The following is a 113,982-nucleotide window of genomic DNA, read 5'->3' as shown; positions in this document are numbered from 1 at the left end:
CTAAAATTGACTGAAGTGATGGTTGCACAATTCTTCAGATATTAAAAACCATTGAATTTTACACTTTCAGTTGGTGAATTGTACAGTATGTGAGTTATGTCTTGATAAAGCTGTTACTTAATGTATTGGCATCTTTGTACGGGGACAGTACATACTATGCATAATGTGACAGTCCTAATTTGTTCATTTCTCTGAGACCATGACAAAGTGTCCAGCTGAGCTAAGGCTAAGGCACAAGCTCCATGATATCAAAAGGGGGCTGAAGGATCACAGCCCCCAAGAGCTTACTAGAAGAGGCATGGATAATCTTGACAGAAGACTGAGGCATAGAAAGACAAGGGCAAAGTAGCCTAAAGTGTTGTAGAGTGATAAGATAGTCAGCACCTGGGAAGAACACAGGTGACATTGTATCTATGGGATCACCACAGTCCAGGATAGAGTCCTCAGCTTTGAAAGCCCCATCATTTTACTTTGCTGACTCAAGTCACTTCTTCAGGGAAGCCTTTCTTGACCTAGCAGACTACGTCTGCTTCTTGTGTTATACATTCTCATAACAAACATTATAGCATTTACCATAGATTGTTGACATTCATTTATTTGTGTAATTGTTTTATTAATGTCTGTCTTTCCTCACTAGAATGAACCTGTATAAGGGATGGGAACTTGTCTGTTTTGTTCACCACTGTGTCCCCACTTCCTAGAATTATGCCTGATAAATACTTGGTATAGCATAAATATCAATTTAATGTTGAATGAAGGTACATCTGACTTAAGCTAATCAGACTCACAAAAGATTGACAAAGAAATGGCAATATCAATGTATTTATAAATGAAATGGCCATGGGCAACAGAACATCCATGTTAGTTGGTCCATCTGTCCATTCTTTCTATGAGAAAATGTAAGTGGAAAGACTAAATTCAGTTAAGGAGGCTTGAAATGCAGGCAAGGTAATTAGCTGCACCTACTTCATGATTAGCACCATATAACAACAAAAGCATAGTGCACTTGTGTTCAGTGTAAAAATGGCCTGTTTGCCTTCCCTTCAAGAAGAATCCTGGAATATTAGTAATCCTGGAACAAGTCTCCCCTGAAAACTATTGAAGAACCTCTCTCTCTCTTTTTTTTTCTGAAATGGAGTCTTGCTCTGTCTCTTGGTCTAGAGTGCCATGGCATCAGCCTCGCTCACGGGAACCTCAAACTCCTGTGCTCAAGTGATTCTCCTATCTCAGCCTTCTGAGTAGCTGGGATTACAGGCACGTGCCACCATGCCTGGCTAATTTTTCTATTTTTAGTAGAGACGAGGGTCTCGCTCTTGCTCAGGCTGGTCTTGAACTCCTGAGCTCAAGTAATCCTTCTGCCTCAGGCTCCCAAAGTGCTAGGATTACAGGTGTGAGCCACTGCACCCTGCCTATCTTTTCTAATTTACATATTGAGTATTTCTCTGCTGTTCACATCAAAGTCTCTTTCTTGAGAACTGATTCAAATATAATTGATAGTATTCTAGCTTGTCTTAATGACAGACATTCACATTCCTTCATCATTCCTTTCCTACATTCTTGTGGTTACAACCTCTCATCAAGATTAGAATTTAGATCTTTTTTCAGTTTGTTTTTTAGAGACAGGAGGCTCACTATGTTGCCCAAGCTGGAGGGCAGTGGCTATTCACAGGCGTTATGTGATCCCACTACTGATCAGCATGGGAGTTTTGACCTCCTACATTTCTCATTTGGACCGGTTCACTCCTTCTAAGGTAACCTGGTGGTCCCCCAGTCCTGGGAGGTCACCCTATTGATGCTGGACTTAGTGCAGACACCCAATTGGCATAGTACACTACAGCCTAGAACTCCTGCTCAAGCAATCCTCCTGCCTCACCTTCCAGAGTAGCTGGGGCTACAGGTGCTCACCACCACACCCAGCTGAATTTAGATATTCTTGAAAACTCTCCAGCTACCCTTCAATACATTGTCAATGGCTTTGGATTATGTATTTGTACTGGCAATTAATCTCACTCATTATGTCATCATTTCTTTCTGAGAGGGTAACAGTTTACAGGGCACTCATATTCTGCTGAGAATGAGGTTTGCCAAGTGAGTATACTTCTGTTCTGGTGGACTTTCCTGGTAGAGTTAGTTTTGTTTTTGTTTTAATGTATATTTCATTGTGTGTGTGTGTGTGTGTGTGTGTGTGTTTTGTTTGGTAGACTTTTAAAACTTTTTATTTTGAAATTTTAGATTTACACAGAGTTGCAACGATAGTACAGTGAGTTCTTTAGGAAGCATTGATGAAAAGTGTTTTTTGGGAATTTATTTTATTTATTTTTTATTTTAGAATATTAAGGGGTGATGAAAAGTTTTGAATGAAATCCTACTTAAACTATTCAAAAAATCGAGGAGAAGGGAATACTCCCAAACTCATTCTATAAGGTCTGATATCAAAACCAGATAAAGACACAACAACAACAAAAAAGAAAACTGTAGGCCAATATCTCTGATGAACATAGATGCAAAAATCCTCAACAAAATACCATGATCAAGTGGGATTCATCCCAGGGTTGCAAGGATGGTTCAATATATGCAAATCAATCAATGTGATACATCATATCAATAAAACAAAAGACAAAAACTATATAATCATTTCAATTGATGCTGAAAAAGCATTCAATAAAATTCAACATCCTTTTTTTTTTTTTTTTTTTTTTTTTTTTTGAGACAGAGTCTCACTCTGTTGCCCAGGCTAGAGTGAGTGCCATGGCGTCAGCCTAGCTCACAGCAACCTCAAACTCCTGGGCTCAAGGGATCCTCCTGTCTCAGCCTCCCGAGTAGCTGGGACTACAGACATGCACCACCATGCCCGGCTAATTTTTTCTATAGATATTTTTAGCTGTCCATATAATTTCTTTCTATTTTTAGTAGAGATGGGGTCTCGCTCTTGCTCAGGCTGGTCTCGAACTCCTGAGCTCAAACGATCCGCCCACCTCGGCCTCCCAGAGTGCTAGGATTACAGGCGTGAGCCACCGCGCCCGGCCTTCAACATCCTTTCATGATAAAAAAAACCTCTCAAAAAACTGGGTATAGAAGGAACTTACCTCAATGTGATAAAAGCCATATGTGACAGACATACAGCTAGTATCATACTGAATGGGCAAAAACTGAAAGCCTTTTCTCTAAGATCTGGAACAAGACAAGGATGCTCACTCTCACCACTATCATTCAACATAGTACTGGAAGTTCTAGCTAGAGCAATCAGACAAGAGAAAGAAAGAAAGGGCATCCAAATTGGAAAGGAAGAAGTCAAATTATCCTTGTTTGCAGACGGTATGATCTTATATCCAGAGAAACCTAAAGACTCCACAGATGAAAAAACTATTAGAACTGATAAACAAATCCAGTAAAGTTGCAGGATACAAAATCAACATACAAAAATCAGTAGCATTTCTATATGCTAACAGTAAACAATCTGAAAAAGAAACCAAGAAAGTAATCCCATTTACAATAGCTACAAATAAAATAAGACACCTAGGAATAAACTTAACCAAGAAGTGAAAGATCTCTATAATGAAAACTATAAAACATTGATGAAAGAAATTGAAGAGACACAAAAAAATGGAAAATTATTCCATGCTCATGGATTTGAAGAATCAGTATTAAAATGTCCATACTACCCAAAGCAATCTACAGATTCAATGCAATCCCCATCAAAATACCAATGATATTCCTCACAAAAATAGAAAAAATAATCCTAAAATTTATATGAAACCACAAAAGGCCCAGAATAGCCAAAGCCATCCTGACCAAAAAGAACAAAACTGGAGGAATCACATTACTTGACTTCAAATTATACTACAGAGCTGTAGTAACCAAAATAGCATGGTACCAGCATAAAAACAGACACATAGACCAATGGAACAGAATAGAAAGCTCAGAAATAAATCCACACATCTGTAGTGAACTTATCTTCAACAAAGTTGCCAAGAACATACAGTGGGGAAAGAACAGTCTCTTCAATAAATGGTGCTGGGAAAACTGGGTATCCAAATGCAGAAGAATGAATCTAAATCCTTATCTCTTACCATATACAAAAATCAAAACAAAATGGATTAAAGACTTAAATCTAAGACCTGAAACTATAAACCTACTAAAAGAAAACATTAGGGAAATGCTTCAGGACATGAGTCTGGGCAAGGACTTCTTCAGTAATACCACCAAAGCACAGGCAACCAAAGCAAAATTGGACAAATAGGATCACATCAAGCTAAAAAGCTTCTGCACAGCAAAGGAAACATTCAAGAAAGTGAGGAGACAACCCATAGTATGGGAGAAACTATTTGCAAACTACTTGTCTGACAAGGGATTAATCACTAGACTAGATAAGGAGCTCTAAAAACTCAATACAAAAAAATCAAATAATCGAATTAAAAAATGGGCAAAGGATCTGAATAGACATTTCTTAAAAGAAGACATACAAGTGGCCAATAGGTATGTTAAAAAATGCTCTGGTCTTGTGCAGTGGCTCATGCCTGTAATCCTAGCACTTTGGGAGGCCGAGGCGGGAGGATCACTTGAGGTCAGGAGTTTGAGACCAGCCTGAGCAAGAGTGAGACCCTGACCCTACAAAAAATAGAAAAATTAGCCGGGCATGGTAGTGCATGCCTGTAGTCCCAGCTACTCGGGAGGCTGAGGCAGGAGGATTGCTTGAGCTCAGGAGTTTGAGGTTGCTGTGAGATATGGTGACGCCACTGCACTCTAGGCCACTGCACTCTAGCCTGGGGTGACAGAGTAACACCTTGGCTCAAAAAAAAAAAAAAAAAGTTCAACATCAGTAGTCATCAGAGAAATACAAATCAAAACTATGAGATATCATCTCACCCCAGTTAAAATGGCTTTTATCAAACAGACAGGCAATAACAAATGCTGGCGAGGATGTAGAGAAAGGGAACCCTCCCACACTGTTGGTGGGAATGTAAATTAGTCCAACCACTATGGAGAACAATATGGAGATTCCTCAAAAAACTAAAAATAGAACTACCATATGACCCAGCAATCCCATGCTGGATATATCCCCAAAGGAGAGGAATTCAGTATATGAAAAAGATATCTGCACTCCCATGTTTATTGCAGCACTATTCACAATAGCCAAGATTTGGAATCAGTGTCCATCAGTGGGTGAATGGATAAAGAAATTATGGTATATGTACACAATGGAATATTCTATAGCCACAAAAAAGAATGAAATCCTGCTGTTTGCAACAACATGGAGAACATTATGTTAAAATAGGCCAAGCACAGAAAGACAAATCTTGCATGTTCTCATTCAAATGTGGGAGCTAAATATTAAAAACAACTGATCTCATGGAGACACAGAGTAAAAATGATGGTTATCAGAAGCTGAGAAGGATATTGGGAAGAGGCGGATAAAGTGGGGATGGTTAGTAGGTGCAAAAATGTAGTCAGATAGTTAGATAGAATGAACAATATGTGATAGCACAACAAAGTGACTATAATCAACAATAAGGTAGGGTACACTTTAAAATAACTAAAAGAGTGGAATTGGAATGTTCTAACACAAAGAAATGATAAATGCCTGAGGTGTTGGATACCCAAATTACACTGATTTGATTAATTCACATTGTATGTTTGTATCCTATAAAGATATACAATAATACTTATAATAATTAAAAATTTAAAAAAAGAAAAGTTTTGAGTGGGAACCAATGGTGCAGTGGAGACTCCTTGTATAGGCTACAGTGCGCATAAGAACCAATTGTACATATCTCTTACCAGCTCCACATTCAATAATGTCTTATTGACGAGGTGTAGTGGCTCACGCCTGTAATCTCAGCACTTTGGGAAGCTGAAGTGGGAGGATCACTGGAGGCCAGGAGTTTGAGACCAGCCTGGGCAACATAGCAAGATCTCATCCCTACAAAAAGTAAAAAAAAAAAAAATAACTGGGCATGATGATGTGCACCTGTAGTCCCAGCTACTTCAGAGACTGAGGTAGGAGGGTCACTAGAGCCCAGGAGTTTGAGGTTGCAGTGAGCTATGATCATGCCACTGCACCCCAGCCTGGGCAAGAGAGCAAGGCTCTGTCTCAAAACAAACAAACAAACAAACAAACAAACAAACGTCTCATTGGTAGCTTGAAATTTGGCCACGGTGGAAGTATTTACACCACAGAAATTGATAGATGTTGCAAATAAACCCCTACCCCCAATCCAGATGTGGATGGTAAACATTTAGCAGCACACCACTGATAGGGACCACTGATAGGGGATGGTGGCTCTGATGTATAATATAAACAGTGACGTTAGATCAGGGTAGTTCAGCGACGGTGTGAGGGATGGGCTGAAGGAGCGAGACGCTGGAGGTAAGAGGGCCCTTAGAAAGCTGTCGTGATCATTCAGACACCAAGCAATGACGGTGTCCTGAGGAAAGCAACATTTTAATGACTGGACCTTGGAAAACGGATGGAATTGGGGGAGAGGTAGAAACGAGAGTTCAGGGCATCACAGACGGCGGGAACAGCGAGAGCAGAGGCACGGAGGAAGATGAGCTCAGTGAACAGAGGAAGAGAGTCATGGGGCGCTGGGTGGGGAGGGCAGAGCTTGTAAATGAAACGCAAAGCGGGGAAGGGAGGCCTGGGCCAGATCATGGAGTGTTGAATCTGTGTGAAGGAGCAGGGTCTTTTCTTCTGTAGGTAGCCACTGGTGTGGCTGTGGCCTAGGGAGCTCACGCCAGCCACGGGTGACAGAGCAACCAAAGTGGAGCCCGACTGGAGACAAGAGATCAGTGAAGAACCTCTGACAGCAGCCCACGTGAAACAAGAATGAAGGTCTGCGTCAACGCAGGTGGTGGGTGAGGCAAGGAGGAAAAGAGTTTTACCTTCTGGAGGCGTCATGCGTGGAACTCAGTGGCTGACGGAATGAAGATGAAGTCAAAGGGTAGGTCAAAGCTGCCTTCAGTCTGTGTGACTGGAGAATGTAATGAATTGATCGAGCCATTCCGAAAGACGAGTGCAGTAAGAACGCAGGGCTTAGGAAATTCTCTGAAGGTTCTGGGATCCTGAGGGATTTTTGCTTGTTTGTTTGTTTGTTTTTGAGACAGGGTCTCACTGTATTGTTGGGCTAGAGTGCAGTGGCGTCATCATGAGTGATCTATTAAGTGGCAGCTACTTAGGATCCAAGTGTGGTGAGCTTAGCAAGCCTGCTCCTTGCCCCACAGTTGCGAGGGGGAGATAATCAGATAATAAACAAATATATACGTAACTGTGGTCTGTATGCTCAGGCCAGGGCTAGGGTATCCACCTTGAGTAATAGGTTTATGGATGGTAGTTGGTTTGAGAGCAGGAGGAGCACCCTGAGGAGATGCCTGAGGGATCTTTTGTGACTCTGACTTTGCTTCAAGAAGTTAAGCAAAAGAGGGTGAAAGTGGAAAAGAACGAGCCTGTCTGGGCCTGGAGAAAGGCGCCTATCCAACAGTCTGCCCGTCCTCTGTTCCCAGAGGCCTTGCAGAAGCTGGGTGCTAGGGAGTGAACTGGAAAGTTTCTTAGAAACTGGACCAAGCTGGTAAGGAATAGGGCTGGGGACAGAATGTAGACCCAGCTTGTGGAGCAAAGCAGCACATGGAGGCAGCTGACTATGGAGTGTTCACTGTGATCATTCATTTGCTCATTCATGCGCCCTCCAGCGGGTGACTGAGGGTGCCAAGCCCTGTGACCAGCAGGGGAGATTAAGAGGTAGCCAGGTTAGCTGGGCAGGCGTGATGGCACGCACCTGTAGCCCGAGGTACTCCCGAGGCTGAGGCAGGAGGATCACTTGAGCCCAGGAGTTTGAGGTTGCAGTGAGCTGTGATGACGCCACTGCACTCTAGCCTGGGTGACAGAGTGAGATCCTGTCTCAAAAAAAAAAGCAGTAGGTGGGCAACTGCAGAGCTGACTGATACTGCCCACTGCCAGGATTGTCCGGCTAAGTGAGCCCATGGTGGGACCAAACCCAGTCTGAAAGCCTGTAAGGTCTTCCTGTAGCTGAGACACCAGAGCTGAGGACCCCAGAAGAAGGATTGGCTCTCATTAGGGTGAGGGAAGGTCTGGGAGTTATGTGAGGAAGGATAAAGATATATTAGCTGGATATCAATCCTTCTTGGCTGGTCCAGACCCATGAAAGGGCGATGACATTTGCATTGAGAGAGGAAAGAGGCAGAGGGCAGGTTGGGCCCTTGTTGTAAGGGCCAGATTCAGGACCTGACTCCAGTCCTCTCCAGCCTCTGGTGAACCCTCGCACCCACATATAGGGTGCCCTGATTTCAACCTGGGTCCCAGGCCCTAGCATCTGCACCAAATCACTTGGTCACTTCGAATCCCATTCCTGCCTACCCCCTTTTCACCTGGCCAACTCTCAGGTGCTTCCCAGAGCTGTGACTTTCAGAACTGGGATCTGGCTTCACCTCCTGCTGAGCCATCTCTGACTCTCCGCCTGACGTGGATGGCATTTTCCCTGCCTCGCAGCTCCTGTGCTGCCCCCAATAGCACCTGTCCTACAGAACAGCATCTGTCTGCCCCACCAGCCCGCAGCTCCACAGGTATCCCCGGCACCAGCCCAGAGGCTGGCTCTGCTTGGCTGTCAGTGTCTATGGAATGGGCACTCCAAGCGGGAGAAACTGCCGGATGCTCAGAGGGAATCAAGAAGGAAGAGCGATGTGAAATAGGGAACCACGGGTTTGAATTTAGAGATGGCCACACTTTGGGGGCCACCTGGTCCTGACTGGCCTGAAAAAAGGGCCAAAACCTGCATGCCCTCCTCCCCCACAGCATTTGTCTCTTCTCTTCTTCAAGATGCTTCGTCCAGCTTAGAATATCTGATTCTTCTTGGCACTGGTGCCCGCAATTTGTCCTTGGAAGAAAAAGGGGTCTGGACAGCTCAAAGATGAATGGGACTCACCAGATCCTACTGTCTACAAGGGGGAAACTGGCCTGGGAGATGGACCTCAGACTAGAAGGAACATTTCCCCTGCATGCGGTCCCAGTCTCCTGTAGAGCAGAGGGAATGTCCCCACCTCCCAGCCCTGAAGGAAGAAGAAGTCCTCCAAGTTAGCCATGAGGTTCACCTGGGCAGTCCATCTTAGGGGCTACCTTAGCTCCCCAGACCAAGCTGGGAATATCAGTGTTTGATCCGAGAGGCCCCAAAGACCTGCCTGTCCAGGAAAATACCTTCCCACCCTCGCCACCTGCTGGAGCCTGCCAGGGAGGCCTAAATCCCCACCAGTGGTTTCAGTCCTCTGCGATGATTCAGTTCAACCAAGAATAACCCAGCAAAGGGCTTTAGCCACCCACTCAGGGGCCACTCAAGTCAGAACGAGTTTCCACCTGGATTCAAGTCCTGCCAGAATTCAGCTCCATCATACCTATCCTCTGGAGGTGGCCTGCACTTCCCAAACACAGTCACACCTTTCCTGCTCCTGGGCCATTCTCTATTTGTGTAACACTGACCCAGTCACTTAGCCTCTCTGGGACTCAGTCTTCTCATCTGTGAGTAGAGAGAGAGCAACACTCACGTCATAGAGAGCTCCTCCAATTCTGGGGCTTGAAGCACCGCCTGTGTTCATGACTCCAAATGTGTGACTCCGGTCCTGGCTTCTCTCCTGAGCTGTAAACTCACACCTCCACCTGTTTGCTTGAGTTCAGCCTACAAGCCCCAAACCAAGACCCTGACAATATTCCCCCTTGAGGGTTCTCCACTGAAACGAAGAGTATCATCAGCATCATCCACCCTTGTGTGCTCAGGCTAAAAACCTAAGTTCCTTCATTCCTTTTCCCTCACTCCAATCCAGTCTGCCACTAAGACCTGCAGACGCTATTTCCAAAACACATTTTAAACTGATCCACTTCACAGCCCTCACTCTAATCCACGCCCCTGTCACCTCTGACCCCCTCTAATCTATCTCCCATCGACCAGCCAAGTGATGTTTTAAAAACATAAATCCAGTGGAGGAGGCTGTGTGTATGCAGGAACAAGGGGTATACGGAATCTCTGTATCCTCTACTCAGTTTTGCTGTGAGCCTAAAACTGCTCTAAAAAATAAAGTCTACTTTTTAAAAAAGCATAAACCAAGCCATATCACTCACTTCCCTTTTTAAAAACCTTCAAAGACTTTCCACCACTCTTAGAATAAAATCCAGACCCCAAGGCTTTGCTTGATCTGGCCCTGCCTTCCTCCACCCTCCTCCTTATTTATTGGACTTGTCAGTTTCAGAAAATTTTTCCTAGAAGAGGCTGAAGTCCTTTCTGCCTCAGGGCCTTTGCACTAGCTGTTGCATGTGTCTGGATATCTCTTTCCCTCATCTCTTCATTTGGCTGTCTTCTCCTCCTCCTTCAAGTCACAGCATAAGTAGACCACCTCCTGGGAGTGTCTTCCTGACAATCTAATTCTAGATTAACCCTCCACATTCTCCTACTCTCTATTACATCAATCTGGGCATTTTCTTCATGGCTTTTATATGTGTAATTATCTTGTACATCTATTTACTTATTTCACTATCTCTTTTATTGGGTGGTGAGCTCTGTAGTAGGGATCTAGTCTGTCTTATTCCCCACTATACCTCAGCACCCTTTACAGCACCTGGCACACAGTTGGTGCTCAATAAATGTTTGTTGAAGAAATAAAGGAATATGCACATTTTTTGTAAGATATGTGAAATATTTTTAGAAGACAACCCACAGAGTTGCTAACCAACACTGGGATTATCATCACAGTTACTGTGCACTTGTCTCCTGGGCCAGATGGTCAGAGAAAAGTACTCAGGAAATCTCATTGAAATTAATTCAAGGCCAGGTGCGGTGGCTCATACCTGTAATCCGAGTACTCTGGGAGGCCAAGGTGGGAGGATCGCTTGAGGCCAGGAGTTTCAGACCAGCCTGAGCAAGAGCAAGACTTTGTCTCTACAAAAAATAGAAAAATTGACTAGGTGTAGTGGCGCACGCCTGTAGTCCCAGCTACTTGGAGGCTGAGGCAGGAGGATCACTTGAGCCCAGGAGTTGGAGGTTGCAGTGAGCTATGATGATGCCACTGCTCTCTAGCCTAGGTGACAGAGTGAGATCCTGTCTCAAAAAAAAAAAAAAAAAAAAAAAAGTCAAATAGGAAATCCCTGGAACTTTGACTGCAGAAGATTTAGTGTCATGGAAGTTGAGATTTCATGAGATGATTGTACAGTAGCACTGTCTGTTAGACCTTTCTGTGAGAATGGAAATGTTCTCTGTCTGTGTTGATACAATATCCACCCAGCCACATGTGGCTATTGAGCTGACCAAGGGACTGAATTTTGAATTGAATTTGATTTTAATTAAACTGAAATAGCCATATGTAGCTATGTCAGGAATACCCGTCAGGAGTTTTCTCTAGCCTGGGTGGGTAGAGGGGCAATGGGAAGAGAGAGGGCGGGGTCTTGGGCCTTTAGAGCTGAGCTAAAGGTTTGAGCTTTACCTATAAGTCTTCCATGGGAAGTCATTGCCCAGTTTTAAGTAGAATAGAGCACTTCGTTCATTCATACATTTGCTTAATTGATTAGTTATTTTTTTCTTTTTTAACCCCTAATACCATTTTCATCCTTTCCTCTCTGCAGGCAATTATGATGTGATATATCTTTTTGGTTTTTTATTTTTATTTTTAAATTTTCTTTGAGACAGAGTCTTGCTCTATCATCCAGGCTGGAGTGTAGTGGTGCAATCGTAGCTCACTGCAGCCTCAAACTCCTGGGCTCATGGGATCCTCCCACCTCAGCCTCCTGAGTAGCTGATACTACAGATATGCGACACCACACCTGGCTAATTTTTAATTTTTTTTTTACAGACAGGGTCTCACTATGTTGCCCAGTCTAGTCTTAAATTCCTGGCTTCAAGTGATCCTCCCGCCTCAGCCTCCAAAGCTCTGGGATTACAGGCATGAACCACTGCACCTGGCCTTGTCTCTATACTCTGACAAGATGTGGCTTATTGATTGTGGGAACGTGTCTTTTCATGTAAGTAGTATGGTTGTATATATCTCATCCTGTTTCTTACCCTTTTTCTCTAAGCACTGCGTTTTCAAGATCCATCCATGTTGCCATAAGGACACCTAACCTGTCACTTCTGGTTGCTGCAGAATACTCCACAGTGTACACCCATCACACTTTACCTGTCACCCTCCCAGTGATGTATGCCCAGGTTGCCTCCAGCTTCCCACCTTCATTCTCGTGCATGTCTCCTGTAAAAGAACCTCTTTGGGGCATGTACCCAGGAGATAATTGCTGGATCACAAGAAATGTGTATACTTAATGTGCCTAAGTAGTGCCCGAAAAAAAAAATGCATTTTAGACAGATCTGTCTGGCTGCCTTCATTCATTCAGCCACATATTCACCGGTCAATTACTAGGTGCCAGGTACAGTTTTAGGTGCTGAGAATACAGCAATGAACAAGACAGACAAGATCCAAAGCTTACAGATTATAAACAAGAAAATGCCAGGCAAATACTGATAAATACTATCGTGAAAATAAAGCAGGGTGGTAAGGCAGAATGATTTGCGAGGTAGCTCACAGAAAATGGATTGGAGGGGGTACTGCTGGAGGCAGGAAACCAAGTAGGCAGGAGGCTATCGCAGTGGTTCTTATGGTGTGGACCAGGTGGGCCAGTGGGGGTGGGGAGAAATAAACAGAGGTGAGAATGTAGGACTGACAGGACCAAGAGACAGTCAGACACAGGAGGTGAAGGAGAGGCAGGTGTCAAGGAAGATTCATGGGTCTCTGAATCAATGGATACGGCACTGACATGGCAGTGCCCTTTACCAAGATGGAAGACCCTGGAGATTTTCAGCTGGCAGTTGGCCATGATGGGTCTGAAGCTCAAGAAGTGAGCAACTGGGCTGGAGGAATATTGGGGAATCATCTGTACTTGGCTCGTGTATTGGTTTCCTAGGGCTTCCATAACTAAGTACCACAAACACAGTCCTTAAAATAACAGAAATTTAGTATCTCCCAGTTCTGGAGGATGAAAGTCTGAAATGAAGATGTTGGCTGGGCTATTCTCCCTCCAGAACCTCTAGGGGAGGATCCTTCCTTGCTGCTTCCAGCTTCGGTAGCCCCAGGCACTCCTGGCTTGCAGCTGCAGCGCTTCCACCTTGTCTCATGGAGGTCTCTCTGCGTGGAGGTTTCCTCTTATAAGGACCTCAGTCATACTGGATTAGGGCCCACCCCAATGACCTCATCTTAACTTGATTATATCTGCAAAGACACTGTTTCCAAATGAGGTCACAGTCACACGTACCAGGGGTTAAGACTTCAACATACTTTTTAGGAGGACAAAATTCAATCAATAGCAGGTCATATGTGAGGCAGTGGAGGTGGAGGAGGTGCCTGAGAGAGAGGGGATAGAGTTAGAAGAACAGAACTGGGGACTCTGGCCTTTAGGGGGTGCAAGTAAAAGACTGGGGAGTCTGAAATGAAAATGGTCTCTAGCTGCATTTGCCACATAGACGGGGGTGGAGGAACAAGGGCAAAAATGTGCCCACTGAACTAGAGGTAACATGGCAGCTGTCAGAGTCTTTCCTGAATGCTGGGGCCAACGAAAGCAGCAGAGTCTGGGTAAAGCGCACAAGCTTTCAAGACACTTAGTTTGGAACCTAAAGCCTGACATATGGAATGATCTAGAGGGAATGTGGGCTCTAGGGATTGTTGAGGAAGGTGAAAAATGTACAGTAGCCCTCCTTTATCCTTGGGGGGATATGTCCCAAGACCCCTGTGGATGCCTGAAACAGCAAACAGTGCCAAACCCTATATATATTATGTTTTTTTCTATACATACATATCTATGATAAAGTTTAATTTATAAATTAGGCACAGTAAGAGATTAACAACAACTGACAACAAAACAGAACAATTATAACAATATACTGTAATAAAAGTTATGTGAAGGTGGTCTCTCTTTCCCTCACAATATCTCATTGTATGTAATATCTTCAGACTGCAGTTAGTTCACTGTGGGTAACTGAAACCTTGGAAAATGAACCTGTGGATAAAAGGTTCATGGTAGTTCCAGCATAGTGGAAGGAGACTGGTGGCTTAGACTGTGGACTCTGAAGGTGGACTGATCTGCATTTGAATCCCAGTTTGGTTGTTTCCAGCTGTGTGACTTAGACCAGTTGCTTAACGTCACTATACCTCAGTTTACTTCTCTGTAAAATGGGGATGATTTTCATAGTATCCACCTCCCCAGACTGTTGTAGGGACTAAACGACCTACTGTATATAAAGTGCTTAGCAGAGTGTGTAGCACACAGTGAGTGCTCAGAAAATGTTAATTCTTTCTATTACTACTAGGTAAAAAGAAAACAACAAGAAGGCTTCCAGAAGGATGTGGTAAGTAATGATATCAGATATAACAGATGAGACAAGAAGGTAGAGGGTGCAGAAAGGTCAAGGGTTTGGCAGAGTGCTAGCAGACCCTGTAGAGAGGAAAGGACAGTGGTGAGAACAGCTAGGGAGTGCATGGGAGAGGAGAAGATGGAGGCTGTAGGTATAGGACACTCTGTGGCAGTTGAGAAATAAGAGAGCAGGTGTTAGAAGAGGGAAGAGGTAAACTCTGATTTGGGCTGCAACAAGAAAGTTGGAGGGAAAAGTTGCTGAGAGTTTATGGTACTAGGGGACAAAGGTGACACCATCTTTTCAGTCTTTCAAATTTTATCTCAATTTGATACTGCAAATCTTCGCCTTGGCTGGGCTAAGCCTGGGCATCCAGGGAGAGAAAGGAGTAATAGGTACTAGAGGATGACTGTTTGTGGGTAAGTGGTGAGGACATAACTCAGAGAAGAGGGAGGATGGGAGTGGGGGGAAGAGGAGCTTAGATTTGGGCTTGTCAAGGTTCCAAAGCCTGAGGAGCAATTGGCTAGAGAATACTTGACTTGGAGTCCGGTAGAAGGTGGGAGGGACTCAGGGCTGGAGACACAGGTTTGAGGGCCATCAGAAAGTGGTCACTGAAGCCAGGGGAAAGGATAAAATGACCTGCAGAAGACATGTGGCAGGAGAAATGGCCTGGGAAATACTGGGGTTGGTGGGGGAGAACAAGACACAAAGTAAGAGCATGAGGGGGACACAGGGGGAGGCTGGGTTGCGGAGGCTGCAGCAGGGACACGTCACTTGCTGAAGTCAAAAGAGAACCAAAGTCATCCACTGACCATCTCAACCAAGCCGGGGCAGGAGGCACTGCTGAAGCAGTCTCAGGGAGTGGTGGGGGCAGGATCCAGATTTGGGGTGGGTGTGAAAGGAAGTTGAGGAAGTAGAGGCAGCAAGGACTGCTTTCGGGAAGTTTGGTGTTCAGATAATGGAGATGTGTAGGGCAATAGTTAAGAAGGCAAGTTTTGTTTGTTTTTTAAATAGTGGACAAAATAGGTGAGAGACGACTTCAGGTGGGCAGGAGCAAATGGAAAGGATGGAAAGGAAGTGACAGAAAAAGGAGTAAACTGGCCGGGCGTGGTGGCTCACACCTGTAATCCTAGCACTCTGGGAGGCCGAGGTGGAGGATCACTCAGGGTCAGGAGTTCGAGACCAGCCTGAGCGAGAGTGAGACCCCCGTCTCTACTAAAAAAAAAAAAAAATAGAAAGAAATTAGCTGGACAACTAAAAACATATAGAAAAAAGTAGCTGGGCATGATGGCGCATGCCTGTAGTCCCAGCTACTCGGGAGGCTGAGGCAGGATTGCTTGAGTCCCAGAGTTTGAGGTTGCTGTGAACTAGGCTGACGCCACGGCACTCTAGCCAGGGTAAAAGAGCGAAACTCTGTCTAAAAAAAAAAAAAAAGAAAGAAAGAAAAAGGAGGAAACCTTTTTACTGGGACGCCTGGAGTCCTTGTCGTCTATAGTACTTGAAATATTTAAATAACCATAAAATTCCATGAACAAACCCTACATCTAAACAGGGAAATTAACTGCATCTCTCTGTGGCTTCTGCTAATTCTCCTCCTGGGGACAGAGAGCGTGGCTGTTGCGTATAGGTGTGGTTTCATGCCTCCCGTGGTCTGCAGGGGTACTTTTCCCTGCAATGCCCCACCCCTTGACATTTTCTTAATCTTACTACAAAACGGGTTCATCCTCCCTTCCTTTGAGCTTCCTGTTATCTCACCCTCTAACCTATAGTTAACTAGCCCACACCTGAGCTCCCTCGGTACCTGCCGTAGGATTGTTTCGCCGCGCGGTCTCACGCTGAGGCATCTTGCTTGCCTTTGCCCAGCCTGGGTCTCTTCTCGCGTTCCTCGAGCTCGGGCCAGGCACAGGTAACTGGGTCCTTAACAGTCTAAGGGTGGTGGTGGTGATTTCTGTATCCTTGATGGCTTCGTCTTTTCTCTTTTTCTGTCCTTGTGACCGATGCCCTGGAAATCAGAATCCTCAACTCCGAAAGGGCCGCAGGGTGGGGTGGGCGGGGTGGCTTGCGAAGGGACTGCGACCAAGCGCGACCGGGCGGCCTTCGGGAGCGGCCAGCAGAGGGCGCGCCGGGACCGGGAGAGGCGGCGCTGCGGTCGCGGGCTGCGGCGAGGACGTCGGGCTTGGCCTGGGACACTAGCCCGGGGGAAGCGCACGTGGGGAGCGCCGAGCAGCGCCTGGGGGCACGTGTGCTGTCTGGGGCGCTCTGTCCTGGCTAAAAATATGCGCTGTCCAGCGCCTCTCGCGTCCTCCCAGGTGGGGGAAGCGGCCCTCTGGAGTAGAGGCTTCATTATTCTGGGAGAGACATTGCGCTTCCCGGGCTGGACGTCTGGGCTCCGGAGAAACCTGGGACAAGCCTCGTACCTCGCCTCCGTCTTCTAATCTGTGTAATGGGGACCATTCATTTACTCAATATATTAATTTTGAGCGTCTACGTTGTGCCAGGCACTGCTCTGGGAGGCAGATATAAGTACTATTGCTGTGGAGTTTACAGCCTAGCGCGCGCGCGTGCGTGTGTGTGAGAATAGTATAAATAAGCAAATGGTCAGGATCATTTCCTATTTTCAAAAATGCCACGAGAAAACTAAGGGATGGTGTGGTATTGTGGTAGAGAGGAGTGATATGTAAGCTGGTACTTGAAGACGAGAGCCACCGTAGGAGACACAAGAGCGCGTTCCAGGCGGAGGTAACTGCGTGTGCAAAGGCCTTGGGTTGGCTGGAGCCTGGCACCTGGCTGGACGCCACAGGGCCCGGCACGCACACGCGAGGGACTCTGACGCTAGTCTAGGGTGGCAGACATCAGAACTGCGGTGTTCTGTGGGGAGGCTGGGATTGCCTGAAAGCTCCAGGGACCTTCCCGGAGTAAGGAGAAATAGCTTGATTAGGGCGCTGGCCACGTGGATAGACACATTTATCAAAACTCGGCGAGGAAGCTGTGCACCGTACCGCATGCAAACTTTGTTTCAAGAGCAAACATAATAAAAGTGAGGGGCCCGGCTTGTGAGAGCACCTATGAGCTGGGAACATCGTTCCGCCGCGCTTTCCAGCTTGTCCTGCGGGTGTGCGGGGGCATTCCGTAGGGCGACGGTACGAAAGGTGTCGGTGGCTGGAGAAGGCGTCTACACCCGGCAGTGTACGCGCCAGGTCGGTCTCGAGGGCAGAGGTGAGCGGCGCGCTCACTGCCGGAACCTAGGCTGCCGACTCCCGCCCCCCACCCGGGTAGTCAGGAGTAACCTGGGAGCTGCGTCCCCGGCCCCGCCCTCCGCGCAGAGGCCAGGTGGCGGTTGGGGCGCCACCTGCCCGTTTGATTTCCCGCGGCCGGTGAAAAGGGGCGGAGGGGGAGGGGAAAGGGGCCGTCGGCCAATGGGTTGGGCTGGGAGCAGTCACGTGGTATCCCGGGGGCGGGGCCCAGGTGTACTTACGGGGCGGCGGGCGGGGGCCTAGGCCTTTGCGCGAAGTCCGGGAGGCGGGGTCGGCGTGCGGGCCGGGGGGACTGCTCGGCTAGGATTGGCCTGTGGCCGGGAGGCGGGGTCTGCGCGCGTCGCGGCAGCGGGCTGCGATTGGCCTCGGCTGCGGGTTCGCTGCCGGTGTGCGGGCGAGGCTCGGGGCGCGAGGACCGAGCGGGGCGGCGGGTTCGCGAGCCGGGGGGAGGGGCCGGGGCGGTGGCGGCGGCGGCGGAGGAGGAGGAGGTGGCGGCGGGGGCCGGTACTGGACCCGGCGGGATGAGCGAGGCGGAGGTGGCAGCGGTGGCGACAGCGGCCCCCGCGGCGACGGTGCCCGCGACGGCGGCAGGGGTGGTAGCGGTGGTAGTACCGGTGCCTGCAGGGGAGCCGCAGAAACCAGGCAGCGGGGCGGGCGGTGGCGGGGGCGGAGCCGCCTCGGGCCCCGCTGCTGGGACCCCCTCGGCGCCGGGCCCCCGCAACCCTGGCAACCCGGCGACGGCAGCCTCGGGGACCCCCGCACCCCCGGCCCGGAGTCAGGCGGACAAGCCGGTGCTGGGTGAGGGGGGGGCGCGTGCCAGGGCGGCTCTAAGGGGTCGGCGGGCTGGGGGAGGGGCAGCGTGGAGCTTGGCAGGATCTGGGAAGCCAAAGGCAGCCTGGTCCAGAGGCCCAAAGCACTAACTGGGCTGGGAGCAGCGGACTAAAGTGGATTCCCCTGGTGGGAAATCCTGCCAGTGCCTTCTTGGGGGGGAGGGCGGGGCCTCAGGTTCAGCTAGGGCCTTGGGGTGGAGAATGAAGCCTCAGGGTCTGGCCACGCCCCCGGGGCGGCACACTTGGCCTAGACTGGGATTAGTACTAGGTAAACCTCTGAAGCAGGTGCACTGGGGACCCTTACGCTGGAAGAGCTAGAGAAGCCCTCAGGTATGACCTGAGGGTAGCACTTTGTGGACCAGCTGAGTACCCAGTTTTAGGTGAAGGGCCTGGATTTGTAGGATGTGAGGAACATTCCTTAGAATTGGAAGGGTTTTGAAAGCCTGAGTTCCTGTGTGGGTGATTCCATTTGGTAGAACTGGGATAAGAATACCTTGAAGCTACTAGTGAAACCTGGTTGGCTTGAAGGTAAGCTTAACAGGTAATAAGGAAGTAGGTTAGCTTTTGCAGTGTCTCAAAACTGAGTCCAACTCCATCCATCTCTTCCCCCCATCTAACTGTCCCCACTGCATCTCTGCATGGCAGCAATCCAAGTCCTGGGCACTGTCAAATGGTTCAACGTCCGGAATGGTTACGGATTCATCAACAGGTATCCAAGGAACCCAGGGCGGGGGTGGAATAGGTGTCTTCCAAACTAGCCTGTGGGATTGGATGCCTTCCCAACCTCATCTCTACCCCTGCCAAGGCACGTGGTTGCAATGTCCAGCTGGTGCTGGTTGAAAGTCTTTAACCGCACAACAAATGTGTGCTTAGTGGCAAGATGAAGCCGCCTCCACATCCTCAAGGGCAGCAGAGGATTAACCATCCAGGAACTTGGCAAACCTGGCTCTGACCCTCCTGGCTTCTCTGTCTCACCTTCTGGAATTGCCTCATTATTTTCAGTTTGTCCTGCCTTTGGGGCAGAACGTATAGGGTTCTCTGCTCCTCAGGGCTCCTGGCTGGAATCCTCACTGACTTGCTGTTATGGGCAGAACTCATGGCACCCTCACCACTCATCTCCCTTAAAGAGCTGTGGCTCATCTGAATCCTCCACCTGTTGGGACTGGGGGTGGCAGTGGGGGAGGGAGAAAGGAGCCAGCCTAGCCAGAGGCTGCTGCTTTCCTTCAGTTGGCAACCCCACCCTCCTGGCCTGGGGAGAGGTTGGAGTGGTGGATTCTGAGCAGAGCCAGGTCTCCCCAGTGGGCCCTTCCCCAGCCCGGGCACCCTGCCCAGCCCAGCCCTCCTGGGAGGCCCTACTTCCCTCTTAGCAGGCTGACCTTTGTGCAGATCCAAGTGCTTTAGAACATTTGTTCTGGGTAAGGGTCCCTGTCTAATTCTGGAAACGGTGGACTCCTGCAGGGAATCCCTCCGGGAAAACTTCTCCCTTGCCTCCTCTCCACACCCACTGGGGTTCTAGTATAAACCCAGGTACTAGGCAAAGTAGTGATAGAGAATGGGTGGGCTTTTCTTCTCTCTCACCCTTGGTTGCTGTGTGTGTTGAGGGCCTAACCATGGGGGATATCTTTAGGCTGAGGGTAAGAATAAGGTCTTGGTGGCTGTTTAGAGCAAGTTCTTGACATGTCCTCTTCCCAAACTTGTTCTGCATCTCTGGCCACATCCCCACTCTCTCACTCCTTGCATGTAGAGAAGGAAGGAGACAGTGGAATTTTCCAACCCTAATGGGGTTGAAGGAGAAGGGTGTTGGCTGGGGACAGTTACATCCAGCACCAGCAGGTTCTAAGGTGCCCCTGGGGTAGAAGGTGGAGCACTCAGTTCCTTCAAGGTGCCTTTGCCTTCTCCTCCGCCCTTTCCTCCTGAAGTCCAGGTTCACACTGAGGTTTTAGGTGTACTTCTGTCTACATCAGCTTCTGGGGTGCCCTGCCTACCCCTAACTGTGGAAGCTGCAGCAGATGGGCCCACCAACCTTAGGAATGGATATTTAGTGGGGGGCCTCAGTGGAGCTGAGCACTTTACCAAAGTCACCCCCTTAACAAACCATCCTGTTCTGCAGGAATGACACCAAGGAGGATGTCTTTGTTCACCAGGTAAGAGCTAGGTTGGCTTTCTGGGGGGAAGAACCAGCCCTCTCTTTGAAGGCCTTTGCCGTGATCCTTAGCAGTATGGTCAGTCGTGTTTCTCCGGCTTCTCCTTCACCATGGCCTGCCCACCAAGAAATAGCTCCCCTCCCACCTGCTCAGGTGCCTGTATCAACCACCATTAGCCCCACTTGTGTTAGGTTACTGAACGGCTGTCATAGTTGTGTGTGTTTTGCCCTCTGGGCTTGGCATACTCACTACCTTCTGGGACCTGTTGACACTTCAGGAAGGGCTCAGGCACTTTTCGGAGGGAAAAGATAACTTCAGTGCGTGGTTCTCAAAGTGTGGTCCCTGCGCTGGCAGCAGCATCACCTGACATCCAAATTCTCAGGCCCCACCACAGACCTACTGAATCAATATGTGGGGCTGGGGCCCAGCAGTCTGTTCTAACAAGCTCTCCAGGTGATTCTGATGCATGCTGCAGTGTGAGAACCACTGCTTTGGTGGAAAGCGCTCTCAGGGGGATTGAGGTAAGAAGCACAGTACATTTGGCCCACTTTGCGACTTAAGACTCTCTGCTGTTTGTTTTGCTTTTAAGTTCATAGTTCTTGCCTCCCTTTTTGAAATCCCTGAGGGGTAAAGGGGGAAGGGAGTGTGTCCTGGGGACAGCGGTAACTGCACAGTCCCTGAGGCCTCTAGTTGCTGACCTTCCCCCTACTAAACTTTGACCACCCTCTCCTTGCTCCACCTTCTAGCCCCAGACCCCAAGTAAAATGCAAAGAATGAAATTGGGTGGTGGACCCAGCAGGGGCAAGAGAGACTCCTGTCTTGCTGTCAACCCTTTCTCATGGCCTTTCCCCCATTCAGACAGCTATTAAAAGAAACAACCCCAGGAAGTTTCTGCGCAGCGTTGGAGATGGGGAGACTGTGGAGTTTGATGTCGTGGAAGGAGAGAAGGTTTGGGGGCTGCTGTGGGGTCCTGAGTCGGCCAGGCTTGTGGGAGGGTGGCCTGGAGGTCATCACAGGCTTCGACCCTCCTGGGGCCAGCTCTGCCTCGGCTGTGGGAATGGGACTGTGTTCTCTCACCCAGAGGTTGTCATCTTTAAGGTTACGGCTACTCTAAGGGATGTCCTAAAGAACATGTCCCTATCATCAGTCTGTAGTGTCTGGATTTCGTCTCCGTAGTTCTCCAAGCACTTCTGCGTCTGTTCTCCACGTGGGGCCCTGTCCCCGAAGGACCCTTCTCAGTCAGCGCTCTGGAGTAACAGACGCATGCCTGCTGCCGGGCCTTCTTCCACTCCTGCCCTTCCCCCAGCCTTACATTTGGGAGGCTACAGTAGCAGTTCTTTCAAAAGGACAAGTTGCTCCTTCCCAGATGGGTGTAAACACTGCATTGCCCGTTGGGAGGGTAGAAAGAAGTAGAAGTTAGAGGAGCTGAAGGAAAGCTGGAGAGGGGACTTCCCCTAGAAGAAGGGGAAGACACGAAGGAGTCAAGTTAGGGAGTGTCATGCGTTTGGAGCAGGTTCTGACTATTCCCTTTCCACCTTCCCAGGGCGCAGAAGCTGCCAACGTAACGGGGCCCGGGGGGGTGCCAGTGAAGGGCAGCCGCTATGCCCCCAACCGACGCAGGTTCCGCCGATTCATCCCCCGGCCTCGCCCAGCTGCCCCACCACCCATGGTGGCAGAGGCTCCCTCAGGGGGGACAGAACCTGGGAGTGAAGGGGAGCGGGCTGAAGACTCTGGGCAGCGGCCCAGACGACGGCGCCCGCCACCCTTCTTCTACCGAAGGCGGTTTGTGCGAGGCCCTCGGCCCCCCAACCAGCAGCAGTCTGTAGAGGTGAGGGGAAGCCAGTTACCCAGCTTTGGGGAGTTGGCAAGGACAAAGACCACAGGGTCTCCAAAGAAGGTGGGAAGAGCTGTGGATAGCCTGGCCCCAGGGCAGCTGGTGTCCCCATAGCTCACCTGGGCCTTTATGTTTCTAGGGCACTGATGGGGTAGAACCCAAAGAGACAGCCCCACTGGAGGGGGACCAACAGCAGGGAGATGAACGGGTCCCCCCACCCAGATTCCGGCCCAGGTACCGAAGGTAAGACTCTCTTCTTGGAGCTCTGTTCTTCCCTCCCCAGCCAGTGTCGGTCCCCTGGGGAAGGGGCAGGAGAATAGGAAGGGGAAGAGCCTGAAGCCCCTGGTGAGAGGTGCCTAGAGGGAAGCTGGTGCTCGTGGGCTGGAAGCCTGGCTCCTGGAGGTGGGGGCGGGGCAGCTGGGGAGACCTGGGAGGAAGGCGGTCTACCCTGGTTCCATGGTCCCTTCAGGGCCCCTGTCTCTCTCCTTAGGCCTTTCCGCCCTAGGCCACCCCAGCAGCCAACCACAGAAGGTGGGGATGGCGAGACCAAGCCCAGCCAAGGCCCTACTGATGGTTCCCGGCCTGAGCCCCAGCGCCCACGAAACCGTCCTTATTTCCAGCGGCGACGGCAGCAGCCCCCTGGTCCCCGGCAGCCCACAGTCCCGGAGGTGAGGACCCCGGGATGCCTAATCTGCTGGGATGGGATGAAAGAAAAGGCTGGGACCAGCTCCCCTTCCCTCCCCTCCTTTCTGTCCTTTTCTTTTCCCTTCCCTTCCCTTCCTACTCTACCCCTTTGCTCCCCTGTCCCCTGTCCCTGTTCCCACCAGGAAGCCCCAGCAGAGGCAATCTAGCCCATGCCATCCCTGCAGACTCCCCCTCAGCTCCACCTGGAGCCACAGCACCCAGCACTGACTTGGGGACGTGAATTGGGGAACTGGTTGGGGGGGAGGGGAAGAGAAATGGTGGGAGAAGGTTGAAGTTGGGGACCCTAAAGAACAAGAGAATCTCAGCTGGCCACCGCTGTTCTCTAGACCTCAGCCCCCATCAACAGTGGGGACCCCCCCCCCACCATGCTGGAGTGATTCCAACTCAAAGGACACCCAGAGCTACCATCTGGTGAGTGGCTGCTCTACTCAGGGCAGGTGGCCAAGAGGCGGGGGACTGGGTCGTGATGATAAGTTGCTCTTATTCATGGTTCGTGCATTTCTTTCTCTCTCTCAGGTATCTGCCAGTTTTTCCAACTGACCTGTACCCTACCCAGCACCCCCTCCCCCGTTTCCCACAATTCATGACATCAGAACACCAGCTTTTCCCCTTTTCCTTGAGACTCAGGAGGGCCAAAGCAACAGCCTTTTGCTTTTTTTTTTTTTTTTCCACTTCCTGTCAAGGGTTGAAGGAAGGGATCCATCCTTCGTGTTCAGAGGCACCAGCTCCCTCCCCTAGATCAGGCTGCGAAGGAACCAGCCAGCTCTTACCTCCTCCTGGTTGTTTTTCTTTCCCACCCCAGTTTATTTTTTGTTTCCCTTCCACCTACCTCTGAAGCCATTTTATGAACTGTCATGTGCCACCTGAGCCTCCAGTAAAAACAAAAACAGGCTTTCCTGTTGTCTGGTCTCTGCCTCTTTTCTGTTTTGAGAATTCCTGGTAACTCACTGTTGAGCCACAGTGGGAAGGGGGATTTGGGGCCATGGGCAGGGCCTGGTCTTGAACCCTTGCTCCAGTGTTTCTAGCTGGACAGGTCTGAACAAGTGCCTTCACCCGTGAGATTTCCTGCCCCATCTGTAAAATGGGCTAACACCTCCCTTGCAGAGTGAGTGTTTTGCAGAGTGCCAAGAGCAGGGCCCAGCACTTGCAGCTACAATTTATTGAGCATTCACTATTAATAAAGCCACTCATAGAAATGTAAGTAGAGGCATGAGTAACTGCATCCAGAGGATTCTGAGTCCTTGAGCTGAGGCAGGATGGAGAGAGAGGAAGAGGGAGGAGGGAAGTTGTGGTCCCTGTTTCAGCCCATCTTTGAGTAGCCTCCACGACAGGACGTTCGTCTTCAAACAGTGACTTTATAGTATCTATATGTACACATTTAGTACAACAGACCTTTGGTTTCTTTTTTCTACCTCTTTTTCACGTATACAAAAATATCTGAAGGCTCCTTCCAGCCCAGTGTTTACAGGCAGCCTTTCAATTCCCCTCTTTCCCATAGTTGGTCAAAAGCCTGTGGATATAGCACCCTCCCAGGCAGGGAGAGGAAGAAAGAGCTGGAGTCCCTGCTTGGCAGCCTTGGGGGACAATCGGGGTAGCCCTAAGTTTAGAGGTGGGAGTTTGCTGTCCCTTCCTTTTACCATACATGGGCACATACTTTTCCTGTTCCCTCTCACCCTGGAAGGCTGAGCCTGCAGTGACAGAGGCTGAGTCCTTTGCACAGGAGGGGACAAGACAGAATCCCATTTGCCCAGAGTCCATGTGGCAAGAATTCAGTGAAGTCCCAGGTTGTGGGAGGAGTCCAAGGTGGTGGGAAAGTCACGTCCTGCTCTCTGCTTCAGTTTGTCCCACTGAAAAAGTCAGTCTGGCCTCTCCTCCCTCCAATCCCTCTTCTCTAGCAGGGAAAGAACTTATTCTGGAGTGGAGTCTGGGTAAGGGTGGGGAGGAAAGGGCTGGACTATGTGGGAAGGGTGGGGAAGGGGACAATGGCCCACCCTGATGGCCACAGCATAACCACAACACATAAATATCCAAGAGTCACACGAGGGGAGCAAGGGGGTGCTCAGACCACCCTTCCCTCCTGCTTCCCAATTCTACCAGGCTGCAGGGTTTTTCTCCACCCTGGCAGTGATGGGGAAGAGAGGGTTAAAGTGCTGCAGAGGAAAGGAGGGGGTCTCTCTGGGGGGGTAGAGAAAGCTGGCTCTCCCACCCCTGCCTTGCCCCCTCAGTCATTCTCATCTGGCCCTAAGTACTCAAGTTCCGTGCTGGGTTTCACTTCCTGCTCTAAAAGAGAGGGTGTCCGGTGGAAGGTGGCTGAGATCTGGTCAAACGTCCGGCCGCGGGTTTCAGGTACTCTTAGGAAGGTGAAGATGAAGAAGCCAAGGAGGAGGCCCGCAAACAGGAGGAAGACGTAGGGACCCATGGCATCCTGGGGCGGGTGGAAAAAGTGGTGTTGACAGCGTGGGGTGGGGAAGGAAGGGGGGTGACTTCAGGCAAACCAGGAACTAAAGGCTCTCACAAAGGGCTGAGGCTACTGCAGAAAGCAGCTGGCTCCTTTGAGGACAAGGGAAATCACTGGGAATGAGAAGTTACACTGAAAAAAGGATTCTCTGAACCCCAATTCTCCTTTGGTTCTCTGCCCTCTTCCCCATCCTGAGTTATGGCACTCAGGAGATTCCCAGCCATTTGTAGTATGGAAGTCTATAATTTTATTCCTGGTCTAAGTTAGGTTATGCCCCTGGTTTGTTTTGAAGACAACAGTCACTATCCAATCTAGGTCTGTCCCCTTCTTTCCTCTGATTCTGGTGGAGCAGGGGGTTCAACAAAGTGATCCAAAGACCAATGGCGAGCGGCTGGGGGAGTCCCCGACTGGAAAGCAGTGGGCTGGCTGTGAGTCACCCCCTTTGCCTGCGGTGTGGGAGAGGAGCCTGGGGGAGGGCTAGAGGACCTACCGCAACATACTGGAAACCCATGCCAATGATGAAGTTGCATGTCCAGTTGGAGAAACCAGCCACAGCCATGGCTGCTGGGCGGGGTCCCTGGCTGAAGAGCTCGGCCACGATGAACCAGGGGATGGGCCCAGGGCCAATCTCAAAGAATGCCACAAAGCCAAAGATGGCCACGATGGAGACATAGCTCATGGCTGGAACCCGCTCCTAGGGGCAGGTAGGGAGGGTAGGGAATCCAATTCAGGCCTTTCTGGATCTTCTCTTGCCCTCAACCCAGAGGGAAACTAAAATCTACCCCTCCTAGCAGCTTGTGAGGGGCCTGCGCCCTGGGTTAGAACAGGCCCTTCAGCATTTCTGAGCATTGACATTCTGCCGGCTGCCTCAAGCGGGTTCAAGGCAGAGGAAACGTCATGGCCTTTCAGCTCTTATGACAGTTGACTCCCCCTTGGCTCTAAAGCTGGGTCATTAGAAATTATTTTCCTGAGGCTTGACAGGGGATCTCCCTCCTGGCTGCCAGAGGAGGCCGTAGCCTCCCACAGCGGGCCTCCGTGCAGCCTGAGTCCCTCAGGAGCACAGACCACAGTCCCAGCAGACTCTGGAGCCAACCACCCACAGTCCTGGCATAGAGGTGGCCCCAGGATTAAAGGAGTGGCCCTGGCTGGCCACAGAGCCTCTTGGGGCTGTTCCCATGGGTTGGGCTGCTGGCCCCCTCCCAGCCTCTCAGGCCTCACCAGCAGGAGCAGAGCCACAGTCATCAAGATGGCACAGGCACACATGCCCGCCAGGCCCAGGAGATGTAGCGTCCGGCGCCCAGCCCGCTCCACCAAGAACACCTGTGGGAAGAGTCAGAGCTTGGCAGAGGGCCTTCAGGACACAGGAAGTGGAAGGGTTTGGGGAGGGCAACCAAGAGTGGGACCTCTGGGACACCCAGGGATGTGAAGCAAGTGGAGTGGGCCATTCCAGAGGTGAGCAGTTACCGAGACCAAAGTGAAGACTGTGTTGACCACACCAGCTCCTATGGTGGCATAGGCTGGCTGGCCTACCCCTGCCGTCTCAAAGATGCTGGTTGAATAATAGAAAACCTAGAGGTGGTGGAGAAAAAAAGGTGATGGCAAGGATGTCTCTTCCTCCACTTCAGCCACAACAAGCCTGACCTTGAGTTTTAATGGAGGGGGCTTGTTCCCTTCTCCCGTCCCCTTGGGCTATTGCCCAGGCCCTTCCTAGAGGCTGCCCATACATACAGCATTGATGCCGGAGAGCTGCTGGCTCAGTTGCAGCACAACTGCAATGATCAGGGGTTGCCGGTGGGTACGGCTGCCCAGGAGCTGGGGTAGGGACAGTGGCCGCTCACGCTCCAGCTTCCGCTTCTCATCCTTCAGCTCAGCCAGAGCTCCAGACACATCAGCCCAGCCTGTGAGGCGCTTCAGACCTGGGGGTGGGAGGTCGGGCCTGAGGGGTCAGGCCTAGGTGCTAGCAAGATGGGGTGGAGGCATGGGGCTGGGCAAGACTGCAGGGTGAAAGCTCACTCTTTCTGGCAGGCCCTTCTAGGTTCCTGATGATGTAGAGGTAGCGAGGGCTCTCAGGGCAGAAGGGCAGCAGGGCCAGCTGCAGGAGGGCGGGTAGCACTGTGAGGCCCAGGAGCAGTGGCCATAGGGCAGCAGTGCCCAGCAGGGAATCCAAGCCCAGCACCTGCAGAAGAAGGTTAGGAAAGAGGTAAGGCCCTGCTGTCTTACCCTGGAGGTCCACCCCAACCCCTGCCCAGCCCCTCATGAGGCCAGGCCTGGTCACCTGGGCGATCAGAATGCCAGTGACGATGGCCAGTTGGTTGAGTGTCCCCAAGGCACCCCGCAGGTGAGTGGGGGCGATCTCCCCCACGTACATGGGCACCAGCCCCGACGTCAGCCCTGGGCAGAGGGAAGAAGAGAGGGCTGAGGGCAGGTGCCCACTCCCATCTGAAAGCCCAAGCAGGGTGAAAGAAAACAGGGCACTGGGCAGGGCTGTGGTGCCTGTGGGTACCTGAGTAGGCGCCAATGATGAACCGTCCCAGAATGAGCATCTCATAGGAGGCAGCAACGTTGGCCAGGCCCATGAGGGCTCCCCCCAGCACTGCCAGGACATTGTTGACCAGCATGGCCCTTTTCCTGGTAGGCAGGCAGAGTGAGGCTGTGAGGGTTAGGTCACCGTGCTGTGGCTCCCTCTCCGTTCCCTCACCCGGGCCCTCCAGCTCCAAACCTTCCAAGCCACTGAGAGATGATGCCAATGAGGAAGGAGGAAATCATGCCGCCCACAGAAAAGATGGCCACGGAGAGAGCCCAGAGGGTAGTGAGGGTGCCCGGTGGGATGGAGCTAGGTCCCTCAGGCCCCTGCCTCCCCAGCCACGTCTCATTGTAGCTCTGTTCAATCACCTGGGGGTACAGCACAGGAGTGATTCCCTACACACCCTTCCCTTTCTGCCAAACCTGAAGCCCCCAGCCTCTTTGTTTGGGCACCCTCCACCCCGCCAGCTGTAGGCCCCTCACCTTCTGTGGGGCATTGATGACCCCAATGTTGTAGCCAAACTGCAAGGAGCCAAGAACGGCAGTGAACACAGCAAGGGCCAGGGTCCCAGTTACTCGCTGCTGAGGGGGTTCTCCATCCTGGACAGGCGGAAGCAGACAGAGGGCATGTCATATGGAACCATGCTTTCCTGTCCCTAGGGGCCCAGGCCCAGCTGGAGCCTGAAGATACTGGGTTCCATCCAACATGTTGGGTGAGGGAAACTGGTCCATATTAGGAGTTGCACAAAGATCTCAATGTAAACAGGAGCACGCAGAACTCAGCAGCAGCAGGGCAGGGGAGAAACTAGACATTTGAGTCCACAAGGCAGACAAATGTTTGAGGACTTAAATCTCAAAACCCGTCTGTGACCTTGGGACAGGCTTGTCCTCAAGAGCTCAGATTTGTGTGACCTTGGGCAAGTCACTTCCCCATTCTGAACCCAGGGTTCCCCTTTTGTGAAATGCAGGTGATGTTGCCTGCCTTGCCTACCTGTCAGTGAGTGTCGTGAAAATCAAAATCAAATATTAACAGTATTCCTGACAGTGCTGGTTTTACAAACTAACAAGTGCACTATTATCATCAGCCACTGTCCTCTTCCCTGCCCTCTGGGGGTTCTCTCAGCTAGCTCCAGGAGGCTCCCAACAGGCCCAAGAAGTGCAATTCCATGGTCATCTCGGGGCAGCCTCCCACCCCGCTCTAAGCTCGACCAACGACGGGGTATCATGCAGGGGTTCTGCCTGGGAGAGCTATGCCCAGGGGAGGAGGGCGGGAAGGTGGTGTGAGGGGCGGTGGCAGTGGTGGCCGCTCGCTGGCGGCACAGACTGTCTCCAAGCGGAAACCTGAGCTGGGGTGGGGGGGGGCTGACGCTCCCCTCTGCCCCTCCACCAACCATGGGGCCAAGGGAAAGTTCAGCGTCCTGGAGGGCGTCCAGGAGTGGGGGTGGGGGCCCACGCATAACCTCCAGTCCTCGAAACACTGCCCGCGAGCTGGGACAGACAGCTCCTGGAGGGCAAGACCCGCCTGGATCTGCTTTCCCAAGTTGGATCGAGGGCAAGGTGTCCCCGATTCCGGCGCAACTGGGCAAGGGGACGAACCCTGGACTCGCAGAACCAAGTTGTCTGTGCCCCAGAAAGGTCTCCCAGACCCACTCTGTGTCCCAGTAGGACTGGAATCCGACAGTCACGGGTTGGCCAGGCGGGGTATAAATAGCCAGCCCCCCACCTCCACCCCCTGCGCTTGCGCAGGGACCGCCCCCAGCTGACCCCAACCACGACCCCAGCCCAGGAAAAATGGGACCCGTGCCCCCGTCTCGCCCCCGCACGCTGAACCCTACTTCAGAGCCGATCTGTTGGAAGCCTGACGGCATCTTGTCTTAGAAGAGCTGGAGGCTCAGGGGCTGCGGTGATGAGAAAGGCGACTGGGGATCTGTGGCCCAGGCCTGGCGGGCAGAGGCCGCGGGGGCCACGGGGGTCTCGGAGCGACGTGCAGAGGGCTGGCCTGGTAGGATTCACAGTCACAAGCCAAGGAGGCAGAAAGCAGCAGGGCTCCCGGGGATCTGGCGGGGCCCGGCAGGGGGAAAAGAGGCGAGGAGCCCCCGCCACCTCATCCCCGCCCCCCCTCAAGAGCCACGCCCTCCACAGCACCCATTGGCCAGGAGCCCGCACACCCCAGAAGGCCACGCCCCCTCTCTAAGACTGGGGTTTAGAGTTTGGCTCGAGTTAGTGGGGGTGACCAGTGAGGCCACGCCTCCTCAGCGTGGCTGGCGACACACGCCCCTCCGGTTCCCGCCAGCCTGGAGCTGGGAAGTTTTGCGAAAAGGATCCTAAGAACAAAAGGCCCTGCCCACCCACGTGTTAGGACTCCGCCCACCAGCTAAGATCACGGGCCGCAGAACCTTCAAGTCTGGCGCCACGGGTCTGGACAGTGGGGTCAGAGAGGAGGGGATGGGCCAGGTGTTCTCGGCCCGGGGGTGGTGGGGGGCGGAATCCAGTCACGTGAGAGACCGCGCGAGCTGGATGGATGAGAAGCAATGCCCCGAAGTAACCCGGAGCGGCTATTTTTAGCTCCCACGTTGGGAGCTGCCAAATGTCAGGTCCCGGGTGTCCCGGCCTGTTCCAGGCGGGGGAGGACAGGGATATGGAGCCTTAAAGGGTCCATGACACGCTTCCCACGCGGGGGTGGCCTTGGAAACCAGGAAATGCCGTTCATAGAGGGTCGAGTGGCTGGGCTCCGTGGTCTTGTCTTTCAATGTATATCCCCGCTCCAGGCACTGCCTATCCGGTCATTCCCTTACACACATTTCCCGTGTTGGTTCCTGGAGGCGGCCCGAGGGACAGTTGGTCACGCCGACCGCACTACCAGCCCTGAGGATCCTGAACTGCCACCATGTGCTGGCCGCGTGGACGACACGCTCTCCAGAGGCCGCTCGGGGTTTGGATTCTCAGCTAAATCCTGCCCAGTAGAGAGGGCGCGATCTAGGGTCGGCTGTGCAGAGACAGAGAAGCGGAGCACGCAGAGTGTGGAGAACGCGGGGCTCAGAAAATGGGCTTCAGAATTGCAGGGCTGTACTGCCACCTGGAGGGAGAGCGAGGAACCTCAGCGGATTGGATCAGGGTAGTCTCCGACCCACTGTCTCTCGTCATGCTACCTCCCTAAGGCTGGTGACATCCAACCCAGGCCTCTCTCTAGAGCTCCACATCCAGGTGTCCAGTTACAGCCTGAATGGGGCAGCTCACGTGATCAGCATGTCCAAACCTGCTCCTCCTCCTAACTCCCTTATCCCAGTGAATTACCCACCTAGTCGCTCCTATGGTGGAAATCATGCTTGGGTTCCTCCTGTCCCACGCCGCTCCTTTCCTCTTTAGCCAGTTAGACCTCAACATTGGGGTTTTGACCTAAACCCTCTCACATTGGTCTGATTTTTTCCACTTGTACTGCTGCCACGTTAATCCAGACCACCATCACCCTGACTGGTCTTCCAGCAACTACTTTTCCCTTACAAGGATGGCACCGTACAGTTTTCAAGGGTGTGAGCTCATCACTCTCACCTAAGACTTCACTGACTCTTTGTTGCCCCCATTGTCAAGTTCAAACCCTTTTTCAGAGTGAACAAAGCCTCCTGCCTCTCCTATCTCTGCATTACCAATCTCTCCTGCCTTACCTTCTCTCCTTTCTTCTCATGTTCTGGGCAATGCCTGACTACTTCTACCCAGAACACACTGCTCTTTTACCCCTTCTTAGTACCTTTGCTGCACTAATCCTCCCCACAGTCTGGAATGCCAAAGGACTCCTATTTATCCTTCAAAAAAAGCTCCCCCCATGCCCAACTTCCTACTCTACAGGTCTGTTTTGCTTCTGGAGAGAGACCTTGACCTCCGAACTCCAGCAACACTGTCTCTTCTCTACATTTTGTTTATATATTTGAGTCTCAGGTGCAAAAGATTGAATTAATGATACAGTTCTTGGAATATTGTCTTCGTTGATCTATGTCCTATATTTATTTTTTAAATTATTTATTTCCCAGCCCAGGCAACATAGTGAGACCCTGTCTCTACAAAAAATAAGAAAAATTAAGGAGGTGTGGTGTCACACACCTATAGTCCCTGCTATTTGGGAGGCTAAGGCAGGAGAATTGCTTTAGCCCAGAAGTTTGTGGCTGCAGTAAGCAACGATCGTGCCATTGCTCTTCAGCCTGGGCGATAGAGTGAGAATCTAACTCTAAAATTAATAATAACAATAATAATAAATAAAATTATTTCTTTCCATATCCATTTTTTTCTTCCTTCAAAAGGCTACCATTCCATTCTCAGAAAAAGACATTAGGAAAAAAAGGCAACCATTTCAATGCATTTAGTGTTTACTTTTTTGTGTTCTTGCAAAATATGAACAATTTTGTGTGTAAATATTTTTAATTTATGTAAATAGCATCTTATATATTTCATTCTAATCTTACTTATTTTCAGTAAGCACTATGTTTTTAAAATCCACTCGTGCTCTATGATTATCAAAGGTTTTGCTGTGTGACACTCTACAGTGTGAGTCACACCACATTTTACCTGCCAACTATCCCATGTCACTTCCAATTCCCAGCTGCAACAAATAATATGGCAATGAACATTTTCATACAAGGTTCCTTATAGACCCTTGCGAGAACTTCTCTGGAAGATATATCTATGTCTATGTCTATGACTGTGTCTATATTTATATCTAACTGCAGAATTGCTGAGTCATAGGGTGTTCTTATACCTAATGACTAAGTACTGCTAGCTTGCTCTTCAGGATGGTTGTTCCATTCTACTTCCATCAACAGTGCAGGAGGTTTCTGCCACCACCCTAGCCTCTCAGTCAGCATCCACCCAGAGGCAGCATAGTTAAGTGTATGGCCCCTGGGCCCAAACTGCCTGACCTTGAGCCCCAGCTCTGTTACTTACTAACTTTGTGCCCTTTGAGGGTTACCTAAGCTCTTCATGCCATATGTGTCATCTGTAAAATGAGAAGGGAGATAATAATAGTATCTACATCTTAGGGTGTTAATAAAGGTGAATAATATTTATATAGTGCTTAGAATAGATTGAAAAGTGAAGTCTTTTGTTTTTGTTTTTAAAAGCTTAATTGAGGTATAATTCACATACAATAAACAGCATATATTTAATTTTTTTTTTTTTTTTTTTTGAGATAGAGTCTCATTCTGTTGCCCGGGCTAGAGTGCCATGGCATCAGCCTAGCTCACAGCAACCTCAAACTCCTGGGCTCAAGCGATCCTCCTGCCTCAGCCTCCCAAGTAGCTGGGACTACAGGCATGTGCCACCATGCCCGGCTAATTTTTTTTTGTATATTTTTAGTTGTCCAGCTAATTTCTTTCTATTTTTTTAGTAGAGACGGGGTCTTGCTCTTGCTCAGGCTGGTCTCGAACTCCTGAGCTCAAACAATCCGCCCGCCTTGGCCTCCCAGAGTGCTAGGATTACAGGCATGAGCCACCGTGCCTGGCCAACAGCATATATTTAAAGTGTACAATTTTCCCAGGAGCAGGGGGCCAACAGGTTGCCTAAGGAGGGTTGAACTGGCTCAGGTTGGAAACTGAGCAGGTGAAAACTCCTGCACTGATCAGTAGAAGAACTGTACCAGGGAATAGCCACTGCACTCCAGCCTGGGCAACATAGTGAGACCCTATCTTTAAAAAAAAAATTTTTTTTTTAAATTAAAAATAGGCTGAGCGTGGTGGCTCCTGCTTGTAATCCTAGCACTCTGAGAGGCTGAGGTAGGAGGATAGCTTGAGCTCAGGAGTTTGAGACCAGCTTGAGCAAAAGTGAGACCCCTTCTCTATTAGAAATAGAAAAAATTAGCTGTGCATGGTGGCACACGCCTGTAGTCCCAGCTATGTGGGAGGTTGAGGCAGGAGGATTGCTTGAGCCCAGGGGTTTGAGGTTGCTGTGAACTAGGCTGATGCCACGGCACTCTAGCCCAGGCAACAGAGTGAGACTCTGTCTCAAAATAAATAAAAAATAAAGTGTACAATATGATGTTTTGACATATGCATATACCCATGTAACTATCCCTACAATCAAGATAACTAATGTATCTTTCATTGCCCAAAGTTTCCTTGTATCCCTTGGTAATCCCTTCCTCCAGACCTTTCTCTTATCCCCTAGGCAAGCATAGCACTGATCTGCTTTCTGTCATCATAGACTAGTTTGCATTTTTTAGAATTTGATGTAAAGGGAATCATACAGAATGCACTTGTTTTGTTCTGGCTTCTTTCACTTAACATAATGATTTTGAGATTCATCTATTATGTTGCATGTATCAAGAGTTTACTCCTTTTTATTGCTGAGTAATATTCCATTGTAGGAATATACCACAATTTATTCACTCACCTGTTGATGGATATTTGGGTTGTTTCCACTTTGGGGCTATTACAAATAAAGCTGCAAGGAACATTCAATGTACAAGTCTTTGTAAGGACATATGATTTCATTTCTCTTGGAAAACAGCTAGGAGTAGAATGGCTGGATTATATGATAGGTGTATGTGTCACTTTTTATGAAACTGCCAAACTGTTTTCCAAAGTGGTTGTACCATTTTACATTCTCACTAGTAGTGTATAAGAGTTCCAGTTTATCCACATCTCCATTAACACTTATATGGTCAGTCTTTTAAATTTTAGCCAGAATGGACTATATGAGATTTTAATCAAATAAATGAGAAACTTTTTGAATTTCTAATATTTGTAAGTAAAATAAGTGAGAGATGATATCTTACTGCAGTTTTCTTTGATTACTTATGGTTTGGAACATCCCTTTAAACACTTGTCAGCACTTTGGCTTTCTTCTTTGGCAAATTTCCTCCTTACACACACACACACACACACACACACACACACACGCATATTTTGGAATGGGGGTCTCACTATGTTGCTGAGGATGGACTTGGACCCCTGGGCAGCATCCTGAAGCTGAGACTACAGGCTCACACCACTGTGCCTGCAGTTTCCTCCTTATCTTCTTTGCCTCTTTTCTCTTGGAGTATTTTTCTTGTTTATTGATAAGACCTGTTAAAAAATGGTATCAGTTTCTTGTCAGATTGGACATTGCAATATCTTCTCCCATCCTATCATCTGCCTATTATTTTTCCTTGGTGAACTTCACTGAAGAGAAGTCCTTTATTTGGGTGAAATCAAAATGATCATTTTTTTCTCTCTTATGGTTTGTGATTTTGAAAATTTGTATATGTTCTTTTCCATCTCTGCACCACAAAGATATTCTTTTATATCTTCTTCCAGTAACTTCATAGTTTTACTTTTCACATTTAAGTTTTTTTGATTCTTCTAGAGTTCATCCTTTTTTTATTTTTATTTTTATTTATTTATTTTTTTTTGAGACAGAGTCTCACTCTGTTGCCCAGGCTAGAGTGAGTGCCGTGGCGTCAGCCTAGCTCACAGCAACCTCAAACTCCTGGGCTCAAGCGATCCTCCTGTCTCAGCCTCCCGAGTAGCTGGGACTACAGGCATGCACCACCATGCCCGGCTAATTTTTTCTATAGATATTTTTAGCTGTCCATATAATTTCTTTCTATTTTTAGTAGAGATGGGGTCTTGCTCTTGCTCAGGCTGGTCTCGAACTTCTGAGCTCAAACGATCCGCCACCTCGGCCTCCCAGAGAGCTAGGATTACAGGCGTGAGCTACCGCGCCCGGCCCATCCTTTTTTTAGATGTTAGAGATCCAATTTATTTTTCTCTTTAGTGAGCCACTTTTACCATATATCAAATTCTGACATACACAAGTGTCTATCTCTGAGTTTGTATTCTGTTCCATTGGTGTGTTTGTCTATTGTTGCACAAATTGATTTTCGTGATACTTTGTAGCAAGTTTAAATTTCTGGAGGGGCAAGAAACCCTCTTTTTACTCTTTCTTTTCATTGTGGACTTAACATTGGTGGTCTTTTAATGCTCCATACAAATTTGGGGGTAAACTTAGCAAGATCTGTTGAAAAACAAAACACCAGTTGGATTTTTTATTGGTAACGGTGAATTATAAATAATTCTGAGAACTTGATATCTTCATAATATTAGGTCATCACATTCAAGAGCATGGATCATTTCTGTATTTATTGAGGTCATCTTCTATGTCCTTTATTAGAATTAAAAATATTTTTCCACTGAGGTCTTGGGAATACTTGGCTAATTCTTAGAAACATTATAATTTTTGTAACTGATGAAATTGAATTTTATTTTTATTACATTTTCTAATTGGTTATTTCTGGTCTAGTAAAATACTAGGGATTTTTTTTGTAGATTGATTTTGTATACAGCAAACTTGCTGAACACTCGCTGGTTCTACTAGTCCTTCTGTTGATTCTATTGGTTTTCAAAGTAGATGATTATATCCTCTGTAAGTAACCAGTTTTATTTTGTCCCTTTCAATCTCTGTACTACTTCTTTTATTTCCTTGTAGTATTGGTCCAGACCTCCAGGATTTTGTCCAACAAGAGTGGTAAATGTAAACATCTTTGTCCTTTCTCCAATCATAAAAGATACGAGTCTAACATTTTTTTCATTAAGTATAAGAATTTCTAATCTTTGTTTGCTAAGAGTTGTCATGATAAGGAGGTGTTGAACCTTATGAATGCTTTTGAAAATTATCAGTTGAGGTAACCATATGAGTTTTTTCTTTAGTCTATTATTGTAGTGAATAACATTAGTGGATTTTATAATATTGAAACACTTGTATTCCTGGGATAAACTGTCCTTGTTTGTGATGTATTACTCTTTAAGTACACTTTTACATTTGGTTAGATAATATTTTATTAAGGATTTTTGCATCTATATTTATAGATAAAATAGGCCTATAATATTTTTCTTGTATTATCCCTAACTAATTTCAGAATCAAGATTACCCTAGCCTCTAAAATGAGCTGGTCACTTTTCATTCCTTTTCCAAATCTGTATCCCAAATTCACACCAAAATCAACCACAGGCAATCACCTGGCCCAGCCTCTTGTTTCCTAAGCAGGTAGAAATATTATCACTCCTGTTTCATAGATGAGACAATTGAGGCCCAAGAATAAAGTCCTGAACGAAGTGGAATTAGAACCTAGACTATTCTATCTGCCTTGGGTCTATAACTTCTTGATCTGACCAGTATAATAATCAGTGACCAGTTACTTTATAAATAATACTACAAGTTTCCAAAGTTCATTCCTGTATCAGTTTTTCAGAACTCAGAACATTTTCCCATAGAAACAAACAAGTTGGTTGGGTTTCCATACCGGTTGTTTAACTCATAATATCATCATCCATCATCCCCCTATTGTGTATAACCCCTAATCTGACCCAATCTTCCAATCAGACTTGATTTTTCAATCTCTTCCACTGTGACCTCTGGACCCAGTATGTGTCATCATCCTTATATGCCCAACCTCTTCTCTGAGTTTTCCTTTCGTAGACCTTACCGAGACTTGCCTGTCTGGAGGACCTAGTCTTAGTTCACATACCTCAGGGTCTGCATTTAGACCATTATTCTTCCTTTATCTTTCAAAATCTCCTGTTCCTTCAAAGTTCATGTTTCAAATTATATCATCCACCACCTTTTCTTGTTGCTAGGGCCTTTAAGCCTGGTCATTCACCCACATTCACTGATAACTTTAGCACCTGGGTATTTATCTTTCTCTTTACACTATTTTCCTAACATTATTGTTGATGTTTGTTAAAATCCATCAGGGTAATCCATCTAACTGCCACCTCTTAGTTCCTCAGTGTTCGTTTTGTTTTTTTGGGGGGGACAGAGACTCACTCTGTTGCCCAGGCTAGAGTGCTGTGGTGTCAGCCTAGCTCACAGCAACCTCAAACTCCTGGGCTCAAGTGATTCTCCTGTCTCAGCCTCCCGAGTAGCTGGGGCTACAGGCATGCACCACCACACTCGGCTAATTTTTCTATTTTTAGTAGAGACGGGGTCTCGCTCTTGCTCAGGCTGGTCCCAAACTCCTGACCTCAAGTGATCCTCCCGCCTTGGCCTCCCAGAGTGCTAGGATTACAGGACTGAGCCACCGTGCCTGGCCAGCTCCTCAGTCTTATCTTCAGTGATCTTTCTCTCCAGCCCATCCTTGGGCATCTCTCAAAATAACCTCTTCCAATTTATTGAATTCAAGCCACTCACCTCTTGTATCACCTCTTAGCCTTCCAGTTCATTTACTCATGTATCTTCACTTCTTTCACCTCATAGAGAACTCCAAACCCTACCAGTTTTTCACTATCCACCAACTCCTTTTTGTGCTTGCTCTCGTTCTTACCCAATTTATATTCATGAGCTAACACATAATCACTCTCATGCAAATACCCTAAAATTCCTTCTCCCTCTTTTTAGCAAACCCGCAACCCTGATTAATTTCAACCATCAATCTGCTTGGGTCCTTGCACCCAACTATTTATTTCGAGGCTACTAGAGGAAAAGAAATCCACAATAATGCTCACTGGTCACACTTTAAATCAGTGATTCTTCACTGGGACCAACTGTGCCCCTTCCCTCCCTGGGAGAGCTGGCAATGTCTGGAGACATTTTTGTCACACTGGGGTGCAGGGGAGGGTTCTATTGGCATCCAATTGATAGAAGTCAGGGATGCTGCTAAATATACTATAATGCACAGGACAACCAAGAATTATCTGCTCTAAAATGGCAATAGTTGGAGGTAGCAACTTTTCTGGGGAAAAAAATGTCAATAATGTCAAGGTTAAGAAATTCTGCCTTAAATTAATGAGGACAAGTCTCAAAGGGGCAATTGACACAGGGCCTTTGGACTTGCTGTTCCTTCTGCCTATAAACACGATTCCCTCGTGGCTGGCTTATTATTTAATTAGTCACTTCCTCAGAAAGTTCTCCCTGACTTCACCCTAGAGCAGACTCAACCTCATCACATTACCCCGTTTTATTGCCTTCAAAACTTGTGCCATTTTGCTTTAGTCTTTTGTTGCCTGCTACCTCCATCTAGAAAGTAAGTTACATGAGTGCAGTGCCCTTATCTGTTTTGTTCACTGCTGTATCTCCAGGGTCAACTATAGTGCCTGGCATATTAAACATATTTGTTGAACAGTGGACGAAAATATTGTTTACTTGCAATTCATGCATTCATCAACTATTCACTGGTGATAAAATCCTGACACATCTCTACCCTCTTGGAGCTTATAGTACAGTGACAAGACTAACATTGAATAAATAACGACACAAAATAAATAGTCATTTCAAACTATGTTAAGAGCTTTGAAAGAAAAGTACTGGTAGCTGTGAGAGCGCTCAGCAGATGATCTGACTCAGTCTGGGGTGGGGTGGTCAGGTCAGGGTTCCTAGAAGTGATATTTGAGCGATAGCTGAAGGATGAGTCGGTTAGCTGGATAGAGGAAGGTGGGTAGGGAAAATGGAGAAGAGCATCCAAGCATAGACAATGGAGTGTGCGAAGACATTTCAGTGGGAAGGAACACAGTATGTTTCAGGAACAGAGGGAAGGCCAGTGTGGCCAGTGCCACATCAGGCAAGCCATGGTGTGGCACTTACTTGCAGGAACATAAAAGTGCCACTGAAAGATCTTAAACAGGAAATGACAAGCTCTAAGTTTGTAAAAAGAAGTCACTCAAGAGAACAGACTTTAAAAGGACAAGAGTGGAAGCAGGGGGGTTGGTTTGCAGGCAATTGCAGTTCAGCCTTGGCCTGGCTCGAGGTGGTGGCAGTGAGCTTGGAGAGAAGTTGGATATACTTAAGTAATGAGAAAAACGGAACTTTAGAGCTGGAAGGCACCTTTTAAAAAAGTCTCACCATTAAAAAGAAGAAGAAGAAAAGTCAGTGGCCAGCCTAGACAACATAGAGACCCTATCTCTTAAAAAACGAAAACAAGAACAAAAACTCACCATTAACCCAAAAGTACAGCAATACAAATGAATAACAAACAGTTCATTAAAGTCTGCATTTTATACAAAAGCAAGTTAATTAGCTTAGCTTGAAAAGTCCTTCAATATGTTTATTGAATAAATGAAGGAGATTTACGAGAAATGTTTGAGAGGGAAGAACAAAGATGGGAAATGCGAGAGAGTGGAAGTAAAAAATGGAGAGAGGAGAATGAAATGAGAGACAGAGTAAGCAGAGTGTACGAGAACCCAGAGCGGTGCGAGGAGGTTGGAGGAAACTGGGCAAGAAAGGGTGGGGGAGGCAGTAACATGCAGTTAGGAAGATGGAAGAAAGACTGATATCGATGCTAGGCTCCAAGGGGGCTAGAGGTAGGCTACAAGGGTAAACTAAAAGAGAGAGAGAGAAATAGAAGCTACAAAGTAGAAAAGGCAGGAAGGGGAGATGATTAAAAATGAGGGAGGGATGCACAGATGCTTGGGAGAAAGAACAGGGCAATGGCTTGGGGAGAGAGAGCAGGAATGCGAGGGTAAGGTGGGAGGCAAAAATCACCTTGGAGAGCCAGACGTTAGGGAGAACAGAACGGAGAGGGGAGCGAGAGAGCTCACACCAACAGTTCGGTCCAGGCTCGGGAGGGAAAGAGAAATGGGTGAGTGGCTGGGGCAGGGAGTGGGGAAGGTGGAGGATAAATTTGAAAAGACTACAAGGGAGGGGAAGGATGGGTGTGGCCAAGACTCTGACCTAGACCTTACCCTGCTCCCCACCCTCCGTGGCTTCTGGCCTCAGTGTGGTTTCTTCCTTCTGCTAGAAGGAGCCTTGATGCTGGAGGGGATATTGACAGGTGGGAGGTGGAAAGTGAAGGGCCCAGGCATTAAGTCATGTCAGGGATTGGAATGGGGGGCCAGGAAGGTGGGGGCTGTTGGGGAGCCGTGCTCAGAAACCGGGTGTCTATGGGAGGGCAGAGCCGGAGGGCCAGGAGTAAGAGGGTGCGGTGCTGGGAGGTGTCGCCGGGAGTGGAAACTCCAAGAAGGCTGCTGAAGGGCGTGATTCTCGGGGATCTGGCCAGGACTCCAGAAGGTGGGATCGGCCAGGGTAGGAGACAGAAGAAAATGGAGAAGAGCCAGAGGGTGGGGGCGAAAGTAGGGCTGGACAAAAAGCACTTAGGGCAGAAACCGGCAGGGGAAAGGGCGGCGCCAAGGCTGGTCAGGGAAGTCCCCCAGCTCAGGCTCAGCCGTGTCCCAGGCGCACCTGTTAGGAAGAGGGGAAGGGGCATCTTGTGCCCAAAGGAAGTCCAGTGCGAGGGGCTGACTCGGAGCTTGGGTCTCCGGGGCAGCCACTGCCTTCTCTCCACCAGAGGTCAAAGCCCGGCAAGTGTAGGGGTGTAACCCTGGAGCTCAGGTTTCTTCCTCCTCACCTGGGCAAGGAGGGGTGGGGGCAACGACTTCCGGTTCAGGTGAGTGTCCCTTCGGTGACGTCAGGTCACCCTCTGCCGCCCCCCCGGCCCCGCCCCCCCTCCTGCGCTCTTGGTGCCCGCGGGGCCGCGCCCCCGACGCCCTACATATACTCAGGTGCGCCGCACCTGCTCGCCCGCACCTGCCGGCTCACCTCGGAGCAACCTCTTCCGCGCACCGCAGCCTCGGGCTGACAGCCCAGGATACTCTCTGGGACTTGCTGGCACCCAGGACCGCGCCCATACGTCCCCTCCACCTTTTGTTTGGGTAGGGTCGTCGAGAGCGCCGGAGGGAACTGCCTGGCCTTCGGGGACCGCTTTTGTTTGGAACCACTCCTCCCGGCGTAGCCCGTTCCCTCTGCTGCGAGACCATCGCTCCACCGGGAGGCCGATTTGTGTGTACTAAGGGTGACAAGAAGATTTGCAGTCACTTGGCCAAGAACTTTTTTGTCTCTTTGGGTGACTTAAAAACTCCGCCCCAGGTTGTCTTTTGTGGGGCTGTCCCCCAAGTTTTGTTTGTTTTACTGTAGGGTCGCCCGCCCGGCGCCCCTAGTCTTTTTCTGAGGGCGGAAATGGCCAATTCGGGCCTACAGTTGCTGGGCTTTGCCATGGCTCTGGTGGGCTGGGTGGGCCTGGTGGCCTGCACCGCCATCCCGCAGTGGCAGATGAGCTCGTATGCAGGCGACAACATCATCACGGCCCAGGCCATGTACAAGGGGCTGTGGATGGACTGCGTCACGCAGAGCACGGGCCTGATGAGCTGCAAAATGTACGACTCAGTGCTCGCCCTGTCGGGTAAGGCCGCGGGAGCGACGGGGCGGACGCGCCCGGGCAGAGGTGGCGGGTGGTGTGCGGGGCAGGGCCGAGGCCCCGCGGGGGGCGCCCTGGGTTGCCCGGGAGCAGGAGGAAGCGGAAGTGGTCGGGCGGGCGGTGGGGTTGGCGGCAGCGGGCCGGGGTTCTGGCGGCGCCACGTGAGGCCGCACCCCGGCCCCCTGCGCTCTTCTTCCGCCCCCAACCAGGTCTCCTCCTCCGCAGGAGAAGCCTGGGGAAACCGAGTCCGAGGCCGGGGTCATACCCTCCTCCACCGCCCCAGGCAGGCAGTGGCCTCTGACGTCTCCCGCCCTTTTCCCTCAGACAAAAGGGGGCGCGGGGCGAGGCCACGCCGAGGGCCGAGGAGCCTTAGAGCTGTGCGGTTTGCTAGACGTGGGCCGCCGCCTGCTGCTTCTAATCTTATCGGCCGATTAGCCGAAGCCACAAACCCCGTGTCCTCGATAGCGGGTCAGAGCTGGGACGCAGGCTGGGATGTGCGGCCAGCGCGGAGGCTCCAGCCACCGTCTCTGCTTCTCTTCGCTGCCCCCTTTCACCCTTCCCCCTACCCGGGGCAGTTTCATCGAAACCCTGGCGCCCCGGGCGGATCCTTGAGCAGAGGGCGGGGCAGGAGCAGGAAGGCCGGGGTGTCGGGAGGGGCGGGAACCTGCAGGCTCTGGTCGGGGCCTTGGACACAGAGGACTTTAGGCCGGCGGCAGAACCCAGCGCTCGGCTGGAGGGTCCAGTGTTGGTGGGCACCGGCTGGAGCCATCTGAGGGCTCCTTGCATTTCCAGCAATGAGGGCATCCTTTCCCCTTACCCGCAGCGGCCCTGCAGGCCACTCGAGCCCTAATGGTGATATCCCTGGTGCTGGGTTTCCTGGCCATGTTTGTGGCCACCATGGGCATGAAGTGCACGCGCTGCGGGGGAGATGACAAAGTGAAGAAGGCCCGTATAGCCATGGGCGGAGGCATCATTTTCATCGTGGCAGGTGAGCCACAGGTCCAAGGTGGGCCGTGGACTCCCCTCTTTCCCATCTGGGAGGAGTAAGGGTGGGCAAGGTGCTAGTTTCGGAGCCTCAAAATCAGAATCCTCATTCTCTCTCCAGGTCTTGCTGCCTTGGTAGCTTGCTCCTGGTATGGCCATCAGATAGTCACAGACTTTTATAACGCTTTAATCCCCACGAATATTAAGTAAGTTTGGGAGCCCTGCCTCCTCAAGGGATAGGTCTGGGGTCCTGGGATACGGAGGAGGGCAAAGGCAAGCCAAGATTTCTGACCCCAACCCCTTCTCTCCACAGGTACGAGTTTGGCCCTGCCATCTTTATTGGCTGGGCAGGATCCGCTCTTGTCATCCTGGGAGGTGCACTGCTCTCATGCTCCTGTCCCAGGAGTGAGAGCAAAACTGGATACCGTGCACCCCACTCCTACCCTAAGTCCAACTCTGCCAAGGAGTACGTGTGAGCTGGGACGCCCCCACGTCCCAGGCTGACAGGCTATGGGTGTGCCCAGATGCTTGGAAGGACCTGGGGCAGAGCTCAGCCTGTGGGCAGGGTGTAGGACAAAGGCTTCCTGGTCACTTCATCCCTGCACACCATGTACAGTTCTCTAGGGGGTTGGGTAGGGGAGACAAAAAGAGGGGAGGGCGTGCTTTTTGTACCGTAATAAAAAAATAAGTTTTGGAAAGCAGGCTTTTTTTCCCTTCAGGGCCTCTGTTTTCCTCCTGTTCAGACCTTTGCAGGGAACTTAGAATCTAAAGTACACCTACTTCAGTTCAAAAAATACTTAATAGAGCACCAGTGGGGTATCCAAGACTGCTCTTGGCCTCCATTTCGTTGTTATTGTCATTCAGGCCCCAACACCTAACAACTGACTCTCAAAGGTGCTTGGCTCCCCTCATCCATTCCTACCCACCCCTCTTATTTAAATAGCTACCAAAGAGTTTTTTTTGTAATAAAATATAAAGATTTTATTAGGCATGGGGGGGGTGTTCTATTCTCTTACCTTACCCTATGCCCTCATCTTACTTTCTATCTGGTCTCTGGCTTACAAGGCAGAGCCTCCATAGACACAGGGAACAAAGGTGGGGAAGGGACAGAGTAAGGCCAATGCAAACAGAAGAATGGTTCTTGGCCCAAGGTCTTCCCCCTTCCCCACCAATTAGTTTAGACAAATCTGGCCAGTCAAATATCTAGATCATCATCTGGGTCTTCTTGGTCTAGGTCGTCGTAAGCATCTGGCTCATAGAAGATGTGGCTGGTAGCCTGGCCTGGCCCAGGGCGCAGTAGAGCCTGCTGTCTGAGGAGGGAAGAATTGGTGCTGGTGAGGGTGGGTAAAGAGTGTCTGGATACTGTCTTCCAGGTGACTGTAACTCTCCCTCAGGAAGCCGCTCTTAGGCCTCCTTGTCATTTTCTTTTTTTTACCGCAGGCCGACTCCTCGTCATTTTCTTGGTACAAAGATACTCTTGTACTGCTCCTCGCCTAACTAACCTTTGCCACACCCATATATTCCTGTCTTCCTAGCACTGTTGACTGGAGATAGGGCCACCTCCCAAGGGTCTAGTCTGGCTCAGGCCAGGCCCAGATTGCTCTGAGGACAACCATGACGCTCGGACCCAGGGGTCTAATGGAGAGAAAAGAGACATAAAGGCCCTCTGCCATTGTAAAGGGTGTGGGTGGGCAGAGAACCACTCCCAGGACTTGTCTCCAGAAGTGGACTTCAGCCCCTATAAAGTCTGAGAGGTTAATCAATAACCTGCTGTCGCCATCTCTCTGTGACCCAGATGCTGGGCTCTACTCAGGGATCCACGCACCTAGGCCCCAACCTTACTTTTCAGAGCTGAACTGGAAGGGCAGGGTCAGGCTATCTCTGGCTTCTCTCTCTTTCTTGGACAGATGAAGGTTAAACGTCAAATGAGTCGTGGGGTCCACCTGTAGGTACAAAGGATGCTGCCACTCTGCCCCATCCCTGGAATCCCTAACCCCACCCCCCAACCACTGCAGTTTTTATTTTTGTCTCTCCTTCAGCCAGACCCTAAGCTCCATTAGCATTCTTAGATACCGGGGATGTACGAGGATCTGGGTGAGGCTGGGACTCTACAGGGGGCCCCTCTTGGAGATCTAGGCTGAAGTCTGGAAGGATGCAGAACCAATGAGTCTGGGGAGAAGAAAGAAGAGAGTTAAAAAGGTTTTTTCCATCTTGATAACAAACCAGAGAGAATTTAGGACCTCACATCCTCAGCCCCCAATCACCTCTCAGCCCTTGCCCTCAATTTTTTTAAATCCTCCTTTAAGTCCCTCCATATGGACTTGTTCCTTCTTCCCTCTAGTAACCCTCCCCAGTCTTCTCAAAATCCTTTTCCATTTCTGGGAAGACAGTGTCTTTCATTGGTTAGGCTCACAGACTCTGAGTTAGGCTATTAACATTCGAATCCTGTCTCTGCCACTCACTTTATAACCTTGGGTAAGTGATTTAAATTTAAACTTCTCTGGACTGGTTTCCCAGTCCACAACATGGGAATAATTAAACAATCTACCTCACAGGGTAGCTGTGAATAAATGAGAAAAACGATAGAAAACACAGAGAAGTACTCAATCACATCAGCTTTTTTATTGCTCTTCCCATCATGCCACCCATCTCTGACCCCGATCTCCAGTTCTTCCCCGTTGCTTCTCCTGACCTGGTGAGTTGGGCGCTGTTGAGGCCTCCGACAGAGGATGTGGGCTGAGGCCTGGCCCATTGTACCGCCCAGGGTCACCTCAGTCTGAGCAAGGCTGCTCAGTGCTCCCACAGGGCCTGGGCCATGAAGCTCTTCATGTAGCAAGCCCAGCACACGTACCTGCCCCACTGGGGAGCTGTCACCTGGAGAGGGACAAGAAATGTAGGGCACAAAGAACAGTAGGGAACATTCAGGGTGATGGTCTGGGAGCAAAGAGTGAAGAGGAGAAAAAGGAGAGGCTCACATTCCATCACAGCTCTACCATAATCCTGACTTACCTTGGCCAATCTCACTGCCCTGCTCTGAGCCTCTTCTAGCCCACACCTTATTACACCTTCTTATTCCAAAGTAAATCTGATCAAGGCACCACTCTGACTTCACTCCTTCAGCAGCTCCTCACAGCCTTCAGGATGGAATGAACACTTTTAGCGTCTGGCATCTGTTTACATTTGAGCCTCATATCTCACATACTAAACTACTTGCAGTTTTTGCAGCTTGCCAGGATCTCAATCAGTGCCTTTGATTCCCTTCCTTCCTTTTTGGGAGCATTTTCAGAGTGTCAGCCACTACACTAAACACATCACATTTTAATCGTAATACTATGCCCTCCCCCATTTAAAGAGGAAACAGAAACACTGAGAGATCAAGTACCTTAATACAAAGCTAGGTGTGTTTTAACTCCAAAGCCCATTCAAGTGCCCATAGTGCACTCCAGGGCTAGTCCCAGTGCTCCTGCCTGGCTGACTTTGCCTGACTGACCCCTTGCTCTTTAAGATAGTACCCTTCTGAAGATACCCTGTGCATATTGCTATATCATCATGGCCTGTATCGGACTATCTTATAACTGCCTGTTTACCTGTCTGTATCCTTTATGGAACTTTGAACTCCTGAAGGCAAGGACCCAACTATGAGGTTAGTCTTTATTTTTCTATTAGCTAGAATTATACCTGTTACACTATGTATTTAATGTTTGTTGAATGAATGAATGAGAAAAAAGGACTTGAAAAGCTGGGCACATGGTGTGTACCTGTAGTCCCAACTACTCGGGAGGCTGAGACAGGAGGATAGCTTCAGCATAGGAGTTTGAGGCCAGCCTGGGCAACATAGTGGGATTCTATCTCTTGGTGGGGAGGGGATTTGGAGGAAAAAAAAAAAAAAGAATGGTAGATGGCATTATGGGGAAGTAAAAAATCAGAAAATAAAGTTAAAGAGATGGAAGAAGGTCTGACTGGAGACCCCTGATGTTTCTCCTTAGGGTGAAAAGTAAATGGGACCCATTTCTTGGCAGGGGCATATGTATGAGGGGAAGCAACGAAGGAGGGGTCTCACCAGGGCAGGAGTCCTGATGGCTGAGGGCATGCAGGCTCTGGCAAAGTGTGGTGCAGGGAAGGTGAAGCAACAGCCAGCTGAGTGAATCGAGAGCAATGGTGACAGGACCAGGATCTGTCCTCTTGCACATGGCTGTCAAGGCTCCCAGTGGTCCCCCAGGAAGGGCCTCCCCAGTTTTTGACCAGTTGAGAGGGTCTCTGAAGAAGTCATGGTAAACCAGACTGCAAAGGGAAAATAGGAGAAAACATAATATTGCCCCTTCCCAATCAATCTCAAACTTCATCCTCTGATCTTTGTCGCTCTGTTTTCTTAATTTTCACTACTATTCTAAATATTAGTGAAGGATAATTGCTGAGAGAATATACTGATTGAGAATAGACAGCCTGAACTCCAAGCTTGGCTTTGCTACTTGCCCCAGGTCACCTGAGAAATTACTTAATCTCTCTAAGACTGTTTCTTCATTTGTGAAATGGAGATGCCAACCTCTAGGCATTTAGCATAGTGCTTGACACGTACTAAATGGTTGAAAAATGTTAGCTTATCACCATTATCAAATATTTCCTGAAGAGTACGTAAAGTATATCATTCTTTGGATTAATAAAGAGAAAGTAGAAGACATGAGACATGATTCCTGCCTATAGAACAGCTTAGGCCGGGCGCAGTGGCTCACGCCTGTAATCCCAGCACTCTGGGAGGCCAAGGCAGGAGGATCGCTCGAGGTCAGGAGTTCGAGACCAGCCTGAGCAAGAGTGAGACCCCGTCTCTACTAAAAATAGAAAGAAATTATATGGACAGCTAAAAATATGTATAGAAAGATTAGCCGGGCATGGTGGCACATGCCTATAGTCCCAGCTACTCGGGAGGCTGAGGCAGAAGGATTGCTTAAGCCCAGGAGTTTGAGGTTGCTGTGAGCTTGACGCCACAGCACTCTAGCCTGGGCAACAGAGTGAGACTCTGTCTCAAAAAAAAAAAAAAAGAACAGTTCAGAGAAAGTCAAGAATTAAGTTATGGAGTACTAACTACAGAAAAACATAACTCAGCTCAGAAAAGGGAGAGTGACGTGGGCTAGAAATCCTGGGAAAGCTCCATGGTAGCAGAACTTGTCATAAAGCACCACCTCTTGTCACAACAATGGCTAATATAAAATTAGAGCTCAACGGATACATGTTTACTACCATTATCCTCTGAGCTGTCCAGTCTAGGAAGCAGAAAAGCATTCTACTAATGGTTCTTTTCTTTTTTTGGAGACAGAGTCTTGCTTTGTCATCCAGGCTGGAGTGCAGTGGTGTGATCATAAGCTCACTGTAAACTTGTAACTCCTGGGCTCAAGTGATCCTACCACCTCAGCCTCCCGAGTAGCTAGGACTACAGGTGTGCACCACCACCAACTAATTTTTAAATTTTTTGTAGACAGGGTCTCCCTATGTTGCCCAGGCTGGTCTCGAACTCCTGGCCTCAAGCGATCCTCCTGCTTTGGCCTCCCAAAGTGCTGGGATTACAGGCATGAGCCACGGTGCCAGGCCTACTAATGGTTCTTAATCTCTCCTGACCAGGCACACCTGGATACTTTCTTCTATCTCACATCAGTCAATAAGTCCTGGGAATTTTACCCACTAAGGTCATTTTACATTAGTTCTAAACTCTCCACCCTTACTGCTACTGTGTTAAGCCAGGCCTCTGTCACTTCCTACCATTATTTTCTAAGACTCATTAGGGCAGAGAACAGGTCTGTCTCATTCACTGTTGTTTCTCCAGTGTCTAGCACAGCACCTGGTTTACAACCGGTGCTCAGAATATGTATACACCTAATGAGTAAACATGCATTAATGGATTGCTGCATTAGCCTTCCCACATGGTGCCCCTGTCTCCAGGCTGCCATCTTCCAATCCTTACTCTATACTGTGGTCAATGGATTAGTGTTTCTAATGGGTATGGTGCTATCACTCTCCTCCCAAATTTTCAAATGACTCCCCACTGCCTTTAGGACAACAATCTAAACTCCTTTTCATGCTCTGTTAAGACCATTTACAATCAGATACAACTTCTATGATCTCTGTTCTGGATTCCCCAAATACCTCTCCTCCATTCCTCTTACTAATTCTTGCCTTCTGAAAAATCCATACCCGTTCCTTCAATGAATATTTAAATAGCTGCTACTACATAGCAGGTTTTGCGCTTGTTGCTGTAAAGGAAGCGCCTTAGCAACAGAAGTCCCACATCTAATGAAATATCTTCCAATCTGGACTTACCGGTTGTTGATATCGGAGTCGAAACCTTCACGAAACTCTTCTTCGCTCACTTCACAGCCCAGGATGTGGACTTGCTCCCCACTGAGGCAGAGACGAGAGGGGAGGGTCCAAGAGTGCGGCACAAGCTCCCTTTCCAGAGTAGAAACGGGAGACGCTGAGGGATACTCACCTCAGTGCAGATTTCTTGATCAGCGCCTTCAAGAGACTGCGCCCTTCCCACTCTAGGGAATCTGGAGAGAGCGAGGGAAGGATAAAGCGTTGAGAGCAGTGGGGTTTCCGCCTTCACGAACCCACCGCGACTTCCAACCCTGGCCTGTGACCCATGGCCCTTCCTCTCCTCTCCCGCCCCCTGAGCCAGGCCCAGAACCCCCTGTGCCGCCGGCTCTCACCCCGAAGCAGCATCAGGCCGCCCAGGCCCAAGAGCGAGTCCAACATCTCCGACTTGTGTCCGGTCTCCCCTCGGGCGCCCCCTGATGGCGTCATGGCCCACTGCCCTCCCCTTCCTGATAAAAGGGGCGGGGCATTGATGATTCCTCCCACCATTAAGAGCTAACATAGCCTGGATTGAGAAGTGATTACATTCAGTAGTCCCAGGAGGACTTAGCGGAGGGTACCCTCCCAAGCCCTAGCGCACATTCGTAGGCACCATACCCGCGGTCTACATAGTCATTGCCACTGGGGCGGGAAGAGCCGTTGGGGCAGTTGTCAATGGCGGGGGGAGGAGGCCCCACGAGGAACCCCCCCGCCGAGTATGCACCACAAGGGCAAGTGACGTTTACCCAGCCCCGTCCACGCCGTTCGAGGCGGGGCCTGCTTAGTCCCAGGCCCCGCCCCGCAGCCACCTTCAGCGCGTGCGCGATATTGCAGCCTTGTTCGGAGCCTTCTCCGCTTTGCTTATCCCTACCCCCATAGACCGAATAGGGGGAACATTAGTCCGGGTGAAGCGAATACACGTCACCACCGGAAGTAGTGTCAGAGAGGAAGAGGAGGGGGGAAGACAGAAGGAGGGAGCCCTCTGGGCAGTAAAATGGCGCCTGTCAGAGTGGGAAACCCAGCTGCAGAAGCTGCAGTCCCGCTCCCCAGCAGCTAAAGGACCTTCGAGCTCGGGGAGGGGGAGGCCGCTCCGGCCCAGCACTCCGCCCCCTTGGCTCCCCCTCCCCCTCCTTCTCCGCTCCTTCGCTTAGCAGGCCCGTTCTCTGCCGAGGCCCTTCGCGCGCCGCTACCCCTGCCCGCCCCTTTTCCGCGAGCAGCCCCCTAGCGCGCCTGCGCAGCGAGCCACTCTCCGCTTTTCCCCTTCCCCTCCCCCTCCCTTCTTCCCTTCTCCCTAACCCCCTCCCCCACAGCCCCCTCCCCCAATTATCCATCCCCTTCCCTCCGGGTCTCCTAGGACCCCTTCCTAGCCCGACCTATCTCGGCCGGCAACCTTCGCTAAGCCGTCGGTGCCACTCCCCGCCCATGTGGGCCCCCGCGGGCTGCCCACGCCTGTCCCCCAGCTCCCCGTTCCGCTGGGCTTTTCCCTCGTCAGGGGTGGCTTTCTGAGCCGCCCGCTCCGTGCCCCTTTCTGCAGCCTCTCCTGCCACTCGGGGCCCCCGTTCCCCCTCCCGGCGGCGGGGGGCTGCCCCCGGGGGGCTGGCGGAGCTGGGCCGCGGGGGCCCCGGGGCCGGCGGTGCCGGGGTCATCGGGATGATGCGGACGCAGTGTCTGCTGGGGCTGCGCACGTTCGTGGCCTTCGCCGCCAAGCTCTGGAGCTTCTTCATTTACCTTTTGCGGAGGCAGATCCGCACGGTGAGCCTGGGTGGGCGCTAGCGGTGGTGGGGACCTCTGTCCGCGGTGCTCACGGGTTTTCATAAAGTGTCAAGCCTATGTTTGGGCCTAGGAAGGGAATCCGGGGGCTTTTCCTACTGGAGAATTGGGGCACCATAAGCTGGGCGTGGGGTGGGGAGGAAGGAGACCCTTGTAATAACAACCGAGACCTGAGGGGTTTTGATGGGCCTAGATGGGACAGGATTTGGCAACTCTTGGGGGCTAGGGTGGTGGGTGGGGCGCTCTTAAAGAAAGCTGGAGTTGTTGCTAAAGAAACCGAGACGCGGGGAACACCTGTTTGATGGCAGCCAGATCAGTTGATGTGAGCTTGTGAAAGACCCTTCTATTAGAACCTGTGTGTGTGTTTGGTCTCATAACCAGGGAGAGACAAGCTTATGTGTAAGGGCGGAGGTAGGTGGGAGGGCGTATGTGACAAACAAGGATGGGAACTTAAAAGGCCTGGGTGAGGAGAAACCCCTGCAGTTTCCATTAAGGGTATTCCCCCAAAAAGGCTTTGAAAACTTACATCATAGTCTGAGTGTAGGTATCTGGATTTATTGAGACCCTGAGACTAAAGATGATGCTTTTATGATGGGCTTCTTTAGTTGTAGGAGGGATCGAGTTAAAGTTTGGGTGTCCCTGTCAGAAGACAGCGCTGGTCAGTTGTAAGGCTTGAATCTGAGGGCACACTTGTTCTCCAGGAGACCCTAGCATTATATGGGATACTGAGGGGAGTGGAGACTTTGGATGTACCCAAGCATCTCTGGGTTCCCTCCCCCATAGCTTTTCTCCAAGGTCAGAGCGTCTTAAGCTAACATCATTTTAATGAATGTGCCCTTGTGTTCTCATCACCACTGGGGAGAATCTTCTAAAGGAGTCTAGAGAGAATTTAGTGAGCTGGGGTACAGAGATTCTCAGTCTGTACTCTTTGGAATACCCCAGTAAAATTTGAAAGAATAAAACCAGGTAGGGGCAGCATAAGTCAAGGGAATTTCCAAAAAGCCCTGGTGTTAGTAGTGGTTGACTTAACTGATTTGGGGGAATGGGCCTGGCCTCTTTTTTTTTTTTAACCAATCTACTTCCACTTCCTGATTTAGGGTTAGGACTGTTCAGGATGGTTGCTGTTGTAGGCAGGGCTACTCCCCTGTGACAAGAGCTAGGAGCCAAGAAAAATTTGGGGTCAGAGGTGCTGAGATATGTTTGCGGCTAGCTCCTTGGGTTTTCTTTATGAGTTGACTGCCATCTTCTCTGTCTGACCTTCTCTCCCTAACACATCAGTATTCTGGGTGGAGAGAGTGGTGCTCCAGCCCATCGAGAGGTTAGTTACCTCCAAAATTACTCTCCTTTGGGCAGCACTGACCACGTAGCCTTTTTGTCCTCCCTTTCCAATCTGGTTTCTTCCCCCACCCCCTTTCTGGCAGATGCTTGGAGCATTCCCTACATGCCCAGCATATGCAACCCGAGATAGCAGGGCAGGACACCCGAGCTGTTTCGGCCCTCAACAGGGCCCAGGGAGAAAACACTGGCGGATGCCTTGGGATTAGGGGGAGAGGGCCCCTTGATTTGCAAGCGGGGAGCCTGGTTCTTGTATGCTGTGGGGCCTGGGGATGGACTGAAGAGCCTTTGTCTGTGCCTTCGAAGGAAAGAGCAGAGGAGGGAATTGCCAGGCTTTGCATGGGGAGATCTGAGTATTAGGAAATAGGAGCCTCTAGAGAAAGGTTGGAGAAGCAGAGCTGGAAGGCTGAGATGATGACGTCCTTGTCCCTTCTTCACCTTTCACTCACAGCCCTTACTCACTCTGGCCCTCTGCATGCCGTCAGTCAGCTTGGCAGGTGGGGCTTTCCAGTGTTCTCTGCCTTGCCCTAGGTACCAGGATAAGGAGGCTGTTCAGAGGACTGAGGTTCTCTGTAACTTGTGACTTGGCTAGGGGTGAGAGATGTGGACAGGTGGCTGGTTAAAATAGGTCTGGTGGCCCCCAGCCAGAGGAACTTAGCTGACCTGACAACCTTTGGATTCCCTCATTCTCTGTTCCCATGAGGAATCCAAGGACCTCCTCTCCACCTACCCAGTCTACTAAGGAATCTGAGGCTCTCAGTTCCCAATGTGAGATGATGGAATTTGCCACAAAGAATCCTTGGGGTGAAGGTGGGGGGCTCATGTGTTTCTTTGTTCAGCATAGCAGGATCGTATCACGGTTAGGAGGGCAGGTTCCTGGGTTGGACTGCATGGGTACAATCCTGGCTCCACCACTGCATCGATTCTACTAACGTTAACTGACTACCCTTGCTACAGTGTTCTAAGCACTGGGAATACAGCCATGATTGAGACAAAAATCCGGGTTTTTGTGGCATTTTCATTCTAATTGGGGAGAAAAATAAGATAATTCGTAGCTGTGTGGCCTCAGGCAAAGTATTTAACCCCTCCAAGCCCTGGTTTCTTCATCCTTAAAACAGGGATAATATTATTAGGGTTGTTTTGAGGATTAAATAATCCTAAATCACAAACACAGTACATATGGTAAATGTTCAACATATGCTACCTCTTACTGTTACTGGGGAAGATATCCTTGTCAAGAGTTCTCATCACCTCTTTTGCTATTCTTAGGTAATTCAGTACCAAACTGTTCGATACGATATCCTTCCCTTATCTCCTGTGTCCCGGAATCGGCTAGGTGAGTATGCTGGCTGGGAATACTCCTTTAAAGTGAGGTAGGGTTTCAGCTCTGGGCCGGAGGTCAGTCGGTGTTATCCCTTCCCATTGTGGTTCAGCCCAGGTAAAGAGGAAGATCTTGGTGCTGGATCTGGATGAGACACTTATTCACTCTCACCATGATGGGGTCCTGAGGCCCACAGTCCGGCCTGGAACGCCTCCTGACTTCATCCTCAAGGTGTGTGGGAGTGGGGAGTGATGACATGGTTACATCTGTTACTGTGCCCAGCCCTGGACTCACTTTTCTGGTCCCAGAGCATCTGGTCCTCATCCCCTGGTACCAGTGTCAGCCTGAAGGAGGGAAGCAGGTGGTGGTGGTAGGGTTGGCTGGGGTGTCCTCTAGGCCTGTGTTGTGGCACTCAGGACTTCCCCTAGACGATCCTTGTTCCTTTGTAGGTGGTAATAGACAAACATCCTGTCCGGTTTTTTGTACATAAGAGGCCCCATGTGGATTTCTTCTTAGAAGTGGTAAGTTTGCAGGAGCTAAAGGGAGCTCTGTGATGGTTTTGGGGCTCTGGGAATTTAGGGGATTTGGAGGAAGGGATAAGAAGAAATGGGTAAAAGCAGTTTTGGAGAGGGGAGGCTGTAGGGTGGTAGGGGAATGGCTTTCAGTAGTTGGGGTTGATTTGTTGTGCTGATGTAAGCCATAGGCATCTTTCTGTTTTTTTCTTGTATCTCTGAATCTTAAGGGTATAGGATGCCTCAGAAACTGAGTTTGGAGGTTTTGGGGGGGTGGGGGTGGTTCAGAATTTTGCATCTCCAGAGACACTGATGTTGATGGAAGGCTTGAAGGACTAGGCTGGCGTCCTAGTGAAAGAACTGTATGGTTAAATGAATGATCATGATACATGACATTTCCCTCTTCTCCAATCTATTTCAGGTGAGCCAGTGGTATGAGCTGGTTGTGTTTACAGCAAGCATGGAGATCTATGGCTCTGCTGTGGCAGATAAACTGGACAATAGCAGAAGCATTCTCAAGAGGAGATACTACAGACAAGTAAGGGGCTAGAATACAGGTCTAAGAGTGAAGCCCGGGAGGTAGACCACCAGGGAGGGATCTGGGTTTGGGGCAATTGCCTTGGAGGGGGTATGGGGGAGGCATATTTGATTATCCCCTGCCTTCCAGCACTGCACTTTGGAGTTGGGCAGCTACATCAAGGACCTCTCTGTGGTCCACAGTGACCTCTCCAGCATTGTGATCCTGGATAACTCCCCTGGGGCTTACAGGAGCCATCCAGGTATGGGGGAAGGTGGTGAGTCTGGCAGAACCAGAACGTGGTTCTGAGAAGGTATTTTGATTGCAGGGAACTAGGAGGCAGACAGCCTGGGCCTTGGTCTTTGAGAGCTGGAATTTGCTGGTTTATTATAGGTCCAAATGCAAGTTCTCTATTTCAGATGAGACACCCCCATGTGTCCATTTCACAAATCAGATTTCTTACATCAAATTTTTTTCAATTGAGGCACAATGGCAATAGATTTGACTAGAAGCCTCACATTAATACTAGATCTGGTGATTAAAATTTAATTTTATTTTGGAGGATAAATCAGGAAGGTTTTACTGAGGTTAACTTCAGGTAGGGGGAGGTATATAAAAACATTTAGTGTCTCTTAAATCCTTTGTTTCTTTTCATCTGCATTTTCACACACTCTAGACAATGCCATCCCCATCAAATCCTGGTTCAGTGACCCCAGTGACACAGCCCTTCTCAACCTGCTCCCGATGCTGGATGCCCTCAGGTAAGGGAAGTGGGCTCTAGACACTTGGCTTTCTGAGGAAAGGAGGAGGTGGGGGATCCCAAAAGGGAATAAACAAAGTTTGTCCTGTTTTATTTACTTACCTCTCTCCCTTAAGAATTTAGCATTTGGACCCAGGTCTTTTTGCTCCAGAGCTCATCATTTTTAGCTATTGGGTTTTGGGGACATTGAACCTTTCTCATCAATGTGAAAATGGAGATAGTATCAGCCCCACATCTCCAGTGATGCCGTCTTACACTAGTGTTGTGAGGATGGCAACTATGAGGTACTCTACCAACGCAAGTTACTGTCATTCCAGGTTCACCGCTGATGTACGTTCTGTGCTGAGCCGAAACCTTCACCAACATAGGCTCTGGTGACAGCTGCCCCCCCTCCACCTGAGTTGGGGTGGGGGGGAAAGGGAGGGCGAGTCCTTGGGATGCCGACTGATGCCCTGTCCAATGTGAGGACTGCCTGGGCAGGGTCTGCCCCTCCCACCCTCTCTGCCCTGGGAGCCCTGCACTCCATTTGGAGTCTGGATGGACACGTGGGCCGGACTCTGAAGCAGCCTCACTCTAACTTCGTGTTCACACTCCATGGAAACCCCAGACTGGGACACAGGCGGAGGTCTAGGAGAGCCGGAACAGTGTCTGTGGTGGAGAGGCAGGACTGGCCAGAGAGAGAGACAGACGGACGATGATGATCCGGGAGGTTCAAAGAGAAGCCAAGTCAGCTTTGTTGTGATTTGATTTTTTAAAAACTCTTGTACAAAACTGATCCAATTCTTCACTCCTGCTCCAAGGTCTGGGCTGTGGGTGGGAGACTGGGATTTTGGGCCACTGGACTTTCCCCAAATTTGTCTCCCCTTAGTTTCCCTCTTTTTTTCTCTCCCTAGATTTCCTCAGACCTGTAACCAGCTTTCTCTCTTTTTTTCCTTTCCTCTCTTTTAAACCATGCATTATAACTTTGAAACCAAAGCTGCCCTAGATCCTTCTCTGGGGTTTTGGGAAATGAAGGGAGGGGACTTTGTTCATATCCACCCTGTCCCCTAAGCAGAGGTGGAAGAGACTGCTGTTGGACCCAAGGGGTAAGGGGAAAGGTGAGGCTGAGTATGGGAATGGAGTAGCGAAAGTCTACACCAGATGCTTTGGCGGGAAGGGCTGAGTGGCGGGATGGGCGCCCCGGTGGGGAGTGGAAGGACGCCTTTAGAGAGCCATGGGCTACAGAAACATGAAAAGAAAAACCTGGACGCCCAAAGGGCATATAGTTGGAGAAAGACCGGGCTTGGCCTGCAAGACTGACGTGGACAGGTTAAGCGGGCGCTGCCCCCAAGCGGCTGGTGCCCACGACCGCCAGTGTTCGGGCGGGGCCGGCCTCCCTCCGAGCTCTCGCCCCGTGGGCTCCACCTCTCCAGCGCCCTCCTCTTCCTTCTCGAAGCCGGCTCTACATCTTTGCACCCGCCACGTGACGCTCCGCCCTCCTCTGAGATCACATGATTCGACCATACACATCCTGAAAGTGTTCCTCCGCACTGGCGTAGTTCCTACCTTTCGGACCTCCTCTGCAGTCACTATTGGTCCACTCCTCCTGGAACTTAGCGTTCTATACGTCTCTCCAAACATCTGTTTCCTTTTTGACCTCTTATTTCTGGAGACAGTCTCAGCCACTTGGGTACTATTTTGTTTTGGTGTCAACGGCCGCCTTCAGCGTAGCAACACGTTTCGTGAATAGCTAATCTTGTAATTGTCTCTGCTCTTCTTCGTTATTTCTGAAAAAAACTTGGAGAACCAAGTCATATTATGATTACCACCTCTTACTTCTTTTCATTCCCAGGTTCGTGGGTGTGGGGCGGAAGGTTGGAAAATGGGTTTTCAGTTATTTTCGACAATAGCAAAGGCCAGCCACCTTTGCTACGTCGCTTGCGTAGCTCACAAATTGATGCCAAAGCGATTACGCCGATGGCGTGAGAGGGGCGGTCAGTGGGTGGTGCTACGCTAGCAGCGTTACTAACGCTGGGCTAGAGGCGTATCTTAACAAGTTGGGGTGCCCCCGATGGCCGGGAGCGGGGTTAGTGAATAGGGAAGTGGCGCAAATTCGTGGATCGCTCCGCTGAATCCGCCCGCGCGTCGCCGGCGTCGCCACCGCCCCCCGTCCCGGCCCCCCCCCCCCCCCGCCGGGTTCCCGCAGCCCAGCCCGGTCCAGCCCGGTTCCCGGGAGGATGAAGTTCGTGTATAAAGAGGAGCATCCGTTCGAGAAGCGCCGCTCTGAGGGCGAGAAGATCCGAAAGAAATACCCGGACCGGGTCCCGGTGAGGACAGTAGCCAGGGCCGAGGACTCGGGACGCTGACGCTGACGCCACAGCCTGGGTTTGGGTCCGGGACTGGCTGCGCGGGGATCAGGCTGCCGGCTGTGGTGGGCTTGGTAGCGAGCCTGAAACTGCTGTCCCTGGGACCGGGGGTGAAAGGAGTGGGGTAGCGATAGAGCGGAGGATGAGGGGATGTGGACAGGAGAGAGAAACCTTGGCATTCGTGTGAGTGGAGGCCCTAGGGAGTTTGACAGCCTGAGCTTCACATGGTCATCCCCCGTGGTTAGCTAGGATTTCGAGGTTGAAGCTCTAGTTGGCCCAGACAAGTCACCTTTGATTAAGAGAGTTGTTTTTATGGCGCCCTATTCAGGGATTGATCCTGGATATTTATTTAGGTTGCTACAGTCAATGGGGTCAGGATCTCTGACACTCTGCTGTACCGCGTGTGCAGAGACAAAGAGAAATTAGTCTGGGGTAGATTTAGGTACTAGGAATATTGTTGCTTGAATTCTTGACAGGTGGAGCTGCAGGGTTGTATTCCTTATGTTTCCTAATTTTCATTTTTCCTTTATCAGGTGATAGTAGAAAAGGCTCCCAAAGCTCGAATAGGAGACCTGGACAAAAAGAAATACCTGGTGCCTTCGGATCTTACAGGTGGGAACCCGACCCAAGACCCAGGTTTGCTTTCTGTGGGTGGGAATACAATCTCTGTGGGAGGAGGCTCCACCTAGCAGCTGTTCTTTTGAAGGAATTTATGATCTCTGTGACTTTCTTGTACCTTGTATCTTTGGCAGTTGGTCAGTTCTACTTCCTGATCCGGAAGCGAATTCATCTCCGAGCTGAGGATGCCTTGTTCTTCTTTGTCAACAATGTCATTCCACCTACCAGTGCCACGATGGGTCAGCTATACCAGGTATGGCAACTAGGAAGTAGTGGAGGCTTTGGAGAGGAGTCTTGGAAGATCTTGAGGAAAAGAAAGTCTTAGGTCAGCAGTTCTTGGACTAGCTGGCTAGCTTGTCTTAAAATTTCATGATAGTTCTGGGTTGGGGGTTTAAATAGAACATTGGGAGTAGAGAGAAGTGAAGAGAACAGCGAACTGGAGGAACCGTTCTGATCAGTACTCCCCCTAGTCGTCCTCCCCTTTCCAAGGCAGCAGAGAACACTTTGAGATCTTTTGCTCAGGGTTGCTGTACGAATGATACTGCTTGGTTGCTCGCGCATGGAGTCAGTGAGGGAGTCAGGCGTTGGTTTTGGGGGTCTTCAAAATTAGTTTTTGAAGAATGTGTCTGGCTGGTGGTTGGTTCAAGTAACTGAAGCCTGGTTGCCTGAACACCATTTTCTGCTTTCACCCCAGGAACACCATGAAGAAGACTTCTTTCTATACATTGCCTACAGTGATGAAAGTGTCTACGGTCTGTGAAGCTGCTGCCCCTGAGGTGTGGGGGGGTTCTCATTCTACAAAGAGAGAGTTGGCTCCTCTTCCCTGACCTCCTCCTCCTCCTCCAGGCTGAAACACCACCTCTTTTCTTCAGGACCTGCACTTCTTAATGTTTAAGGCATTCTCTCCGGCTCCTCTTAGCAGGAGGGGTAATGGAGGAGATGGCCTCTTGTACCTCTCCTTTCTCCTTTCTTCCCCTTTCTCTGCCCACTTTCCCATTCTGCTTTAGACTTTTTGATTGTCAATCTCAGTCACATCCAGTGATTGTTTTGGTTTCTGTTCCCTTTCTAACTGCCCTAGGGGCTCGGCACCCCAGCAATCCCTTCCTTTCACTACCTTCTTTTATGGGGGTAGTTGGAAGGGACTGAAATTGTGGGGGAAGGTAGGAGGCACATCAATAAAGAGGAAACCACCAAGCTGAACTGAATTTTGCCTTATGTTGCCCCCTCACCCTTTTGTTTTTTAGTTTCGTGGAGGTGTCATGGGCTTCAGTGGTGGGGAAAGAGGGGGAATAGGTACAGGTTGAAGGGATAGAAGTATATTTTGGTTTATTCTATTTATGTTGGGCTTGTCCCCGTCTCTATAAAAGAGGTGATTTTGTGATGGAATGGAACATTCTGAGTATCGTTTCATGAAATTTTATTATTTATTTCTTGATTTATTTATTTATTTGAGTCAGGGTCTCACTCTTTTTTTTTTTTTTTTTTTTGAGACAGTGTCTCACTCTGTTGCCCATGCTAGAGTGCCGTGGCGTCTGCCTTGCTCACAGCAACCTCAAACTCCTGGGCTCAAGCGATCCTTCTGCCTCAGCCTCCCGAGTAGCTGGGACTACAGGCATGTGCCACCATGCCCGGCTAATTTTTTTTCTATATATTTTTATTTGTCCAGTTAATTTCTTTCTATTTTTTAGTAGAGACGGGGTCTCACTCTTGCTCAGAGCTGGTCTTGAACTCCTGACCTCGAGCGATCCTCCTGCCTGGGCCTCCCAGAGTGCTAGGATTACAGGCGTGAGTCACTGCGCCCGGCCAGGGTCTCATTCTTCTGCCCACGCTAGAGTGCAGTGGGGTCACAGCTCACTGCAACCTCAGACTTCTAGGCTCGAGTGACCCGTCTGCCTCAGCCTCCTGAGTAGCTGGGACTACAGGTGTGCACCACCATGCCTGGCTAATTTTTCTGTTTTTTGTAGTAACGGCATCTCAACTATGTTGCTCAGGATGGTGTGGAACTTCCGGGCTCAAGCAATCCTCCCACCTCCCTCTCCCAAAGTGCTAAGATTTACAGGTGTCAGCCACCGCGTCCAGCCTGTATGTGTGTATATAAAATACGTATATAGAACTAAATGTTAAAAATATTGATATAAAAAATTCTATTTTTTACTGTGGGTTCCTACGGAAGAATGTTTGAAAGTACCTGTTTTAGATAAAAACATCCAAATTGGTTTTTTATTTTTTATTTTTTTAAAAAGCCAAATTTGGTCATCCAAATTTGTCATAACGTTTTGGATTAAAAAGGAGGAGATTTTCGTGTGTGGGAGCTCGTAAAAGGACTGTTTTCAGTTGCATGTCACTTGGCCAGACTTTGTGCCGGCGTGTGCGATCCAGTGGAGTGGAATCTGAGAGAGGGAGAAAACTGGGAGGAGGGCGCCATTATCACCAGGAGAACTTCATGTCCCGACAATCTTTTCTCCAGCCGGCCGGAAGTGGGGCGGTCCCCGGAGGGAGAAAGACTATGCAGAAAGAGGCAGTATGGTGGCCGAGAGTTCTAATCGCTTCTTCCTCTTCTTTCTTGGTCCCGCCCAGCCTACATTTCCCAGGGGCCTGCGCGTGCTCTTCCGCTCTGTCTTCTTGCTCCCAGTCCCCCCGCCACTCCCCGGGGGGCGGGAGCGGCGTAGTGCGCCTGCGCCAACATATGGCTTGCTGGGAACTGAAGTTCTAGAGCCTCATGCAGTCCTCTTTCCGCTGTCCCCGGACGAACTACAACCCCCTTGGTGCATTGCGCCTCGGCGCCGACGGAGGGAGGGGGGATAGAAGAGGAGGGAGGGAAGAGAGAAGAGGAGGAGGGAGCAGGCGGCCGGCGGCGCGGGGGGAGGGGGCCCCGGTCCGGGAGTGCGGGAGGCAGTGGTAGAGGGAGGTGGCGGCAGCGGCTAGCGGACTTGAGTCTCGACCAGGCTGTGGTGGATACTTCTGTGGAGCGAAGCAGTAGGAGCACCAGAGCACTAGAGGCGGCACTGGGATCCCCGGCTCAGGGGAGGGGGGCGCCGGACCGGGAGGAGGGGAGGGGGCGATGCTGGAAGCCATGGCGGAGCCCAGTCCCGAAGGTGAGCTCTCGACCGGCACCGAGCGCTGAGCCGGCGTGGGGGTGGGCGAGAAATCAATTGGCAAACTTGGAGGTCGAGCCCCGGCGCCCAGCAGGGGACTGTAGGGAGGGGGTCGGGGGCCTGGCCCTGGAGGTGGGAGAGCGACGAGTTGAGAGACCTTGGAGAAAGAGGAGTGGAAGACTGGGTTGAGGTAGTTGGCGATTAGACACTGTGTGTGGGGGGGAGGTGGGGGAGCGAAAGATAGGAGCTGGAAACCCGGAGCTTCGGGGGTTAGGGGCCGAAAGAGCCACCGGCAGGTTGGGGCCCTGGAGCTGGGAGAATCTGAGGGCCGGAGAGTTGTTGAGGAGGGAAGACGTATTAGAGGACTGAGTGAGGGGCCCGGTAGTTCGCCGAGGTGGGGGAGTTTGTGGCCGCGGTGCCGGAGCTCGGAGTAGTTGCCGCCGGAGGATAGCCCGGTGATTGTTGGAGGGGTGGGCAGGTAGTTGTGGGGAGAAGAGAGGGTCTGGGTATTGTCTGCAGTAGAGGGACCTGTAGTGGGGGTTAGTTGTGGGGAGAGAGAGTCGGGAAGCGAGGCGAGCTGGGTAGTTGAAGGGGGCGGTGGGGCGGGGTGGGGGGGCTTAAGACCGGCGACTTGTGTGTGTGGGGGGTGTTGGTTGGTGAGGGTTAGAGCCTGGGAGTTGGGGAGGATGAAGGGGGCAGCGGCGGCAGTAGCAGGGGCTGCTGTGGAGAAAGTAGCTTGTTGGGGGGAGGGGGCTAGAGTTTAGGGGTCCGTAGCCTGGTGACTTGGTGAGTACGGGGGCGGGGGGGGCGGCGGTCATAGAGAGCTCGGAACAGGGCCCGGGGGCCCGGCAGGGAGCCTGAGGAGCTCGAGACGGGGAGGGGCCAAAGCCCCGGATGGGGGCGGAGGGACGACGAAATTGTGGGGAGCGCGGTGTTGGGGGCAGGTGGGGCCGCGTCCGGGTTGGAGCTCTTTGGTCTGTCCCGGACGCGAAGTAGCGTTGGATGTGTGTGCCTGTGTGTGTTTGGGGTGGCGGTGAGGGGCGCGTCGGGCCTCGTGCTCGAGTAGAAGGGAAAGGGCCGGAGGGCGGGGAGCGGTTCAGCGTGGTCATCCTGGACCCTGGGGGCCGGCGGGCGGCGTGTGCGGTCTCGGAAGGCCCGAGGCGGTAGAGCGCGGTTGGGTAGGAACTCGGGGCTCTGAGCGCGTGTGAAGGACGGGGGGTTGGGCGGGCGGCGGCCGGGCTCGGTCCGGGAGCGGTATGGCGGGGTGGGGCGCCGAAAGATCCGAGTAGACTAGAGTCTAGAGAAACCGTGTGTTGGGGGGGCGGGGCGCCGGGCCTCCGGTTGGGGGAAGGGGAGCGCTATAGCGAGGCCTGAGAGGGCGCCGCGCCCAGACTCCGCCCCTCGTAGGGCGGAAGGGGGAGCAGGGGCAGGTCCAGCACGGCTGGGGGCCTGCTGGTCTGGCCCAGGGACCTGGGAGAGGAGGGGGTTCACTTGGGGCCAACAGGGTTTAGAGGTGAGGTTTTACACAGATTGCTTCTTAATGTCTTGACTCAGCTTTTATTGCTTTTACAGATCCACCTCCGACCCTTAAACCAGAGACTCAGGTGAGTTTTCCTTTACCTTTGCAGCATAGTATCACTGTCTGACAATCTCCCCTCCCCCCCCAACCCTCCTCCGCCCCTTCAACATTTCTCACTTAGGGCGCTTCTTAAACTCCTGTCTGGATTCCATGTTATCCATGTTTCCTTCCTTTCAGCCACCAGAGAAACGGCGGAGAACAATAGAGGATTTCAACAAATTCTGCAGTTTTGTTTTAGCCTACGCTGGTTACATCCCCCCTAGCAAAGAGGTAGGGACAGGAGGACGACTGGCTTAAGACTGGTATCCTAGGACTATAGAGGGGCTGTTGTGCAAATGGGACTGTATTACTTTATGGGAGGAGCCCCCCCCGAAATTATATGTAAGACGAGGGAAGTTGGAAACTCTTAGAGCTGTGGTAGGAAAGCTGGTATGGAGGGAGGGGATAGCTAGCTTGAGCAGCAGTGATAGGGAGAGGGGACTTGGAGGCTTTGGTCAAGATTTTGGCATGGTTTTGGAAGGTGTTTCTCACTAAATTTAGGAAGGTGAAAACAGTAACAAATGAGGCTGTACAGAAATACAGGGAAAGAAATATGGTTGTACCTTGGGGGATACAGTATTCAAAGGCCCTGCGGGGCCGTGGGGAGATGGTTAGAGCTTGAGGGCAAAGGGCACATGACAGAGGAGATGCTGATGGGAATTGGTATGGTAATAAGTTTTCTGAGTACAGTGAGATTTGGAGGTTGGGTAGGATATTTTAGGGTAGATCTAGTCTGTGGTTTTCAAACTGGGTTTGTGGAGGGGCTGAGATGACACCAGGCTCCTGCTAATTAATCCTGGTCTTTTATTCCTTTTAAGGAAAGTGACTGGCCAGCCTCTGGCTCCAGCTCTCCATTGCGAGGTGAGAGTGCAGCAGACAGTGATGGGTGGGACTCGGCCCCATCAGATCTTCGAACCATCCAGACCTTTGTTAAGAAAGCAAAGTCATCTAAGAGGAGAGCTGCCCAAGCAGGTCCCACCCAGCCAGGACCCCCAAGGTCCACTTTCTCTCGTCTCCAGGCCCCTGACAGTGCCACCCTGCTTGAGAAGATGAAGCTCAAGGACTCTCTCTTTGATCTGGATGGGCCCAAAGTTGCATCCCCACTGTCCCCCACATCCCTGACACATCCCTCCCGGCCCCCTGCTGCTCTCACTCCAGTGCCCCTTTCCCAGGGAGACCTTTCTCAGCCTCCTCGAAAGAAGGACCGAAAGAACCGAAAGTTGGGGCCAGGATCAGGGGCTGGCTTTGGGGTGCTTCGGAGGCCTCGGCCAGCTCCTGGTGATGGGGAAAAGAGGTCTCGAATCAAAAAGAGCAAGAAACGGAAGTTAAAAAAGGCAGATCGAGGAGATAGACTCCCACCTCCTGGGCCTCCCCGGGCACCCCCCAGTGATACAGACTCTGAAGAGGAGGAGGAGGAGGAAGAAGAGGAGGAGGAGGAGGAGATGGCAGCAGTGGTAGGGGGTGAAGCCCCAGCCCCTGTGCTCCCAACACCCCCTGAGGCTCCTAGGCCCCCTGTCACAGTGCACCCTGAAGGAGCCCCTCCCACTGACAGTGAAAGCAAGGAGGTGGGCAGCACTGAGACAAGCCAAGATGGAGATGCCAGCTCCAGTGAAGGCGAAATGCGGGTCATGGATGAGGACATCATGGTAGAATCAGGTGAGAGGTTTGGGGCTACCCAGAGGCCGCTGGGATGAGGGGTTGGGGGTGTTTTGGATCCAAGAGGTCAGCAGAACACCAAACAAACCTTCTTTTTCCTAGGTGATGACTCATGGGATCTGATCACGTGTTACTGCCGAAAGCCCTTTGCAGGGCGGCCCATGATTGAGTGCAGCCTGTGTGGGACGTGGATCCACCTCTCCTGTGCTAAGATTAAGAAGACCAATGTCCCTGACTTCTTTTATTGCCAGAAATGCAAGGAACTGCGGCCAGAGGCCCGGCGGTTAGTGGGGCCTCCAAAATCTGGAGAACCCTGATAGCGCCAACTTTAAGCTGGAACTTCCAAATGACAACATGACTTGGGAACTGAGCTTCTCAGGGTCCTCAGCCTATCCCCTGGAGCCTGGATACTGTCCCCTTTTCAAGGCAGGAATTCTCAAGGGAGACTTGTTTGAAAATAAGTGTCTCAAATTCCTACCCTGTCTTTCCTCCCCATTCTGTGAACTTGAAATCGGACCCATTATAGTTAGGGGTGGGAGGCTGTCTGGGTCTGTAGACACATAATCTGTGTCTCTTGGCCCTGTCACCCCTCACTTTCTGGGCCTGGGTTGGAATTGGGATGGAATGGGACAGTTATCTATAAAACTCTAGTGTAAATATAGCACTCCCCTCCCTCATCTTTTCTTCTATTTCACTCCCCATTTATTTTTTTCTCCACCAGTTGTATTTTTAATTTTGGACTTCCTCTTTTGGGCATGGCAGCTCAAAGGTGGAGTACTAGAGCCTGGCCAAGCGAGGAAGGAAAGCAGAAAGGTGACGATTCTCACCTCTTTTGTTTTTAATAATATTGGCCAGCTGTTTGTACAGACAGCCTGCGTGTTGTAAATAAAGCAGAGTGGGCTCTTTTGTGTTTTTAGCCCTCACTGACTGTCCTGCTTGGGAGGGAGGCTTTGGAAAAGCCGACTGAAGACTGGCTAGAGATGGGCCTGAAACCCACCTCTCAAAATCCAATCCAAAAATGACACGCCTATGGGCCACCCTTAAGGTATTCTGGAATAGCCAGCTCTAGGCTTCAATCCGATGTTTCCCCCAACCTCAGTCTAGGCCCTTCCACAATCCCCACCCTCAGTCCCTGTACAAACACTCCCGCGGGTCAGAGTTGCTTCGCGCTCCTGCCTGAGTGGGGTAAACCGGGATGCCAGCCAGTTGCCTGCTTCCTGAGAGCAGAGCCCAGCTTAATCTGGGTGTTCTGAGGACCCCGGGCAGGGGAGAGGTTTGGGGGCGGGGCAGTTTAGGGTTGGGAGACCGTTGCCGAAGGGAACGATCACGTGGCGGGGGCGCTGGGGAGTCGTTCGGTCACGTGACTCAACGGGAGTCACGTGGCAGAGACGGCAGAGGAGTGCGGGGTGGGCGGGTTTGTGTCACGTGACATGGGGAGAGGTGGGCGGGGACCTGGAAGGCGCTCGCGAGGTCGGCGGCAGGGGCTCGCGGCAACGGCGGAGTCCGCGGCTTTGGGTCGCATCCCACGGTCCGCCCCGCCCCTCGCCGCCACCGCGCTGACCCCCCCACCTTCTTCCCTTTGCATCTCTCTGGTTCTGGGTTGGTCTTGTTCGCGCTCGCGCGTCGGTTTGCGGGTGTGCGCAGGCGCCGCGGGGGCGATTAGCCCCGTTGGGTGGGCGGTGGATCCCGGGAGCGCGCGGGCGAGACCATGGCGGGCAGCAGCACAGGGGGTGGTGGAGTCGGGGAGACGAAGGTGATTTACCACCTGGATGAGGAAGAGACACCCTACCTTGTGAAGATCCCCGTCCCCGCCGAGCGCATCACCCTCGGCGATTTCAAGAGCGTTCTGCAGCGGCCCGCGGGCGCTAAGTACTTTTTCAAGTCTATGGATCAGGATTTCGGGTGAGCGCGAGGCCTAGATGGGACCGATGGGAGCAATGCTAGGGTGGATTGGACGACAAGGTGGGGCACACATCTACTCTGGGCCATACTGGGATTTTCTGGCCATGGTGGAGCGCGTTGTGCTATGTATTCTGAGATAGATTGGCTATCCCAGGATGGACAAGGTTATGCTTGAACAGATCGAGACACGGAGCTACATAGGAGGACAAACTGGGGTATACCAAAGCAGGTTAGGCAAGATTAGGCTACACTGGAATAGATGGGGACACACTGGTTTATTTTGGGATATTCTGGACTGAGTAGATTGATCTATCTTCCGGTAGTTTAATACGTTCTGAACGGTCTTGTAGTACACAGGCTACATATTCTGGAATTTCCTAATATAGATTGGGCTATATGAGGGCAACTTGGTGATATTCTGGCCAATACTAGGGCAGACAGGATTGTTTTGGGTTATTCTAGTCTATACTAATGCAAAGATTGCTCTATTGGGATGTTCTAGGCTGCCCTGGAGAAACAGGCCATTCTGGACTCTACTGGATTTTATTGGTTAATCCTTGTTTCTCTTGGGGTCCGACATGGTTTTATTGGGGCGCTCAGTGTAGGGGCAGAGAAGGCTGTTGGGGCCTATGCTGGTATAGACAGCTGTATTGGGATATTTTAGTCTATATTGGTGCAGGTAGCAGCATGTTGGTACATCATGGGCTGTGCTGGAATAGATTGGGCTATCTTGAGGTAATTTGGGACATTCTGGGCTAGACTGGAACTGTAAATAATGCAGAGTAAGCTCTTTTGTGTTTATGGCCTTTGGGACTGAGCCCTCTGGGTCCTCAACCTCCTGCTTTTTTGAAGGCAGATCGGATTAAGTTGGGGTAGTGTGGGTTCTAGGAGAATGGAACAAACTGGACTGTACCTAGAAAAATTGTTCTGTATTAGGAGAGTGATACTATCTTACAAGTTGTCTTGGATTTAAATCAAGATTGTTTTATTCGTCAGCTGTGTAATCTTGAGTAATTATTTACCTTTGTGCCTTGATCTCTTCATCTATGACACAGAAATAATCACAGAATAAAATGCTTAGTTTAGGTGCATGGTACATGGTAAATTCTTGGTGAGTGGTGATTGTCATTATTAGTATTGAGACTGACTAGTCCATAAACTAGGTTATGATGATACAGAATAATTTGTCTTAGAGTAGGTTGAGCCATGTTGAGATTGGGTTATGCTGGGAAGAATACTACCTTATGCTGAGACAAATTGGTGGTGACTGGGCTGTCTTGTCACATTGATAGCAAATGGATTAAATTGGCATATATCCAGGCTCCCACAACCATCTTAGGCTAAAGGGTTAATCAAACACAATGTCTTAATTTGGGGGTGAGGGTGTGTATGTGAAAGAGAGAGAGAGGAGGAACTAGGGCTTAGACTCGTGTGGTTTATGTTTATTAATTTAGTCAACAAATAGCTGTTAATGCCTGGTAAGTGTCAGATACTGTGCTGTGTGGCCAAGACATAGTGTTGAACAAAGTAAGTGTTAATGATTTGATTTTGTGGTTGAGAAGAAGGGGCAAGTCCAGTCCACCTCAAGGAATCCATGGGAGATAAGACCTCCAATGCTGGGCTTTGGGATTTGTCAGGCCAAGCAGATAGGTGCAGAGCTGCTCATGCCTGTAGTCCCAGCTACTCGGGAGGCTGAGCTGGGAGGATCGCTTGAGCCCAGGAGTTCTAGGCTGCAGTGAGCTATCATCACACCACTGTACTCCAGCCTGGGCAACAGAACAAGACCGTGTCTCAAAAAATTAAAAAAAATTAGGCTTGGTGGTGTACCCCTGTAGTTGCAGCTACTCAGGTGGCTACAGTGGGAGGATTGCTTGGGCTGTATTGTACTATGCTAGTTGGGTGTCTGCACTAAGGTAGGCATCAGTATGCTGACCTCCTGGGAGCAGGGGACCACAAGGTTGCCTAAGGGAGGGGTGAATAGGCCCAGGTCAGAAGTGGAGCAGGTCAAAAGTCCCATGCTGATCAGTAGTGGGATCATGCCTGTGAATAGCCACTGCCCTCTAGCCTGGGCAACATAATGAGACCCCCATTTCTAAAAACAGAAAAGAAAAAAAAAACATTGCTTAGTGCAGAATTTTGTGCCAGGTGAGGCTGAGGAGAATGGGAAGGCTGGCTTGGAAACAGCCTGATGAGGAGGTACTAGTGTTTGATCTAATCGGCATTTTTACCTAGGCAAAGACAACAGCTTTGGACAGCTCTCTGGAAGTGAATTAGAGAAAACTAAAGGAAAGTGTAAGAGCAGAGACAAGATGAGGACCAAAGCTTTTTTTGGGAAAGGTGTGTAAGGAACAGGAACAGGAACAGGAACGGGGTTGAGGGAAGGCTACCAGCAAGACTCTTAAGTTAGATATTTTGGGGAGCTTGGTAACCATAGAGGATTGCCTTTGAAATTTGACTGAGAGGTTTGAATCAGACTCAAGGATGTCTTTGTAGCAGCACTATGCCCCTGAGGATGAGCTGAGGAGAGAAGGAGAAATAAGGAAAGGGAATTGAGTTTGGAGATTTCTTGGGTGTAGGAGTGAGTTGTTTCAGCATAAGAGAATAGAATTTGGACAGGGCAGGAGAAAGTCAACATCCCTAAGCTAGATAAAGATTTCAGGAACCTTCAAATGGGGTCGCAAGTCTAGCTCACTGACTTCTATTTGATCTCTTGGCAGGGTGGTGAAAGAGGAAATTTCAGATGACAATGCCCGCCTCCCCTGCTTCAACGGAAGGGTGGTATCCTGGGTAAGGGACCCTGACTCTGAGGACCCAGTCCCCTCAGTACTGCCACGATCCTCCAAGCTCAGTCTGTGTCTGTAGCCCTCCCCTTCCCAGGTGTTGGAGGCCGTGACTCTTTGCTGGGAGCCCCTCAGCCTTCTCCTTCTGGAGCCTCTAATACTTGCTACTGCTTTTTTGGGTTGTTCTCCAGGCTCTCTCAGACTCTGTCTCTTTTCGAATCCTTTCCCTTACTGCCATCTCTTATACCCCATCTTTCAGTTGAGCTGCTTTTTATCACTTGCATCCTTCTAGCTAGTGTCATCAGATAATCCCCCACCGGAGATGGCTCCTCCAGCCCATGAGCCTCGCACAGAGCTGGCACCTCCTCCCCCACCGTTACCCCCTCTGCCACCGGAGAGGACCAGCGGCATTGGGGACTCGAGGCCTCCATCCTTCCAGTGAGTCCTTTGGATTCTTGAGCCCAGGGGAGGGAGGTGACAAGGGAATCCAAACCCTTTGGGAGGAGAACCTGAGGATTTGGAGCCCTGTTCTCCTGACATGGGTCGGAAACCATTTCTGCCCATCTAGCCCTAATATGTCCAGCAGCCATGAAAATCTGGAGCCTGAGACGGAAACCGAGTCAGTAGTTTCACTGAGGCGAGAGCGGCCTCGCAGGAGAGACAGCAGTGAGCATGGCGGTGAGGGGCAGGCCCTGGAGGCTGGTAGCCTGGGGTCCAGGAAGGGCTGGGCCAGACCCCGGCCTGGCCTCGGTGGGGGTGAGGAATGGGAGGCCTGGTTCCCAAACTTCCTGTTTATATGCAGCTGGGGGCCATAGGCCTGGTGGCCCCTCAAGACTGGAACGCCACCTGGCTGGGTACGAGAGTTCCTCTACTCTTATGACCAGTGAGCTAGAGAGTACCAGCCTGGGGGACTCGGATGAGGACGATACCATGAGCAGGTATGGCTCCACTCATCTCCCCAGGGCTTCTAGCTCCCTTCCAGTCAATCCTGTCGTTCTTTCTCTTGGCCCCGTGACCACCTCATCCTATAAGTGCTCCCCTTCCCACCTCCTGACAGGTTCAGCAGTTCCACAGAGCAGAGCAGTGCCTCCCGCCTCCTTAAGCGCCACCGGCGGCGGAGGAAACAGCGGCCACCCCGTCTGGAGAGGGTGAGGGGGATCCCCTTGGGCAACTGGGATTTGGAGGAGGTGGGGGCATGGACCTTGGTTTCGGTGGTCCTAGAACACAGACAGAACCCAGGGCTTATCCTGGGTTCTTAAAGGGCAGCCACTGTAGTTCCTTTTCCTTTTCCCACCACAGAGCTCATCCTTCAGCAGTGTCACGGATTCCACCATGTCTCTCAACATCATCACAGTCACACTCAACATGGGTACAGAGGGAGCCTGAGGCTGGGGGCATGGGGAGGACCTGGTCTCCAGGGCTCCCTGCGGTCACTCAGCTGGGGCTTCTCCTCCTCATATGGACTGTCTCCACAGAGAAGTACAACTTCCTGGGCATCTCCATTGTGGGCCAAAGCAACGAGCGGGGAGATGGAGGCATCTACATTGGCTCCATCATGAAGGGTGGGGCTGTGGCAGCTGATGGGCGCATCGAGCCAGGGGACATGCTTTTGCAGGTGTGCTGGGGCAGGACCAGTGGGCAGGGGCTCTCTGTAGCCCGTCCCACCCTGCCTCTGACCAACCTCCCCTGACGTCTAGGTGAATGACATGAACTTTGAGAACATGAGCAATGATGATGCTGTGCGGGTGCTGAGGGACATTGTGCACAAGCCGGGGTGAGTCTCTGAGTTGGTCTCAGGTCCTCAGTCTGCTTGTTTTTTCTCTTTTACCTTTTGTTTTATAGTTTTGTAGTTGTTTCGTAGTTTTAGTAAGTAGTGAGACGTAACACTCAGTACATGAAGTGAAGACATATAATGTAGTGAATGATTTTAGAGTGAATACCCATGTTATCACCACCTAGATCATGAAATAGAAGACTGTCCATACCCCCCAATCCTCTACTTGCACTGTCCCTTCCTGTTGCCAACAATCGCACTCCCCCTAGGGTTAGTCACTCTCCTGGCTTCTTTGAACATCACTATGACAAACAAATGTTTGTTTAACTTGATAGTTTACCACCCATAGTTTAGCATCCTTAAACAACAGTTTAGTTTTACCTGTTCTTGAACTTTCTGTGAATAGAATTGTGCAGGGTGTACTCTTTTGTTTCACTCAGCTGTGTGTGTTTTAAGAGTTATTCTTGTTGGTGAGTCATCCACATCGTGGAGCCTTCCCACCCTCACCTCTGGCCCAGCCATGTATGTGCTCTATGCTCTTTTCTTGTCACCCTCTTTCTGTCTCTCAGCTCATTCTTGTTCCAGGCCTCTGCCCTCCCGAGGCCTCCTCCCGCACTGCCCCCTGACTGTCCTCCTCTTCTCCACAGCCCCATTGTGCTGACTGTGGCCAAGTGCTGGGATCCCTCTCCCCAGGCCTATTTCACCCTCCCCCGAAGTGAGTGATGCTCAAGGAGGTACCTGAGGCTGGGGCTGGTGGAGGAAGGGCCAGGTAGAGGTGGGGACCAGAGTCTGAGTCAGGGAGGGACAGGGCTGGTTTTCTGGGACTGAGAAGTGGTCATTTTGGTGGCCGCCTTTGTCCCAGATGAGCCCATCCAGCCAATTGACCCTGCTGCCTGGGTGTCACACTCTGCTGCACTGACTGGTACCTTCCCAGCCTATCCAGGCTCCTCGTCCATGAGCACCATCACGTCTGGATCCTCTTTGCCTGACGGTGAGCCCCCAGTCCACCCCACCAAAGGCTGACCGGTGATGTCCTGACCCGCCACTCCTGTGTAAGTGGGTCCTACCCCTGACAGCCCATTGTCTCCTCTGCCAGGCTGTGAGGGCCGGGGCCTCTCCATCCATACAGACATGGCATCTGTGACCAAGGCCATGGCAGCTCCAGAGTCTGGGCTGGAAGTCCGGGACCGCATGTGGCTCAAGATCACTATCCCTAATGCCTTTCTGGGTACAGCTGGGCCCTGGGCAGGTGGCATGGGGAAGGGAGGAGAAGGTGACCAAAGCTGGGAATGGCACAGGCAGGGGTGAGGGCATAAATTGGGAGGAGACCCTGAGGCCTCTTTCCACTGTGACTGTCCTCAGGCTCAGATGTGGTTGACTGGCTCTACCATCACGTGGAGGGCTTTCCTGAGCGGCGGGAGGCCCGCAAGTACGCCAGCGGGCTGCTCAAGGCGGGCCTGATCCGACATACCGTAAACAAGATCACCTTCTCCGAGCAGTGCTATTATGTCTTTGGGGACCTCAGTGGTGGCTGTGAGAGTTGTGAGTGCTCCTGCCCCAACCCTGGGAGTTCAGCTCTGCCTGCCTTGTTCTACCTCTCGAACCCCAGACCTAGCCTGGAAACCCAGCCAGGGCCACCGAGGACGGGCTGAGCAGTATGTGTCCTGTACTAGGTCCTACACTGGCCCAGGTGGGGTTTGATGTCCACCTGTGTGCTGCTGGACAAGTCCTGCACCACGTGCAGGGCTGTGTCTGCTGTCGGGAGAGGCACCTCTTCCTGAGTCCCACAGAAGCATATGGGCTAGTGGTGGCCCTGGCTGTGCCCATGTCCCGATGGCAGCAGTAGGTGGGGAATTTCCTGTCGGAGGCCCTTGTGACCCCTCCCATTTTAAACTTCATCATGGGTTGGTCTGGTCCCAGTTCCCCTCCATTCAGTATTTGAGGCCATGGTATCTTGAAGCAGTGATGTCTTACTCTCTTACCCTGCTTTCCAGACCTGGTCAACCTGTCTCTGAATGACAACGATGGCTCCAGTGGGGCTTCAGACCAGGACACCCTGGCTCCTCTGCCTGGGGCCACCCCCTGGCCCCTTCTGCCCACCTTCTCCTACCAATACCCAGCCCCACACCCCTACAGCCCCCAGCCCCCACCCTACCATGAGCTTTCATCTTACACCTATGGTGGGGGCAGTGCCAGCAGCCAGCACAGTGAGGGTAAGTCACCCCCAGATACTGATATAGCCAGGGTCTGAGGGCGGAGCAGAGCGGAACCGGGGCGGGGGTGGCGGGGAAGGCTGGGGTCGGGGAAGCCAGTGGAGCTGGGCTAGGGCTCAGTTGCCCCATCCCCACTCTCCCCACAGGCAGCCGGAGCAGTGAGTCGACACGAAGTGATGGGGGGGCAGGACGCACAGGGAGGCCCGAGGAGCGGGCCCCCGAGTCCAAGTCTGGCAGTGGCAGTGAGTCTGAGCCCTCCAGCCGAGGGGGCAGCATCCGGTGGGGTGGGGAACCTGGTGGGACTGGTGATGGGGGTCCTCTCCCCTCCAGAGGCTCAACTGGGGGTGCTCCGAATCTCCGAGCCCACCCAGGGCTCCATCCCTATGGACCACCCCCTGGCATGGCCCTCCCCTATAACCCCATGATGGTGGTCATGATGCCCCCACCGCCACCCCCTGTACCCCCAGCAGTGCAGCCCCCTGGGGCCCCTCCAGTCAGAGACCTGGGCTCTGTGCCCCCAGAACTGACAGCCAGCCGCCAAAGCTTCCACATGGCCATGGGCAACCCCAGTGAGTTCTTTGTGGATGTTATGTAGAGCCCACTGTGGGGCCATGTTGGGTTTCTACCCTGGGCCCATCCAGTCTCGGCTTGGTGCTCCTGTTCTGTGATTAGGTGTCTTGTCAATCACACGCTCCTTACTCCTCGCAGTGCCTGGGCTCAGCCTGCCGGCTGCTGTGGAGTTGTTGCCACTGTGACTCTCACCAGCAGTGCCTGGTTCCTCCCCCTTCTCTCAGGGGTAGACAAGGGAACTCCGGTTATTTTTAGCTTTACTGTTTTTTATAGGCCTATTTGGGGGTTAAAATAGACTTTTTTACATTTTTTGGGACTATTTTTTTAATAGACATTTCCTCTTTTATATGAAGAATCCCTATCTCCTGGGACCCCTTTTCTAACCTCAGAATGTGACCTCCTCCTCTAGTTGCCCAGTCAGCTCTGCCCTGCTGCAAAGGGTGGGTGGTGGTCAGTGGTACCCTGGGAGGAGGAAGGGGGTTGGTCACCCTAGACAGCAGTCCAAGAAAGCTGGGGTATTTGGCATTTGGGGCCATGTAGCTGCCTTTGTTACTCTATTTATTTTAGTCACTTGTATAAAACACCAAATAAAGCAATAGAGGCAAACTCCCCACACCTCTGGCTCCTTTCTTTGGGAGGGATGCAGGCAGCTGAGGGAAAGAACTGAGACAGCAGCAAAGCATGACTTGTTAGAAACTTTATAACGTGTGAGGCAGTAAGTGCTCCTGAGAGCAGGCACAGTTCTGGGAGCAACAGGCCCTTTAGGGCAAACAGTGCCCCCAGGAAAGGGGCCTTGGCTTTGGCTTAAGAGAAGGCACATCAACAGGCCAGGCCCTGGCTGGGAGTACTCAGAAGCTGAGCGGGTTGCTGGTCACCATACCACCTCGCTCCACCAAGGCCGTAGAGATGGTTTTGAAGTTCCGGAATAGTTCTTGTTGCTGGGGGTCAGACTGCACAGCCGCCATGTTCTCCCGGATCCGGGCTGCAGCCTGAGGAGAGAGGGAAGGAGGGGTTCAGGCTTGTGCCTTGAGACCCCAACCTACGCTTGGCAGCCTGAGTCTCACCTCAGTACACCAGGTGTCACAGAGCATTTTCTCATGCTGGGCTGTGGGGTAGCCCTCACTCAGGGATCTTGAGGCCCTGGTGGGAAGCAGGAGGAGAAAATGAATCTGGGCTGTGACTCTGGCCCATCCCCTCCTATGGCACACGTCTCCCTTCCTGCGGCCTTACCTGGAGAGAACCACCACCATAGCATAGAGGTCAATGGCCCCATCTGCCAGACGCTGCAGCAGGAACTGTTCATCTGTCAGGTAGATGGGAGAGGGGTAGGGGGCATTAATTTGAGGGAGAGGAAAGGAGGGGGGTGGGAACGGGCTGAGCTCACTCACTGACAATCCCCTTCTTGTGTTTTATCAGCTTGGCCTCCACCACAGTGGCAAACTGCTCCAGAGCTTGCACTGCCTGAGAAGATGGGGAAGGTGCGCAGGGCTCAGAAGGGCCGTGCCAGCAGCTCTGGGTGCAGCCTCACCCCCGCCTTGACCACTCACCAGCTCGCCGCTCCGGCTCAACTCCGGGTGGACGATTCCACTGAGACTCAGGCCACTGCCCAGTCCTGCCCGTCTTAGAAGAAGGGGGAGAATGGTCAGTTGCCTTATATCACCCTGCCCTGCCCCGCCCCACCCCACTGCACCCCCTAAACCTACCTCCTCAGCTGCTTGCCTGCCTCTCCTAGCAGGAGGCCAGCATTCCCAAAAGGATTCTTAAGAGCACTGCCAAGCCCAGAGAGCTCTTTTCCTTTGTCCTATGAGGGAGGAGGGTCCAAGAATCAGGACTCACTGTCCTCCCCACCTCTTCCCCCCTATTCTCCTTTCTTACCATACAGCCCTGCAGAGCCACAAACAACCGGAGAATGTCATTCGTCCCTTCAAAGATGCGGAAGATGCGAGTATCTCGGAGCACCCGCTCTACCCCAGACTCCTACCACCGGGGAAGACAGATCATAAGCTCCTGCTGAGATGTGCCTACCCATTCCCAGTCCAACTGAGGCTCCATGCTTTTAAAAAGGACTACCCTGTACCTTCATGAAGCCCATGCCCCCCATGATTTGGATGCACTCGTCTGTCACCTTCCAGGCTGCTTCCTAGGGACAAAAGAACCAGATGAGATCGGTTTTGGGGCTGAGATCCCAAACTGGACTTTCCCTCCCAGCATGCCTGGGTCCTCACCGAGGCAAAGATTTTGCTGATGGCGGCTTCTATCTGGAAGTCCGTGGATCCTTGGTCCATGTTGGCACTCACCATGTAAGCCATGGACTGAGGTTGCATGGTTGGGACATGGAAAGGAAAGTTGAAAAGGGCTGCACTGGACTCAACCTGACACCAAATCTCTCAGACCAGGTCTGGCCTAGCTCCCCAGGCCCTTCTATTCACCTTTAACTCTGTGGTCAGGTCAGGCACATCTAAATATTTGGCCCCCTGAATCAGTTCATTGGTGCTTCCAGGCACTTGACTTCTTGAAAGGGGTGAGATGGGGGTAGAGTTAACTTCGGGCACCTCTGGGAAGCACCTCAGCAGAACAGCATTGCTCCAGTCCTTCTGCAGAAGCTGAGCTGGCTATGCCTCCCCGCATCCCCTAGGGCATTGGTGTAAAGCTGGAGACCCACTGCCCCAGGTGCTGCTGGGGGTTGTAGTCTGACCAACTGAGAAGAAAGCCTCATCGCTCCAGGGAAAGGGGCCCTCACCTCAGTCACATACTGCAGCGTAGCCATCCGGGCCAGCTTCTCCTGGATCAGCCCAAAGTTGTGAATTTTCTCCCCAAACTGGGTACGATTCGCAGCATGATCCACCTGGAAGAGGGTACATGCATCCCACTGTGGTTCACTGTTTCTGCAGTTTCCCTAGGAGGGGCTGGGGCTGGGGCTGGGGCTGGGTCCAAGGTTGATGGAGACCTAAGCTAGCAGGTCTGGAGCTGCTAGCGGGCAGGGTCTGCTGTGGGGAACACCTGCATGGGAATAGGAACACAAGGAAAGGAGGATAATCATGTTACTCACATTCAGGCTAACTAGTGACTTAGGTCGGGTACTCACCGCCTTGGCAATGATACTTCTCATGGTCCCTCCAAGGGCCGCGGCCATGCCAAACCTTCCATTATTGAGGATATGCATGGCAACCTTGAAGCCGCCCCCCACCTCACCCAGCACATTCTCTGCTGGCACCCGTACTCCATCAAAGAACACACTTGCTGTGTTGGAGGCCTTGATGCCCATCTTCTTCTCAGGGGGCCCACTGTGACAGGGCAGGACAAGAAAGCAGAGATGTGTTTAACAGCTTGCTACTGGGGTTCTGGGAACATTTCCTAAATGCACTGAGGACTAGGGAGGCTCGCTATGTCCTGCTTCCACGTGTTGGACTTGGTTGCTAGAGCCAATACTTTACATCAGTTCTGTACATGTTAATCTCAAAGGGAACATGCTGTATACTTGCTCTGGCTTTTGCACACCCCCCCAAGGTGACCTGTAACAACCATCTGTCCTGAGCACTGTACTGCCTCCTTGGTCCTTCCTCCCCAAACCTACTCACTGGGTAACACCCCCAAAGCTCTTCTCCACCACAAAAGCTGTGATCTTCTCCTTCACGGTTCCTGTGGCTGCATCTGTAACTGGTGTCTTGGCAAAGACTGTGAAGATGTCTGCCAGGCCCCCATTACTGTGGAAGAATGAGAGGGCAGTCAGGACATGGAGGACCCAGAGCAGTGGGGCCAGGAACTGGGCAGAGGTGGGAAAAGGGAAGAAATGAGAAGATTGCCTGATCCAAATCTTGGTTCCATTGAGGGTGTAATATTTTCCACAGGGGCTGGGCACAGCAGAGGTTCGGATGGAGGCTGCATCTGACCCACTTGAGGGCTCGGTTAGACAGAAAGCGGCCAGAGTTTCCCCTGTTGGGGAGAGGGCTTCTTTACCATGAGTCCTGTTGGGCATCAGAGTCCCCTCAGCTGGCTTCCTCCTCTCCCCAGGCAGTTCCCCCTTAACACCTCTGGCAACATCCAGTTTATAACCTCCCCCAACTGAAATGCCCAGCTATGCAGTGATCTAAGTGCCAACTGGCCTAATCAGTACCAAGCCCAGGACACCCCCAATCCCTGGGTCTCCTAGAGTTGTCTCACCAGATGCCAATTTGGGGAGGTACTTTTCTTTCTGGGCCTTCGTGCCAAAGAGCAGGATGCCTTTGAAGCCGATGCTCTGATGGGCCCCCAGGGTAATGCCCACGGCAAGGTCATGCATGCCCACGATCTCCACCAAGCGGGTATACTGGAGGGGAAGTAGGCGTCTGGGGCTGTAACTAGCTTCATGGGGACCTGCCCTTAGCAGGAAAGTGTGGGCAACAGGGTAGGGCCTGATGTGGGCCATCCTCACAGAGTAAGTGTGGAGCGAAGGAAGCCAGACCATGAAAGTCTGGTAGGAGGGAGACTCCCTACTATCCCCTTGTCAGGCATTCCCCAACTTAGAGATTTATAAGGACTTGGGAACCAGAAGGAGGTGTGTGTAGACTGTGTTATTGTTAGAGGGGTGAGTGTGTATGTTCCACAGGCCCCCCCAGGTCAGGTGCTTGAAAAAGACCTTAGCCCTACAGTTGAAGAAAGAGGTGAATTCTGCTAAGCTGGAGTATGGGGATATTGGGAAGTGGAGAGGGGGCTCCCCTCACCTGGGTGTTGCAGAGGCCCACACCGCCCAGCTCACTGGGCACTTGCAGACCAAAGGCCCCGAGCTCCTTGAGGCCCTGCAAAGTGGTTTCTTCCACCATCTCCAGAGTGTCATTCTTAGCAGGATCATTCACCTCCTGGGGAAGGCACATGGATGCCACAGCCAGGCTCCATTTAAGCTCCTTAAAATCTCCACCCACCCCATCAGGGACCAAACCCCAGTCATTCCTCACCTCGAAGAAACGGGATACAGGCCCAACTAGCTCTTTGAGAAATTGTGTCTGCTCCTCGTTGAGCACTGCAAGGTGGGGGGCCAGGAGGCCGGCCAGGCCGGTCAGGTGAGGCTGTCAGGGAAAACCATCCCGTCCCTCCCCAGCTCTGACGATCCTTTCCTTTCCTTACCAGACGGGTATGGGAACACCTGATCCGTGATGAGCTGGCCCTTGAACATCCCCACAGCAAAGGACTTAGATTCCTGGGCAGGGAGAAGGGAGCTTCAGGGAGCTGGCTGAGGTGGGTCTGCCCTGGCTTAGGTCCTCCCAGCGGCCTTGGGGCTACATACCGCCTTGGCCCGTTTTTCCCTGGTCAATGCTTCAGAGGAGAGGGAATCTGACTTTTCCCGAACTGCCTGGGGAAAGGGATGATTATCAAGACAGATGAAGGGCCTTCCGGTGTGCCAAGGAGAGCACAGAGCGGGGGACTGGGCGGTACGGTTACCTTTCACCCAGTTTCATCCCAGGGCACCCTGGCTTGCCCTTTCCCCTACTTTCAGTGCCAGAGCTGTCGGAGGTGACTCGGACAAAGAGGGACCCCTGCCGGCGGCGGGGACGTGGGAGCCGAAGCGGTCCAGGTTCCTACACCCCCCTACCAAGGCCACTGTCACTTACCTGGGCGGCCTCACTGGCATAGGGTCGTCGGGCAAGGCAAAGCCGGGGCTGCCCCAGTAGCGCACTGGGCCACGAGCTGTGGGGAGTAGGGGTTCAGTCTTGGCCGGGTCCCCAGACCCGCTGCCCCTCGTCCCTCATGTCATACACGGACCTTCCGCCCCTCAGCCTCAGCAGCAGCCGCCCCGCGCCCAGGGCCATCCGAACCGCCTGCATGTCCGAGCTCTCCGGCTGCCGCTGCCGTGGGCGTTGATCTAGCTCTCGCGTCCCTCCTGCCCAAGTCTCAGTGCCCCTAGTCCTGACTCATCCTCCACAATGCACCGGGCGGTGGGGGCGGGGCTTCCGGGCAGCGGGGCATGCTGGGAGCTGTAGTTCTGGGTCTCCTGGCCCCTGCATTCTGGCTGACCTAGAGTGATTGCCAAGCGTCCCTTATCTCCCTCAAACTCCTTCATCCCGCCTGTCCGAACTAGAGTCTAGTCCCTTGAAGGGGTGGTGGGATAGGATGGGACGGAAGAGGGAGGAGCGTAGGCTGCTGCAGCCAGAGGGATGGAGGTAGACTGAATGGAGGACTTCCCAGGTGGAGTTAGAAGGGAGAAGTGGGAAGAGAGAAGTGTAAGATAGAGATACCAGATGTAGAGGCATGAAAAGACGACTCTTTGGGGTTCCTCACGAAATCTGTCTCCACTAACACAAAAGGGAGAGTATGGTGGTGGTGGTGATTCAAGCTGGGGTGTGAATGTCCCAAGTGTGTTCTGAGACTGAGGAGGTGTCACTAACTCCTGGAACATCTAAAATTTCATGGTAGGAAGAACCCCCCCCCAAGTTCATTACCTCTCCCTTAAAGCCTCTGAGACCTCCCTGAACATCTTTCTCTTTCTGTCCTTTGGGCAGGATTCTTCCCAGGACTGAGAGGAACTATAGGAATTTTCATGTGTCCCTCCTACACACACTTCTCTTGCCCTGGGTCAAGAGGTCCCAAGCAATTTATACCTCTCTTTGTGCAATTCCCACTAGGATCAGGCCCAGGAGGAGAAAGAGCTGGGCTCAGCTTCCTTTCTTTTTGAGTTGGGGGAGACAGTCTTCCCTGGTCCCTCAGGAAGTTGTGGCTAAGTTATGCCTGGCTTTGGGGAGAGGGGGCCAAGGTGGTGGTGGTGCTTAGGGATCTGGGGAAGAATGGAACAGCTGGTCAGTTCGGAGACTGCCTACTTTATTAACAGCTAGAATTGAGTGGGGAGAAGGCAGCTCAAGTCCAATCCTGGCGGATTAGGGAGATTAAAGTGAGAGAAGAGAGAGATGTCCCAGAGACCAAGAGGTGAAAAACAAGGGTCCTTGTGGAGGGGAGGCCTGAGAGTGAAGTAGGGGGCTGGGATTCCGGGATCTTTCTCCCTGAATCTTTCCACAGGGTCTGGGGTGAAAGGGAAAAGGCTGGGGTAAATGAGGTGACAGTGTTTGTCTCTTCCTTGTCCCAATCCTCTGTCACTTGCAATTCACCAGCTCCCAGGTCAGCCCTCTGGCTCCTGGCCCCCCCACTATTGCGGTGGGCACCCCCTCTCCTCACGGTGCTGCACAGTGACCTCTTCCAGGCCTTGTTGGGTGAGTAGCCCCAGTTTTCTGGGGGACAATGGTGGAAAGGGCTGGCCTGGGCCTGTGAGGGCAATTCCTGAAATTTGGAGCTGGTTGGGAGCCTGGAGATCATTTGGTCCAAGCTGGAGCCCCATGCAGGGTCATCCCCATGGTGTCCACCATTAGCATCAGTGTGGACCAGTCTTGGCTAGAGGAGCTCCTCCCTTACCAGACAGACAGCAGCAGGGGTGCTGTCAGGCAGGGGTGACCCGACAGGAGAGGCCTGGGGTGGGGGAGGATAACTCAGTTCTCTTCCTGTGACAGACATCCTGGACTATTATGAGGCTTCCATCTCAGAGAGTCAGGTAAGGAGGTGGGGATGAGTCCAGACTTTCTGAGGGAGCAGGCAGGGCTGTAGGGGTGAGCAAAGTATTGCTAATATTAAACTGAGACTTGGGGGCCCTGGTGACAAAATCCTGAGTCAGTGAGTGGCCCAGGGGCTTGGGGGCACTGAGAATGTACTCCCTTCCATCCTGCCTGCCCCAATTTCAGGCACTAAAGAGTCCAGGGCATAATTACCTTTCAGGCTTCCTCCTGTGACTCCTAAGGGAGAACTAGGCCCCCAGGGACGCCCTCCTGCTAGCCCCTCCCTCATACCCTGTCCTCAACCATGGCCTCCCTCCAGTATTTGAACAACCATGGGTGCTCCCAGCCCAACTATGGGTGCTTCGTCCTCTAAGAAATGAAATCCAGCCTCATTGTCTTTGCTGTCATCGCTGGTGGCTGGCCAGATCTCCATGTTTGCTTCAGGGCCTCTCTGCTTCGGCTTCTATCTGCTTTCCCATTATCCGGGTTCCTGCCAGCACTGAAGGAGTTAACTCTGCCAAGGCACCCCCCCATTCTGGCTCCTAGCTCCCTCCCTCCCTCCCCCTGCTTCCTCTCTCCTCCTCTCTCCCCTTCCCTCCTCGGCTCCACGGCTCCCTCGGCCGCTGCCGTTTCCAACCCCCCCACCCCACTCCCCCGCCACGGCCCCTAGCCCCTGGCCGTTTGGCAAGACCCCCCCCTACCCCGGGGCTCCCCGAAATCCAGTTCCCCTCCCCCACCCCAGCTCATGCCCCAGCCCCCGAACTCCGGGGCTGCCAGCCCCCGGTGCCCCCGCCCCTCCTGAGAATCGGGGTGTGCTCCCCAAGCCCCCTCCCCTTCACTGGGGAGCCCCTTGTAGGGCCCCCTTCCCCTCCCTCCCACGCTCCCCTACCCTTCCCTTCTCCAACCCCCTCCTTCCCCTCTCACCCCTCCCCCCATCCTGGCCCCCCCTGCAAAAGTGGGGTGCGGAGGGGGGAGGGGTGAGAACCGACGGAGGGGAGGAACAAAACTCCGATGAAGTCAGAGCCCCTTACCCGCCGCAGCGGCCAGGCCCCCCAACATGGACTGTCTCTGTATAGTGACAACCAAGGTAAGCATGATGGGGGGGCCAGAAACTGGGGGGAGGGTATGAGTTTGTGGGGAGGGGTTAGCAAGCTTTATCTGGGACTGGGGGCCCTGGAGTGAAAGCATCAGAAGTAAGATGTATTTGGGGGTCATAATTTAGTTTTGGGGTTCACATCTGAGAAAATGCTGGATTTGGCCACAGGTGCCCCCTGGAGTGATCCCTTTGTACCTGTAGAGAAATGGAAAAATTGGGGTGTTCCATGTTTTGGGGGCCTGGTGGGTTTGGGGATTCACCAGTGCTGTTTGAGGGAGACTTATTTAAGCAGAAGCCTAGCTCATATGGGAGTCCTGCTGGTATATGTGGGAAGGTGGGCTATGTGGGGGTCCTCTTCCCTCCCGAGGGCAAAGCTGGCTTCCAGGTGCCTTGTCCAATCTTGGGGGGGCTCCTGGAATTGGGTAAAGGTTATTGGTTGTGAGTGCCTGACTGGTCTGGGGGTGTCAGCTGGCAGGGAAGGGGTGGGCCTTCAGACTATAGAACAAGCATCTCCTCGTAGATACATTTGGGGGTGCTTTCCCCATTTGAGGGAACTGTTAATTTGGGGTTGATCACATGGAATGGAGATAGTTGGGAGTTGTCAGAGGGCTGGGGCCTGACATGGGCTCACCTGAGGGAATAGACCAGGTGGGGCTAGGATTTGGGGTACTCCCATGGGAGGTAGATGGTTGCAGCAGCTGAGGTTGCCAGGTCCTGAGGAGGAGGATGAGAGATTTTGGGAGACAGGGGATCTGAGGAGGGGGACCAGGTGGGTGATACAAAATTTAGGGATGGTCCAGGTAGGTGCCCAATGTCCCCATCTCTTCCCACACTGCATCTAGCCCTGGTCAAGAAAGAGGGGGAAGAGCAGATGGAGGGGACTGTTCAGTTACCCCTGACGCTTGGCATCAAGGTGGAGGAGGACACCTGGATTTACAGGGTCCCTGAGGACTTATGACCGAGGTTACTGGGGTGAAAAGGCGTAGGAGGGCAGGGTTGGCAGTGGTGGGGATGTGGGGGTGTGGGGATCTGTACAAGGTTGTCCCTGTGGTTGGAGCCTGGAAAAGGCAGGAGATCTTGGATGGGGAGTGCAAGCAAGCTCCTGGTGGATGCAGAATACCTAGGCTTTGCTTCCAGACTCTGGGACTGGAAAGCTGGATGCCTGGTGTGTGGAGGGAGGTTTGGGCGGGTGGCAGGCAGCTGGGGGCTGGGGGGTGGGACAGGAAGTGGGGGCCGGGGGAGGCGGGGTCCGGGTGAGTCACAGGCTGGGGAGGGGGTTATATTTAGTGGGAACTGCAGCTTCTCATGGGAGGGAGCTGAGGACACACATGTTCCCTGCCACAAACTCACACATATGTGTACACATGCGTTGTGCACGTGTGAGCATGGTGGGAAGAGATTGGGGGTTGAGGACCTTTAGGTCCGAAGCTCTCACCCCCTCTGCATCAGGGCTACTTGCTTGTCCCTCATTTTATGGGCTTTGGGCTTTCTCCCAGGCTGTTTCTTCCCGTCATCTCCTGTAGTTTCAGTGGATTTTTGTGCCTCAGTTTCTCTGGCCCTATTTCCTTTAATGTCTGTGTGATCCCCTGTTCCTCCTGTCTGCTGCCCATAGGCCTGCCCCTTGGCCTTAGGCTCCCTGGCTGCGGTCCCCTGTGTCCAGGTGTATAATAGAAAGCTCGCTGGAATGTGTGGACTCTGCTTCCAACACGTGAACACAAGAATGTGAGCGAGGGTGAGGGGCTTGCCTGCACTGGCAGCTATTCTGGATAGGTGGGTGGGCTTATTCATTCGCCCCTCCGGACTCCTACTTCTTCGATGGAGCCCAGGGTTGAGCATCCCTGAAAGGAGCATGCATTTGTGGCTTTACAGAGGCGTGGAGACCCAGGCTTGCCACATTCCTTGGCCGGAAAACTTGTCAGCCTCAGGATGGCAGGGACTCCAACTCCCATAAGGCCGTGAGACACAAGATCCCTCAATGTTAGAGGGTTGCTGCCCATAGGACTGTTGGGAGTTGTGGTTCATTTCTATCCAGGGCAGCGGATGGTAGCCCAAGAGGAGCCAGCAGGGGGCACATGGTTCCTGCCCCCCCCAAAATGCTGGATGGGGTAGGGAGTGTTAAGGCTTCGCAGTCGTTGAGCTCCCCAGCTCCGTCTGAGAGTCCTCCATCTTTCATTGGCTATATTTAGACTCTTGCCGCAGTAATTTAAGGAACATTTTACTGAATTCCTACTATGTGCTAGGCCCTGTGCTTTGTGTAAACTCTGCTTTACAGCTATCACTTTGTCTTACTCGGTGCCTATATCTCTGCCAGTATCTCTCTGTCTCGGAGCATCTCTTTCTCCCACTCCGCCCCCGTCCCTCCCCCTTCTCCCCGCGCTGCTGCCGCCGTTACCATGGTAACCGGCGACGACTGAAGTTGCGTGGCGGACTTGAGGGCCTGGCGAGGGTGGCGGAGGGCGGAGCAGAACTAGTGGGGGTGGGGGTAAAGTGGGGAAGACCGGGGGTATTTGCCGGAGCCTCGGAGGCGAACCGGTTAAACCCTCCGGGTGGTCCTTATTGGGCAAAGCCAAAGTGCTGGGGGCGGGGCACTGTGGCCAACGGCCTCATTCATTGGCCGACAGGGGCGTGGCGGAGGGACTGTGTGGGCGAGGCCGGGGGAGCGAATGGGCGGGAAGTGAACGGAGGCGTGGTCTCCTGGAGGCAGGTGGGCGGAGTCTGGCTTACACTATCTAGGGAGGCGGGCAACAACCCTCGGAAAGGGGAGGGGTCTTGGGGCTGGGCAGACTTAAATGAGGGCGGCGCTGACCCGGGAGGGGCGTGGCGAGGTCCCCTTGTGCGGAAAAGAGACAGGGCTTGAGGGGCTGTTGTCCAAGTAACTGGGGGCTGTGGGGGTTTTTGGAAGCGAGAATCCGAGGATTGGGACATCTGACGTCTCAATTTTCCTAAGATGGAGGTCTGTTCGGATTTTATCAAAGCACCCCTCCTACCTTAGCTCTATGTTCCAGGGAGACGGTTGCTAGGCGACAGCAAAGTCCTTGATTGCTGCGTTGCCAGGCGACAGGGAAACGGAAAATGGAGGGAAAAAGGAAATGGGGGATGGGAGAGGGTCTTAATGGGCCTTAGCGCCCACTGGTGGAGAAGCAGGGCCTGTGCATTTTCTGTTCTAGAAGAAATTTCGAGTCCGGGCCCCTTCCGCACTGGCTCCTGAGGATCCAAGCATTCTATCCAGTTATGAAACTAGGACATTGGGGGTCATCTTGGGGGCGCGTGTAACAGATGCCGATCAACGGGGTCAATCTCGCATGGGCGAGATTCTAGGAAAGTCGTCCTTTCTGCCATGTGTGGGCATTGTATAGAAGTCAGACAGCCAATTTGAGGAGACTCCTCACTGGGCTTTTAAGAGCTGGAGTGGAGGGCGTTCAATGGGAGAATCTTTGGAAGAGAGGCTTTCAGGTTCAGTTGTTTGGGAGAAAATGGAAGCCTCTGAAGGGACCTGAGGCAGTCGGTTTGGGGTGTTCTGGAAGATTTGTGGGTCATTGCAAATTGCTGGCCAGATCTTCCTTTGGTGAATATTTTTTGAGGCTTCGGTGTAGGGAAGATATATTTGGGAGCAATCTTTCAACAACGTTGGAATTCAGAATCATGGAGGGGATGTTGAGCTGTAGGGAGAGCAGCCAGAAAAGGGAGTAATCTATGAACACGAAGGGTAAAAAAAAGGATGGGAAAATATCTTTTAATATAAGGGCTTGACAATAAATAGAAGAGATTGCAATTGAATTTGGAGGGTCTGCTTTAAAGTAAATTAATATTCCCTGAAATTGGATTCTGGTATGGTACTGGAGACTGGTGGATTAGAAAGTCATGAGTATCTCATTAGATTGAGGGATTTGGGCTGGAGAGCCCAAACGAATTTGAGGACTGCTTATTTGTATGTTTATGTTAGAGTGAGGATAATATTTGCATTAATTTCAAGTTCTCTGTTAGTGGATTGGGAGATATGATTTAGAAAGATGATTAAGGGGCATATTAATTTGAGGGCACAAGGGTCTGTGTTTTTTTAAACTCTTGAAGAAGCATTGTCTGGCTATCAGGTGGGCAGGACTGCAGGGGAGAACTGTGCTGGTTAGATGTCTTGGAATCTGAGGGGATGCTGTCCACATTCACTTAACAGTCTTGGGGGTGCTGATGGGAGAGGCAGTTTAGATCCCTTGGGGGCTCTTGTAAGTGAGGAAGAAGTGCTGCTTGCTTCCCTGTACCCTGAGAGTCCAGTAGTGATGAAATGTCCAGTGAGGTTTTGGAATGGTTGGCAGCCTGGTGATTTTGGGGGTGGGGGATTAGGTGGAATAAGGAGTCCTTGAGAACTGAAGAGATGAATTAGTAAATTTAAGATTGTCTATTTGTAGAGGGGTCAGAATAGGACTATACTGTGGAAAGTGAAGTCCACAGAGAAACAGCTGGAACCAGGGAAGTTGGTGGCTAAGAGGGTCTCCCCTCACCCCTCTCTCCCATCGTGACGGTCTCCCGTACTGCGCAGGCGCCGTTCCCCCCCCCCCCCCCTCCGGCCGCAGCCTCGAGTCTCCGCGGCCGCCGCAGCCCCCGCCCCTCTGCCCCTCCCCCTCCCCAACCCCGGGACCCTTGATATCCCACCACCCCGTTCCCTCAGTCCTCCTCCCCTTCTCCATGTCGGCTCGGAACAGATTCGCCTCCATGTGTCTCTGCGTGGTACGTGCCGCGGTACGGGCTCCGGCCCCGCTCCCCTCCTCCCGGACCCCCCAAATCTCAGGGTGCAAGCTTCAAGTGCTGTCGCTCTTCCTTCTGCTTGGCGCGGGGTCTCTGGGTTGCAACTTCTCGCGGACAGGCGTAGTAGGTCTCCCCTCTTAATCACTTTGACTCACACCCCTCTGTTTTGGGGGTGTAAGCCTCGGTTCCAGGTCATTCTGTACAACTGGGGCTCCGGTGAGGAGGGGGCCAAGGGGGAAGGAACAACAGCGACCCTGTCTGTGCCCCCCACCCCCCCCGGCCTTTTACTTGTCTTAATCCCTACTATATTGGGGGTGCAGACTTGTCCCAATAGCATCCATCCCTGTCATGGGTCAGGGCCCTGAGTCCCAATGGGGTAAAAGGGGGGTCCTCCTTTCCTGTCCTGCTTTAGATGTCTTGTAATCTGTGACTTACAGGTATTGACTCCCTCAACCCCCAAGTTAGCTGTTCAAGAGTTACTCTCCCCCACCCCAACCGCTCCACATTTTTTTTTTTCCTTTTTTCCCTCTTCATTACATACACATCGAAAATTTCCAGGGACTGAACATAGGCCCTAACCTCTTCCAGGCACATTCTGGAAACTGTGGTACCCATTCCTTGTTACCCACTTTTACCCATGTTGTCTCCCAATCCTGAGGACCCTTTTCCTTGGTTCCAGACACCACTCCCCTCCATGGGGGTGAGGCAGGGAGAGGTGTTTGGGGTCTCACTGTGATAAAAGTTTATCTTCATGCCTTTCTAGAATAAATGATGAAATGTCCCTCTTCACTCTTTCATATTCTTTGGGTGTACCCTGACATTTCCTCATCAGATTCAGGAATTTTCTCTGTGAGATGGGGTGAAGATGTAGGGGCATTGGGCTCAAAACCTCCCCCAGACTCCAAAACTTGGAGCTGTGAGCTTTGGTCCTGTCTAATGTTCCTTGCAGGGAATTGGGGGCCTTGTGAAGTGAGAGAGGAAAGCTGCTTCCTCTCCTTTCCTCCGGACCCCCTAATTCTGGGGCATCATCCCTCAGCTTGTGCACTGCCCTGGGTGAAAAGAACACTTTGTCAGGATGTGGAGTGAATAATCTATTTCAGTTCATAGAGCTCTTAATCCAAGACAGTTCAGCCTTTGAGGAGGGCTATTTTGCCTATACTCCCCTATTATCTTCTGTACTTTTTGTGCCGGTGGTATTAAAACCTGGAGTTCAAGATTCTCTCTCCAAACCTGTGACACACGGGGTAGACTCAATCTCGATGAGCCGCTATTTTCCTTCTCAATTCTAGTTGTCTCTGTGTCCTGGCTGTCAGAGTCTTCATGTTGACGGCACGGATTCCAGCCTCGCATTCTTATACTGCACCCTTAGTCTACAGCCAAGGTTGGGTTACATCCTCAGCCTTGATTTATCATCCTTAAAAATTTCAGAACATAACTCTAGTATCAGGTATTGAACTTCATAAGCTTCCTCTCTCCTTTTTTTTTTTTTTTGAAACAGGTTCTTGCTCTGTCACCCAGGCTGGAGTGCAGTTCAAGCCATCCTCCTGCCTCAGCCTTTGGAGTAGCTGGGGCTACAGGTTCTTGCCACCACAACCAGCTAATTTTTCTTTTTGTAGAGACGGGGTCTTGCTCTTGCTCAGGCTGGTCTTGAACTCCTGACCTCAAGCGATCTTCCTGCCTCGGCCTCCGAAAGTGCTAGGATTTCAGGCATGAGCCACCACACCTGGATGAGCTTCTTCCCTTCTTTAAAAATTAAAAAAAAAATTATTTTATTTTAATTAATTAATTAATTTTTTAGAGACAGGGTCTCCCTCTGTTGTCTACAGTGAAGTGCAGTGATGTGATCATGGCTCACTGTAACTTCAAACTCTTGGGCTCAAGCTGTCCTCCTGCCTCAGCCTCCTGAGTAGCTGGGACTACAGGCATGTGCCACCATGCCTGGCTAATTAATTTTTTTTTTTTTTTTTTTTTTCAGAGATAGGGTCTTGGTGTGTTGCCCAGGCTGGTCTTGAACTCTTGGTGCTCGAGCGGCCTCCCAAAGTGCTGGAAGGGAATGGGATGGGAGAAGCATGAGCCATTATGCCTGGCCCATCCCGCTTTTTTTAATAAAAAAACAAAAAAACTCTCTTTATAAAGACAGGGTCTCACTATGTTGCCCAGGCTGATCTCGAAGTCCTGGTGTGAAGCAATCCTCCTGCCTCAGCCTCCGGAGCAGACTGGATTACAGGCGCATGCAACTGTGCCTAGCTTTAGCTTCCTCCCATGTGATCTTTGCAACTATTGCCCTCCAAATGTTGGGTACTCAGCCTTTCAGAAACTTTTGCGAGGGAAATTCTGCCTTCTCTTTTTACCCATGTTTCCTGGGGGGTGCATTCAGGGTACCCTCCTCCTCCTTCCTGAGCCTGGAGCTTGGGAGGGTCTGCTTCTGTGGAGGGCCACTCCTGAGGAGAGGAGCACATGAGGGCAGAGGCAGGTGCAGACAGACCCAGGCAGAGTTGCTGCCCTTCACTGCTGTCTCCATCTGCTCTTTTCCCCTCTCTCTGGCCCCTAGTTAATCTCATTTACTGGTGTCCCTATTAAGCCAGTACAAGAGGCCCTTGAGATGGCAGCTGGTTAATTGGGCAGGGAGTCAGGTCATGTTGGACTTTTTACCCCCCAAAGCTAGAAGGAGACCAGGAATTCACTCGTAGGCTCAGCATGCTACCCTCTCCCCACCAGGGAACCCAGCACCCATTCCTGCCCCAGTCCTGAGCCGTACTGCCTCAGTTCTTCCCCTTCCTCCCCCATCGCATCCCCTTCTAGTATATCCGGATTAGCTGGCTGGGCTGTGGACTGTTGTAGGGGTGGGGCCCCTTTGCTGACTGCTTGGTAACCATGGAGGCCAGTGAAGGAAGACCTGGCCAAGTTTAGCCTTGTCCTGCCGGGGGGCAAGTACCTTCCAGTTAAAGGGCCTGACTTTGGTCCCTGCCTGGGGCATGCAAGGTGCTGGAGAGCCAGTCGCTCACGGAATAGAGGCTGCAATGGGGAGACTGAAGCAATGAAGTGGGGTGGGAAGGAATGCAGAGCAGGAGCAGCAGGGGAGCATGGGAGAGCGAGGCTGGAACATGGGAGTAGGACTAAGATGATGAGGGATATAAAGATGGGGAGGGGATGTAAAGAATGGGGATATGAGTGTCAGGCTAGAGCTCTGAAAGGATGGAGGGACTTGAATATGAAGGCCTGGAAAGGGGATGAAGCCACGGATGCCAAAGGAGGGGCTATGCCAGGCAGAAGGCCAGGGTCCCAGGATGTGAGGAGTAGGAGTTGGGGCTTGGACTTGGGACGTGGGAAGGGACGAGAGGTGCTAGAGGGGGCTGTTGGGAGAGTGGAGAGAGGGGAGCCAATGGGCTAGAGGAGAGGGAGGGGGAGGAGCTGGTCAGGCCCCAGGGCCTTCCGCACTGCACTGGCTGGGGGAAGAGGAGGCGGCCAGGGCGGCCAGCCTGGAGCCTGAGGCACTGGGCAGGCCCCAGTGACGCCTCTGTCCCCATCCCCAGAAATACCGCTACCAAGATGAAGACACGCCCCCTCTGGAGCACAGCCCGGCCCACCTCCCCAACCAGGTAAACGCCCCCGAGCTGGTGCACGTGGCGGAGAGGAACTTGTCCCACCTCGAGGCCGTCCACGGGGTCGTGGGCCACGCCCACCTCTCCCCCCTCAAGGTAGGAGACCCTGGCGGCCCCCTCCCCAGTGCAGCCCTTGGAGCCTCGGAGCTGCAGCAACCCCCAAGGGCCGGTAGGGTGAGAGAGAGAGCCATGGGGGGAAGGCTGGGACTGGGCTGGGACTGTCTGGGGCTTGGGCTCCCAGGGCCTGGGGGAGGGGGCATTTGGGGGGCTGGAAACACCTTAACCCCACAGAGGAAAAACAGGCCAGGCAAGTGGGAATGGATGAAGAGCCTAAAGCCAGAGAGTGTGTGTGTGTGTGTGTGTGTGTGTGCGCGCCTGTGCTCTGATGTTGTGTGCATCCCCCAGGAGGCCCCCCAACGCCTGGGCCCTCTTCATTCCTTCATACCCCCAACCTCCATTTCTGTTGTCTGTGTCCAGAGCTCTGTTCCAAGCGCCTGCTGCCCTCATTTGCTCTTGTCCCTTCCCCTCCTCCCCCCACCTCCGCCTCTGGGCCTGGCTCACCCTGGCCCTGAGTCTCCAGCCCTTTCCATCTGTCTGGCCTGAGACTTCACATGGTGGAGCCTTTCTGCCTTGTCCCCTGCCCCAGCCTTTGCTCCTCTCCTGTGCTCTTTCCCCCCTCCCCAACCTTTCCCTCCCTGCTGGCTGGCTGGCTCTTGATGCTGTCTCTCTCCTCCTCCCACGCATTCTCCTTCTCCCTCTCCCTGATCCCCAGCTCAGGCCTCTGCGGCCTGATCAGTCCTCTCCCTGTGTCAGCCAGCTCCCCTTCCCCAGTTTCCCCCTTCCCTATTCATCATCTTCCCTCCTCCCCTCCTCCCCTCACTCATCCTCTTGGGCTCTCATCCCCACCCATATCTTCTTTCAGTCCCCCTCTGTCCCCTCCTTATTATTCACCTCCACCTGTCTCCCCTTCTCTGCCTTTTCTGTACTCACAGTGTTCTCCCCTCTCCAGCCCTGAGGAGGCCTTGTTTCTGAGACCTTCCATTCTCCAGTCCACTTTCCATCTCCTTACCCCTCACTCTCCTCTTCTGGGGACACAGGATGGGGAGGAATGGAGAGCACCAGGCAAGCTGTGAGATTGAGGCGGGGGACACTGTGGGGTCAGGGGTGGGGATTCTAGGATGCTATGGGATGCCCTGGGAGGGGGAGGCTGCTAACATTTTTCCAAGAAGTTGCAAAGGAGTTTCTGAGCTTAGGCATGGCAGCAGGGACAGCAGCAGGTTTTGGGGTGAGAAGTGGCAGGAGAGGGGCCAGGAAGGGTAAAAGGTCCTGGGGCAGGGGCCAGACGGGGAAGAGCCTAAGAGAGCAGAGAGTGGATGGAGCTGATTAGGAGGAAGGAAAGTAAGGCTCTGGAGATGCGGAAGGTGCAGAGTATCTGTGTGAAACTCTGGCTGCTAGCGATGAAGGAAGAGGCCATTACTAAGTCCCTGGGGAGGGGGAAGATGAGAGAAGGGAGGCTTGAGGGGTGGTAGTTAGTACAGTGCATGGGAGTGCTGGGGTCAGCTCAGGAAGCAGAGGGAAGTGGAGGGAGATGGTGCTGGCAGCCATAGGCATGGGAGGGAGGTCTTAGGACAAGGCTTCAGCTGGGGGACAGGAGAAGCAGCCCCAATTTTCAGAGGAGATAGGGACGTGGGTTGGGAAATGAAGGATTGTACTTGAGGGCAATCTTGAGGGTTTGAAGATTGGGTAGGGGAGAATGGTGATGCTCTTTCTGGGGAATCAGAAATTGAGATGGAGGAGGAGGATGGGAGATTGATAAGGAATGGGGCTGGAGGGTGGGATAGGGACAGGGAAGCAGCCGGAGAACTGAGGTTGGGGTTGGAAGATGGACATTAATGGGTGGGGACAGGGACATAGATGGAGGGCGGGGACAGGGATATAGATGGAGGGCGGGGGATGGGGGTAGAGACAGGAATGGGAAGCAGATGAATGTAGTCCTGGTTGAAAGATGGGTCTCAGGGAAGGAGGCTCTAGGTTGAGAATGGGGATGAGGATTGAGGATGGAGCATGGGATGGAGGATGAACATGTGCACGGGGTTTTGACAGTCAGTGGCTATTGGTTGGACAACAGCGTTTGCTGAGATTTGAAGGACTGGAGGATGGTATGGGTATGAAATCTATTACAGAGCTTGAAAATGGTCAGTAGTTTGTAGGATTGAGAAATAGCAGTAAGAGAGAGGAGGGACCCCTTTGGAGGGGGAGAGCAGGAAGGAGACTAGGGAATCCTTGCACTTGGACAGCTCCAAATAAATATTTGTTTAAGGAGGAAATAGGTTGGGGACCCCCGGAAGGAGGCTCTTTGCGGCCTCCTTCCATTGCCATAGAGACATGGCTACGGTTGCCGTGGCAATTGGGGAAGCCCCTAGGACCGGCCTAAAGCTGGCCCCGCCCGGGAGTCTAAAGACCAGGCGACTGACGTCAGGGACCTGGGCACGCCCCACTTTAACCCTTTCCCGAAAGAAGTGGGGGTAGGGAGTAGATGAGCGGGATAGGACCCGGATGTCTTTCACCACTCCCCCTTCCTGACGTCCTTTGCACTGCGTGGGGTGAGGGGCGTAGGGGAGAGAGGAAGGCCCGTTATTCATGATGTGCTGCGCCCACAAACCTCTCAGCCTGGCCTTCTCTCGGCCGGGCTATCGCAGGGCGGAGCCCAGGGCAGGAGAGGCAGGGCTCGCGGATCCCTTCTGCGTTTGTTCGGGAATCTTGTCGACCCTAGGCCACGCCCCATCCCCCTGTCTGTTGTCCTGACGACAGGGCCTCCCGGAGGTGGGTCTCCCCAGGTCTTGGCTGGTCCTAGATACCGTTGCTAGGCAACATGGTCCTAGAGGAAGGGGTGGATTGGATGGCGGGTGGGTGAGACTGAGGGAGGGGCCTGCGGCTGGGGGAACCCCGAATTCCCTCAGCGGAGGGTTTAGGGCAAAAGTGTGTGAAGGTGAGGGACGAACCTGGGGGAGGGTTATGAAGATATCTGGGCATATGTGGGGTGATAGGGACAAGGATGGGGGCAGGAAGCGGGGAGCAGGACCGGGTGGACATGAGCCCTGGGGTGTACGTGTGTAGCACATAAGGCATGTAACACCCTGTGGTGTTACATCCGGTGAGAAGCTCCCCCCACCAACCCCCCCTCTCCCCACTCTTTACCATCTGCTGCTCCCCTCTCCGTCTGGCTGTCTCCCTTCCCGCTTCTCATACACCTCCTTCCACACGCAGGGTGCCTGCACTGGGCAGAGTTAGATCCATGTGCGTGTGCATCTGTGCGCGCGTGTGTGTGTGTGTGTGTGTGTGTGTAATGTGGATTGAGGCTGGGTCCTTGAGGAGCTCCAAGGGAGGCGGAGTGGGCTTGGCTAAGAGGCTGAAAGGGTAGCCAGGCTGGTGGGACCCTTGGTTATGGGCTCCCTCTTGAGTCAAGGCTGAGACAGCATTGTGTCTCCTGTTTCCCCTACAGGCCAATTCTCCCCCCGTGATTGTCAACACAGACACCCTAGAAGCCCCAGGATATGTGAGTAGTTTAGATTTTGGGGCTGGGGCCGCTGTAAAAGGAAAGAGGAGGAGAAGGAGAGGGCTGGGTTCCCAGCAGCAGATGGGGGCAGGTTCTCAGGCAGGAATGTCTGTCTCACTGTTGTTGTGTTTCTATCCCGTGTTGGAGTTGCAGGTGAATGGGACCGAGGGGGAGATGGAATACGAGGAGATCACATTGGAAAGGGTAAGCAGCCTCCTCCATCTGAGGTCCCCTTGGCTCCCTGTCTGTGCTTCTCCCTGTGCCCATGTTGTCTAGATGACTAGCCCCTTCACCCTGTTCCTTCCTGCTCTGGCAGCAGCTCGCCAACCCATTCCCCTCCTCACCCACCTTGCCTGAATTGGACAGTGAGGGGAGCTGACCCTCTTCCCCTCCTTCTGCCCAGGGTAACTCAGGTCTGGGCTTCAGCATCGCAGGTGGCACTGATAACCCACACATCGGTGACGACCCATCCATTTTCATCACCAAGATCATTCCTGGCGGGGCTGCAGCCCAGGATGGCCGCCTCAGGTGGGGAGAGGAGACAGGGATTAGGATGCTGGGTCCCTGGAAAGGGAGGGCCAGGGCAGCAGGAAGCTCTTGGCTCAGGCCCACCTTGCTGCTCCCAGGGTCAACGACAGCATCCTGTTTGTAAATGAAGTGGACGTGCGGGAGGTTACCCACTCAGCGGCGGTGGAGGCCCTCAAAGAGGCAGGCTCCATCGTCCGCCTCTATGTCATGCGCCGGAAGCCCCCAGCTGAGAAGATCATGGAGATCAAGCTCATCAAGGGGCCTAAAGGTAGTGACTCATTTTGCCCCTACCCCCATCCTTACGATCCATGCCCCAAGGCCTGCTTCCTAGGCACCTGGGCACCCACCTCTGCCCTCCCCCCATCCAGGTCTTGGCTTCAGCATCGCAGGGGGCGTAGGGAACCAGCACATCCCGGGAGATAATAGCATCTATGTAACAAAGATCATCGAAGGGGGTGCTGCCCACAAGGATGGGAGGTTGCAGATTGGAGACAAGATCCTGGCGGTGAGGACCCCATCACTTTTCTGGTCCAGACACCTGCTGGCCCTAGACAGGCCCAGGTTCCTTATTACCTCACCTTAGCACATCTGCTTTGGGGCCATTTCTGGCTCTGTCTAAACTTTGCTTCCCTTGACCCCAGGTCAACAGTGTGGGCCTAGAGGACGTCATGCATGAGGATGCTGTGGCAGCCCTGAAGAACACGTATGATGTTGTCTACCTAAAGGTGGCCAAGCCCAGCAATGCCTACCTGAGTGACAGCTATGCTCCCCCAGACATCACAACCTGTGAGAGCCCTTCAAATCCCAAAGCTCCCCATGACATGCAATCCCATGACATCCCTGTGGCCGTTTCTTTTCAGATGTTCCCCGTGAAACAGCCACAACCTCTGATACTTGCTGTGGTTGGAGAAGAGATGGAAAATCAGTCACCATAAAAGAACTAGAAAAGATTGTCAACACTGTCTCCCCCAGAAGGCATAAAGCCCAATTGGTTTTATGGCTAATATTATCAAATTCTCAAGGAATAGATAATTCTTATGCTCTTTCAGGGCATAGGAAAAGATAAAAGGTTTCACGTTTCATTTTATGAGGCCAGTTCAAATGGTCACAAAGACAATGTAAAAGAAGGAACGTATAGACCTATTTTCCTTCTGAATAGAGATGTAAAAGTTTATAATAATATAGTAGCAAACCAAACACAGCAGCGTATTAGGAGAATAAGATTGCCATGAAGTAGGGTTTGTTTCAGAAAACTAAAGGTGGTCCAATAGTAGGAAATGTCTTAATATGATTCATTACATTAAAAAATTAAGGGAGGAAAACTATAAGATCATTTCAGATAGATGTGGGAAAGGCATTTGATGAAATTCAGTGTTTCCTTTTGGATGAAAACCTTTAGTAAACTAGGAACAGAGGAATTTTTCTTAACATGGTGAAGAATAGTTACCAGAAACCAACAAAGAATATCACATGATGATAAAATCCTATCAGTATGTTCATTAATTTAGGAAATAGGCAAGGAAGCCTCTTATCACTGCTGTTATTATTCTTTATTGATTTAGAGCAAGGTTTCTCAGTGTTGGTACTCTTGACATTTTTGGACCCTATAACTTTTTTGTTGTGGGGGGTTGTCCTATGCATTGTAGGATATTTAACAGTATCCCTGGTCTCTGTCAGATGACAGTGGTACTCCTTCCCTACCCCAGTCATAACAACAAAAAATGTAATTCTCTCAGCAAAATTACACTGGTTGAGAGTCACTGCTGTAGAGATTTTAGACAGGTTTAGCAAGACAAGAAGAATAAATAGATATTACATTTGAAAAGGGAGAAACAAAGTTATCTTTAGTTGTAAATTTTACTATTATCCATCTATATCAAAACCTAAGTGAACTAACTGAAAATTTAGAAATAATATGGGAAGTTAAGAATGTGGCCATATAGCTGGGCACAGTGTCTCTCACCGATAATCCCAGTACTCTGGGAGGCTGAGGTGGGAGGATTGCTTGAGGCCAGGAGTTTGAGACCAGCCTGGGCAACACAGCAAGACTTTATCTCTAGAAAAAATAGAAAAATTAGCTGGGCATGATGGTGCATGCCTGTAGTCCCAGCTACTTGGGAGGCTGAGGCAGGTGGATCGCTTGAGCCCAGGATTTCGAGGCTGCAGTGATCTGTGATCACCCGCTGCACACCAGCCTGGGTGACAAAGTGAGACCCTATCTCTTAAAAAAAAAAAGTGGCCATGTGTAAGATAAATGCCAAGAATTAGTAACTTCCCAGCAATAAGAAGATGTAATAGGTAAAATGATCCCTTTCACTATAGAAAAAAACTCTATAAAATTCTTAGAAACACAAATTTGACAAGAAATGTAAGATTTGTGTGATGAAAATGATGAAACTTTACTGAAGGACATAAAACAGGGCTGGAAGGAGTGGGGAGTCACACTGTGTTTCTGGATGGGAAGACAATGTGCTAAGGATCTCAACTCTCTTCACATTAATCTATACATTTTATGCAATCCTAATCAGAATTTTAATGTTGTTTTTTCCCCTGGGAACTTACAAGGTTGATTCTAAAGTTCGACTGGAAGAATATGCGTGGGAGAATAGCTAAGACATTTTTGGAAAAGAATAATGAGATGTGACTGCCCCTACTAAATATGAAGTCATACTGGAAAACCATATGAAAATCACATGGTACTATTCCTAAATACCATCACCTACCGAAAGGAACCTGGGCTCCTTGGAAAAAGGGCCATTTCCAGATCTTGGGCAAGAAATGCATGTGATTAGCTTATAACATCTTTCATACTGGAAAGCAAGAAAGAGTCTAAGACTACTAGGGTCATGTCAAAGACGCAGGAGCCGAATTGAAGGGGCTCCTACTGGCCATTTCATACAAACTCATTAAATATGTTATAATCCATGAGGTCATAATAAAACTTAAAAATAATTTGGAGGATGCGAGGGAACCCATTCTGAAACTGGTAAATAAAGGGAGAGTGCTAAGCATTTTTCCTCCCTTTCCTGTGCAAACTGCACCTCTGAGTAACTAAAAGGTTGACATTGGACAGTTCTTCACAGAAGAATTTCCACTAAGAAATGCTCCCCCTTCCAAAAAAAAAAAAGAAAAATTATCGTCATTTTGCAGTCGCTGATGAGTATCAGAATCAATCAGAATCAGGCAGTCATCATTAGTGGCTGCTAAACTTAGATGAGAGGCCCACGGGGCACTTTATAAAGGATGGACAGGGCTGACAGCCTGATAATTGATCTTACCTAACAGCCAACCAAGCACTCCTGCATCCTGGGGTCATGCAGTGGGAAGTACACAGCGCCACCTATGAAGTGTACAGTACTTACTCCAAAAAATTGAACTTCAATCTTATTGAACCTCTAGAAAGGACTACTAGTTTGCAGGAGATACCAGGGTCAGAGGCATAGGTTCAACACCACCACAGGGAATTAGGCAGTGATTTCCCTGTTAAATTTCCCTCACAGAATGTGGGAAATTCTTTTAGACAAATGACCCAGTTTTTTCAACAAATGAATGGCCAAGACGGGGGGCGGGGGGGCGGGGGCGGGAAGGAGAAGAATTTTATGGATTAAGAGATTTGAGAGATACAGTAAGCAAAAGCAAGCTTTGTGGTGTTAACATTCCCCTTTGACTTCTCCATCCCTGGCATACCAAGAACATATGACCTTTAAATCCTTTATCCCCTAGGAGAACCAGCCTTTGATGTCACCTATAAATTCCTGACCCCCAACGCAGCTGTAGTCTGATGTCCCCTTTACCACCCCACCCTAGTAATCTCTGGCAGAATAACTTCCCTTCCACCTGAGTTTGGCTGTCTTCATTCCCTAGGGAGAAGGTAGGCTGGGGCTGCTGTTGCTCCATGCATTTCCATCTCATCCTTCCTTCTGTCTTCCCTCAGCTTATTCCCAGCACCTGGACAACGAGATTAGTCACAGCAGCTACCTGGGCACCGACTACCCCACAGCCATGACCCCCACTTCCCCTCGGCGCTACTCCCCAGTGGCCAAGGATCTGCTGGGGGAGGAAGACATTCCCCGAGAACCCAGGCGAATTGTGATCCACCGGGGATCCACGGGCCTGGGCTTCAACATTGTGGGTGGCGAGGACGGTGAAGGCATCTTCATCTCCTTCATCCTGGCCGGGGGCCCTGCAGACCTCAGTGGGGAGCTGCGGAAGGGGGACCAGATCCTGTCGGTGAGGGAAGGCCTGGCCCTGCCTGCACCGCCCACACCCCCCACCCCGGGCAGAGCCCAGAGCTCTTGGGGACGGGTGTGGGCGGGCTGAAACCTGGTCCTCTTGCTGGACTACTCCCTCTCCACCTGGACCCTAGAAGTGCTGCCTATCTCTCTCCCCTGACTCAGCCTCTCCTCTTCTCTCTAGGTCAATGGTGTTGACCTCCGCAATGCCAGCCATGAGCAAGCAGCCATTGCCCTGAAGAATGCGGGTCAGACGGTCACGATCATCGCTCAGTATAAACCAGAAGGTACCAGGCTGGAAGCTCCCCGTCTTGTGGGCTAAGATCATCCTCAGAACTGTTCCCCCAGCTGATGGCTTCAGTGGGGGTGGAGGGGGCAGTAGGATGGGGGCAGAGCTCAGGAACCTTCTCATCCTTCTTCAGAGTACAGCCGATTCGAGGCCAAGATCCACGACCTTCGGGAGCAGCTCATGAACAGCAGCCTGGGCTCAGGGACTGCCTCCCTGCGGAGCAACCCAAAGAGGGGCTTCTACATCAGGTCCGAGGCCTCCCGGGCTGGGCTCTTCGGGCTGCGCTCCTTGGGCTGCTCCAGGTTCCTCTGTGCCCTGTGCCTGCCCGTTCCTCTTTCCCCAAACCCTGCCGGCCCTAGCTTCCCCACCGAGGCCTGCCGCCCAGCCGGCATTCACGTGCTGGCCTGCACAGGCTAGCATGGGAAATCCTCCATATCGATTGGAAAACAGCCTCTGCCGCAAGTGCCCCAGTTTCCTTCTAGCCCCTGGTCACCCTGGCCCTTCCCCAAGACTGCCAGACTGCCCCCTAATTTGGCACCTGGGAGGTTAATGCCTGGCATAGCAGGGGTTTCTAGGGTATTTTAAATGTGTCCCCAGCCTTCACATCCCTGTGGCAGTCCTGGGGAGATGGACCACAGCTCTCTTCCCCTGGCTTCTGTCCCTCCAGGGGCATTTTGGTCCCTTCTTAGGGGTCCTCTCCCCATTGACTCCTCTTGCCTGCCCTCCCCCAGGGCCCGCACTGTGGCTCAGGCTTCTGCCGGAACCCCCTTCTCTACCTCCCTGATCCTGTCCCCTCGTGCACGGCCTCCTCCGCTGCTCTGCTCTGGAGATGTCTCTCAGAGCTGTCAGCCCTGACCTGACCTCTTCCCGGAGGACCAGACCTGCACTTCTGGCCATCTGCTTTGTGGTCATCTCCTCTGGGATGTCCCACAGGCATCTCACCTCAGCACATCCCACACTGAGCTCATCGTCTTTCTCCTTGTGTTGTTTGGACTTGTGTTCTCTGTCTGGCCAAGTCAGCGTTTCCTCCTTTGCTGGATGGCGGCCCCAACTACCCGAATGCCTGGCTCAGACCCGAGTCCTTGCTCGGCCCTTCCCTGCCTGCTGGGGTCTCTTCCCTTCTCCTGTCCCACAGCTTCTCTGCATCTTTGCAGAGTGTGACCACTCAAAGAGAGAGTGGTCATTCCTTCTTTTGTCCTGACCCCAGGGATTGTGACTTATTGACACCAATAAGGAATTTGATAGTGATAAGTATGACCAAAGTTTGCAAATGAGGGACTTTTTTTTCTTACAAATTTTGGCAGATTCAAGGTTACCCCTGCGGCTTTGTGGTGTGCATGTGTATTGCAAACTGCTTTCTTGAGCAGGCGGAGTTCTGGCTCTCGCTCTGGAAATTGCATTCAGTGTGGACTGAAAGACAGTCAATAGTTGTAGTGATTAAGAGTTATAGCGGAACTTTTGGTCCTCACAGTTTTTGGGTTCCTCAGAGTCCACAGCACCCACGGGAGTGCCATCAGCGGACCTCCAGGCTGGGACTCATGGTGTCTGATGTGTCCTTCCTGGAGTCCTCAGCCAGGCTCTAACCGATGGCTGCTTGCCCTCTAGGGCCCTGTTTGATTACGACAAGACCAAGGACTGCGGCTTCCTGAGCCAGGCCCTGAGCTTCCGCTTTGGGGATGTGCTGCATGTAATTGACGCTAGTGATGAGGAATGGTGGCAGGCGCGGCGGGTCCACTCTGACAGTGAGACCGACGACATTGGCTTCATTCCCAGCAAACGACGGTGAGGCCCCTGGTGTCTGTACCTTCCTGCCATAAGCGCTGAAGTTCCCGAGGTCCTCCAGGGTGGGCAGCCAATAGGGGATGGGTCTGCCCTCTGACCTCTTGGGGGTCCTCTGCTTGCCCTCCTGGGGACCATGGGTCCCACGAGCCTTTGGGGCAGACAACTCCTCATTGAGGAGCATGGGGTCTGGAGCCTGCTGGGAGATGGGGTTGTCAGGTGGTCCGGAGGGTGGGGGCCACAGGGCTTCTCACTGGGCATTTCTCTACCCCCCAATCCCTCCATGTATCCCACAGGGTTGAGCGACGAGAGTGGTCAAGGTTAAAGGCCAAGGTAGGTGGAGGAGGGGTGAGCTTGGGTGGAATAGCAGGGGCTCATGGTGCTGAACTCTTAACCAACTGCCTGACCTGCTTTTTCTTCCTAGGACTGGGGCTCCAGCTCTGGATCACAGGGTAGGTAGGGCCAGTTTGGGAAGACGTGGGGTGAGAGGAGCACTCAGCTGCTCTTGACATCTTCAGGAAGGCGAGACAGGGGCTCCAAGTCCCCTGCCTTGGAGCCCCTCGCAGACACCCTACCTCCCACCAGGTCGAGAAGACTCGGTTCTGAGCTACGAGACAGTGACGCAAATGGAAGGTGAGCCCTGGTCCCTGCCTCAGCCCCAGCCCCTGCTACTCCGCTTTTGTGTGCAGCCTAATCCGGGCTCTCTCCCCAGTGCACTATGCTCGCCCCATCATTATCCTTGGGCCCACCAAGGACCGCGCCAATGATGATCTCCTCTCTGAGTTCCCCGACAAGTTTGGATCCTGTGTTCCCCGTGAGTGCTGGGGCCTTGGATGCGGGTGGGGGTGGGGGTGGGCACAGGCTGAGGAGCCCCACCCGTGGGGGCCATAGGCAGAGCCACCTGTGGGCATTGGCTTGCAGGGGCACACAGGGTTTCTCAGAGAAGGGGTGCTTCTCAGCCACCCTCACGTTCCGCAGTAGCCATTCCCTGGCCCTCTGGGACATGGGAGCCCCGAGGGTACTGGGGGAGGGAGTTCTGTCCCTCCTCAGTGTTGATCTTCCCAGCAGCCCCCTTCCACCGAAGGGCCATCCAGGCTCTTTTGGGCTTGATTGATGTAGGCAGGTTTCAGCCAGAGGGATGGTGGTTAGATCTTTGGGGGGTGGGGTGACTTCCTGGCAGATACCACACGGCCCAAGCGGGAGTATGAGATCGATGGCCGGGATTACCACTTTGTGTCATCCCGGGAGAAAATGGAGAAGGACATTCAGGCGCACAAGTTCATTGAGGCCGGCCAGTACAACAGCCACCTCTATGGGACCAGTGTCCAGTCCGTGCGAGAGGTGGCAGAGCAGGTAGGACCTGGCGGGCACCTGGTCCTCTTCCTCCTCCCCTCTCCCCACCCCATTGCCTCCCTCCAGCTCTCTCTAACTCTCTTTCTCTCTGTCTCTTTCCCTGCTGGGTCTCGGCTCCCGCTCCTCCACCTCCTTCTCCTCTTGGGCAACTCTGTCTGACGCCTGCTCTCTTGTGCCCGGCTCCCTGCACCTCACTTCCTGACCCCAAACTCCCCACCACCATCTGTCCCCTTTCTCTGCTCCCCCCCTTCTCCTTGCCCCATTTCTCCTCTCTTCCTGTGGCTTTGTCTTTGGTGGCCTGGCCTTCCCACACTCGGTCCTTCCCCTTTTCCTGACCCCCCTCTGGCCCTCTCCCGGCTCCTCACCTTTTCTGGGGCCCCACTCCCCTCTCCCACTCCTGCTAACTCCTTTTCCCTGCTGCTCCCCACACTGCCCGCCCTCCCTCCACTGCTCCTTTCTCCATCTGCCTCTCCTCCCTCCCATCTGTCTCTCCTTGTTCCTTCCATCTGTCTGTCCTCTGTCCGTCCTCCCCTCCCTCCTCCCTCTATCCTACTTCCTTTCTCCTTTTCCTTTGCTTTCCTTCCCCACCTGTCCTGTTGCTGCCTTCTGCACCCCACCCCCCTTGCTGCTGCCCCTGTTACCCGTGCTCTGCCACCATCTTTTGGGTCTGCCTGTTTCTCCTCCCTCCATTCTGTCCCATCCCTGCTCTCTTCCCTTGTTCTCCATCTTCCCCTTTCCTTTTTCTCTCTGTCCTTTACTCTGTCTGTTCATACCCCCTTCCTGCCCTGACTCTGTCTGCCCGTGTGTCTTTTGACATCCATGTCCCCTCCCCTTTTGCCAACCTCCCGTTCCCCACCTTTTCATGTCCTGTGTCCCATCCTGGCACCTCTGTCTGTCCTTTCCCACCACCTGCTGGCCCCCCTCCACCCACCCTGCCTGCCCCCAGGGGAAGCACTGCATCCTCGATGTCTCGGCCAATGCCGTGCGGCGGCTGCAGGCGGCCCACCTGCACCCTATCGCCATCTTCATCCGCCCCCGCTCCCTGGAGAATGTGCTGTGAGTATGGTCCTGGGGGTCTCCCCTCCGCTCCCTCACACCTGTGGCCCTAGGCCTCACAAGGCCTCTGCGTTGAACTCTCCCCTCACAACTCTGGACACGGTTCCAGCAGCCCTTGAGGGGGATCTGCACGGAGAGCTGAAACCCAGAGGATGCAGGGAGTCCTGGCCTTTCCCCTCCTCGCCTGCCCTGGGCCAGGCAGGACTACAACTCCCAGCAGCCCCTGGGGCACATGCCCGCTGGGCGAGCCAGGGCCCGGGGACTGTCAGGAATTAGAGTCCAAATCCCTTCTGTGGGGCTGAAGGCTGGAAGGATGAAGCTCGGGAGAGCTCCCTGGAGTAGCCACACCTGTCTGGGGTGGGTTGCGGGTGGGGCTCACCTGTGGCCCCAGAAGATACTGGGAGTTGTATTATTTTGTTGTGTCCTCCAAATAAGAAAATACTGGTTGCAACTTAACATCCGTGGAAGGAGGAGGTGAAAGGCAGGGTGGGGCGCGCACTCAGGTCCGTCTCCCTCCCTTTCACAGAGAGATTAACAAGCGGATCACAGAGGAGCAAGCCCGCAAAGCCTTCGACAGAGCCACCAAGCTGGAGCAGGAGTTCACAGAGTGCTTCTCAGGTGAGGCTGCAGCGAGGCGTTGCCAGCACGCAGAGCACCTCTGCTCGGCTTCACAAAAGCCGCCCCCACCGTGTGGATGGCTTAGAAAGAGGTGCCCCCTATGGGGTGGGTGCAGCCCATGGTTCTTTGGCTTGGAGAATTAGAAAAAGGTGCCCCTTCCTCTGGGCTGGTGCCACCCACCCCCTTGGCCAGGTGTCCTCTGGACCTTGGCCTCACTCCCTGCTCTACCCCACTCCCAGCCATCGTGGAGGGTGACAGCTTTGAGGAGATCTACCACAAGGTGAAGCGTGTCATCGAGGACCTCTCAGGCCCCTACATCTGGGTCCCAGCCCGAGAGAGACTCTGATTCCTGCCCTGGCTTGGCCTGGACTCGCCCTGCCTCCATCACCCGGGCCCTTGGTCTGGACTGAATTGCCCAAGCCCTTTGCACCCCCCTGGCCTCCCTCCCACCCCTTCTTATTTATTTCCTTTCTAACTGGATCCAGCCCATTGGAGGGGGGACACTCCTCTGCATGTATCCCTGCACCCCAGAACTGGGCTCCTGATCCCCAGGAACCTGGGGTCTGGGGGAGAGCTGGGCTCCTGGTTCCGAGCCCTTGCTCCTTAGGACCCCTACCCCCTCCCCGCCCCCAACGCACACACACACCCACCGGGGGCCACCTGCCCTCCCCCATCTTCTCCCACACACATTCCAGAAGTCAGGGCCCCCCTCAAGGAGCACCCGCTGCAGGGATGCAGGGCCTCAGGCTCCGCTCTCTCCTGAGGCAGGGTCTGGGGTCACCCCTGCCCTCATCATAGCTCCCCATGTCCCTTGATTTCTCATTTTTTTTTCCACTTTTTTTCTTCTCAAAGGTGGTTTTTGGGGGGAGAAGTAGGGGACTCCACTGCGGGCCCCCTGCCTTCCACGTGCCCCCCACCTTTTTTCTTTGCCGGTTTGCATGAGTGGAAGGTCTAACTGTGGCTTTTTTTTTTTTCCTGGGATTTTTTTTGGGGGAAAGGGGAGGGATGGGTTTAGGGACTGGGAAATGTGGGAGGGAGGGTGGGGGGCAGGGGTTGGGGGTCGGGTGTCCGGGAGCCAGGGAAGACTGGAAATGCTGCCGCCTTCTGCAATTTATTTATTTATTTTTTCTTTTGAGAGAGTGAAAGGAAGAGACAGATACTTGAAACTCAGTGTGTGGCCTGGTTATTTGGGACCTGGGTGTGGAGGGAGACAGGGTGGAGCCACAGGGGTATACGGGTCACATAAAGTCAGATCCTTCTTCACCCCAACCCAGAGAGAATAAACTGGCCTGGAAAGGGGGCTGTCGGAGGAACTGGCAAATCAAGGAACCACAGTTGGTGGGTAATGCGCCTGGGGAGGGCTGGCGCTCTCTCCAGAGTCACTGCCAGACTCAGAAAGAGGAGGCTGGACTTGCATGGGGCCTTGCAAAAGTAGTCCAGTCCTGTTAGGTAGCCCAACAGTCCCTAAAGGAAAACAGGAAACTTTCTTTTGTGTTTGTGGAGTTGTGGACAGAGCTGGGCTCTGGAGACATCTGTGCAGAGGTTTGCTGATAAGAAATGCTGTGTGAATATTCATTAGATTCTTTATGCCCTATCTCTATAGGAAAGATTTGAGGCAGCTTTGCAAATAATGAAGGTTGGACAGTAGAATCTCAAAGCCAAAGATAAAAATAGGAGAAACAGATGCACTAGCTATGAGGGTAAATGTGATCTGTGAGCTTCCTGGTAGCCAGGGCAAAAGGGGAAATGGTCCATTACCTAGTTCTTTATTATGAAGGAGAAAGAATTTTAGTTCTTTAAAAGAGTCAGATTTTCCTGGCCCTAAGTCCTAACTGAAGCTTCTCAGATGTTGCTATATAGAATGGTGCTTCTCAGCCTTCATTCTGCCACTGTTCGTGTGCTTGACAAGTTTCTACCAGGAAGACCTCAGCTCTGGCATAGATAAGATGTTGCTGGCACCAGCTGTGATACCATTCTCTTTTCCCTCTGATTCTCAGGGGCCCCAGTAGGGAAGGATGAGGCAGAGGGCCTCGTGGCGGTTCAATCATTAACAGTGCAAAAGGGCAGTTTTTGTAGCCACCCCTGACCAAAGTTGAGAGTTGGTTGTAATAGGCAGACCCAGGGCAGCGATTTCTGGGGCAGCTGTGGGTGCCTCAGCCTAAACTGATCCAAGGATAGAGGCAGAGCTCCCTGAAGGGGTGTCGCTTACACCAACGGCCCTCTCTGTGGATGAGCCTGCAGAGTTTCCAGTGTAGCCGCTTGTCCAACAGGACCCCCCCCCGCCCCCGCCACTGAATCCTGGCCGTGGGGCCACGGGTCTGCATTTCCAGAAAGCTCCCAGGTGATTCTGGTGTCTTGCGGGTGGAGAAGCACTGCTTCAGAGGATGTGTTTCAAATAATCCTCTTAGCTTGGTTCTGTGTAAGAGCAGATGGTTTGAGGCTGTGCTGATGTTCTCTACCATAATGAGCTGAGGGAACAAATCTGGGACCTGAGGAAAGTGTGTGCAGGTAACATGTCTGGATCTAAAGGAGTTAAGGATAGTTTCCCTAGAAGGGGAAGAATCACCTAATTTTGCATGCTTTATTTTTATTTTTATTTATTTATTTATTTATTTGTTTTGAGACAGACTCTCACTCTGTTGCCCAGACTAGAGGGCTGTGGCGTCAGCCTAGCTCACAGCAACCTCAAACTCCTGGGCTCAAGCGATCCTCCTGCCTCAGCCTCCTGAGTAGCTGGGACTCATGCACCACCAAGCCTGGCTAATTTTTTCTATATATTTTTAGTTGTCCGGCTGATTTCTTTCTATTTTTAGTAGAGACGGGGTCTCGCTCTTGCTCAGGCTGGTCTCGAACTGCTGAGCTCAAACGATCCACCCGCCTCGGCCTCCCACAGTGCTAGGATTACAGGCGTGAGCCACTGCGCCTGGCCTTATTTTTAAAATTGTAATTAATACATGGACCTGAAAAAATTTTAAATAAATATAGAAGTACATATAGTTTTTAAGAAAGTTCCCTTCCCATTTCATTCCACATACTTCTCAGGGGGAAGCACGGTTGCACTTGGGCTGTATTCTTCCAAGTCTGTAGCGAACCTTCCCTAGCTGCTTGAGGGGGGCAGGCACTGTACTTTACTGGACCAGAGCCCTGGGCCCCCAGACTTGGGTTCAAATCCTGCCTCCTCTTCTCCCCATCCTCTTTATTTCTTTCAACAAATATTTATTTGGATCTTCCTTGGCATCAGGCAGTGTTCTAAGTGCTGGGAAGGCAACATCCCTGTCCTTAGAGAACTTTGGGTCTATCCAGTGGAGATGACAGAGTGTAGGAAGGAAACATGCGCATCATTTACAGTAATAGTGAGGGCCGGTAGGCAGATAAGGTGACTGCCGGGCACATGGCCTTGCCAGTTTCGACAGGGCTGTCAGGGAGACCTCTTCTTGGAGCAACATTTGGGTTGAGACATGAATGATGACAGAGACTGGGATGCGGAGAACGTACCAAGTGGAGAGAACAGCCTGGTAGGAGTGAGTTTGGAAGGTGGCAGGACAGAAGGAGGTCACTTGAGTGGAGCGGAGTGGGGGTGGGAGAGAAACAGGAGATGGGTCAGAGAAGTAAGCGAGGACTTACTGGACTTATTCAAAGTGCCACAACAAGCTTGTAGGAGGGAGCGAGGGGGTTTCTACTTCTGCAGGTTACTCTGGGTGCCGGTAGGGAATACACAGCAGCGGGCAATAGCGAGCCAGGTTGCTGAGGTTAAGGTGAGAGATTATGGCGGTATCGCTGGCACTGTGGGCCAAGAGCTTAACTTCTCTAAGCCTCAATTTGACTAGCCATAAAATGGGAATAACAACTACCTACCTTGAGGGATCCTTATGCGGAATCAAGGGGCCAGCACACTGTAGGAAATGGTAATGAGCACTGTTAACAGCCTCTTGGTCTATTTTCAGTTACTGGGTAAACCTGAAAGTTAAATAAAACCTGAAATCATTTGGAGTTTTAAAAAATTTTTACCTTCTAAAAGTAGGAAAGAGGCCGGGCGCGGTGGCTCAGGCCTGTAATCCTAGCACTCTGGGAGGCTGAGGCAGGCGGATCATTTGAGCTCAGGAGTTCGAAATCAGCCCGAGCAAGAGTGAGAACCCGTCTCTACTAAAAAAATAGAAAGAAATTAGCTGAACAACTAAAAATATATAGAAAAAAAAAATTAGCCGGGCATGGTGGCGCATGCCTGTATCCCAGCTACTCGGGAGGCTGAGGCAGTAGGATTGCTTGAGCCCAGGAGCTTGAGGTTGCTGTGAGCTGGGCTGACGCCATGGCACTCCAGCCCGGGCAACAGAGTGACACTCTTTCTCAAAAAAACAAAAATAAATAAATAAAAGTAGAAAAGAGGCCTAGAGAGGTCCTGGGTTATAGAATCCTGGCTGTCTCAAGGCTAAAAAGTTGGGTGTCCCTGGGGTGGACAGAGGGGTATTGGGAGAAGGGGCCAGGAGGTAGAAAGACCCCTGGAGATGGGGGGCTCCAACCCCACCCCCCAGGCCAGGTTCTTGTCCACTGCAGAGACATCTAAGCCCTGAGGGTGGCAGGGGGTCAGCTCCTCCTCCCAGACGCAGCGATCCCCCCCTTCCCTTGCCCCTACCCCCAGCGCTGAGCCCTCCAGCCTGAGTGCGTCTCCCCAGACCTCTCCTGCTTTGTCTCAACCCTGCTCAGCCTCTGGGAGATGTGGGACCTTCGGCCACCCTCTTTGCAAAGTCCAGCGCTCGGCCTCAGCTTTGCCCCTCCTGCCCGTTTGTTCAGTCACCTCCTCTTGAGATCTGCTGATGTCCCTCTCTGCAGGCCTGGGGTGCCAAGAGGCACCAGGTGTAGTCCCAACCTTCCGGGTCTGGGGCAAGAGCAAGGGAGGTGCATCCCAAACCTGAGGCTGGAAGTGCTCTGAGAGGGGTGGGCGAGGGCTGAGCGAGCTCAGACCCCAGGTCTCCTTCTCCATAGAAGGGGAGGGGGCTATCTTAACACCCCCGGCACCCCAGCTCTGTCCCAGCAAAGTTGCTAACCACCCTCCAGGGTGTGGAGACAGACGTTCTCTCCCACCCTGATCCCAACCTTCCTCCTGTCCCCCTCTTCCCACACTCGAGGTGGCCCTGGAGGTCTCTAATTCAACTCTTGGCTGTGCTGCTAGAGAGGGTAATAAAAATAATAGCTGCACGTGCTGAGCACTTAGTGTGTGCCCACACCGTACTGTGTGCTTTTCCACTCATTATCTCATTGAACCTTGACAACAGCTCTCTGAGATGGGCATTAAACTCGCTTTCCTGATGAGGGCAGGGTGGACCAGATCTGCCTGCTAGTGGCTTCAGGCTCTCTCTGCTGCATTAGTGTTTCACCCCCTTGGCTTCCTTCCAGGGACTCCAGACCCATCTCCAGCAGCCTTCTGGACCCTGGTCAGGTGCACTGCTGTCCCCACCCTGTCCCCTCCCTCACTGCACAGTCAGCAGCCACCAGGTCCTCTTCATTCCTCTGCTAAAGTGCTGCCCACGGGGCCCTCCCTCTGTGGCCCCCAGCCTCACAGTTCCTCACTGGGACCAACACAGCGGCCTCCTGGCCTCCCTGCCTCTGGGCCACCCACCTCTGACGCAGCACCCACACCAAGGCCAGGCCATCGTTCCACTTACAGATCTGACCTCACCACTGCCCTGCCTGCAACTCCTCATGGGCCCCCGCAGTCTACAGTCACGGTCTTTAAACCTTGTTCGTCACGTGCCCCTATCAGTAAAATGTTTCGGAGCGTGCGTTCCCCCAGTGTATAGTCACCCACCCTTTAATTCTATGCATGCTGTGGTAGCCAGCCTTCGAGACGGCCCCCGGTGAGTACCCTTCTGGTACTCACGTCCTCGGGGCCTCCGCCCTTCCACGTTGAGTAGGGCTGACCTGTGTGACCAGTAGGATAGAGTGGAAATGGTGGACTGTTACGTCTGAGGCCAGCCCGTAGAAGAAAGTGTGCTCTTGGATTCCTCACCCTGGGGGAGCCAGCAGCCATGTTATGAGGACGCTCAGACAGCCCTGCGGAGACCCACGTGGTGAGGAACTGAGGCCTCCTGCCAACGACCGGCACTAACTTGCCAGCCACGTGAATGAGTCACCTGGGCAGTTGATCTTCCAGCCTCCGCCAACTCTCCAAATGAATGTAGCACTGACTGACATCTTGACCGCACCCTTGTGAGGGACCCTGAGCCAGAGCCAACAGCTAAGCTGCACCCTCCTGGCCCTAAGAATCGGAGTGAGATGATCAACACTGATTGCTTTAAGTTGCTAAGTTTCGGGATGATTATTTTGCAGCAATAGATAACTCATACACACGTACTACTATATGAATTTGTTATATACATTATAAAACAGATCCCCAAATAGAAATCTAAAGAAAAGGGTTTAAAAATATCTTTGTACATATTCTAATGTTTTCTTCCCACTCCAATGGATGAGCTTGTGACTCCCTGGGATGCATGTCCCCCACTGTAGAGACTTCTGTGCTTCGGAATGACATTCAAAATGCCTCTCCTCTGGGATTCAAGGCTCTCCCCAGGGTGGCCCAAGCTACCTCTCTGGCCAAATTTCTGACTTTCTGGTTTCTCTTCTGCTTCTATTCCCTCTACCCAGGCTCCCTTGCTTATTACCACTGAAAAAATTCTACTTGTTCTTCCAGGCCAGCATTATAGACCTCCTTTAGGGAGCCTTTCTCAATTGCCCTGGAGGTGGGATTCCTGGGTTCTGAGGCCAGCTTGCTCCACCTGAATTGCTCTCTGGACGTGCACTGCATTCCACAGGGAAGTGTAGGATGCATTCCACAGAGGGGACAGGGTGGTCACTTTGTATGCAGTGTGAGAATGGTAGTCAGAGTTCTAAAAGCGGCCCCACCAGATCCCAGGCTCTAATCCCTGGAACCTGTGACTATGATGAGCTGTCACTCTCATTATTATGTCATTTCTATATAGTTGACCTTGTATATGACACTATACAAACATATATGTTATATACATAGTTGACTTATTACAGGGTGATCATCCAGGTAGGTGGGTCTAATTTAATCACACAGCCCCTTTAAAAGCACAGAAGCAGCTAGAGAGATTTGAAGCTTGAGAAAGATTGGACATGGTGTTGCTGACTTTGTAGATGGAAGGGGCCATGAGAAGAAGGAATGTGGGCGGCTTCTAGAAGCCGAGAGTGGCCCCTGGCTGACAGCCAGCAAGGAAATGCAGACCTCAGACCCACAGCTGTGGGAACTGGATTATGCCAACAACCTGAAATGAGTTTGGAAGTGGATTCTTCCTCTCCTCAGCCTCCAGAAAGGAATACACTCCTGCCAGCACCTCGATCTCAGCTTTGTGAGACCCTGAGCAGAGAACCCAGTTGGACTTCTCCCCCCCAGACGGTAAGCTAATGAATGGCTGTTGTTTGAAGCCACTAAGTTTGTGATACTTCGTTACTCAGCAGTACAATACACACAGGGCTTTATCCCTGAAGACTTTGCACAGTTCAAGGTGTATATTCTTTTTTGAAAGTTTTCGATTTTTATTTCTAATTTAAAAATTTTTTTTAATTTTTTTATGAAGGAACTTGAAATGTAGAATTTTTCTTTTTATTTTTTAAAAAGGCTTACAAATTTATTAACATGTGCAGGGGAGAACCACAGAGTGCTTACCCCAACCCCAAGGTATAAATATATGTATTTTTTAGAGCCAGGGTCTCTCTCTGTCACCCAGGCTGGAGTGCAGTGATACAGTCATAGCTTACCGCAGCCTTAAGCTCCTAGGCTCAAGTGACCCTCCTGCCTTAGCCTCCCAAGTACTTGAGACTACAGGTGTGTGCCACCATGCTTGGCTAAGTTTTAATTTTTTTGTAGGGATAGGGTCTTGCTATGTTGTCCAGGGTGGTCTCAAACTCCTGCCTCAAGTGATCCTCCTACATTGGCCTCCCAAAATGCTGGGATTATAGCTGTGCACCATTGCACCCTGCCCCAAGGTATATATTCTTAAACAAATAAATGGAAAGGTGGACAAGGTCTCAGAACACGTAAACCTACTACCATCGTGGCATAGTTTTGCTGTTAGCTACTTTTTGGTTTTTCAGATCAGCTCTGCTATTTTGCAGAGGGCTTGCTTGCAAATTAGTGGCTTGGTATATCATACTATTTGTCTACCTTGGGTTTTGTCATCTCTGACTTCCATTCTAAAGTTAGGGTGTTGTTCAGCAATGGTCCAAGCACTGTTCCTTTATCAATAAGTTTGGGGAACACGGTTATAGATTAGAAACCAGATTTCAAAACATCTTATTCCAGTATAACATGCACACAAAAAAATAAAGTCATACATGTATGGCTTTGTGCAGCTTTAAAAGCTGAACACCCCGGGATAACCAGCATGCAGAGCAAGAAGCTGAACACTCCTGTCACCCCAAGTCCCCTCTGTGCTCCCTCCCAGCCACTATTTCTGCAAGGGTGACTATTCTTCTGACCTAAACTGTAGGTTTATTTGCCTAAATAAGTCAGATCATAAGTGATGATATCAGGGAATGCTCAATTAACCCCCCAGTAGTCACCAAAATCACTGGCCATGGCCCCAGTGCATGCAAATGGCACTTTTTTTTTTTGAGACAGAGTCTCACTCTGTCACCTGGACTAGAGTGCCATGGCATCATATAACTCACGGCAACCTCAAACTCCTGGGCTCAAGCGATCCCCCTTGCCTTGGCCTCCCGAGTAGCTGGGACTGCAGGCATGTGCCACCATGCCTGGCTAATGTTTTCTACTTTTAATAGAGACAGGGTCTTGCTCTTGCTGAGGCTGGTCTTGAACTCCTGACCTCAAGTGATCCTCCCACCTCGGCCTCCCAGAGTGCTAGGATTACAGGCATGAGCCACCGTGCCCGGCCAATGGTTTTCAGGACACAGACGAATGAGGGCACACACAGAGCTGTCACATTTTAAGCAAGGGATGTGTTCCTGAATATCTCACATAATCTAAAACTCTCATAATTCAAGCCTAGTTTTCTCCCTGAAATAACTATAAAGTAGGATTTGCATGGCTTCACATTGGGCCTAAAGTGAGACTTATTAGCATCTTTATTTTATTATAATTATGTTTTAGCATCTTTAATATTGCCTGATTTCCAAGTTAGCATAATTCAAATTCACACAGCTCTCTCTGAAGCTTCCATGGGCCATGAGGGACCATGTTTTAGCATCTCTGGGA

The 113,982-nt window shown here is 51.7% G+C and overlaps 10 protein-coding genes and 1 long non-coding RNA gene across 24 annotated transcripts; 7 read left to right on the top strand and 4 right to left on the bottom strand.

Moving 5' to 3' along the window:
• The first annotated feature begins 18,159 nt into the window (after positions 1 to 18,159).
• On the top strand, positions 18,160 to 23,705 carry YBX2 (Y-box binding protein 2). Its single transcript, XM_069483289.1, has 9 exons — positions 18,160 to 18,436; positions 19,114 to 19,177; positions 20,579 to 20,612; positions 21,471 to 21,560; positions 22,156 to 22,440; positions 22,586 to 22,689; positions 22,937 to 23,114; positions 23,478 to 23,562; positions 23,668 to 23,705. Exons 1-8 carry the CDS (start codon positions 18,160 to 18,162, stop codon positions 23,526 to 23,528), a joined length of 1,083 nt encoding a protein of 360 aa, XP_069339390.1. The 3' UTR covers positions 23,529 to 23,562; positions 23,668 to 23,705.
• Positions 23,706 to 24,363: 658 nt separating this feature from the next.
• SLC2A4 (solute carrier family 2 member 4) lies at positions 24,364 to 30,175 on the bottom strand. The gene is made up of 11 exons (XM_069483288.1): positions 29,968 to 30,175; positions 28,616 to 28,732; positions 28,329 to 28,501; positions 28,113 to 28,237; positions 27,885 to 28,000; positions 27,623 to 27,785; positions 27,338 to 27,525; positions 27,074 to 27,178; positions 26,828 to 26,929; positions 26,100 to 26,303; positions 24,364 to 25,576 (listed from the first exon to the last, which is right to left on the bottom strand). Exons 1-11 carry the CDS (start codon positions 29,998 to 30,000, stop codon positions 25,373 to 25,375), a joined length of 1,530 nt encoding a protein of 509 aa, XP_069339389.1. The 5' UTR covers positions 30,001 to 30,175; the 3' UTR covers positions 24,364 to 25,372.
• Positions 30,176 to 40,872: 10,697 nt separating this feature from the next.
• LOC138392491 (uncharacterized) lies at positions 40,873 to 42,822 on the bottom strand. The gene is made up of 3 exons (XR_011234932.1): positions 42,728 to 42,822; positions 41,624 to 41,870; positions 40,873 to 41,266 (listed from the first exon to the last, which is right to left on the bottom strand). It is a non-coding gene; the product is annotated as an uncharacterized lncRNA (long non-coding RNA).
• On the top strand, positions 41,865 to 44,054 carry CLDN7 (claudin 7). Of its 2 annotated transcripts, XM_069483286.1 has the most exons (4): positions 41,865 to 42,263; positions 43,102 to 43,266; positions 43,384 to 43,468; positions 43,576 to 44,054. In XM_069483286.1, the coding sequence occupies exons 1-4, from the start codon at positions 42,041 to 42,043 to the stop codon at positions 43,736 to 43,738; spliced, it is 636 nt and encodes a 211-aa protein (XP_069339387.1). In that variant the 5' UTR covers positions 41,865 to 42,040; the 3' UTR covers positions 43,739 to 44,054. The 2 variants fall into 2 exon arrangements, with proteins under 2 accessions (XP_069339387.1, XP_069339388.1); XM_069483287.1 differs by lacking the exon at positions 43,384 to 43,468.
• A 175-nt stretch (positions 44,055 to 44,229) lies between these two features.
• On the bottom strand, positions 44,230 to 50,884 carry ELP5 (elongator acetyltransferase complex subunit 5). 2 transcript variants are annotated; one of them, XM_069481975.1, is made up of 9 exons: positions 50,476 to 50,884; positions 49,961 to 50,130; positions 49,741 to 49,801; positions 49,572 to 49,652; positions 47,323 to 47,543; positions 45,955 to 46,136; positions 45,336 to 45,431; positions 45,105 to 45,205; positions 44,230 to 44,572 (listed from the first exon to the last, which is right to left on the bottom strand). In XM_069481975.1, exons 2-9 carry the CDS (start codon positions 50,112 to 50,114, stop codon positions 44,458 to 44,460), a joined length of 1,011 nt encoding a protein of 336 aa, XP_069338076.1. In that variant the 5' UTR covers positions 50,115 to 50,130; positions 50,476 to 50,884; the 3' UTR covers positions 44,230 to 44,457. The 2 variants fall into 2 exon arrangements, with proteins under 2 accessions (XP_069338076.1, XP_069338077.1); XM_069481976.1 differs by lacking the exons at positions 49,572 to 49,652; positions 50,476 to 50,884 and having other exon boundaries at positions 49,961 to 50,286.
• A 29-nt stretch (positions 50,885 to 50,913) lies between these two features.
• Positions 50,914 to 57,278, top strand: CTDNEP1 (CTD nuclear envelope phosphatase 1). 2 transcript variants are annotated; one of them, XM_069481979.1, is made up of 9 exons: positions 50,914 to 51,356; positions 53,979 to 54,045; positions 54,143 to 54,261; positions 54,480 to 54,551; positions 54,964 to 55,080; positions 55,210 to 55,321; positions 55,736 to 55,820; positions 56,137 to 56,193; positions 56,427 to 57,278. In XM_069481979.1, coding segments are annotated over exons 1-9 (732 nt in total). In that variant the 5' UTR covers positions 50,914 to 51,254; the 3' UTR covers positions 56,428 to 57,278. The 2 variants fall into 2 exon arrangements, with proteins under 2 accessions (XP_069338080.1, XP_069338079.1); XM_069481978.1 differs by having other exon boundaries at positions 56,137 to 57,278.
• A 673-nt stretch (positions 57,279 to 57,951) lies between these two features.
• GABARAP (GABA type A receptor-associated protein) lies at positions 57,952 to 59,982 on the top strand. Its single transcript, XM_069483285.1, has 4 exons — positions 57,952 to 58,125; positions 58,698 to 58,776; positions 58,917 to 59,035; positions 59,477 to 59,982. Exons 1-4 carry the CDS (start codon positions 58,036 to 58,038, stop codon positions 59,540 to 59,542), a joined length of 354 nt encoding a protein of 117 aa, XP_069339386.1. The 5' UTR covers positions 57,952 to 58,035; the 3' UTR covers positions 59,543 to 59,982.
• Positions 59,983 to 61,639: 1,657 nt separating this feature from the next.
• On the top strand, positions 61,640 to 66,057 carry PHF23 (PHD finger protein 23). Of its 3 annotated transcripts, none has more exons than XM_069483283.1 (5): positions 61,640 to 61,877; positions 63,450 to 63,481; positions 63,634 to 63,726; positions 64,515 to 65,151; positions 65,254 to 66,057. In XM_069483283.1, the coding sequence occupies exons 1-5, from the start codon at positions 61,844 to 61,846 to the stop codon at positions 65,466 to 65,468; spliced, it is 1,011 nt and encodes a 336-aa protein (XP_069339384.1). In that variant the 5' UTR covers positions 61,640 to 61,843; the 3' UTR covers positions 65,469 to 66,057. The 3 variants fall into 3 exon arrangements, with proteins under 3 accessions (XP_069339384.1, XP_069339383.1, XP_069339385.1); XM_069483282.1 differs by having other exon boundaries at positions 64,314 to 65,151; XM_069483284.1 differs by lacking the exon at positions 61,640 to 61,877 and adding an exon at positions 62,124 to 62,347 and having other exon boundaries at positions 64,314 to 65,151.
• A 702-nt stretch (positions 66,058 to 66,759) lies between these two features.
• DVL2 (dishevelled segment polarity protein 2) lies at positions 66,760 to 74,932 on the top strand. Of its 2 annotated transcripts, none has more exons than XM_069481969.1 (15): positions 66,760 to 67,053; positions 69,771 to 69,840; positions 70,126 to 70,271; positions 70,402 to 70,511; positions 70,636 to 70,771; positions 70,891 to 70,981; positions 71,133 to 71,202; positions 71,309 to 71,448; positions 71,531 to 71,607; positions 72,255 to 72,322; positions 72,470 to 72,590; positions 72,684 to 72,835; positions 72,970 to 73,137; positions 73,602 to 73,820; positions 73,967 to 74,932. In XM_069481969.1, the coding sequence occupies exons 1-15, from the start codon at positions 66,860 to 66,862 to the stop codon at positions 74,413 to 74,415; spliced, it is 2,211 nt and encodes a 736-aa protein (XP_069338070.1). In that variant the 5' UTR covers positions 66,760 to 66,859; the 3' UTR covers positions 74,416 to 74,932. The 2 variants fall into 2 exon arrangements, with proteins under 2 accessions (XP_069338070.1, XP_069338069.1); XM_069481968.1 differs by having other exon boundaries at positions 72,470 to 72,598; positions 72,704 to 72,835; positions 72,970 to 73,149.
• Positions 74,933 to 75,072: 140 nt separating this feature from the next.
• Positions 75,073 to 82,981, bottom strand: ACADVL (acyl-CoA dehydrogenase very long chain). Of its 4 annotated transcripts, XM_069481973.1 has the most exons (21): positions 82,933 to 82,981; positions 82,290 to 82,391; positions 79,976 to 80,051; positions 79,651 to 79,716; positions 79,491 to 79,563; positions 79,322 to 79,386; positions 79,091 to 79,225; positions 78,552 to 78,696; positions 78,194 to 78,323; positions 77,969 to 78,094; positions 77,476 to 77,674; positions 77,131 to 77,235; positions 76,616 to 76,702; positions 76,468 to 76,530; positions 76,266 to 76,367; positions 76,094 to 76,191; positions 75,938 to 76,010; positions 75,779 to 75,851; positions 75,621 to 75,693; positions 75,455 to 75,530; positions 75,073 to 75,379 (listed from the first exon to the last, which is right to left on the bottom strand). In XM_069481973.1, the coding sequence occupies exons 2-21, from the start codon at positions 82,307 to 82,309 to the stop codon at positions 75,239 to 75,241; spliced, it is 1,926 nt and encodes a 641-aa protein (XP_069338074.1). In that variant the 5' UTR covers positions 82,310 to 82,391; positions 82,933 to 82,981; the 3' UTR covers positions 75,073 to 75,238. The 4 variants fall into 4 exon arrangements, with proteins under 4 accessions (XP_069338074.1, XP_069338073.1, XP_069338071.1 ...); XM_069481972.1 differs by lacking the exons at positions 82,290 to 82,391; positions 82,933 to 82,981 and adding an exon at positions 80,127 to 80,267 and having other exon boundaries at positions 79,651 to 79,712; positions 79,972 to 80,051; XM_069481970.1 differs by lacking the exons at positions 82,290 to 82,391; positions 82,933 to 82,981 and adding an exon at positions 80,127 to 80,267.
• Positions 80,124 to 105,920, top strand: DLG4 (discs large MAGUK scaffold protein 4). 5 transcript variants are annotated; one of them, XM_069481964.1, is made up of 22 exons: positions 80,124 to 81,284; positions 81,467 to 81,565; positions 81,860 to 81,900; positions 91,271 to 91,336; positions 94,842 to 94,895; positions 95,049 to 95,099; positions 95,299 to 95,423; positions 95,522 to 95,691; positions 95,792 to 95,928; positions 96,065 to 96,209; positions 99,358 to 99,653; positions 99,840 to 99,942; positions 100,078 to 100,192; positions 101,550 to 101,726; positions 102,020 to 102,056; positions 102,148 to 102,175; positions 102,309 to 102,356; positions 102,436 to 102,537; positions 102,904 to 103,076; positions 104,023 to 104,132; positions 104,659 to 104,750; positions 104,990 to 105,920. In XM_069481964.1, the coding sequence occupies exons 1-22, from the start codon at positions 81,266 to 81,268 to the stop codon at positions 105,094 to 105,096; spliced, it is 2,295 nt and encodes a 764-aa protein (XP_069338065.1). In that variant the 5' UTR covers positions 80,124 to 81,265; the 3' UTR covers positions 105,097 to 105,920. The 5 variants fall into 5 exon arrangements, with proteins under 5 accessions (XP_069338065.1, XP_069338064.1, XP_069338067.1 ...); XM_069481963.1 differs by having other exon boundaries at positions 81,266 to 81,284; positions 95,043 to 95,099; positions 104,990 to 105,754; XM_069481966.1 differs by lacking the exons at positions 80,124 to 81,284; positions 81,467 to 81,565; positions 81,860 to 81,900 and adding an exon at positions 82,959 to 82,988 and having other exon boundaries at positions 104,990 to 105,754.
• Positions 105,921 to 113,982: the final 8,062 nt, after the last annotated feature.

This window comes from Eulemur rufifrons, chromosome 9 (assembly GCF_041146395.1).
Source record: "Eulemur rufifrons isolate Redbay chromosome 9, OSU_ERuf_1, whole genome shotgun sequence".
In the NCBI taxonomy this organism is placed as follows: Eukaryota; Metazoa; Chordata; class Mammalia; order Primates; family Lemuridae; genus Eulemur; species Eulemur rufifrons.
This window is presented reverse-complemented; position numbering and strand designations above follow the sequence as displayed.

Excerpts from the sequence above, each read along its gene's own strand:
- DVL2 (XM_069481969.1), top strand. The coding sequence starts at position 66,860 with ATGGCGGGCAGCAGCACAGGGGGTGGTGGAGTCGGGGAGACGAAGGTG. Across the intron at positions 69,841-70,125 it reads ACGGAAGGGTGGTATCCTGG|CTAGTGTCATCAGATAATCC; the intron begins GTAAGGGACCCT and ends GCATCCTTCTAG. Across the intron at positions 72,836-72,969 it reads TATCCCTAATGCCTTTCTGG|GCTCAGATGTGGTTGACTGG; the intron begins GTACAGCTGGGC and ends GACTGTCCTCAG.
- CTDNEP1 (XM_069481978.1), top strand. The coding sequence starts at position 51,255 with ATGATGCGGACGCAGTGTCTGCTGGGGCTGCGCACGTTCGTGGCCTTC. Across the intron at positions 51,357-53,978 it reads TGCGGAGGCAGATCCGCACG|GTAATTCAGTACCAAACTGT; the intron begins GTGAGCCTGGGT and ends TGCTATTCTTAG. Across the intron at positions 55,081-55,209 it reads AGAGGAGATACTACAGACAA|CACTGCACTTTGGAGTTGGG; the intron begins GTAAGGGGCTAG and ends CCTGCCTTCCAG.
- YBX2 (XM_069483289.1), top strand. The coding sequence starts at position 18,160 with ATGAGCGAGGCGGAGGTGGCAGCGGTGGCGACAGCGGCCCCCGCGGCG. Across the intron at positions 20,613-21,470 it reads AGGATGTCTTTGTTCACCAG|ACAGCTATTAAAAGAAACAA; the intron begins GTAAGAGCTAGG and ends TCCCCCATTCAG. Across the intron at positions 23,115-23,477 it reads GGCAGCCCACAGTCCCGGAG|ACCTCAGCCCCCATCAACAG; the intron begins GTGAGGACCCCG and ends GCTGTTCTCTAG.
- DLG4 (XM_069481963.1), top strand. Across the intron at positions 96,210-99,357 it reads TCCCCCAGACATCACAACCT|CTTATTCCCAGCACCTGGAC; the intron begins GTGAGAGCCCTT and ends GTCTTCCCTCAG. Across the intron at positions 99,654-99,839 it reads AGGGGGACCAGATCCTGTCG|GTCAATGGTGTTGACCTCCG; the intron begins GTGAGGGAAGGC and ends TCTTCTCTCTAG.
- SLC2A4 (XM_069483288.1), bottom strand. The coding sequence starts at position 30,000 with ATGCCGTCAGGCTTCCAACAGATCGGCTCTGAA. Across the intron at positions 28,502-28,615 it reads TCATCAATGCCCCACAGAAG|GTGATTGAACAGAGCTACAA; the intron begins GTGAGGGGCCTA and ends CTGTACCCCCAG. Across the intron at positions 27,786-27,884 it reads CTGGCATTCTGATCGCCCAG|GTGCTGGGCTTGGATTCCCT; the intron begins GTGACCAGGCCT and ends CTTCTTCTGCAG.
- ELP5 (XM_069481975.1), bottom strand. The coding sequence starts at position 50,114 with ATGGTGGGAGGAATCATCAATGCCCCGCCCCTTTTATCAGGAAGGGGA. Across the intron at positions 49,653-49,740 it reads ATCAAGAAATCTGCACTGAG|TGGGGAGCAAGTCCACATCC; the intron begins GTGAGTATCCCT and ends TCTCTGCCTCAG. Across the intron at positions 46,137-47,322 it reads CCATCAGGACTCCTGCCCTG|GTGACAGCTCCCCAGTGGGG; the intron begins GTGAGACCCCTC and ends GTCCCTCTCCAG.
- CLDN7 (XM_069483286.1), top strand. The coding sequence starts at position 42,041 with ATGGCCAATTCGGGCCTACAGTTGCTGGGCTTTGCCATGGCTCTGGTG. Across the intron at positions 42,264-43,101 it reads CTCAGTGCTCGCCCTGTCGG|CGGCCCTGCAGGCCACTCGA; the intron begins GTAAGGCCGCGG and ends CCTTACCCGCAG. Across the intron at positions 43,469-43,575 it reads TTAATCCCCACGAATATTAA|GTACGAGTTTGGCCCTGCCA; the intron begins GTAAGTTTGGGA and ends TTCTCTCCACAG.
- PHF23 (XM_069483282.1), top strand. The coding sequence starts at position 61,844 with ATGCTGGAAGCCATGGCGGAGCCCAGTCCCGAAG. Across the intron at positions 63,482-63,633 it reads CCCTTAAACCAGAGACTCAG|CCACCAGAGAAACGGCGGAG; the intron begins GTGAGTTTTCCT and ends CCTTCCTTTCAG. Across the intron at positions 63,727-64,313 it reads ACATCCCCCCTAGCAAAGAG|GAAAGTGACTGGCCAGCCTC; the intron begins GTAGGGACAGGA and ends ATTCCTTTTAAG.
- GABARAP (XM_069483285.1), top strand. The coding sequence starts at position 58,036 with ATGAAGTTCGTGTATAAAGAGGAGCATCCGTTCGAGAAGCGCCGCTCT. Across the intron at positions 58,126-58,697 it reads AATACCCGGACCGGGTCCCG|GTGATAGTAGAAAAGGCTCC; the intron begins GTGAGGACAGTA and ends TTCCTTTATCAG. Across the intron at positions 59,036-59,476 it reads CGATGGGTCAGCTATACCAG|GAACACCATGAAGAAGACTT; the intron begins GTATGGCAACTA and ends CTTTCACCCCAG.
- ACADVL (XM_069481972.1), bottom strand. The coding sequence starts at position 80,188 with ATGCAGGCGGTTCGGATGGCCCTGGGCGCGGGGCGGCTGCTGCTGAGG. Across the intron at positions 78,095-78,193 it reads GGAACCAAGATTTGGATCAG|TAATGGGGGCCTGGCAGACA; the intron begins GCAATCTTCTCA and ends ATTCTTCCACAG. Across the intron at positions 76,703-77,130 it reads CGCTGCAGTATGTGACTGAG|TCCATGGCTTACATGGTGAG; the intron begins GTGAGGGCCCCT and ends ATGCAACCTCAG.